The 144,179-nt window shown below is 37.7% G+C and overlaps 5 protein-coding genes and 4 long non-coding RNA genes across 9 annotated transcripts; 4 read left to right on the top strand and 5 right to left on the bottom strand.

Annotated features, from left to right (window-relative positions):
* Positions 1 to 22,066: 22,066 nt before the first annotated feature.
* LOC110889007 lies at positions 22,067 to 22,963 on the bottom strand. The gene has a single exon (XM_022136498.1). The coding sequence runs from the start codon at positions 22,961 to 22,963 to the stop codon at positions 22,067 to 22,069; it is 897 nt and encodes a 298-aa protein (XP_021992190.1).
* A 2,585-nt stretch (positions 22,964 to 25,548) lies between these two features.
* LOC110891478 (receptor-like protein kinase HERK 1) lies at positions 25,549 to 27,077 on the top strand. Its single transcript, XM_022139178.2, has 2 exons — positions 25,549 to 25,654; positions 25,975 to 27,077. Exon 2 carries the CDS (start codon positions 25,979 to 25,981, stop codon positions 26,975 to 26,977), a length of 999 nt encoding a protein of 332 aa, XP_021994870.1. The 5' UTR covers positions 25,549 to 25,654; positions 25,975 to 25,978; the 3' UTR covers positions 26,978 to 27,077.
* Positions 27,078 to 29,257: 2,180 nt separating this feature from the next.
* On the bottom strand, positions 29,258 to 54,325 carry LOC118484333. Its single transcript, XR_004873359.1, has 2 exons — positions 54,113 to 54,325; positions 29,258 to 29,400 (listed from the first exon to the last, which is right to left on the bottom strand). It is a non-coding gene; the product is annotated as an uncharacterized LOC118484333 (long non-coding RNA).
* Positions 54,326 to 60,026: 5,701 nt separating this feature from the next.
* LOC110891457 lies at positions 60,027 to 82,860 on the top strand. Its single transcript, XM_035980214.1, has 8 exons — positions 60,027 to 60,209; positions 60,802 to 61,803; positions 61,985 to 62,074; positions 70,400 to 70,486; positions 79,789 to 80,772; positions 81,286 to 82,185; positions 82,416 to 82,572; positions 82,656 to 82,860. The coding sequence occupies exons 1-7, from the start codon at positions 60,027 to 60,029 to the stop codon at positions 82,554 to 82,556; spliced, it is 3,387 nt and encodes a 1,128-aa protein (XP_035836107.1). The 3' UTR covers positions 82,557 to 82,572; positions 82,656 to 82,860.
* A 13,029-nt stretch (positions 82,861 to 95,889) lies between these two features.
* Positions 95,890 to 97,858, top strand: LOC110891479. Its single transcript, XR_002565362.2, has 6 exons — positions 95,890 to 96,093; positions 96,166 to 96,285; positions 96,997 to 97,134; positions 97,222 to 97,374; positions 97,538 to 97,681; positions 97,785 to 97,858. It is a non-coding gene; the product is annotated as an uncharacterized LOC110891479 (long non-coding RNA).
* Positions 97,859 to 101,745: 3,887 nt separating this feature from the next.
* Positions 101,746 to 102,954, top strand: LOC110888992 (extensin-like). Its single transcript, XM_022136484.1, has one exon. It carries the CDS (start codon positions 101,746 to 101,748, stop codon positions 102,952 to 102,954), a length of 1,209 nt encoding a protein of 402 aa, XP_021992176.1.
* A 19,522-nt stretch (positions 102,955 to 122,476) lies between these two features.
* On the bottom strand, positions 122,477 to 122,872 carry LOC110887493. The gene is made up of 2 exons (XR_002563356.2): positions 122,801 to 122,872; positions 122,477 to 122,706 (listed from the first exon to the last, which is right to left on the bottom strand). It is a non-coding gene; the product is annotated as an uncharacterized LOC110887493 (long non-coding RNA).
* A 516-nt stretch (positions 122,873 to 123,388) lies between these two features.
* On the bottom strand, positions 123,389 to 124,173 carry LOC110887492. The gene is made up of 3 exons (XR_002563355.2): positions 124,056 to 124,173; positions 123,688 to 123,761; positions 123,389 to 123,532 (listed from the first exon to the last, which is right to left on the bottom strand). It is a non-coding gene; the product is annotated as an uncharacterized LOC110887492 (long non-coding RNA).
* A 2,840-nt stretch (positions 124,174 to 127,013) lies between these two features.
* LOC110887491 lies at positions 127,014 to 128,770 on the bottom strand. The gene is made up of 6 exons (XM_022135089.2): positions 128,642 to 128,770; positions 128,398 to 128,559; positions 128,170 to 128,320; positions 128,007 to 128,102; positions 127,799 to 127,921; positions 127,014 to 127,366 (listed from the first exon to the last, which is right to left on the bottom strand). Exons 1-5 carry the CDS (start codon positions 128,740 to 128,742, stop codon positions 127,820 to 127,822), a joined length of 612 nt encoding a protein of 203 aa, XP_021990781.1. The 5' UTR covers positions 128,743 to 128,770; the 3' UTR covers positions 127,014 to 127,366; positions 127,799 to 127,819.
* Between the last annotated feature and the right edge of the window lie 15,409 nt (positions 128,771 to 144,179).

Below are 144,179 nucleotides of genomic sequence, written 5' to 3' on the forward strand. Positions count from 1 at the left end.
GGATGGGAGTTAAGTTGGTGGACTGAAATGGTTACGAAAATGAAACTAATGGATTGAAATCGCAATTTTTAAACTAATGGACTGGAACCGTTATTTTTGACAAACCTCAGGGACGAAAACAGTAATTAACTCTAAAATGAACAAGTTGTTGGCATGTCATAGTTATCTTAGATCATAATAATTGCACACTACCATTTTATAATTCCGCATCATGTGCTCAGCTTCAAGATAAAAATTCCCATCATTATAAAATATAACGTAAATGTATTACGATCCATGATCAGTTAGCATCGTTACAAAGACCAACTTAATTATTCATCTCCTTTAATTTTCATTCAATCATATTTTTACATTTTTCAATTGAAGAATTCATTGGTTTATAAAGAAAGTTTAATAATTAATCACATTTTTAATCTCATTTCCACGCAGAATGGCCGGTCGGCCTTCCCTGAAAAAAAATAGCCTTTCGGAGCCTGGAAGGAACATGAAAGAAACTAAGAAATATATAAGATCGAGAAGAAAAGAAATTAAGTGCTATATTAATCTTAACTCCTAAGTGTGGTGTTGTACATCGTAATTGTGTTTGAGGTGCCGGTTAACTAAAACACAATTATGATGTACAACACCACACTTAGGAGTTAGGATTAGCACTTAATTGATGATTAAATGATAAAAGGCTTTTATCATTTAATCTTTGTCAACCCTTTGAAGAAGTCAGCTTGTAGTAGTGGGTGCATCATTATCTCTACCTCAAAACATGTTAACTGCACGCGGTTACCGATTTATAAATATTGCTGGCTAGAATACATCATGTGCTCAACTTCCATATAAAAATAAAAATGCATAATATAATGTAAATGGCTTAGGATCCAATGACCCACTAATTAGCATTGAATGACAATTAACGATATGATTTGCTCATTTGTTTAGTTAATTTTACCCCAGTTTAAGGGGTTTGCATTGATCTGACTTGCTTGTTCTCAATTATATCCCCTCAATCCGAATTCGATGTGACCCTTTGTAAAAGACATTTAAAAAAAAAATAGAGCATCACAAATGCAATCATGTAGGTATAGTCCCCGATTTCCGTTGGCCACACCGAATAGGGGGATCCTACTCCAACTTGGTGTGGGTGTTTAAAAACATGTAGCATTGTGGGAGAAAAAAGTGTTTCTGGAAGATGTTTGGTGTGGCGGTTGTTGATTTATAGCATTGTGGACACGGGCAGATATAGCCTTTGAATAGGGGTTAGCCTTCACTAACCCTTGACGCTCCAACGGTATTGTAAACTTTGGAAAAATGTAACGTTTTTTCGATTCTACTGCTTGTATTAAAAAGAAAATATTAAAACCTTGCCCGTTAATGTTTTCTTTTTACATCGATTGTGGATGCATGCTCTAACAAGTAACACTCACCTGCAAGAAATCAAAGAGAAAAACATTTTTTGTTGTCCCATCAATTAAACAATCAATGTTCAAAAAGGTGAACAAGCCGATTGATTCATTTGTTCTAGTAGGACAGGTCAAACCAATTTTTAAAACCATATAACATTATAAATAACTAAAAAGCAAATCAAATTTAATAAAACTGAGAACAAAAAATTCAAAATCATATTAAAATTGTTCAAATTTTAAACTGACTTATCTAATACAAAGGAAATAGACAAATTGTTCAAATTTTAAGCTAAATCAGTCAGTTTCCTATGTGATCAGATATCTTGTAAGCATCTTCATGGATTATTTCCTGTAACATATGTAAAATAAAGGTCAACTAAAAGGCCGGTGAGCACATAGGGTAAGTACGTATTATAGATAGATAAAAGTTCCCAGTTCATGGTGTAGCATGTATCAGATAGCAATTGTATAACTTAGTTAACAAATAAGTGGTACATCCAAACCTTAGTTGACTTGTTATTAGTTTCGGTTTCTATCATTTCCAAAAGGATCTCCCCCTAAAAAGGCCAAGGAGTGGGAATGGGTTATCAGGCCAATAGATCTTTCATGTACTACCGTTCGGCTTGATCGAGGTTGATGAATGTACATTGGTTTATATAATATTTGGCAAACAAGTACAAGAATAGCAAATAAGATAGCAAGCAACCATGTAATTAAATTGTGCAACTGGTTGTGTAAGATAGTGTGGTTTTGTTAGTGGACACATGAAACACCCCAAAAAGTGATCATATAACATTAGTTGAGGTTGATAAATCATCTACACAAGCGCTTAGTTAGCAAGCAACACAAGACAAGTTGTCTTCGACAAGTAGGCGACCTAATTTTCCCATTACTAGATTTACTAACATTAATTCGACTATATGTTTTGTTGACTCGTTGATTATCCCGTGTCGACTCTTAACTAATTAGTTTATATGGTTAAAATAGCTTAAAAATATCACTTTTAAATAATAATAATAATAACATAAGCATAACTAAAAACAAATCTTAATAATTTTGTTAATGACTTCTTTATTTCAAACATCGTTCTAATATTAATTTAAGTCTCAATACAAACCTCTAATTATTAAGGGTGAGCGGAGTGGTATGGTAAGCACCTCGGTAATGCGGGTTACCGATCAGTAACACCGCCGCCAATGGTGTTTACCGATCAGTGAGGGGAGTATGCGGTGAAGATTTACCGATGAGGGGAAGGCGTGTTTGTCAGCTTTTGCCTCCTATTTTCATTTATTATGGTTTTTTTAAATAATAGTTTACCTAATCCAAGATAGGTAAACCACCGCCAACGCTTTTTAGCATTAGGTAAACAAAATAGGTAAATTGACGTGACACTGTATGATTGAGTGAACGGGGAGCTTACCTATTCCAAATATGTAACCATTCCTTTCATCCTAATATACAAAGAGTAAATTACAAGTTTTGTACTTTATGTTTACATCAAATTACAAGCAGGTGTCCTTTAGCACAAAAGTTGACAAGTTCTGTAATTAATGTTCCAAAATCTTGCAGGTTATGTCCTTTAGGCCAAATCCAGTTAGATTTTTTAATTAAATCAAATTACACAAGGGTATTTTAGTCTTTTTACCTATTTATTTAATATTATTAAAAAAATAAAACAAACCAATTTTAAAAATTATTATTTAATTTAATATTGTTCTCTCTCTATCTCTCTTCTACACTACTATCTCCTCTCACCGCCACCATCAACTCACTCTTTCTCTCTACCCTACACCGACCACCGCTAACCCAACACCACAACCACCCTTCACTCCTAAACAACTTTCGACCTGGGTATTTACAACCTAACAACCAAACATCATTACATTCAAATTGCCATATTATCTGTGACCCCTAACATATTATATTTAATAATATATTCTATAAAAAAGTTAAAGCATATGATGGCCAACATTCTGTGTAATTAAGAGATGTTTGTGGGCAATCAAGAGAAGTTATGATCATCTCCAACACATCCTCTAACCAACCCAAACAAACCCTCTTCCCTTTAACAGAAACCAATTTCAAATCATCACCATCTCAAAAATCATTACCCACCGCCGCCCCTAGCCCACCGTCACAACCACCCCTTCACCCACCGCCGCTCCCTAACCCACCATCACAACTACCCTGAATCGGGATTGTTGATACATGTTTGTGGACGCGACTCGACTTGACGCGTCTCGGCCTAGAAACGACATTCCCCCGTCGTGTGCTTCAAGCTTTCAAGCGGGCCAAGAGAACAAAAGGACTTGAACTTTATGTTTGGGCTAAACATATCAGCGATTCAAGTGCTTTGGGCTTCAACCATCGGCGAAACAAAGTAATGGACCTCAACAGTTAGGCCAAAGCCCATTCACGACGAAACAGTTGGAAGTCGACGAAACAGAATGTTTCGTCGACAAATTGTTCATTTCGTCATCCATTTCGTCGAGATTGTGATTCGCCGATTCCATTTCGTGGTGCTGTGACTATAAATAGACAGCCTCTAGACAGAAAACAGAATAAGGAGACACAAGGAGCACATAGAGAAGAGAGAACACATAGAGCTCAGAACACACACACACGAGAGTTTGAGAGAGTTTACAGAATACATTTGTAAACATTGATTTGTAACTGACTTTCATACGTATTAATACAGAGGTGTTAATCGGTGAATCTTGGGTGTCGATTTCTTGCGTGTTCTATCTCGGTTTGCTATCTCGGTTGGATTCCGCACAACAGGGGTGGTTTGTATACAAGGATTAGGCGACTAGATCCTCCCCTAGCCGGACCTACAAGTGGTATCAGAGCCTTGGCTCTTCTCCTTGTTAAAACCGAGTGTTTTCGGGTGTTTTCTGGGTTTTTGAAGTTTGTGTTCTTGTTGAAAATCTGTTTGAATCTTCAAAAATCATTGTAGTTTGCTGAAAGTTCATATAAAACCCTTTTTGTTTTTCATTTTTACATGTTAAAAGGTGGTTTTTAGTGAATTTTCGTGCATTTACTCGTGTTCGGAAAGTTTCAGTTCACCGGAAACTTCATGAAGTTCATGGTGTTCTTCATATTGTTCTTCAAGTATTGCACTTTTTGATCTTTGAAAAATTACTTGTGAAAGTGTTTGTGTGTTGGAAAGAGTTACAGGATTAAAATATTGTAAATTATACTTGTTTGGTGAAAGAAGCATGCCTTAGCCGAAAGTAGTGTCTGTTGTGTCAGAAAAGGATAAGGTCAAGTTGAAAAGTTTACCAACCACTGACACCTTTTCGGCGAAACAGACTTTCAACGAAACAAGTTTCCATTTCGCCAAAACATACTCGACGAAACTGGTCTTTGTTTCGTCATTTTCTGGGTTGGGCTTGTTTGTAGTTTCGTCGATTGGGCCTTAAACAACTTTCTGTTTAGTCATCTTGGTTTGGGCCTGTTTCGTCAATTATCAAGCCCAAAACTAAAATCTATTTCGCCATAGTGTTCTGTTTCGTCAAGTAGACGGCCCAAAGTGTCAAATCTGTTTCGTGGAAGCCCAAAAAGGAACTTGTTTCGCCGATAGTCTTATTGGGTTCTTGTTTCGTCAAGCCCATTACACCAATCTGTTTCGCCGATAATTTTACTAAGTGGCCCATTTCTTTAATGGATAAGTGTTGGGCTTGTGTTTCGTCATTCAGCCATAACTCAACCTGTTTCGTCAAGTTTAAATCCAAATTGAGTTTCGTCAACAAACTATTTCGTCGAAACACTTGTGATTATAAACAGAAGGTCTGCAAACAGTTTAACTGTTTGTTTAAGGTGTGCTTTTCAGGTGATCATTTTTCCTTATCAAATATGAATCCTAGTTGGTGGGGTACTCCATCTCCGGATGAAGGGAAGTACAGAAATACAAGTTTATCTCCTTCGTGGGCCGAATCTCCCGCACCGGTATCTTCACAAGCCAATGCTATATCTACCGGCCAGTGGGCATTCGTATCAAATCAAACTCCGAGCATTCAAAGCATTTTATTAAGCGAGAGCGAAACCGGAAGTTTGAATCGACCTCCTAAGTTGATGCACTTAAACGAATATCCGGGATGGGTTGATAGGTTCTACACATACGTGTTGGGACAAAATATAGAATTGTGGTTACGTTTCACCACAGATTTCGATCAAGCAATAGAGGTTGCCGCTTCAACTGCTGCTACGTTTGCCGATCTTCCTGAAGATCAAAAGAAGACGTATGATCTGGAAAAGAAGGCATATGCCATTCTTACTCAGGCATTAAGCAAAGATATCTACCATCAATTTGTCAGCTTCAGGACGACAAAGAAGTTGTGGGATGCGTTGAAGACCAGAGGGGTAGGAAATGAAGCAACACGTCAATTGCGACACGATCTACTCAAGAAGGAATTTGATGGCTTCACATGTATGGATAAGGAATCGTTGGGAGATATGACAAGTTGGTTCTATCATTTGCTTACTGAGTTGGGCAACTTTGGGGTAGTGACAACTCCCGTGGAGGTGGTGAAAAAGTTTGCTGATGCATTGCCACCTCAATGGAATAGTTTTCTGGAGATTCTGAAATACAACGGGGTTTTGGCTACCACAAACATCAACGACTTCGTGCAGCTTTTGGAGAACAAAGATCAGGAGGAAACTCTAAAGGCAAAGAAGGTTCCAGTGCCACAGAATCCTGAGATGTATTATGGAACCTCCAGCACCTCTTCTGCAAGACCAGTCTCTCATGCTCCTCTTCAGACGGCATTTGTCACGGGCACAGATCTATATGGCAATCAGATACAGGTTCCTGTCAAGCCAGCTCCGACAACAGACTTGTATGGAAATCCTCTACAGCCAGTTCCTCAACAGCAAGCCTATCGACCATCTACTGTAGCAACTGATCTATATGGGAATCCACTCCCTGCTCAACAACAAGCTTGTTATGGAAACACGTCATCTGCTGGTCAGCAATCAAAGCCAAATACAGTACGGCTTGACACATCAAGCTTTTCAAAAGTCAGTGTGGAAGTAGCTAAGGAACATATGGAGCTGCTGAACACTTTAGTGAGCGCGTATTGTGGGTTAGTGGAAGGTTAGGTTGGAAACATTAATCTGACTCAAGAAGACTATCAGCAGATTGATAAGGAAGAGATGGACTTGATGGACATCAAGTGGGCATTTGCAAGTGCTGTGAGGAGGGCAAAGGATTTCATGGAGAGAACAGGTAGAACCAGCTTGGAAAGTAAGAAAGACACCAAGTATGGGTTTGATAAGCAGGCAGTCAAGTGCTTTAACTGTGGTGAACGGGGTCACTTCAAAAGGGAATGTAGAAAGCCAGCTCAGCATGGGAACCAGAATCCTTTCAGAAATCAAGGCAACCAGCAAAATCAGAACAGGAACAATGAGCGTACGTTGATACATGTCAACAACCAAAGCCAAGCGGGACCATCAAATGCCAACCAGGCACTTGTGGTTCAAGTAGATGAAGGTTGTGATTGGTCAATCCAGTTGAGTGGTGATACTCCAGATGGAACAGCGTGTTTTGCTGAGGTTGTCAAGGATTTAAATCACGCCAGTGGTGGAGAATCTTCCGCCAATGGTGGTGAATCTTCTGAGGATGAAGACTCTTCTGGTTACAGTAGAAGTTCAGATGACGAATCCTCGAGTTCAGGCGATGATCTTGTGGGTGAGACATCAAGTGCGTAAGTCGATGCAGATATTGATGAGCTTTTGGAGGAAGCTGCAGCAGGAACTAATAGAAGATCTATCTTGGTGGATCAAGCTGCTTATTCTTCGTCTTCTCTCCATTCAGCCTTTATGGCTAATGTCGACAGTTCATCAAGTCAGGTATGTGTCGATGAACCCACTGCTGTTAATTGTGATAATTGTGATAGTTTGAGTGTTAAATGTGTTGATTTAGAAGCAAACATGTCTGAGTTGCAAGGCAAACATGATGCTTTACAAGCTAGTTTGTTTGACTTGCAAGACAAACATGTTTCATTGAATGCTCGGTGGTGTGAGTTGCAAAGAAAACACGAGGCTTTGCAAGAAAAGTATGATGTGACATTCATTCACAACCAGAAGTTGACCGTGGATCTTTCCAAGTGCACTGAAGCCAACATGTTTTATGAAAACCATGAAAAGGAGTTTAAATTGGAATGGAGAAATTAAAGAAAGATAAAACCGAGTTAACAAAAATGGTTTCCAGAAAACAAACTGACATTAATTTGTATATAACTCGCCTTGAGATAATGCAAAAAGAGATGGCTTGTGTGAAAACTGAAAGTGAGGCGATCCAACTTAAGCTAGACAGTTATTTGAGCTCTAGCTATGTGTTGGATCACATCATTGACGTGCAGAAAGAGAAACGGGATGTCACATGCATAGGTTACAAGAAATGTCCACTACCTGTGAGACACAATTATGATGCCATGCCTAACGAGGAAGATAGAACTTTCTTTGAACCATTTGTTCCCTTAGATGTTAAGGAATTTGCAACAGGACTTGGATACAAGAAAGAAGTATCATCAGATTCAGATGTATCAGCAGATACATGTGTGTCTTCTGCTGAACAGAATCAGGATCCTCCGGTTATTATTGAGGATGTTGATTCTTCTGATGATGAATCCGATGATACTAACCCAGCAAAGTCTGATGCGGTAGTCAAAGATGAGGACATACCTCTTGAGAATCATATTCTATGTGATCCTCCAGCAAAACCCGCTAAGACTGTTGCAATCAAGTCCTCGGCTGCAAAAGAGTCGGAGAGTGTGAATTTGCTGTACACTCTTGTTGGTGATGATAAAATTTACTCCGACAAAGATTTTCCTATTAAGAATGTTAATCAATCTTTAATCAGTAAAGTCTTTGAAAATTTGAGAAGTAAGTTTTTGGGAAAGACAAGATCACATGTTACGGTAACACAGTGCCCTCCTATTCCAAAGGCCGAAGTTCGAAAACAATACGGCAATCAGAAATTACCGACTGAGAGAAAGCAGCAAAATCATAATAAAACAAAAGGAAAATTACCGGCTCAAGGTCAAAAGAAGCCGAATCAAAAGAAGAACAAGAATGTGAACTTTGTGAAATCAAAGGGAACGGATAAAATTGAAACGTTTGAAAACAAATCTAACTTGGATTTTGTTAAACAAACAAAAGTACTGAAAAGAAGTGAAAAGAAGTGAACCAAGCAGTTCAAAACCTAGTACCTCGGGATCACAAAGTTCATCATCATCGGCAAGACGATCACATGATACTTCGGGGTTTGTTGAACGAAGATCTTGTTTTGAATGTGGTACAATTGGACATGTAATTCGAAATTGTCCATATCTTCATAAACAAAAAGGCAAAGTTGATGATCCTCGTGACCAAATTGACCGCAAGCGATCTGTTTCTGTAAAACAAGATCCCTGTCTTGTAAAAGAAAGGGAAAAGAAACAGAAACGCCAACAGGTCAAGAAAATTGAAAAGGCGATTAAAACCAATGTGGTTAACAAAACATTTGTTTCTGTCAAACCAGACAATTCAAAAACTTCAGACAACCATGAAGTTAAGATTTCAAAGAATAACACTGGTAAAACAAAACAGACCTGGAAACCAAAAACAGTTATTGAATCAGGGGGATCATCACAATTTACGAATCATCAAAGAATAGAAGTTATTGTTGTTGATGAAAATGGAAGACCCAAGACCACAATGGCTTGGGTCCCCATCTCCAACTAATCAATTGAGTTCATGTGCACGGTGTTCCTGCAGGGTGTTCCAGGAGGAACTATCAGTAGTCATTGGATTGTTGATAGTGGGGCATCCTGGCACATGACAGGCGACATGAAGCTTCTCTACGACGTCAAATCTATTAGAGGAGGTTATGTTGCTTTTGCTGGAGATAAGGGCGGATATATTACTGGTGAAGGAATGATATCCAACGGGATTGTAAGCTTTGACAAGATCAACTTTGTGCAACAACTTGATCACAATCTTCTCAGCGTTTCACAAATCTGTGATAAGCGGTTCTCAGTACACTTTGATGCAAATGGATGTTATGTGCTGAAACCCGGCTTCAAAATTCCTAAAGAATGGATTCTCTTGTCTGCTCCAAGGATAAATGATTTGTACGTCCTTGACATGAGACAAGCTATCACTACGTCTGCACAAGCAACTCGTTTCGTTTCCAAAGCCACAGAAAAAGACTCAATCTCTTGGCACAGATGAATGGGTCACATTCACTTACGCAAAATGAACCATTTAGTGTCAAATGAATTGGTGAATGGTGTTCCTCTTAAAAACTTCCATCTTCAAGACGTCTGTGTTTCATGCCAGAAAGGAAAACAAACGAAGAAGCGACACCCGACTAAGAAGATCAACACGGTGGCAGTTCCTCTTGAACGTTTGCACATGGATTTGTTCGGTCCTGTCAAGCACAAAAGCATTCAGAATGATCAATATTGGCTCGTGATAACTGATGATTATTCAAGATTTTCTTGGGTAGCGTTCATGGCACACAAGAGTGAAACCTTTGGTATTATCAAAAACTTAATCATTCAGATTGAGAATTTGTATAAGTTGAAGGTTAGATGGATACGTAGCGACAATGGTACTGAATTTAAAAATCATGCCATGGCGGAGTTTTGCACTTCAAAAGGTATTCTTCACGAATTTAGTGCGGCTTATACTCCTCAACAGAATGGCGTCGCTGAGCGTAAGAACCGCACATTGATCGAGACTGCTAGGACAATGTTGGTAGAGTCGCAGTTGCCCATTCTATTCTGGAGTGAAGCTGTGGCCTCTGCATGTTACACGTTGAACCGCGTCCTTACAGTCAAAAGGCACAACAAGACCTGTTATGAGCTTCTTCACAAACGGAAACCAGATTTGTCATATCTTGAACCGTTTGGAGCTCCATGCACAATTATCGATCCTAATGGAAACTTTGGGGCTAAAGCAATTGAGGGATACTTTCTTAGGTATGCCACCCCGAACTTAAGAGTCTGGAATCTAGAGACAAAAAGGGTCGAGGAATGGTCTGAGGTCAGAGTACAAAGGCACACTTTGCCAGTCAAATGTCCTGGTCAGCCTTGGATGTTTGAGTACGATGACTTTTTCAATTCGATCAATGTTGAAGCCGTTGAAGAAAATGCTGCGGCAAGGATGTTTTTCGAGAGTGACAACGCAACAGTTTCACCGGTGGTTCGTCCAATTCTTGTAAATCAAGAACCATCTTCGGTGAACAACAATGCACTCGACAATGAGGATTTTCACGATGCTGCCGAATTGAACGAATCTTCAGAGGATGATGAATTTCTAGATGCAGATCAAGAAGCTCCAACAACAGCAGTTCATGGTACTTCAGAGGGTACTCCTCCAGTGGATGCCCCTAGAACAGCTGAAGCTACTGCATCATCCTCTTCGTCAATTCCGGGCATTGATTTAGTTGTTGATCTTAACCTCAACAATCTGGGTACAAATATTCCAGTTCGAGATAATCCAGAAACAAGGATTCATAATACCCATCCTCAACAAAACATCATCGGAAATGTGCAAAGTGGCATTCAAACAAGAAACATGTTGCGGAACAACAACAATGCAGGCTTGTATGCAGCGATTCGAGAATCTGGGCAACAAAATGATTGGTCTTTCGCGTGTTATGTCTCGTAGGAAGAACCAAGAACTTGGAAAGAAGCCATGAAAGATAACTCTTGGGTTTAGGGTTTAGGGTTTAGGGTTTAGGGTTTAGGGTTTAGGGAGTCATGTTCGTCTCTCTGCTGTACGAAAGTACTGACCTGTTCACGGACTTGCTCCTGTGCCTTCATGCATCGAAAATCAAGTTCCTCATCAATAAGTGATTCTATCACATAGGGCTTGTTTTCAAATCAAAATAAGTAAGTTTCTCACATCATATATGGTCAAACAAATGATAATCGGTATACTCACCGGTAAGATGAACCCTCGTGCATACCTTGATACGGGAATGTGTCGTGATGTGGATAAACACCGGTCGGTAAGAATAAATCATACCTTAACGTATCCCCTCGCCATGATTACATCTGATAAGTTGAGCTTAAGTGGACAACAATACCGATAATTGTTATAAGATGCTTATCTTAATGTTAACTAATTGAACAACAAGAGCGTTTTGGCATGACCGTACACTGATATGATTCTCTTACCCTCGAAATTCGCAAAAAGAATGTCTGTATATATTTATTTACTGCTTTCAGTTTTTACATTTGAAATATTCAAAAATACCAAAAAGATTTTAGGTGTGTTTTAATATAAATTTTCTAAAAGCTAAAAAGATTTTAGGTGTGTTTTAATATAAATTTTCTAAAAGCCAAAAAGATTTTATTTATATTTTATTTTCGATCGTACGATGTTGGATCTCGAGTCTTCGTTGTTGGATCTCGAGTCTTCGTTACCTGAAACCTGAACGAAAACCAAATTGACTAAATCTTCATAAACGGTCGAAATTTGCAAGTTTTTGAAAGTTAGAAACCGAAATTGATAAATTTATTAAACTTTTAAACTGTCGGACGGTAGTTGATTGGAACATGGTCATACGTGTGTCGCTATAGATTTCTTGCATGTGCAGATTCTAAAGGCAAGGAGAACATGGTCTATGACAAGCTTCGGAATGAAGACACGACGTGAAGGCACTCAAAAGATAAAGATGATCGAGTTGACATTGCCATCATCAACACCACAAGGATCCCAAGCACTAATGATCAAGTCTTTCACGAGCATAACTCAAGGGGGAGCTTATGTTAATGGGGAGTTTGTCAACACACTTCCTACATGAAACGGGGAAGTTTGTCACGAGCATCATTATCCCCGTCTCCAAATATGTCAATAATTTTACATTACCATTTTTATAATTATTCACTACCTAAGGCTACAAATATAAATTATATGGTTTAGGCCTATTAACAATTAGCATCACTAAAAAATGAACTTACTCATCTCCTATCGCATTTGATCATATTTTGTCAATTTTAACAGAAACATTCATTGGTTTATTAAGAAAGCTAGTTATATATTGATCAGACTAACAAACAACATGATCATAATAAATATACACATACGAGAGGTGGGGAAGTTAATTAATTACTGATCGTGTATTTTTCTTAAACACTACTTACACGGACATGTTTAATTATCCGGTTACATGACACTACATGTTTAACATGATTTTAAAGGTAACAATTCTATAACGTAACTGAAATGACACACGCCACGTTTAACACGATCTCCCATAATAACACCATACAAAAAATTTAATCAACTACATTCTTTCCCATTGACTGTTCACAAGAATAGATTGCGAACTAAAGAGAGTAGCACTTGCATGCCGTATCATTAAAATATCGTCACTAAATTTTTTCTTATGCTTGCGTGCATCATTTTCACGTTAGATAACCTAACAATATAATTGTTTTCATTGGATCTCTATTAGTAATCTTGTAGCCTTATAATTCTCAATTTGTGTGATCCTTCTGAATTTTTTAGTAGACTTTGAATAAAAAATGCACAAGTCAACTTGTATTGTTGGAATATCATTATCACTTTTTAATAAATGCACGTTACCATTTTATAAATAGTTAGGTACGTTTTACGTTTATAATAATAGTTGTCAAGAGTAGATTTACATTACAAAATGAACAAGTGTTGTTGGCATGTCATAGTTATCTTAGATCATAATAATTGCACACTACCATTTTATAATTCCGCATCATGTGCTCGGCTTCAATTCCCATCATTATAAAATATAGGGTAAATGGATTACGATCCAGTGATCAGTTAGCATCGTTACAAAGACCAACTTAATTATTCATCTCCTTTACTTTTCATTCAATCATATTTTTACATTTTTCAATTGAAGAATTCATTGGTTTATAAAGAAAGTTTAATAATTAATCACATTTTTAATCTCATTTCCACGCAGAATGGCCGGTCGGCCTTCCCTGAAAAAAAAAAAAAGCCTTTCGGAGCCTGGAAGGAACTTGAAAGAAACTAAGAAATATATAAGATCAAGAAGAAAAGAAATTAAGTGCTATATTAATCTTAACTCCTAAGTGTGGTGTTGTACATCGTAACTGTGTTTGAGATGCCGGTTAACTAAAATACAATTATGATGTACAACACCACACTTAGGAGTTAGGATTATCACTTAATTGAAGATTAAATGATAAAAGGCTTTTATCATTTAATCTTTGTCAACCCTTTGAAGAAGTCAGTTTGTAGTAGTTGGGGCATCATTATCTCCACCTCAAAACATGTTAACTGCACGCGGTTACCGATTTATAAATATTGCTGGCTAGAGAATACATCATGTGCTCAAATTCCATATAAAAATAAAAATGCATAATATAATGTAAATGGCTTAGGATCCAATGACCCACTAATTAGCATTGAATGATCATTAAGGATATGATTTGCTCATTTGTTTAGTTAATTTTACCCCAGTTTAAGGGGTTTGCATTGATCTGACTTGCTTGCTCTTAATTATATCCTCTCAATCCGAATCCGATGTGACCCTTTGTAAAAAGACATTTTAAAAAATAGAGCATCACAAATGCAATCATGTAGGTATAGTCCCCGATTTCCGTTGGCCACACCGAATAGGGGGATCCTACTCCAACTTGGTGTGGGTGTTTAAAAACATGTAGCATTGTGGGAGAAAAAAGTGTTTCTGGAAGATGTTTGGTGTGGCGGTTGTTGATTTATAGCATTGTGGACACGGGCAGATATAGCCTTTGAATAGGGGTTAGCCTTCACTAACCCTTGATGCTCTAACGGTATTGTAAACTTTGAAAAAATGTAACGTTTTTTCGATTCGACTGCCTGTATTAAAAAGATAATTTTAAAACCTTGCCCGTTAATGTTTTCTTTTTACATCGATTGGGGATGCATGCTCTAACAAGTGACACTCACCTGCAAGAAATCAAAGAAAAAAACATTTTTTGTTGTCCCATCAATTAAACAATCAATGTTCAAAAAGGTGAACAAGCCGATTGATTCATTTGTTCTAGTAGGACAGGTCAAACCAATTTTTAAAACCATATAACATTATAAATTACTAAAAAGCAAATCAAATTTAATAAAACTGAGAACAAAAAATTCAAAATCATATTAAAATTGTTCAAATTTTAAACTGACTTATCTAATACAAAGGAAATAGACAAAGTGTTCAAATTTAAGCTAAATCAGTCAGCTTCCTATGTGATCAGATATCTTGTAAGCATCTTCATGGATTATTTCCCGTAACATATGTAAAATAAAGGTCAACTAAAAAGCCGGTGAGCACATAGGATAAGTACGTATTATAGATAGATAAAAGTTCCCAGTTCATGGTGTAGCATGTATCAGATAGCAATTGTATAACTTAGTTAACAAATAAGTGGTACATCCAAACCTTAGTTGACTTGTTATTAGTTTCGGTTTCTATCATTTCCAAAAGGATCTCCCCCTAAAAAGGCCAAGGAGTGGGAATGGGTTATCAGGCCAATAGATCTTTCATGTACTACCATTTGGCTTGATCGAGGTTGATGAATGTACATTGGTTTATATAATATTTGGCAAACAAGTACAAGAATAGCAAATAAGATAGCAAGCAACCATGGAATTAAATTGTGCAACTGGTTGTGTAAGATAGTGTGGTTTTGTTAGTGGACACATGAAACACCCCAAAAAGTGATCATGTAACATTAGTAGAGGTTGATAAATCATCTACACAAGCGCTTAGTTAGCAAGCAACACAAGACAAGTTGTCTTCGACAAGTAGGCGACCTAATTTTCCCATTATTAGATTTACTAACATTAATTCGACTATATGTTTTGTTGAGTCGTTGATTATCCCGTGTCGACTCTTAACTAATTAGTTTATATGGTTAAAATAGCTTAAAAATATCACTTTTAAATAATAATAATAACATAAGCATAACTAAAAAAATCTTAATAATTTTGTTAATGACTTCTTTATTTCAAACGTCGTTCTAATATTAATTTAAGTCTCAATACAAACCTCTAATTATTAAGGGTGAGCGGAGTGGTATGGTAAACACCTCGGTAAAGCGGGTTACCGATCGGTAACACCGCCGCCAATGGTGTTTACCGATCGGTGAAGGGGAGTATGCGGTGAAGATTTACCGATGAGGGGAAGGCGTGTTTGTCAGCTTTTGCCTCCTATTTTCATTTATTATGGTTTTTTTTAAATAATAGTTTACCTAATCCAAGATAGGTAAACCACCGCCAACGCTTTTTAGCATTAGGTAAACAAAATAGATAAATTGACGTGACACTGTATGATTGAGTGAATGGGGAGCTTACCTATTCCAAATATGTAACCATTCCTTTCATCCTAATATACAAAGAGTAAATTACAAGTTTTGTACTTTATGTTTACATCAAATTACAAGCGGTGTCCTTTAGCACAAAAGTTGACAAGTTCTGTAATTAATGTTCCAAAATCTTGCAGGTTATGTCCTTTAGGTCAAATCCAGTTAGATTTTTTAATTAAATCAAATTACACAAGGGTATTTTAGTCTTTTTACCTATTTATTTAATATTATTAAAAAAATAAAACAAACCAATTTTAAAAATTATTATTTAATTTAATATTATTCTTTCTCTATCTCTCTTCTACACTACTATCTCCTCTCACCGCCACCATCAACTCACTCTTTCTCTCTACCCTACACCGACCACCGCTAACCGAACACCACACCACAACCACCCTTCACTCCTAAACAACTTTCGACCTGGGTATTTACAACCTAACAAACAAACATCATTACATTCAAATTGCCATATTATCTGTGACCCCTAACATATTATATTTAATAATATATTCTATAAAAAAGTTAAAGCACATGATGGCCACCATTCTGTGTAATTAAGAGAAGTTTGTGGGCAATCAAGAGAAGTTATGATCATCTCCAACACATCCTCTAACCAACCCAAACAAACCCCCTTCCCTTTAACAGAAACCAATTTCAAATCATCACCATCTCAAAAATCATTACCCACCGCCGCCCCTAGCCCACCGTCACAACCACCCCTTCACCCACCGCCGCTCCCTAACCCACCATCACAACTACCCTGAATCGGGATTGTTGATACATGTTTGTGGACGCGACTCGACTTGACGCGTCTCGGCCTAGCAACGACATTCCTCGGTCGTGTGCTTCAAGCTTTCAAGCGGGCCAAGAGAACAAAAGGACTTGAACTTTATGTTTGGGCTAAACATATCAGCGATTCAAGTGCTTTGGGCTTCAACCATCGGCGAAACAAAGTAAGGGACCTCAACAGTTGGGCCAAAGCCCATTCACGACGAAACAATTGGAAGTCGACGAAACAAAATGTTTCGTCGACATTGATTTCCTTTCGTCGACAAATTGTTCATTTCGACGTCCATTTCGTCGAGATTGTGATTCGCCGATTCCATTTTGTTGTGCTGTGACTATAAATAGACAGTCTCTAGACAGAAAACAGAATAAGGAGACACAAGGAGCACATAGAGAAGAGAGAACACATAGAGCTCAGAACACACACACACACGAGAGTTTGAGAGAGTTTACAGAATACATTTGTAAACATTGATTTGTAACTGACTTTCATACGTATTAATACAGAGGTGTTAATCGGTGAATCTTGTGTGTCGATTTCTTGCGTGTTCTATCTCGGTTGGATTCCGCACAACCGGGGTGGTTTGTATACAAGGATTAGGCGACTAGATCCTCCCCTAGCCGGACCTACAGGGATCTTAACAGATCCGACTAGAACCACCGCCGCTGCTGTCGTCGCATCACCACACCGCTCAAAAACACTTCCACCCGCCATCACCTAACACCACAACCACCTCCACCACTGGTAAGGCGGTTCGCCACCATGAGCCACCATAAAGAGTGGTGACCAACCTGTTGTTAGAGAGAGAGGGAGGAATTTCAGATTAAGAGAGAGTGAGAGTTTATATATATATTTTTTTAATTTTTAAGTTCAATACAGAATAGCCCGTGCATAAAATTTCTTTACAAAATAGTCATTGGAAAGCTGAAATGACAAGAATGCCCTCATGTGCAAGGCACATGACCAGATCTAATCAAAAAATCTAACTGGGTTTGACCTAAAGGACATAACGTGCAAGATTTTGGAACATTAAGCACAGAACTTGTCAACTTTTACGCTAAAAGACACTGCCTTCAATTTGGTGTACACATAATTTACTCTTATACAAATGATATAATATGCATACGATTTTACTTTATTTTTTTAGAGTAAATTATGATTTTGGCCCTTGCGGTTATATCACTTTTACCCTTTTAGCCCAAAAATGAATCTTTTAATATCTGAGCCTACAACATCTTTTTTTCTAACCTTTTTGACCCCTAAAAGTAAATGGACGGGATTAGTGTTAGGGGCCAAAAGGGTTAGAAAAAAAATACGTTGGGGGCTCAAATGTTAAAAGATTATTTTTTGAGCTAAAAGGGTAAAAGTGATGTAACCACAAGGGCCAAAATTGTAATATACTTTTTTTAAACGCTTAATAACACTAAGACTATTAAAGAAACACACATTCACATAACATAAACAGAATCTTAGTAATGCATGTTTTCAGATTATGCATGTACGTGTTACCAGCCAAGTAGACGAACAAACAGAGACGTCAAAAAAACTCGGTTTTAATCATGTTTGTGCAAGGTTTTAATATTATGGTCGGAAGTTTAGTTAAAGTTAGTTTAATAGAACACTAATTTAGCTAATGAAATGCTTAGTTGCTGGAACAAATCTGAAAGAAACAAAATTTAATAACTAATTCTAATAATCGGAAGATGGTTCGATTAAGGTACCTTACGACCAAACGAGACAGCAGTTAATGATTCTGGCACCAGCGGCGAGAAGGGCGGTTCGTAACAGGGACTTGTTGCGGATTAGTGGTGCAATCAAACTCGTCAAGGACAAATGGAAGTTGACTGAAAGAGGTTTACTCAACTTGATCTTTCTCATTGATCTCTTGATAATTTATAATACAAAGTAAATACAAACTAGATCTCCTATAATGATGGAGATATCTATATAATAATAATAAAATCAATTGGGTAAATATACAAGATACTATTAAACCCCCGCAGTTGAAGCATCGGGAGGACCGACGTTGAGACTGGAACAAAAGTCGTCAAATAAAACACGCGGGAGACCCTTGGTAAATATATCGGCAATCTGATGGCGAGAAGGAACATGTAACACACGAATGTGACCGCGTTGCACATGTTCACAAACGAAGTGAATGTCGAGCTCAATGTGCTTAGTGCGCTGATGTTGCACATGATTACCAGAGAGATAGACGGCACTGACATTATCACAGTAAACCAACGTAGCACGTGAAAGAGGATGATGGAGCTCGAGAAGAAGATTACGCAACCAACAAATATCCGCAACCACATTAGCAACACCTCGATATTCCGCTTCTGCACTTGAGTGAGAAATAGTGGACTGCCGCTTGGAAGACCAGGAAATAAGATTATCACCGAAATAAACACAGTATCCGGACGTAGACCGGCGAGTATCAGGGCATCCATCCCAGTCCGCGTCAGTGTAAGCAATCAGACGTATGCCAGAAACAGGTCCAAGATGAAGGCCAAAATCAGCCATGCCCTGAAGATACCGAAGGATGCGTTTCAAGGCGTTCCGGTGATCAATCCGAGGTGCGTTCATATGCTTGCAATTCTGCTGAACAACGTAAGATATGTTTGGTCGAGTAAAGGTCAGGTACTATAACGCACTAGCAAGACTGCGAAATGTTGAAGGATCATCATGAAGCGGGCCGTGGTCAGCAGATAAATTTGACTGCGTATCAACCGGAGTAGCAACCGGTTTGCAGGATTCCATAGATGCCCGATGGAGAATGTCTCGAACGTAAGCCTGCTGAGATAAAAACATAATATCACCTTCCCGAGTTACCTGTATACCCAAGAAATAAGAAAGTGGCCCCAAGTCTTTCATAGCAAATTCACTGGACAACTTGTGAAGCAAGCGTTTACAAAGATCCTCGGAGGACGTGGTAAGAATAATGTCATCCACATAAAATGAGAAGATAAGCAATCTCATGACCATGATGATAAATGAAAAGAGAGTTGTCAGATTTGCTTTGGCGAAACCCCTGTAAAGTGACAAAATCGGTGAACCGCTGGTACCATGCTCGTGGTGCTTGTTTGAGACCGTATAAGGACTTCCGTAGCAGGAAAACATGATCAGGAAAATCACGGTGCCGAAACCCCATGGGTTCATGCATATAAATTGTTTATTCTAAATTGCCATGCAAAAAGGCACTAGTGACATCCAACTGATGAATTTGCCACGACTTGGACAATGCAAGTGAAAGAACCAGCCGAATAGTATAGGGTTTAACAATAGGGCTAAACGTATCGCTACAGTCAACCCCCATCTGTTGCTTACGACCATCACAAACCAAACGAGCTTTGTATCGTTCCAAACTATCGTCAGACCGAAATTTATGTTTAAATAACCACAAGCTAGGTATAATGTTCATGTCAGGTGTTCTGGGTACAAGCTCCCAGGTCTTGTTTTTAAGAAGTGCACTAAATTCAATGGACATGGCATTATACCACTCTAGAGAGGACAAGGCAACATGAGGACTCTTGGGGACGGGTACAATATCAGAGGTATGAAGGGTAAAAATCTGTTTGGGTTTAACAATACCACTCATTGAACGAGTATGAATTGTGCGAGTGATGGGAGGGGGTGGGGTAGGCTAATCAGGAACGGTTTGGGCTGGATTAGGCTCGGTTTGATGAACGGGTGAGTGTGGCGGGGTTATTTGGGTTGTTGTGACGGAGACGGGTTGGGTTGGGCTTAGGTGGGGAGTGGCAACAGTGGGTTCGGTGGGAGTGGTCGAAGGCTGGGCTTGGGTAGGGGTAGAATGTGAGCCGATAGGCTGGGCTTGAGTAGGGGTGGAATGTGGAATGTGGGCCGAAGGCTGGGCTTGAGTGGTGGGTTGGGTAGTGTGGGATGGGCCGATAGGTGTAGATGATGTAGTTGGGAGTGGGCCAGTAGGTGAAACGGGTGAGGCATCACTAGGTGGAGTAATGGGTGGGTTAGGAGTTATGGATTTGTGAGAATTGTGTAAATACTCCCACACTAAGGGGTTAATGGTCGAGTTTAGAAAGTCGTAGGAGGGCGGCTTAGAGGGGGATTGTATGGTGTAAGGAAAGATAGACTCTTCGAAATGGACGTGGCGTGAAATAATTAGTTGATGAGAGGTAAGATCGAGACACTTGTAACCACGATGGTTGGAAGGATAACCAAGAAAAACGCAAGGGTGTGACCGATAGTCAATTGTGTATGGATGTGGAAGGGGTTAGAGGGTAACACAAGCAACCGAAAACACGAAGATGGTCGTATTCCGGTATGCGGTTATAAAGCAAGGTTGTAGGGGATTTAAAGTGGTGAGTTTTGCTTGGTAGAATGTTCAAAAGATAGGTGGTAGTTTCGAGGGCATGATGCCACATATTAGGGGGAAGGGAGACTTGGGCTAGAAGCGAACGAACCATGTTATTGATGGTGCGGATTTTGCGTTCTGCTTTACCATTTTGGGAAGACGTGTAAGGACAAGAAAAACGGAACTGCATGCCATTATGATTACAAAAATTGTAGAAGTTTTGGTTTGCATATTCTTTGCCATTCTCACATTAGAATTGTTTGATTTTACATTCAAATTGGGTGTTAATTAAATTGTGGAAAGTGGTTAATGTTTGAAACACTTGGGACTTAATGGCGATGGGAAAAGTCCACAAGAAGTTGGTAAAATCATCCAAGAAAGGGATGTAATATTTGTGACCACTTGTGCTAAGTACGGGTGATGTCCATAGGTCACTGTGAACAATGTCAAAAGCTGAATGAGTACAATTAATAGAATCATAAAATGCAAACTTAACACTTGTACCAAAAACGCAAGATTGACAAAGTGTTTTACTAAATTTTCCAAAATCGACAAAAGAAGATAGTTTCAAAGACTGTAACAACTGTTTTCCAGGATGACCCAAGCGTTGATGCCAGCGATCTTGAGACACAGCCGCAAAAGCAGAAGGTGAGGTAGGTTGAAGGGGAAGAGGTGCTGTCAAAGGATAAAGATCGCCTGTGCTATTGCATCGTAGGATAGGTGCCCGAGTTTTGAGATCCTTCACAAGAAAACCAAAAGGATCAAATTCAACAGAAACTAAGTTATTGGTGGTTAGACGACGAACAGAAATAAGGTTTTTGATTAAGTTGGGTGAAAACAAGACATTGTTAAGTTTAAGTGGTGGATAGGGAGGGGGAAGGACCTGGTTGCCTTGTGCCAAAACAGGGATAGTCATGCCATTACCAACAATTATATTTTTATTAGTGCACCTATTAAAATTAGACGGGGAGTATATACCATGCTCCTTAGCCGAGTGAGACGTAGCTCCTGTATCCATCACCCCATGGTCCGACTGATTGAGTGCCATGGAGTAGAGGGCCTGTTCGATGTCGGTGGGAGAATAACTGGTTTGATGCGCTTAATCCGGTCTAGGGCCCAAGATGCCTTGAGAGGATGGAGGATTGGGTCATGACGGGTACGGACAGGGGGGTTGGGCCGAGTTGTTGGAGTTGAGTAGATTGGCCCACTGGGAGGCGATTCAATTACTCGGGAAAACAATGTATGGATGGGTCGGGGTTTGTTGCTGGTTGGAGTACCGGTTGGAGCCACGACCCGAGTAGGACTTGCCGCGGCCGCGGCCATGTCCGCCGCGACTCTGACCACACCCCCTGTCGAACGGGTGAAAGAAACTAGGTTGCTGTTGGGAGGCACCGTTGGACGAGGTGGCGGTGGTTGTGGCGAGAGAAGTGGCGGCAGCCTGAGAACCCCGAGTGGCCTGCCATTTCTTCTTTTGTTCCTCCATGTTCAACCGTGACCGAACCTCGTTGAAATTCGGTAAAGGGTCTCGGTTTTGAAGCACTATGGAGATGCTATCGTATTGTTCAGTAAGACCAGTGAGAATTTTGATGACCAACATCCGGTCATCAACCGGAGACCCGACACTCTTGAGTTGTTCGGCTAGGTGCTTCGCATGCTGACAATAATCGGCCATGTTGGAGAAGTTCTCGAGAGACAGATTAGCAAATTCTTGGCCGAGGAAGATGGCACGAGTATTTTTGTTGTCATTAAATTCACTTTCAACTACGAACCAAGCGGCATGAGTGGTCTGACCCGGTTGCAAGATTATGTGTAGAAGAGGCGCAGAGACGGTGGCGTATATCCACCGGAGAACCACAGCGTCCAGTTGGTTCCATAAGTTATCAGCCGCACGGACGGCGGCCTCGGCTTTGGCGGCGGCAGCCTCATCAGATGATTCGGCAGTAGGTTTGGGAACGGGTTGTTTGGGAGATAAGTGATCGAGCACTTCATATATTTGACAGTGCACCTTGAAGAGGGTTTTCCAGGTGGTATAATGTGTTGAGTCTTTTTCCAAGATAATGAGAACATGCGTTTTGATGTTAGAAACGATAAGGGCAGGGTGAAGTTTGGACTCCATAAGTAGAGAAGAGAAGAAGAAGAAGCAGGAGGGAGGAGCCGATGGCAGATTAGAGGCAGCCGGTGACGAAAATAGGGTTTAGGGGGAGGGGGATCCAAAAAAGCTTGATAGCATGAAAGAGGTTTACTCAACTTGATCCTTCTCATTGATCTCTTGATAATTTATACTACAAAGTAAATACAAACTAGATCTCCTATAAAGATGGAGATATCTATACAATAATAATTAAATCAATTGCCTAAATATACAAGATACTATTATTGACTGTTATTATTCCGGCGATATTGTGGAGAGACACAGAGACAGAATTGAAGTGAATTAGAGGGGTGGTGATTCTCAACGAGATATGTGATCAGTATTTATACTCGTATATGATCGATAAGTGATAAACATGATCGGCTTGAAATTCGCGGTGATCGGTTTTACATAAGGAGCATGTTATACGATTTGAGTTGAAAGTTGTTACGGATTGGAGATAAGATGTAAACGGGTCGAAACAGACGGGTTTTGGGGTTCCTATGTTGCCGGATAATTCGCCGAAACCGCCGGACAAGTTCGACGGAATATTAAGCGGGTGTCTTTTTTTTTTTTGAAAGTTTATGGCACAAATGGTCCCTAAGGTCTTAACAGTTTTTTAAAAAAGGTTTACACCTTACGCTATATCCATCCACAACTTTCTCCAATCCAACATTTTAATAAAAACTAATTTCTCTCTCTTCCACCTACACAACCCAACCCAACCTACCCCAACCTTCTACTCACATTCACAACCCAACCTTTAAAACATTTTTTATTAAATATATATATAGAGTAAGGTTAACATACAAAAAGCCTTATCATACATCACGTAGGAGACAATGGTAACCGTTGGATCAGGGGTATAATCACGCATGGGACCACGTAATCACGCATGGGACCACATAATCACGCATGGGACTATAATCACGCACGTTCTATGATAATAACGCACGTTATATTTTTTGTCATGTATGTTAATGTAGGTTAAGCCTTGAAGTACATTATACTTTCTCTCTCTATATATATATATATATATATATATATATATATATATATATATGCTTATTATTTACCCACAAATGTGTTAAAAATAATTACAATTAATATTTTCATTTGGAAAGCAATTTGTTTTAAAAGCAAAACAAATAAAAACAATATAAGTAATCTTTTAATGAAGAAAACACATACATTCATCAAACATAGTTAATAAAAATGACAAACAAGCTACAACGATCACATGGAATGTAAAATTATAGGTACATAAAATATCAACTACATAATAATTCGTCAACTGCAAATTTATCCCATATATGCTCAATCAGATTGATTTTTAGAGCATTATGAGCTTCTCTATTACGAAGTTGTGCCCTATTGGTCATATAATATAATTTGATAGAGACGCAATTCGTTCGGTAGAGATTTGAAATGGTAGCTCATCATCTTCGGTAGATGTTGCATGTCTCCGGTTTGTGGGTCTGTCACTTAAAAATTCAGATGGATCATAATAGTACTAGTACATGTGGAAAACAAAGATAATGCATTTTTTATAAAATAAATTAATTAAAATATATATATTTTTTAAGGAACTTAGTTTTGGATAAAATTTATATCCATATATTCACAAAAAAAAAGTTAAACAACATTGTGTTTTCAAATTTTTTTAATAATTAAATATTAAAAAGTTATTAAAGAAAATCATGTTTTAGGTAGAATTAATTGTTATAAAACAAAAATTGAAAACATAATTATAAAACTAACTATTCAGTAGCCAACATGAGGCATATTCAAAATATTAAAAAAATCCCCAACCAAAGTTGATATCATAACCTGGAGGTGAGTTTTAATTGAATTTTTAACTTTTTTTTTCACTTTTTGGCCGACCAACTAAGCTTTTGGTCACCAATGGTTGTAGCATTAGGAGCTTGTAATGGTAGTTTTTGTCCCTAAGGGGGTGGCGGTGGTCATCACTCATCAATCACAACACCCAATCAAGTTCCGCCATGTCATCAACCATTTTTTCCATCACTCACATCCTTTTTTAGTGGTAATGATCATCACTTACAACACATAACAATAAACCCTCACACCCCCTCACATCCATTTATCACTCACACCCGTCACTCGTTGATTTTAATACGCTAACCTTCCATCACTTGTTGTAAATGCATGTGGCGGTGGTCTTGAAACTTCTCCACGCGTGATATTTGTTTTATCACGGAGTATAACGTAACCACCCCCACTGCCCTAAGTTTTATAATTTATCAATTTTTATTTATTACTTTTATAAACTTTACTAAAAAATATAACCTTTTTTATAAACTTTTATAAATATTTTTATTTAATATAACCTTTAGACTATTTATTTTTTATAATAAATTTTATTAAAACTGGATAAAAAAATTGATATGCAAAGTTATAAAAAAAATAATATAAGTAACGCAAAATGTTTTGTAATTGAAAAAGTCAGATGTTGCAGAATACTCTACCCTTTCCCAGCAACACTGTAGGTACGTATTTTCTTATTTACCCTCATTTCCACTCTATTTAACATTCTGGCAACATCTGTCCATCCCTCTCACGCCTTTGAAGTTACAAATTCAGCTGTCAATATCTCAGCCGCTGTTTCTGTTCAGAGCCATCGTCGCTGCAGCTCCTTTTCATACTCATTACCAGGTTCGCATGTTCAACCCATTTTAACTATAACCTATCAATTTCACACCACAAAATGTTTCTGAGGTCGTTTTTCTAAATCAACGAGACAAGAACCCGAGATTATAAACCCGGTTACAATACTTTTGATATCTTAAAGAAAAGTACATCCTTTTTAACAGAGTTTTGTTTTTTTTTGTTTTTTTTTTTTTTTTTTTTTTTTTTTTTAACAAATTGCTTCAAAAGATCGATTTCATATAGAGTGTAGGTGTTCGTTTGTATAAGTTACCTTCTCATTCCTTTGTAATCCAATAATTTTTCAATCTTTTTTACTTTATGAACAGAAACATGACAACAACAATTTCCAAGTTTGCTCACTTACAAATCCCACTTGAAGATGTTGTAAAGGCCACCAACAACTTTCATCATGATAACATCATCGGACGCGGTGGATTGGGACTTGTATACAAAGGACAACTCCAGCGGTCCGGGGAGTTGATCACCATTTCTGCGCTGAGGTTAGATCGCAAGCATGGTGGAGGAGTCGTTGAGTTCTGGACGGAAGTTTCAATGCTTTCTAATCTCAAGCATCCAAATATAGTCTCTATTGTCGGATTTTGTGATGAAAAGCATGAGAAGATCATTGTGACCACGTATGAGGCCAAAAATGGAAGTCTCAAGGAGCATCTGAACAGCCCGAACCTCACGTGGACGCAAAGATTGAAGATATGTGTAGGCGTGGCTCGTGCGTTGAGTTACGTCCATTATGACGAGGGACGTGGCTATGGTGTTATACATCTTAACATCAATAGCTCGACAATTTTATTAAACGAGAACTGGGAACCCAAGTTATCCGGTTTTAAAGTTTCCATCAAACAATCGCTTAACCGAATGAACCAGGTCGTCCTTTCTGAACCTATTGGCACAATAGGGTATGTGGACCCGGAAATTGAAAAGACCAAAGGTGTGACCTACAAGTCGGACATCTACTCATTCGGTGTCGTCTTATTCGAAATATTGTGCGGGAGGAAAGCATTTGTTCCGAACGATGCTAACAGGTTACTAGCTCCATTGGCCATATATCAGTATGAAAAAAAAATGCTTAAGGAGATAATCCATCCTGCTCTATGGAATCAAATGTCCCCGCGTTCACTCGAAATATACTCAAAAGTAGCATATTCTTGCATAAATGGGGAGCGAACAAACCGTATGGATACAAGCAATATTGTCAACGAACTTGAGAAAGCACTGGAATCTGATCAGGATTTTCAACTTAAACATTTAAATCTTGTAAGACCCTTTTTCTTTTACTTTTGCTTTGAAGTTATTACTTTATTTCCCGTTTAAATTAATTTGCAGTTAAGTGTCATAGGGTAAGGATAGTGTAAAAAGGGTCTAAAGTGTGAGAAGTGTATTATAACACTATATATAATACTATATAACACCATATAAACACCGTATAACAATATGTAACACCATATAATACCATATAACACTATGTACGACTATATATCATTATATAACAAATATAACACCATAGGTTGTCTGATAGCATGTCTATGATAGATGTATAGTGTTATATTTGTTATATAATGATATATAGTGTTACATAGTGTTATATGGTATTATATATTGTAACATATTGTTATACGGTGTTTATATGGTGTTATATAGTATTGTATATAGTGTTATAATACACTTCTCACACTTTGAGCACTTTTTACAGGATCCTCTACCAAGTGTCATATAACATTTGTTAAATAAAAATCATATTTTTAATTACAGCTAATATAATTTATTATAGTTACAATTTATTTATGCGTACAATTTTTCTTTTGATTCTTTCTCTAAACAACACCACATGATTGTCTTCTTCACACGCCTCACTCAGAACCATGATCGGTTCACACAGATACCACTACTCTTATTTCTTTCCTTGAACTTTCATAACCGCTATCCTTCTCGTTCTCTCTAATCTCATGATCCGTGGTCGACTTGTCCCGTACCGACCCGAAAATCAAGATTAACCAACTAGGAGTGTTAATCGTGGTCGAGGCAGGGGCTGGGAAGGTCACAAGATGGCCGACAATCATTTGACAAGTCTTTGATTGAATTTTTACTAGTGTCACCAAATGGGTCACTTTCAATACGAGTGCCCAAATGGTGACAATTCTGTTAGTTTATACCGATAATGAGGAAAGTGAAGAGCTTTTGTTAATGGCATGGCGTCGGTGGACCACGGAAGCCCAAAAAGGAATGTATTTGGTATCTCGACTTAGCCTGCTCAAACCATATGTCAGGATTCAAAGAAGGGTTTATTAGCATTGATGAGACCTATAAGCACCATGTCAAGCTGTGTAATGAGTTGAGACTCAATGGAATTGGAGATGTTCCCCTTGTTATAGACTTATAGACGGCTGTACTCAAGTCATTTCTAATGTTTATTACATTCCTTAGTTGACATCAAATTTGATTAGTGTGGGTCAGTTACAACTTACAACATAAATCTACCACAAACTTAATTACATTTTAGTATATTAATACCCTGCAATCTGATTAGATAACAGGTGCAATTTAAGTTAGGTAACAGGCGCTATTTATACAAACAAAAGAGAGTAAAAAATACCAAGTGCTCAATCCTATAATATTTGTAGTTTACAGTAACAACTATTACTACTTGCTTACTAACCTCAAATCAGTGGCGAACCCAGGAATTATTTGTTGGGGGTGCGGATGAATGGTTCAATCATATTTTCTGGGGTACGGTCGGGGTTTTGCCTAAAAAAAATACTAAATCTTTTTCAAGGGTGCGCCCGCCCACCCTGTAGTTCACCTGGGTCTGCCCCTGCCTCAGATCACAAGTTTTATTTACGCATACATGGCTTGGCTACAACATAAAACTCTACGTACGTTTAATTTTGGCAATTCCATTTGATTAATTTTTTTTTAATTGCAAATTTTTCCTTTTCATTAATTTTATTTTGAATGGCTCAGCGGAACACACCTTTAACGAAAATTTTCCATTCCATTTCATAAAATGAAAGGAAAATTTCACTAGTACAAAAGTGACCATTAGACGCGGTTAAAATAGTTTTTAGTCGCGGTTTTGAACCCCGACTTAAAATGCCGTGGCTAAAAATGTATTGTTTATCAGACGCGGTTCGTTAAACCCCGTCTTAAAATACACCACCGCGACTTAAAAATTGTTACTACTTTTTGGAAAAATTTTTTAGTCGGTGTTTTAAACCGTGACTTAAAATCACTTTATAATTTTATATCAGCTTTTAGTCGGTGTTAGAGGAACCGCGACTTATAAGCAATTATGTAAAAAAATATGCAATTAAATTTTAAACAAATAAAAATAATAATTTGTAGTAAAAAATAAAAAAAAAACTGTAGTCCAAATTTCAAACAATCAATTCATATATATTCAACATAATAATCCGAACAAGCTCAAATCGACCCAATACACATTCAACCCGAAAGTTTACACGGGTAAAATAACAATCATTACTTAATCTATTCAAAACTATATTACTATCCATAAAAAAAACTACATTTAAACCAAGAAACACCCAGCCCGTTAAAAAAAGGCATCTCCTTCCTTGTCTTTTCTATTTCTTCATCCGTAGCCTACTTCGTGTCTGCACCAAGTTTCGTCGGTGGCCGTCAATATCTTTAACATAGCTTTAAGCTCAACTCTTTTTTTCTTGCATGTTCCATTTCAATCTCTTTTCACATTTCATGATATATAATGAACACTGCATCAACTATCAACAAGACAAACAAAAAACGACTAAGTGAAATTTCTGTTTTGGAAGTAGTAAAAAAGCAAGTTAGTTATGAATCTATACATAACCAAAGCTTAAAATGTAACTAGTAGTTAAATGGTATGGGGAAGTTTATAATCTGCACACAAAACATCATAATCATTTATGTGAAAATGATGCAAGTTCTTAATCTAATAAAACTAGTAATAATACCCGTGCATGTTGCGGCGCGAGAACATCGTAAATATCGAGTGGATTAGTCTAAACGTCGTGTGATGCGTTAACCGTATGGAAACACGCATTTTGACGTATCAAATTGAACCCGAAGTAACCTATATAAGCATTGTGATTGGACCAAAACGTAAAGTAAATCAAATTTATATGTGACCCGACTCATACATAGAAAAGAAACTACAATTTGACTCCACACGTTCGAAACAAAATTTACGAAACATACATAAAATACGCACAAATACATATTATATTTGTCCTGACTCATCCCCCAAATCAAAACGTAGACCAACTCAAATTTATAGTTCATAAAATTATGCACGTAAATTTTTTTTAATGAATAAGTATTATATTTGACCTAAATCGTTTTCTACAAAAAGTTTACGTCGAAACATAGAGCAATCATATTTATACCGACATGTAAATAAAAATATGCACGTAAAAATAGTTTTTTTAAGTAAAGGAATTATAGGGGTAAACTCGAAAAAAATTATAGGTAAAAAACTTAATAGGTTAAAAAGGTTCGTAAAACCATACCAAGTAGCACCAATGCAACACAATTGCCGGCGACCCCAACAGTGGAAAATTTCGTAAAAATAAAATAAATAAAAAAGGAAAAATAACAGCAAACGAAAAACAGACGTAAAATCTTTGAACCACGCACGCCCGTTGTTGTGTGTTAATGCGAAAGAATTAGACCGAAACGTAAAACGTAGAAAAAAAAGAACTAAGTCGAACGGGGAAAATAAACGTGTTACGACAAACCTCTTAAATGAAAAAAAAATAGACCAAAAAACGGTGAACCCCACACACATGTTGCGGCATTTTAACTTGCAAAATTTAAACGAAACGTAAAATGAATAATTTGTGAAACATGAAACTTATAAGGGGGCAAAGATGAAAATAAAAAGTGTTAGGGTTAAATTACAAAAGAAGGAAAACACTGGGTTAGAAATGAAAAATCAACTTTTTTCTTTGAAAATCTGCCCATGCATGGAGTACAACTCTATAAAGCAACATTTAGTTGCTAATTTATAGTTTATAATTCCCCAGGTCCATTTTTATACAAGGCATATTAGCTTGATTCTACTAGTGGGAAAGCTGTCACACCCCGATTTCCACGTGTTTCACCGGTGGGCCCGGTGGGGGATTACCGTGACGATGTTGGCAACAATATAGTCAAACCACACAATTATATAAATGCACAGCGGAAGCTTAAGATAAATATATAAACTTCAACCTCTGGTTGTAATATCAAATGTATTACAGAAGTTGAATATATCCACAGCGGATCAAAATAATAAATATTGTTCATTTAGATGCAGCATCGAGTTTGCGAGACTATGTACGATGCTTAGGACGCCTATACCAGCCCATTTCGTATAGTACCTGCACTTAATCTTTTGGGGAAAATACGTCAGTTTACACTGGTAAATACATTCAACTGACACATTTGAAAATGTTTATTAAAATTGATTTGAATGCACAAGGCACAAACTCTTTTATAACTTGGGAAAATTATTAAAATCTTGTGAACGTTTTACATGTTCTTTTATGCGTTCAGTAGCCCGGGTCGTGCCGGGTTAAAGATTTATAGACACACCACATCGCGTAAAACCGTAGTATAAAAACCAACGGCTACGTCTTTTAATTTAATGTCGACAATATATACCGGGTGTACGCCTACACCGGGATGTCGATGGTCGTGGCCATTTCGTAAAATGATGCCAAGGATATCCGGGACAACGGTCATTAAACCCCCCAAAGGCTTTTAAGAAACAAAACTGTTTAAATGAGCCAATCATATTATTTAATTAACCACCTAAGCGATGGAAAAATATAATGCTCAATCAAGCGGTATTAACATACCGTAACCCAAGCCCGTATAGGGGAAATAAGTTAAAGTATTTACCTTTGCAAGTATATTTCCTTAATTTGATTTAGTCACCGATAGCTTTTACTGGGCTCCTAATCTGGAACGAAGGTTTTAATTAACCTCTTAGAATCCTAACGAGTCTTTATAATGGCCGTAGCCTAGACCGGTTGGTTCCGATATGTGAATACGGTTTAATCGCGCGAAAAGGCGAAAACCGAGAATGGAGTGTGATTCTGACCCAACAAGTTTAGAGACTTGTTTTATATGGGTTTATGGTTCACACTCTGGAATTTGGGGTTCAAATAATATAATTTGACCCGTACCGGCTAATTTATGAAAACTAGTTTCATAATCCGAACCGTGCGCGCAATAGGCGAAACGGTTAACCATGAGAGTCTTGCGCTTATTTCCTAAGTCAATATGCCTTAAAGAGGTTGTGGTATCAGTAGGATACCTTCCGTGATGCCCGTAACGAGTTTAAGTTAATATTATGCCCCGTAGGGGCTTTTCGGTCATTTTAAAGACTTTTAAAGAGCTTTTCGAGTTCTACAGGAAATCTGAGTTTCCCGAACAGCTTATAAAGCTTCAAATACTTTATTTATTATTTGGAATCAGTAGCAACTGGAATCGGGTCAAAAGACCTTGTAGAACTCATGTTTTGGCCGAAAAGGGCATATTCGGTATTTACCGAACCGTAGCCATAACCGCAGGTTATGAGCGAGGTAAAAATTATTAAAAATCTTTAAAATTCCCAAAATATTATTTTAATACAGTGGGTAAAAGTTTTGGTGACGAAATCTTGGTTTAGATAGGCGTTATGCTAATCGCGCCGTTTATTACAAAAGTTTACTTTAATTGCGCTATTTAGCATAACTCTCATTCTAGACCTCGGATTGACGTGAAACTTTAAGGACATGCTTATAAATTAATAAGCAAGGTTCTGGTCCGTTCACGTGCCCGGAATACTCGTTTTATTTTCAAAATGGCGTTACGGTCAACTTTTAGGCGATTAACGGAAATGTGCAAAAGACTCGGATAACTTATGAACCGATCACAGAGGTTTATACCATCATGTAATCTGGTCCTAAGAGAGTCCTAAGGTATATCTATACCTCACTAAAACGGGTCAGAACTGAAGTCAAAGCAAAAGTCAAACTTTTGCGACATTCGGCTCCGAACCGGGTCAATCTAGCAAATGGTCGATTCAAACGAGCGCAAACAAGTTTATATGCTTAATATAATGTTTTATGAACATCAAAACAGGTTTCATAATGTATACATTACAGATTATGTAGAAAACGGCAAAATGACTTTCTGTTGACTTTTTAAGTGCGCGTTTGACTCGATATTTGACATAGTTAGAGTGGTGATCAGAGGGAACCCTTTTAGGGGTTTATTACCCACATAAATACCAACTCAAAACTACTTTTGATTCGTCATAAGACTGAACCATCACTGATTTATTTTAAAGTCAAACCGTATTTACGACGGTTTGGTTTTTAGCTATTTACTAAGGAAATGTGAAACCACAAAGGGTTAGATCACTTACAGAAGCTTGAGAGAAGACTTATGAACACAGAGGAATGCTAGAGAGCTCTTAGAATGATCAGATAGAAGTGTTTGTGTTGTGGTGAATGTTATGAACCAAATGTGCTTATTTATAGTGTTCACAAGGCCATGAGATCATTACAACTCACACTACAGAGGAGTATGGATGATGGGCATGTGTCTCCTGGAGCTATGGGTCAAGTGTAGGGTGCCCATGCCTCATTTATTGGAGATCTGATCATTCACAAGCTCAAAAGGCAAGAAAACACAATGTTACTGCATCTGGGCGTCCCACGCGGCCCGCATGGATATTCCATGCCACTTTTACGCGGGCCGCCTGAGTTTAAGAGATCAGACGCGTAAATGAGGTGGCTCGCGGCCCGCCTCAACTTATGCCTAAACCTCACGCGGGCCGCGAGAGGTTTATATTTCAGAAATTTTAAATCTTTTGCCATGATTACGAAATCCTGGTAATTAATAACGAAATCTTTCGTAATGATTTACCTGACCTTTCGGGTTTGAAGGGGTAACTTTGCGGTTTGGCCCTCGGTTAATTACAACTAGGGACCTCGTGTTATTTACCCGCGTTGTTAAGTCCCTGGTTAGTTTATTAATTATTCAGAAAGCCTTAACTTTCGTTATTGACGCTTTTAACCCTTCTTATACGAGTTCGATCGTAACTTTCCTGTTTCATAACGAAACTTCGCGAAATTTATATGTTATATTTTAGTGAGTGTATAATACTGTTACAAAGCTTTGGGAACGTTAAAGGATCACTCAGAGGTATAATTAAACATGTTGACACAGTTAACCCTGTAGCCTGTAATCTCTCACTTTCTTTCGTGTTTCGCTTCCGTACGATCCATGATTTATTCGTTTGAAGGTACAAGCACCATTTAGGGTTACTATACAGTATATTTACCCTTGTTTGACATTTATAACCCTCGAATTTATATACTTTCAAGGTTTGTCAAACTTAGTCCTTTATTTAATATCAATGCCACGTGTAAACAAATGACACGTGTTAACACATTATTGGACACAAAAATTCGAGGTGTTACATCCTCACCCCCTTAAAATAAATCTCGACCCGAGATTTACTCAAATAAATAGGGGTACTTTTCTTTTATTGTGTCTTCGCCTTCCCACGTATATTCGGGACCTCTACGAGCATCCCATTTGACCTTTACAATCGGTACGTGCTTTCTTCGAAGCTTCTTCACCTGTCGATCTTCAATCGACAAAGGTTTTTCTATAAATTTTAAGCTCTCATCTATATGCACATTTGTGTGTGGAATCACCAATGATTCATCGGCGAAGCACTTTTTGAGATTGCAGATGTGGAACACATTGTGAATTCCATTGAGCTCTTCAGGCAAGTTCAACTTATAGGCGACTGACCCGACCCGTTCAATGACCTCAAAAGGTCCTATGTATCTCGGACTCAGTTTGCCTTTCTTGCCGAAACGCATCACCCCTTTCCAGGGTGATACCTTAAGCAACACTTTTTCACCTACTTCGAAGTGAAGATCCTTACGTTTTGGATCAGCGTAGCTTTTCTGCCTATCGCGGGCAGCCTTGAGACGTTCCCGGATTTGGACAATCTTGTCCGTTGTTGGAAAACAATCTCTGGTCCTGATAATTGGACCTCTCCTACTTCCGCCCAACAAACAGGCGATCTACATTTCCTACCGTATAATGCCTCGAAAGGCGCAGCCTTTATGCTGGTGTGGTAGCTATTATTGTAGGAGAATTCGATTAGGGGTAGGTTCTTATCCCAGTTACCACCTAAATCGATCGTGCATGCACGAAGCATGTCTTCTAGCGTTTGAATGGTACGCTCACTCTGACCGTCCGTCTGTGGATGGTAAGCCGTACTAAAGTTCAAACGCGTGCCCAAAGATTGCTGGAAACTCTTCCAGAAGTGAGACGTGTATCTAGTATCCCGGTCGGAGATAATAGACACAGGTATGCCGTGTAAGGCTACAATCTTATCCACATAAAGTTGGGCTAACATATCGGAGCTATACGTCTCCTTGATGGGTAGAAAATGAGCTGATTTAGTCAGCCTATCGACTATGACCCATATTGTATCGTTTCCTTTCCTGGTTTTGGGTAACTTGGTTATGAAGTCCATAGTTACGCATTCCCACTTCCACTCGGGAAGTTCAGGCTGTTGTAGCAAACCAGACGGCTTTTGGTGCTCGGCTTTGACTTGAGCACAAGTCAAGCACTTTGCTACTTGGGCGGCCACAGACTTTTTCAAGCCTATCCACCAATAATTTGCCTTTAAATCTTGACACATTTTGTCTGCACCAGGATGGACTGAGTATTTGGAACTATGGGCTTCCTGGAGGATAACATCTCGTAGTCCTCCATAAATCGGAACCCATATACGTCCGTTCAGTCTAAGGATTCCATCCTTGCTGAGAGTCAACTGCTCCTCAGTTACTCCTAATTTTTCATTAGGATAATTAGCTTCCAACACAGCCTCTCGCTGTGCAGCTAAAATCCTTAGCTGATGATAGCCCGACCTCAAGTCGATCTTCGAGAAATAGCTTGCTCCTTGCAGCTGATCGAATAGATCATCGATCCTCGGCAAAGGATATCTATTCTTTATGGTCACTTTATTTAGCTCTCGATAGTCAATGCACAACCGCATCGATCCGTCCTTCTTCTTTACAAATAGGACTGGTGCTCCCCAGGGAGATGAACTAGGTCTGATAAAACCTTTCGCCAGCAGTTCATCCAATTGGGTCCTCAGTTCTTTCATTTCCGTTGGAGCTAGCCTGTAAGGTGCTCTAGCTATCGGAGCCGCTCCAGGAATGATGTCTATTCTGAACTCCACTTGTCTATCTGGTGGCAAACCAGGTAGTTCTTCAGGAAAAACTTCGGGGTATTCAGAAATGACAGGAAGATCCTCGATCTTCGGCTTAGGTTCTTCTATTATCACCTGAGCCATGTAAATTACACAGCCTCTGTTTAAACACCTTGAAGCTTTGAGCATAGATACGTCCTCGGGTAATCCGTACTGCGTATCTCCTCGAATGGTAAGAGATTCACCACTCGGAGTCTTTAAAACTATCTGCCTTTTGCCGCAAATGATTTGGGCCTGATTATGGGATAACCAGTCCATGCCTAGCACAATGTCGAAACCCGCTAATTTAAAGGGAAGTAGAGATAGGGGAAAAGAATGGTTCCTAATGGATATTTCACATCCCTCTAAGACAGTGGAGACGGTTTCTATCGTGCCGTCTGCTAACTCTACCTCGTATTTCATATCAAGGGTTTTGATAGGCATATTTAGTAGTTGGCAAAATTTCTGGTCTACAAAGGATTTATCGGCGCCAGAATTGAATAGTACTCTTGCAAATATATTATTTACGAGAAAAGTACCTGTAAGCACGTTGTTGTTCTGGACCGCTTCCTTTGCATCCATGCGAAAAACTCTCGCATTTGACTTCTTGGCCTCTTCCGCCTTCTTGGCATACTTAGGGCAGTTACTCTTGATGTGACCCTTTTCGTTACAACCATAGCAAGTTGCATCCTTGATCTTTTTGCATTCCACAGTCTTATGATCCTTGGACTTGCATAGTCCACAGGAAGGAGTCTTTGGTTGTGACTGTGAATTCGATGCAAACCTGCACTTCCCAGAGTGGGGTTTCTTGCAGATTTTGCAGTTGGGCCTTTCACCAGCTTGCCCATCTTTCTTTGCCTCCGACCCTCTTTTGCCTTCACCGTTTCCACGGTGCTTCTTCCCTGATCTTCGTGAGGTATCATCCTCACGTTTTCTCTTCTCAGCCTCCTTGCTCCTTAGTGTCCTCAGACGGACAACATCTAAAGTTAGAGACAAGGAGAGGTCAGTAACTGACCTGAAGGTCGTCGGCCGAGAGGCCTTTACGCTAGCCTTTATTGCAGGCTCTAATCCCCCAATGAAACGGGCGATTCTTCTGGGTTCTGGTGTCACAAGGTATGGGACCAGGCGAGACATCGTATTGAAGCTCGTCAAATATGCCTGGCAGTCCAGGTTCGTCATCACCAGTGACACAAAGTCAGCCTCGATCTTCTCAACCTCATGCTGAGGGCAGTAGTTTTCCTTAATGAGAGCAATAAATTCCTCCCACGTCATTTTGTATAAAGCAGACTTACCAGATGCCTGCACCAACGCCCTCTACCACGCCAGGGCCTCGCCCTTAAATGACTGGGACACATACTTCACCACATCCCTCTCTGCACACCCGCTGATGTCCACAATAGTGTCCATCTCATCTAGCCAGGTGATACAATCCACAGCACCTTTCTCCCCTGTAAATTCCCGGGGCTTACAAGATACAAAGTATTTGTAGGTGCAACCCTTAGCATTTGATGCATCAGTATATTCTCTATCGCGATGAACGCTGTTCTCAGTGGACGAGTGTTTGTCGTCATCTTTCTTGGGTTGAGAGGGTGGTTTGGAGTGTGTCTTGGGTTTAGAGGGTGGTTTTGATACAGTTCTGCCTTGGGACTCAGTATATTGACGATCAAGAGCTGCCTGAACAGCATTGTCAATCAGAGCCTTTAGCTGTGCGCCTGTGAGATGCACTGGCGCATTGTCGTAGTCATCTTCATTTGTGTGGCTGTTCTCTCCATTGGGATCCGCCATTGTAACTTGAATCTGCTACAGAAGATAACAAAATTTTATTTAGGAGATTATTATATAATTGTCTTTTATGACAATTTGTCGACCATGGTAACAGAGACCATATGTGGTTAACTTATTACTCATTAAATCTTAGGATTTGAATACATCCTATTTTAGCTATAACAATAATATTGGCGGCGTAAAGCCTAATTACGAGGATGTTTTATAATATTAGCCGAGATTCCAGAGAATCAAAGGCATAGAGGTTTGAACCGTAGTTCTCTTACCCCTTTCTGGCAGGGAGTCATAGACCACCACTGTCTTTTGTCTTTATAAGACAATTATTACGGCCCATAGGCACCACACCACTAATGGATGTTTTAATAAGGTTGGCCCGTAGGCACTACATCACTAATGGATGTTTTAATAAGATTGGCCCGTAGGCACTACATCACTAATGGATGTTTAAATAAGTGATCATCTCTACTGATGATTTAACCCATGATTTATAAATCATTTAGTTGGGTTTTGAAATCCTTAAAGGGTTATTGTATAAGAATGACGCACGTGATTTTAACGAATCACATCTGCCATGATTGTTAACATGCTTGCAGCGGTTAACAGGGAATCTGAATCTTTTAATTAAGTCCTACCATCTTGGCCGGATCTTAGAAGACACCAGGCTAGGTTTCACTCTTTAAGATTCTTTATTTAGGCAGATCAATTTAAAAGGAATGGTTTTGATTTATTTCATACATATTAAAACAAAACTCATAACATACATTCCATAATCTCAAATACAATTACATATTGCCCTAAACGGGTCTTTCAAATAGTACATACCTCCATAGAGGTTTAAAATGAGTGACAAGTCCACGCAGGGACTAATACAAGATAGGTGTCCATGTAAGGACTAAAAGATAAGTCCACGTAGGGACTGAAATACGATAAGTGTCCACGCAGGGACTTATTTCAAAATAGAAATTACATTAGTACAACTATTAAGGGCTAATGGTCACGTTTCTTCTTTTTGCCCTTTAGTAGGTTCGCCAAGCCCTTGAGAAATCCTCGGTGGCTTTTATTCTCTTCCTCGAACTCTCTCTCCACACGATCTAGTCGATGGAGTATCTCTTCCTGTTCAGGAGGAGAGAAACGTGGTTGTGGCGCTTGTTGCGGAACTGGGGGTCTGGGAGGTATTGGATACCCATGAGCTGAGTAGTCCGGTGGTCCCATGTTCCCATGAGCTCCGTCAGGGTAGCGCGCATTATATCTAGCCGACACCACATATGGGTCGCGTTCATAATTGTAGTTGTATTGTGCTTGTGACGGTTCGAACGGGTTGTAAGCCGTTGGACCCGTGTAAGCAGGTATGGGTTGGTCATACCCAAATGGTGGCGAATTTGGTGCAGCTGGTGCGGAGTTCGCCTCCTGTATAGGACTTGAAGGTCCTTCTTCTTGTAGTGGTGGATAGTGGCTACTACTAGAGTGTCGAGGGGTGCTGAAGTGGATACCCCCTCCTCCTCGTGTGGACATACGAGCATTTGTCCTCCTACGCCTTGGCGGATCAGGCATTACTGGTTGCGCCGGTGGCGGAGGTGGTGGCGTCACTGCCTCAAAGCGTGAATCCTCAGAGGGATCCTGTGGATGTCGCGGTTGTTGTGATGTCTGTTGAGGTGGCGTGTAGTACCACTCATGTCGGTCAAACAACGCTTGGAAACTGTCTGGCCCCTGATAGGGTGTGCCATGGAAGGATGACCCATCAGAGACTTCTATCGGATGCGTGGGCGTACCACGAGCAGGTTCAGTTGGATCAGTATCTTCATCCATATGGTCTTCGGAGAAGTGATCTTGTGGCCCTAATGGAACAAAGCCTGAAGGTTCCTGTATGTAGTCAGCCGGATTAAACTGACCTATGAAGTATGGAGTAGGGTCGTCGTAATTTCGGTGCGATACCGAACGTTGTAGAGGTATGAAGGAAGGTTGTGGGTTGTTGGGATCATTCTCTGAGTTTGGCCCAAAGGAGTGCCGGTAGGATGGCGTCGAGCTGTGCGAGGTGGAATGCCTCGCAGGTTCATACAGATCTCTTCGTCGTTGTGGTTCTTCACTCCGTGTCATTGAAGGATGTCTTGTACCTGATGGTCCAGCTTCGTTATCGTGATGTGTCACGATATCCCCTCTGCCTCTTCTTCCCCTTCCTCTTCCTTGGAATATAACAGGTGGCATTTTCCTGCTTTATAAAACTTTAAATTCCAATAATAAAAGAAAAAGACAAAATTGGAATAACAATTCGAATTTGTCCTAAGTTCTTGTCTAGACTCAAGTATGTGCAATTGTGTCATTGAGATTAAACACATTAGGATAGTGTTTAATTCACTCAATGTTGGCTCTGATACCAACCTGTCACACCCCGATTTCCACGTGTTTCACCGGTGGGCCCGGTGGGGGATTACCGTGACGATGTTGGCAACAATATAGTCAAACCACACAATTATATAAATGCACAGCGGAAGCTTAAGATAAATATATAAACTTCAACCTCTGGTTGTAATATCAAATGTATTACCGAAGTTGAATATATCCACAGCGGATCAAAATAATAAATATTGTTCATTCAGATGCAGCATCGAGTTTGCGAGACTATGTACGATGCTTAGGACGCCTATACCAGCCCATTTCGTATAGTACCTGCACTTAATCTTTTGGGGAAAATACGTCAGTTTACACTGGTAAATACATTCAACTGACACATTTGAAAATGTTTATTAAAATTGATTTGAATGCACAAGGCACAAACTCTTTTATAACTTGGGAAAATTATTAAAATCTTGTGAACGTTTTACATGTTCTTTTATGCGTTCAGTAGCCCGGGTCGTGCCGGGTTAAAGATTTATAGACACACCACATCGCGTAAAACCGTAGTATAAAAACCAACGGCTACGTCTTTTAATTTAATGTCGATAATATATACCGGGTGTACGCCTACACCGGGATGTAGATGGTCGTGGCCATTTCGTAAAATGATGCCAAGGATATCCGGGACAACGGTCATTAAACCCCCCAAAGGCTTTTAAGAAACAAAACTGTTTAAATGAGCCAATCATATTATTTAATTAACCACCTAAGCGATGGAAAAATATAATGCTCAATCAAGCGGTATTAACATACCGTAACCCAAGCCCGTATAGGGGAAATAAGTTAAAGTATTTACCTTTGCAAGTATATTTCCTTAATTTGATTTAGTCACCGATAGCTTTTACTGGGCTCCTAATCTGGAACGAAGGTTTTAATTAACCTCTTAGAATCCTAACGAGTCTTTATAATGGCCGTAGCCTAGACCGGTTGGTTCCGATATGTGAATACGGTTTAATCGCGCGAAAAGGCGAAAACCGAGAATGGAGTGTGATTCTGACCCAACAAGTTCAGAGACTTGTTTTATATGGGTTTATGGTTCACACTCTGGAATTTGGGGTTCAAATAATATAATTTGACCCGTACCGGCTAATTTATGAAAACTAGTTTCATAATCCGAACCGTGCGCGCAATAGGCGAAACGGTTAACCATGAGAGTCTTGCGCTTATTTCCTAAGTCAATATGCCTTAAAGAGGTTGTGGTATCAGTAGGATACCTTCCGTGATGCCCGTAACGAGTTTAAGTTAATATTATGCCCCGTAGGGGCTTTTCGGTCATTTTAAAGACTTTTAAAGAGCTTTTCGAGTTGTACAGGAAATCTGAGTTTCCCGAACAGCTTATAAAGCTTCAAATACTTTATTTATTATTTGGAATCAGTAGCAACTGGAATCGGGTCAAAAGACCTTGTAGAACTCATGTTTTGGCCGAAAAGGGCATATTCGGTATTTACCGAACCGTAGCCATAACTGCAGGTTATGAGCGAGGTAAAAATTATTAAAAATCTTTAAAATTCCCAAAATATTATTTTAATACAGTGGGTAAAAGTTTTGGTGACGAAATCTTGGTTTAGATAGGCGTTATGCTAATCGCGCCGTTTATTACAAAAGTTTACTTTAATTGCGCTATTTAGCATAACTCTCATTCTAGACCTCGGATTGACGTGAAACTTTAAGGACATGCTTATAATTTAATAAGCAAGGTTCTGGTCCGTTCACGTGCCCGGAATACTCGTTTTATTTTCAAAATGGCGTTACGGTCAACTTTTAGGCGATTAACGGAAATGTGCAAAAGACTCGGATAACTTATGAACCGATCACAGAGGTTTATACCATCATGTAATCTGGTCCTAAGAGAGTCCTAAGGTATATCTATACCTCACTAAAACGGGTCAGAACTGAAGTCAAAGCAAAAGTCAAACTTTTGCGACATTCGGCTCCGAACCGGGTCAATCTAGCAAATGGTCGATTCAAACGAGCGCAAACAAGTTTATATGCTTAATATAATGTTTTATGAACATCAAAACAGGTTTCATAATGTATACATTACAGATTATGTAGAAAACGGCAAAATGACTTTCTGTTGACTTTTTAAGTGCGCGTTTGACTCGATATTTGACATAATTAGAGTGGTGATCAGAGGGAACCCTTTTAGGGGTTTATTACCCACATAAATACCAACTCAAAACTACTTTTGATTCGTCATAAGACTGAACCATCACTGATTTATTTTAAAGTCAAACCGTATTTACGACGGTTTGGTTTTTAGCTATTTACTAAGGAAATGTGAAACCACAAAGGGTTAGATCACTTACAGAAGCTTGAGAGAAGACTTATGAACACAGAGGAATTCTAGAGAGCTCTTAGAATGATCAGATAGAAGTGTTTGTGTTGTGGTGAATGTTATGAACCAAATGTGCTTATTTATAGTGTTCACAAGGCCATGAGATCATTACAACTCACACTACAGAGGAGTATGGATGATGGGCATGTGTCTCCTGGAGCTATGGGTCAAGTGTAGGGTGCCCATGCCTCATTTATTGGAGATCTGATCATTCACAAGCTCAAAAGGCAAGAAAACACAATGTTTCTGCATCTGGGCGTCCCACGCGGCCCGCATGGATATTCCATGCCACTTTTACGCGGGCCGCCTGAGTTTAAGAGATCAGACGCGTAAATGAGGTGGCTCGCGGCCCGCCTCAACTTATGCCTAAACCTCACGCGGGCCGCGAGAGGTTTATATTTCAGAAATTTTAAATCTTTTGCCATGATTACGAAATCCTGGTAATTAATAACGAAATCTTTCGTAATGATTTACCTGACCATTCGGGTTTGAAGGGGTAACTTTGCGGTTTGGCCCTCGGTTAATTACAACTAGGGACCTCGTGTTATTTACCCGCGTTGTTAAGTCCCTGGTTAGTTTATTAATTATTCAGAAAGCCTTAACTTTCGTTATTGACGCTTTTAACCCTTCTTATACGAGTTCGATCGTAACTTTCCTGTTTCATAACGAAACTTCGCGAAATTTGTATATTATATTTTAGTGAGTGTATAATACTGTTACAAAGCTTTGGGAACGTTAAAGGATCACTCAGAGGTATAATTAAACATGTTGACACAGTTAACCCCTGTAGCCTGTAATCTCTCACTTTCTTTCGTGTTTCGCTTCCGTACGATCCATGATTTATTCGTTTGAAGGTACAAGCACCATTTAGGGTTACTATATAGTATATTTACCCTTGTTTGACATTTATAACCCTCGAATTTATATACTTTCAAGGTTTGTCAAACTTAGTCCTTTATTTAATATCAATGCCACGTGTAAACAAATGACACGTGTTAACACATTATTGGACACAAACATTCGAGGTGTTACATCCTCACCCCCTTAAAATAAATCTCGACCCGAGATTTACTCAAATAAATAGGGGTACTTTTCTTTTATTGTGTCTTCGCCTTCCCACGTATATTCGGGACCTCTACGAGCATCCCATTTGACCTTTACAATCGGTACGTGCTTTCTTCGAAGCTTCTTCACCTGTCGATCTTCAATCGACAAAGGTTTTTCTATAAATTTTAAGCTCTCATCTATATGCACATCTGTGTGTGGAATCACCAATGATTCATCGGCGAAGCACTTTTTGAGATTGCAGATGTGGAACACATTGTGAATTCCATTGAGCTCTTCAGGCAAGTTCAACTTATAGGCGACTGACCCGACCCGTTCAATGACCTCAAAAGGTCCTATGTATCTCGGACTCAGTTTGCCTTTCTTGCCGAAACGCATCACCCCTTTCCAGGGTGATACCTTAAGCAACACTTTTTCACCTACTTCGAAGTGAAGATCCTTACGTTTTGGATCAGCGTAGCTTTTCTGCCTATCGCGGGCAGCCTTGAGACGTTCCCGGATCTGGACAATCTTGTCCGTTGTCTGGAAAACAATCTCTGGTCCTGATAATTGGACCTCTCCTACTTCCGCCCAACAAACAGGCGATCTACATTTCCTACCGTATAATGCCTCGAAAGGCGCAGCCTTTATGCTGGTGTGGTAGCTATTATTGTAGGAGAATTCGATTAGGGGTAGGTTCTTATCCCAGTTACCACCTAAATCGATCGCGCATGCACGAAGCATGTCTTCTAGCGTTTGAATGATACGCTCACTCTGACCGTCCGTCTGTGGATGGTAAGCCGTACTAAAGTTCAAACGCGTGCCCAAAGATTGCTGGAAACTCTTCCAGAAGTGAGACGTGTATCTAGTATCCCGGTCGGAGATAATAGACACAGGTATGCCGTGTAAGGCTACAATCTTATCCACATAAAGTTGGGCTAACATATCGGAGCTATACGTCTCCTTGATGGGTAGAAAATGAGCTGATTTAGTCAGCCTATCGACTATGACCCATATTGTATCGTTTCCTTTCCTGGTTTTGGGTAACTTGGTTATGAAGTCCATAGTTACGCATTCCCACTTCCACTCGGGAAGTTCAGGCTGTTGTAGCAAACCAGACGGCTTTTGGTGCTCGGCTTTGACTTGAGCACAAGTCAAGCACTTTGCTACGTGGGCGGCCACAGACTTTTTCAAGCCTATCCACCAATAATTTGCCTTTAAATCTTGACACATTTTGTCTGCACCAGGATGGACTGAGTATTTGGAACTATGGGCTTCCTGGAGGATAACATCTCGTAGTCCTCCATAAATCGGAACCCATATACGTCCGTTCAGTCTAAGGATTCCATCCTTGCTGAGAGTCAACTGCTCCTCAGTTACTCCTAATTTTTCATTAGGATAATTAGCTTCCAACACAGCCTCTCGCTGTGCAGCTAAAATCCTTTCAATTAAATTGTTCTTGACCTCAATGCTCTTGGCATTGATTCGAATAGGTTTTACCCTTTCTTTCCTGCTTAAGGCATCAGCGACTACATTCGCTTTGCCGGGATGGTACCTGATCTCGCAATCATAGTCATTCAAGGTTTCCATCCAACAGCGCTGCCTCATGTTCAACTCTTTCTGATTGAACAGGTGCTGGAGGCTTTTGTGATCAGAATAAATCACAAATTTAATACCATAAAGGTAATGCCTCCACAATTTTAGTGCAAATACAACGGCACCCAACTCCAAATCATGGGTGGTGTAATTCTTTTCGTGCACCTTTAATTGCCTTGAAGCATAGGCAATCACCTTGCCCTTCTGCATAAGTACACACCCCATGCCCGTGTGTGATGCATCGCAGTAAACTACGAATTCATCTGTACCTTCCGGTAATGTCAGCACAGGTGCGTTGCTTAGCTTCTGCTTCAGAACTTCGAAGGACTCTTGCTGCTTTGGGCCCCAAATAAGCTTTTCTTTCTTCTTGGTTAGGGAAGTCAAGGGCGCAGCAATCCTTGAAAAATTTTCAATAAACCTCCGGTAGTATCTTGCTAATCCCAGGAAACTACGAATTTCGGTAGGCGTCTTTGGCTCTTGCCAGTTCATGATTGCCTCTACCTTAGCGGGATCCACTTGGATACCACGCTCACTCACAACGTGACCTAAAAACTGAACCTCTCGTAGCCAGAATTCACATTTCGAGAATTTGGCGTAGAGTTTCTCACGCTGTAGTAATTCGAGAATGCAACGGAGGTGCTTCTCGTGGTCAGCTTGGTTCTTGGAATATATAAGGATATCGTCGATGAAGACTATGACAAATTTGTCCAAGTACGGCTTGCAGACGCGATTCATGAGATCCATGAACGCAGCCGGTGCATTTGTGAGCCCAAAAGGCATCACTAGGAACTCGTGATGACCATAGCGAGTCCTAAATGCTGTCTTATGTACATCCTCATCTCTGACCCTTAGCTGATGATAGCCCGACCTCAAGTCGATCTTCGAGAAATAGCTTGCTCCTTGCAGCTGATCGAATAGATCATCGATCCTCGGCAAAGGATATCTATTCTTTATGGTCACTTTATTTAGCTCTCGATAGTCGATGCACAACCGCATCGATCCGTCCTTCTTCTTTACAAATAGGACTGGTGCTCCCCAGGGAGATGAACTAGGTCTGATAAAACCTTTCGCCAGCAGTTCATCCAATTGGGTCCTCAGTTCTTTCATTTCCGTTGGAGCTAGCCTGTAAGGTGCTCTAGCTATCGGAGCCGCTCCAGGAATGATGTCTATTCTGAACTCCACTTGTCTATCTGGTGGCAAACCAGGTAGTTCTTCAGGAAAAACTTCAGGGTATTCAGAAATGACAGGAAGATCCTCGATCTTCGGCTTAGGTTCTTCTATTATCACCTGAGCCATGTAAATTACACAGCCTCTGTTTAAACACCTTGAAGCTTTGAGCATAGATACGTCCTCGGGTAATCCGTACTGCGTATCTCCTCGAATGGTAAGAGATTCACCACTCGGAGTCTTTAAAACTATCTGCCTTTTGCCGCAAATGATTTGGGCCTGATTATGGGATAACCAGTCCATGCCTAGCACAATGTCGAAACCCGCTAATTTAAAGGGAAGTAGAGATAGGGGAAAAGAATGGTTCCTAATGGATATTTCACATCCCTCTAAGACAGTGGAGACGGTTTCTATCGTGCCGTCTGCTAACTCTACCTCGTATTTCATATCAAGGGTTTTGATAGGCATATTTAGTAGTTGGCAAAATTTCTGGTCTACAAAGGATTTATCGGCGCCAGAATCGAATAGTACTCTTGCAAATATATTATTTACGAGAAAAGTACCTGTAAGCACGTTGTCGTTCTGGACCGCTTCCTTTGCATCCATGCGAAAAACTCTCGCATTTGACTTCTTGGCCTCTTCCGCCTTCTTGGCATACTTAGGGCAGTTACTCTTGATGTGCCCCTTTTCGTTACAACCATAGCAGGTTGCATCCTTGATCTTTTTGCATTCCACAGTCTTATGATCCTTGGACTTGCATAGTCCACAGGAAGGAGTCTTTGGTTGTGACTGTGAATTCGATGCAAACCTGCACTTCCCAGAGTGGGGTTTCTTGCAGATTTTGCAGTTGGGCCTTTCACCAGCTTGCCCATCTTTCTTTGCCTCCGACCCTCTTTTGCCTTCACCGTTTCCACGGTGCTTCTTCCCTGATCTTCGTGAGGTATCATCCTCACGTTTTCTCTTCTCAGCCTCCTTGCTCCTTAGTGTCCTCAGACGGACAACATCTAAAGTTAGAGACAAGGAGAGGTCAGTAACTGACCTGAAGGTCGTCGGCCGAGAGGCCTTTACGCTAGCCTTTATTGCAGGCTCTAATCCCCCAATGAAACGGGCGATTCTTCTGGGTTCTGGTGTCACAAGGTATGGGACCAGGCGAGACATCGTATTGAAGCTCGTCAAATATGCCTGGCAGTCCAGGTTCGTCATCACCAGTGACACAAAGTCAGCCTCGATCTTCTCAACCTCATGCTGAGGGCAGTAGTTTTCCTTAATGAGAGCAAAAAATTCCTCCCACGTCATTTTGTATAAAGCAGACTTACCAGATGCCTGCACCAACGCCCTCTACCACGCCAGGGCCTCGCCCTTAAATGACTGGGACACATACTTCACCACATCCCTCTCTGCACACCCGCTGATGTCCACAATAGTGTCCATCTCATCTAGCCAGGTGATACAATCCACAGCACCTTTCTCCCCTGTAAATTCCCGGGGCTTACAAGATACAAAGTATTTGTAGGTGCAACCCTTAGCATTTGATGCATCAGTATATTCTCTATCGCGATGAACGCTGTTCTCAGTGGACGAGTGTTTGTCGTCATCTTTCTTGGGTTGAGAGGGTGGTTTGGAGTGTGTCTTGGGTTTAGAGGGTGGTTTTGATACAGTTCTGCCTTGGGACTCAGTATATTGACGATCAAGAGCTGCCTGAACAGCATTGTCAATCAGAGCCTTTAGCTGTGCGCCTGTCAGATGCACTGGCGCATTGTCGTAGTCATCTTCATTTGTGTGGCTGTTCTCTCCATTGGGATCCGCCATTGTAACTTGAATCTGCTACAGAAGATAACAAAATTTTATTTAGGAGATTATTATATAATTGTCTTTTATGACAATTTGTCGACCATGGTAACAGAGACCATATGTGGTTAACTTATTACTCATTAAATCTTAGGATTTGAATACATCCTATTTTAGCTATAACAATAATATTGGCGGCGTAAAGCCTAATTACGAGGATGTTTTATAATATTAGCCGAGATTCCAGAGAATCAAAGGCATAGAGGTTTGAACCGTAGTTCTCTTACCCCTTTCTGGCAGGGAGTCATAGACCACCACTGTCTTTTGTCTTTATAAGACAATTATTACGGCCCATAGGCACCACACCACTAATGGATGTTTTAATAAGGTTGGCCCGTAGGCACTACATCACTAATGGATGTTTTAATAAGATTGGCCCGTAGGCACTACATCACTAATGGATGTTTAAATAAGTGATCATCTCTACTGATGATTTAACCCATGATTTATAAATCATTTAGTTGGGTTTTGAAATCCTTAAAGGGTTATTGTATAAGAATGACGCGCGTGATTTTAACGAATCACATCTGCCATGATTGTTAACATGCTTGCAGCGGTTAACAGGGAATCTGAATCTTTTAATTAAGTCCTACCATCTTGGCCGGATCTTAGAAGACACCAGGCTAGGTTTCACTCTTTAAGATTCTTTATTTAGGCAGATCAATTTAAAAGGAATGGTTTTGACTTGTTTCATACATATTAAAACAAAACTCATAACATACATTCCATAATCTCAAATACAATTACATATTGCCCTAAACGGGTCTTTCAAATAGTACATACCTCCATAGAGGTTTAAAATGAGTGACAAGTCCACGCAGGGACTAATACAAGATAGGTGTCCATGTAAGGACTAAAAGATAAGTCCACGTAGGGACTGAAATACGATAAGTGTCCACGCAGGGACTTATTTCAAAATAGAAATTACATTAGTACAACTATTAAGGGCTAATGGTCACGTTTCTTCTTTTTGCCCTTTAGTAGGTTCGCCAAGCCCTTGAGAAATCCTCGGTGGCTTTTCTTCTCTTCCTCGAACTCTCTCTCCACACGATCTAGTCGATGGAGTATCTCTTCCTGTTCAGGAGGAGAGAAACGTGGTTGTGGCGCTTGTTGCGGAACTGGGGGTCTGGGAGGTATTGGATACCCATGAGCTGAGTAGTCCGGTGGTCCCATGTTCCCATGAGCTCCGTCAGGGTAGCGCGCATTATATCTAGCCGACACCACATATGGGTCGCGTTCATAATTGTAATTGTATTGTGCTTGTGACGGTTCGAACGGGTTGTAAGCCGTTGGACCCGTGTAAGCAGGTATGGGTTGGTCATACCCAAATGGTGGCGAATTTGGTGCAGCTGGTGCGGAGTTCGCCTCCTGTATAGGACTTGAAGGTCCTTCTTCTTGTAGTGGCGGATAGTGGCTACTACTAGAGTGTCGAGGGGTGCTGAAGTGGATACCCCCTCCTCCTCGTGTGGACATACGAGCATTTGTCCTCCTACGCCTTGGCGGATCAGGCATTACTGGTTGCGCCGGTGGCGGAGGTGGTGGCGTAACTGCCTCAAAGCGTGAATCCTCAGAGGGATCCTGTGGATGTCGCGGTTGTTGTGATGTCTGTTGAGGTGGCGTGTAGTACCACTCATGTCGGTCAAACAACGCTTGGAAACTGTCTGGCCCCTGATAGGGTGTTCCATGGAAGGATGACCCATCAGAGACTTCTATCGGATGCGTGGGCGTACCACGAGCAGGTTCAGTTGGATCAGTATCTTCATCCATATGGTCTTCGGAGAAGTGATCTTGTGGCCCTAATGGAACAAAGCCTGAAGGTTCCTGTATGTAGTCAGCCGGATTAAACTGACCTATGAAGTATGGAGTAGGGTCGTCGTAATTTCGGTGCGATACCGAACGTTGTAGAGGTATGAAGGAAGGTTGTGGGTTGTTGGGATCATTCTCTGAGTTTGGCCCAAAGGAGTGCCGGTAGGATGGCGTCGAGCTGTGCGAGGTGGAATGCCTCGCAGGTTCATACAGATCTCTTCGTCGTTGTGGTTCTTCACTCCGTGTCATTGAAGGATGTCTTGTACCTGATGGTCCAACTTCGTTATCGTGATGTGTCACGATATCTCCTCTGCCTCTTCTTCCCCTTCCTCTTCCTTGGAATATAACAGGTGGCATTTTCCTGCTTTATAAAACTTTAAATTCCAATAATAAAAGAAAAAGACAAAATTGGAATAACAATTCGAATTTGTCCTAAGTTCTTGTCTAGACTCAAGTATGTGCAATTGTGTCATTGAGATTAAACACATTAGGATAGTGTTTAATTCACTCAATGTTGGCTCTGATACCAACCTGTCACACCCCGATTTCCACGTGTTTCACCGGTGGGCCCGGTGGGGGATTACCGTGACGATGTTGGCAACAATATAGTCAAACCACACAATTATATAAATGCACAGCGGAAGCTTAAGATAAATATATAAACTTCAACCTCTGGTTGTAATATCAAATGTATTACAGAAGTTGAATATATCCACAGCGGATCAAAATAATAAATATTGTTCATTCAGATGCAGCATCGAGTTTGCGAGACTATGTACGATGCTTAGGACGCCTATACCAGCCCATTTCGTATAGTACCTGCACTTAATCTTTTGGGGAAAATACGTCAGTTTACACTGGTAAATACATTCAACTGACACATTTGAAAATGTTTATTAAAATTGATTTGAATGCACAAGGCACAAACTCTTTTATAACTTGGGAAAATTATTAAAATCTTGTGAACGTTTTACATGTTCTTTTATGTGTTCAGTAGCCCGGGTCGTGCCGGGTTAAAGATTTATAGACACACCACATCGCGTAAAACCGTAGTATAAAAACCAACGGCTACGTCTTTTAATTTAATGTCGACAATATATACCGGGTGTACGCCTACACCGGGATGTCGATGGTCGTGGCCATTTCGTAAAATGATGCCAAGGATATCCGGGACAACGGTCATTAAACCCCCCAAAGGCTTTTAAGAAACAAAACTGTTTAAATGAGCCAATCATATTATTTAATTAACCACCTAAGCGATGGAAAAATATAATGCTCAATCAAGCGGTATTAACATACCGTAACCCAAGCCCGTATAGGGGAAATAAGTTAAAGTATTTACCTTTGCAAGTATATTTCCTTAATTTGATTTAGTCACCGATAGCTTTTACTGGGCTCCTAATCTGGAACGAAGGTTTTAATTAACCTCTTAGAATCCTAACGAGTCTTTATAATGGCCGTAGCCTAGACCGGTTGGTTCCGATATGTGAATACGGTTTAATCGCGCGAAAAGGCGAAAACCGAGAATGGAGTGTGATTCTGACCCAACAAGTTCAGAGACTTGTTTTATATGGGTTTATGGTTCACACTCTGGAATTTGGGGTTCAAATAATATAATTTGACCCGTACCGGCTAATTTATGAAAACTAGTTTCATAATCCGAACCGTGCGCGCAATAGGCGAAACGGTTAACCATGAGAGTCTTGCGCTTATTTCCTAAGTCAATATGCCTTAAAGAGGTTGTGGTATCAGTAGGATACCTTCCGTGATGCCCGTAACGAGTTTAAGTTAATATTATGCCCCGTAGGGGCTTTTCGGTCATTTTAAAGACTTTTAAAGAGCTTTTCGAGTTCTACAGGAAATCTGAGTTTCCCGAACAGCTTATAAAGCTTCAAATACTTTATTTATTATTTGGAATCAGTAGCAACTGGAATCGGGTCAAAAGACCTTGTAGAACTCATGTTTTGGCCGAAAAGGGCATATTCGGTATTTACCGAACCGTAGCCATAACCGCAGGTTATGAGCGAGGTAAAAATTATTAAAAATCTTTAAAATTCCCAAAATATTATTTTAATACAGTGGGTAAAAGTTTTGGTGACGAAATCTTGGTTTAGATAGGCGTTATGCTAATCGCGCCGTTTATTACAAAAGTTTACTTTAATTGCGCTATTTAGCATAACTCTCATTCTAGACCTCGGATTGACGTGAAACTTTAAGGACATGCTTATAATTTAATAAGCAAGGTTCTGGTCCGTTCACGTGCCCGGAATACTCGTTTTATTTTCAAAATGGCGTTACGGTCAACTTTTAGGCGATTAACGGAAATGTGCAAAAGACTCGGATAACTTATGAACCGATCACAGAGGGTTATACCATCATGTAATCTGGTCCTAAGAGAGTCCTAAGGTATATCTATACCTCACTAAAACGGGTCAGAACTGAAGTCAAAGCAAAAGTCAAACTTTTGCGACATTCGGCTCCGAACCGGGTCAATCTAGCAAATGGTCGATTCAAACGAGCGCAAACAAGTTTATATGCTTAATATAATGTTTTATGAACATCAAAACAGGTTTCATAACGTATACATTACAGATTATGTAGAAAACGGCAAAATGACTTTCTGTTGACTTTTTAAGTGCGCGTTTGACTCGATATTTGACATAGTTAGAGTGGTGATCAGAGGGAACCCTTTTAGGGGTTTATTACCCACATAAATACCAACTCAAAACTACTTTTGATTCGTCATAAGACTGAACCATCACTGATTTATTTTAAAGTCAAACCGTATTTACGACGGTTTGGTTTTTAGCTATTTACTAAGGAAATGTGAAACCACAAAGGGTTAGATCACTTACAGAAGCTTGAGAGAAGACTTATGAACACAGAGGAATGCTAGAGAGCTCTTAGAATGATCAGATAGAAGTGTTTGTGTTGTGGTGAATGTTATGAACCAAATGTGCTTATTTATAGTGTTCACAAGGCCATGAGATCATTACAACTCACACTACATAGGAGTATGGATGATGGGCATGTGTCTCCTGGAGCTATGGGTCAAGTGTAGGGTGCCCATGCCTCATTTATTGGAGATTTGATCATTCACAAGCTCAAAAGGCAAGAAAACACAACGTTTCTGCATCTGGGCGTCCCACGCGGCCCGCATGGATATTCCATGCCACTTTTACGCGGGCCGCCTAAGTTTAAGACATCAGACGCGTAAATGAGGTGGCTCGCGGCCCGCCTCAACTTATGCCTAAACCTCACGCGGGCCGCGAGAGGTTTATATTTCAGCAATTTTAAATCTTTTGCCATGATTACGAAATCCTGGTAATTAATAACGAAATCTTTCGTAATGATTTACCTGACCTTTCAGGTTTGAAGGGGTAACTTTGCGGTTTGGCCCTCGGTTAATTACAACTAGGGACCTCGTGTTATTTACCCGCGTTGTTAAGTCCCTGGTTAGTTTATTAATTATTCAGAAAGCCTTAACTTTCGTTATTGACGCTTTTAACCCTTCTTATATGAGTTCGATCGTAACTTTCCTGTTTCATAACGAAACTTCGCGAAATTTATATATTATATTTTAGTGAGTGTATAATACTGTTACAAAGCTTTGGGAACGTTAAAGGATCACTCAGAGGTATAATTAAACATGTTGACACAGTTAACCCCTGTAGCCTGTAATCTCTCACTTTCTTTCGTGTTTCGCTTCCGTACGATCCATGATTTATTCGTTTGAAGGTACAAGCACCATTTAGGGTTACTATACAGTATATTTACCCTTGTTTGACATTTATAACCCTCGAATTTATATACTTTCAAGGTTTGTCAAACTTAGTCCTTTATTTAATATCAATGCCACGTGTAAACAAATGACACGTGTTAACACATTATTGGACACAAAAATTCGAGGTGTTACAAAAGCCAAGATTTCTACAAAAGTATGCTTTATCGTTTCAGATTTAAGATATTTTCTTTTACACTACCAAAAGTTTGCAAAATATTCGTTTGATGATATATGGAGTCTTAACCCAAAGTGCCGAACAAACTAAGCCTTTTCTATATAATCTTAATGTCAGATAGGCTACAACACACAATTACATAGTTGGCTAGCAAACAAAGAATAAAATTGGCCCATGACAGTATACCAAATAAAAGCTATCTATTAACCTATTCATGCAACCAACACATAATTCACACACATAAAACAATCTTAACTTGATATTACCTGAAGCTTCTCATGCTGATCAGTAAATAAGAGTTTTAATTGATGTGGATTTTTGCAACGTTGATTTGCTATCCCAATACATACAAATGTTCAAATAAGCACCTAAAGTTGTCAAGTGTTAGCAGCTGGTTGATTTCCCTTAAAGAGTTGTCCATTAAAGGTAGAAAAGACCTTCAAATCCTTTACGAGAATTTCAATAGCTTTTGCAGGGTCACTCCTGAGATCGAAAACTCAAATAAAATAAGATAAAAACTTATGTAGAAAATGAACTTGGCGAAGATATAAATAAACTATTTGACTTGCCTATCAAGGGCTTCCAGGTACTTGTGTTTCCTAGCATTATTCAAATGGGGTATCCCACTTAACTAATCAGATTTCATTGGTAGGAGTTAGGATCAATAACACCATCACAACTGCAAACAAATGAACTTCAATAGATCAAAACAACAAACAATGAACTAAAAAACACATGGAACAAAACCAAGCCATAAAAAACTTACAAAACAGCCTTCAAAGTGAGGGTTTTTCAAAGTCAGCAACCTTCTCTACCATCTTATTCATAACGATAGCAGACCACAACCATCTTATTCTAGAACAAAGACGTGGTGCTGGTTGAGGATTAGAGATATGGGTGGCTCAATCGAAATAAGAATCCAGAGCCCATTATGTGATTCAACTAAGGTTTCTAGTTTACCACTTATTTCCTTTAATATGACTTGTTTTAATGAAGCAACAATAATATAATCACATGATGGTACAATAACAGTAATAGAGTAGTTCACATTATCTGCTGATACTACTACTGTTAGTAACATAAATCGTGTTGATATAACAAGTGAAAATATTAATAAATTAAATAGCAGAAACAAAAGAATACAGAGGTAGACTTAAACATACCACATAAATATATGATGTTTGTTATCTGACAGAAAAAGCAAAATGAAAACAATAAATGCATTCTACTTAAAAGCAAACTCTTTTCTAAAAAAGTAAATTGTCATTTTAGTCCCTGTGGTTTGGCCCATTTTGCCAGTTTAGTCTAAAGGTTTCATTTTTAACATCTGGATCCAAAAAGGTTTCATCGTTGCCATTTTGGTCCAACTGACTTAACTCCATCCATATCTGTTCAAGCTGCCAAGGGCATTTTTGTCATTTCATTTTTCCTGTTAAAGCAATTAAGAAAAAAAAGGTTAATAAAAGGAAAAATGAAATGACAAAAATGCCCTTGGCAGCTTTAACAGATATGGATGGAGTTAAGTCAGTTGGACCAAAATGGCAATGATGAAACCTTTTTTGATCCAGATGTTAAAAATGAAACCTTTGGACTAAACTGGCAAAATGGGTCAAACCACAGGGACTAAAATGACAATTTACTCTTTCTAAAAAAAGCACCAACTTTGAAATCCCCACAAAAAAAAAACCCCAACGCAAGTACGAATTGGAACAGAGGAACTAGATACAGGATAATAAGAAATTATTAAGATTCCAATCAAGCCATTAAATAAAAAAACAAAAACTAACAACAAGATTAAAAAAATCGGAATCGCATGTATCCACAAAACTGAAGCAAACAAAGATAATTTTTACATAGCAACAGAGGGGAATAGTATAGCAAAGTTAACCTATTTTTGTGATCCATACCTTTTCGTCGCGTTGTGTTTTATTGACTATCGGGATTGCAGTCGGTGTCTCTGGCTTTGACTTGAAGATTCCTTCACGTCGGCATGACAGTGTACCCGCACAGCGATTGGGAAGATTGCCTTGCTCTCTGCTGGATCTTTGGTTTCAAAAAGAAAGGTCGTCATGTTTAATTTTGGGGTAGGTTTCAAAAGATAAAAGAAGTTTGGGATTTTGTGATGGGCGGGAAGAAATATATTTCAGGGTGAATCGTAATTGTGTTGGGTGGGAAGAAATAAACTTTAGGGTGGATCGATATTTTAGTATTGGGTATCGGTGCTAACGAGTCCCGGGTCCGATCTTAACTAAGCTTGAGTTCGAGCTCGATTAACTTATGAAAGTTTGAGCTTGAACTCAACACAATTCTAGTTTTTTTTTTTCAAAAGCTCCAGCTCGACTCCTAGATAGTTTTTCAAGCATGAGATTGGCGAGTTTATTATTTACTAATTATTTTATTTTAATTATAATTATTATTTCATATATAACTTAGTTTTTTTCATAATTTTATAAATAATAATTGTTTTTATCGGAGTACATATTCAATATATTAATTAAAAATTTATATTAATAGTGGGCTCGTTTAGGCTCGTGAGTCGGGTCGAACTCGATAAGCGAACCTCACCTGGATCGTTTACTTATCGGAGTACACATTTGAAGGTGACGTTACCATCGGCTAAGTGGTTTGAGTCAGCAGGGACAGAATCCCAAGTAGCCGATTTAATGTATTAATAGTAGTTTACATATGAGGGGATCAAGCCATTCGCACCCGCCCCCATCCAATACCAGTGGGTATTAAAGGAGGTCCTAGTAAGCTTGACCCAGGTCCTTGCAGGATCTATACACTGAACAAGGCAAGAACCTTACCAAACCATTCCCTTAACCCCCGACCAGGCAACCAACATATCTCTATTAGACCGTAGAGATATGAATGATGTAAATCTTTTACTTTATATAGACAGCAATGTAATGCCAAGATACCACGGACAAATGATAAAGAAGTTTCACCTTCAACATAAGAAACTAGTTATTAAAGTCATAAATACAAAACCAAATAAAAAGTGCGAAAAGATTAAAAATCAAAAGTAATACATTAAAGACTTGTCTTCACCAAGTGACGTAAGAGACTTAGCCAAACATGGCCTTTGATTAACAAGAACTCTTACTATCAATCTTGGATCCCGAGACTACTACACACTCTAAAGGTGGATGATGGATGATCGTGGTGGGTGTTGGTGGTGTAGTGGTGGTGGAGTGGCGGCAAAGTGAGAGAGTAGTAGTTTGCCAAGGGATGCCTTTGAAGTGAACCAAGCACCCCTATTTATAGCCTGAACAGAAGCCCGGCCACAGCCGCGTGTCCAGCGGACACGCCCCCGTGGCCATCTCTTTCTCTTCCTTCATTAATTGCTTTTGTCAGCATTGGGCTCAACAACGGCCCGTGTTCGCTGGGCACGGCCCCGTGAGCAGAAGCGTATCTGTACTACCAATATTTTGCAAGATTCTGCGAATCTTAGCGTTGACCACGCCCCGTGCTGAGTTGGGCACTCCCCTGTGGTGGGCGTAGAAGATTCCACAGCTTTGTCCTTTATTCTGATATCTGACCGCGCCCCCGTGTCTAATGGGAATGGGTCGTGGTCAGCCTTCTGTTTCTTGTTTTTGCTCTTGGGGATGTTGTCGAAGGGTCAGGCATGTCACGTTTATTCATTTTCTTTGTATTTATGTTGGTTTTTGTTGTTTATTTGTTCCTTTTGTCCGTTAAGCTCATTTGGTCCTGTAAATTCAAAAGGAAGACAAAAACACATTTTTTCCAACATTAGTACTAGAAAAGGGTTAGTTTAATGCCTCATTTGATGTAATTTATATGTTGCATTTTGCACACATCATGTGTGTTTTATAGATTGTAGTTGTTTGTTTATCTAAAGAACCCTTTGATTAGTGAGTATTGAAGCAATCTGACAGGAGTTGATATTTGTAAGGTGTTTGGGATTGCCCAACTGAAACTGCTATCACATAGTCATTCACATCACATCTGCACTTAACTCCACCAGGGCAGTTAACTCCGACAAGACTGCCTCCCGATGAGCTCCCTACGGCAGCGACCATATAGAGAGACGGAGAAAGAGACGAGATAGAGAGAGATAATGGGAGTGAGAGGATCAGAGGACAATATGGAAGGTTGAACGGTGCTTCTCTAATGGTCGGAATATCGCCGGAGTGTCGGAATACGCTTCTCCGGTGGTTGGAATATCGCCAGAGTTTAATAAAAGAGGGGTTAAACGTGTCGTCTTAGGTAAAGCACAGAGGGTAATATTGAAGTTTACTATATAAATATGGGTAAGATTACAAAAATACCCTTTAGGTAATGTTACAGTTTTACCCCTTAGGGGGTAATATTGCAGCGTTTTTCAAGAGTTAAGGGGTAAGACAACAAAATTTTCCTGGGAGGGGGGTAAGAGTGCTACTCGCATCTAAACCCAAAGGGTAAAATTGTAGTATACTCTTTAAAAAAAATTGGAAGCATTTCCCCTAAATTCCTATTTTTTTTCTTAAATGTCATCTCATTAAAATGTATACATATCCTAAATGAGACTGAATATTCAAAAAGTTGTCATGAACGGAATAATCCAAAAATTTATCTCCATTAGATAAATTTTGGACATGTACGTATATTCTAAAGGGTTAACCTAAATGTATATGTATATCAATATGTAAATATAATATTTATACCTATTTAATATAGGTGTAAATATATATATATATATATAATATTTATATACATTTAATAAAGAATAAATTATTTTTAAATAAAAATAATAATAAAAACTTTAACATAAACATAAATTGTTACTATATATAAAATAAAGTTTGATGTCAAAACATAGCGGTAAATGTAAAAAAGTTAAACTATAACAATAACAATAAAAAGTAAGTAAAAACACACAAAATACTGTGTAAAACAAAGTTTGATATTAAAAGATAGTTAACTTATAACAATTAAAAGCAACTAAAAACACATAACTACTAATTATACAATTAAATATCACATTAATATCATTATTAAAAAATGTAGAATTTTGGTGGAGATTGTGGCTGGATGATTTGTTTTGGATGCATTTTTTGTCGCGGTTTTATCATAACACTGTCTTAAAATATGTATAATTAACTTTAGTCGCGGTTTGTATAATAAGACGTAAAATTTACAAAAATTTAAGGGGTATCTTGTGAGGTTTGTGGAATGTGGGCATTGTGTGTATATTTTTAGACGGGGTTATGAAAATAACCGCGTCTAAAAACACATTTGAACCCCGTCTAATGCTTACTTTTGTACTAGTGTTTTAGTCTTTGTGAAAAGACATACTCAAACCATCACTTATTTTTTTGGAAAAATTACATGTTTTGTCCTTTATCTTAACACCATTTTACAGGCGCTGTCCTTTTCAACGAATTTTGACACGTTTTGCCCTTTACAGGGAATTTTGTTGCACATTACGTCCTTTACCATTAACCCAGTTAAATTTTCTTGTTAAATTTGGTCACCCAAGGGTATTTTAGTCTCTTTACCCTTTTATTTAATATTATTTAAAAATAAAACAAAACATTTTTTAGATTTATTATTATTATTATTACTTAATATTATTTAAAAATAAAACAAAACATTATTTTAGCCTTAACCCATTCAGATCTTAGCACCACCTCCCACCTCAAACACATCAGCCGATCCTCCACCCTCCCACAACCACAACCCCTCCGTCGCCATCCACCCTCTCTCCGGCCGGCCACCACCCACCCCGCCTCAGTCTTCACCGCCACCTCCCACCCCACCCCACCTTGATCTTCACTGCCAACCACCCAACCTCTCTCCGGCCACCACAACCCACTTTCTCTCTCCCCCCTCTCTCTGATTTCATGTAATTTAAGGTTGAATTGTGGGGAATGTGGGTTGGAGATGGTGGAACAGAGGATTCCCCTGTTTCTCCTTTACACCATCTTCCCTAAATCTTTATCAGTTACAGATCAAAATATCTCACAAAGTGGTGAAAAAACAAAAAGGCTTGTGGGGGGTCTATCTCATCTGCCTGAAAAAGAACACTCACGATAGGTGTTGATTCATGAATCAGATTCCCTAATGAACAAATAGTGGGTTATCACCAGGGACATAAAAATCCGATCAAATTGTGCTGTGGGAAGTGGCCAAACGAATTCATGCTTTCGCTGTGGAATTCCTTTACAAAGAGGAAACATGAATATCTGGGAATCTAATTCACTGGCTTTCTCGTGGGACTATTTTGATCCCAGTTATGGGAGCTTTACGTTAATGGGTGTTGCTGTGAAACAAGGTCAAATTAGGGTTTCTAGGGTTTATAAAGGGGGAAATGAAGGGTGGTGGAAAAGTGTGCTTATCACGTGCCCAGACTTAACAGAGGTTTTTAACTGAGTTGGGTGTAAAGGACTAAACGTGTAACAAAATATCTACTAAAGGGCAAGACCTGTCAACATTCGTTAAAAAAGACACCGCCTGATATTGATATGGTATTAGGATAGGACAAAACTTGTAATTTTTCCTATTTTTTTTTTTGTTCAGTTTATTCGTTAATTCATTTTATTTATATTTAACCTTATCAATCTTTCTAATTACCACCTTATCAATCTTTCTAATTACCAAGGATTGTCCTAATTAACTTTATATATTAATTGGAAAATCGAGACCATAGATTGGGTCAGATCTGGGAGGGCCTAACCCAAGTTTGAAAAAAAAAAACGACAAAGAATACTAATTATTTTTATCTTACATTCTAGTTATTTAATTAAAATAACTTGTTTCGGATTTCGTAAATGTTTCTATTTCGAAGTTCATGTATAATAATTATACATGAACTTCGAAATAGAAAACAATGCAAAGTCCTCTTTATTTTCTAAAGGGGTCAACAAAATAATGATCGTTTCTTTTTAACTTATGTTTTTCTAACAAGTATATATAAGTTATGACCTTTTTTTCCTTTGTTACATGTATGTAGATAGAGAACTTGAAACACTTGAAGATTCATCTTAGTGATATAAAACTGGCCACCGACGATTTTTCAGACACATACAAAATTGGAGTTACAGCATACTGTAATTTGTATAGAGCAACTTTTGATTTTGAAAAAACTTCTCCCATAGAAGCGATGAATAAAGGTGAACCACTCAAGAGACACAACATTGTACTTATAAAACGCATACTTCCTAGAGACGATGAGCAAGGAGAAGGAGCATTTTTCACAGAACTTGAAATGCTTACTAGTGTTAAGCATCATAACATAATCACTCTACTTGGATTTTGTGTTGAAGGTTCAGAGATGATCCTTGTCACTGAGAATGTTTCTAATAGATACCTTGGTGATCATTTGGGAAACGTCAATGACATGCGTATTTTGACGTGGGAAAAACGTTTGAAAATTTGCATTGATGTTGCACACGCATTGAACTACCTTCACTCAGAGATGGAAGCCCAAAAGATGGTAATAAACCGTGATGTAAAGAGTGACAACATTGGTTTAGACGAGAATTTGGGGGCAAAGATTGTTGAGTTTGGACTTTCTGTATTTTTGCCTCCAAATGGCGAAGCTCTACATCTCACAACCATTGCTGGCACAAACTGCTACATGGATCCAGAATATGTGAATAGTGGTACGTTAAAAAGAGAATCCGATGTTTATAGTTTTGGAGTAGTTTTGTTTGAGATTCTATGTGGAAGGCATGCCTATGACCCGATTTACGATAAGGAGGGTGACAACGGGCTAGTATTTGTGGCAAGACAAAGTTACAACACTGGAACACTAGAGAACATAATAGATCATATAATAATGGAAGAAATTGGTGAAAGCAATTTTGTTCCTAACAAAGGACCCAACAAGGGTTCTCTGGAAATATATATTGAAATAGCAAATCGGTGTGTAGCAGCAACTCAAGACGAACGTCCAACTATGAAAGTCGTCGTTAAGGAACTTGAGAAAGCATTATTTTTTCAAATGAGCCAGGTAACATATATATGCATTTATAAAGGATAATCTTTCTGTATTTATACTATTGATCCCTAATGGCAGTCTTGAGTTTATTGGTTTCCTTAGTATTTTTTTTATTTGCTTCACCAATATAAAGTTTTTATCATTCATTTCTAGCTTTTAGAACTAATTCCCTTCCTAAAATAAATGCTTAAAGGAGGATCGAGTGCAAGGCCCAGAAACAGACCACGTAGTGAGTAAACTTGAGAAAACAATGGAACTTCAGTTGAATGAAGAGAACAATCATGTAAGACATTTTATTCATTTCTTTTCACCACTCTCATATCATTTTCTTATGTCTATTAATTTATTCTTACTTTGGTAATTAGTAACTCGTGTCAAAGGAATAGCCGAGAAATACAATTGAAAGCCCATCACAAAGTGTTTTAGAATAAACTCATCAACCAAGATATGCACTTGAAAGCACATCACAAATTGTTCGATAAATTTCAAAACACAACAATCTAATGTAACAATACACGTGTATCTTTCATTGTATCCAAAATGATATATACATATATATATCATATATCATGTGTCGGTTCGGTTTTTGAATAATACATATACATATGTAATTATGCAAGTTATATAAACAAAATCACGTATAAGTCCAAGAATTTTATTTTCTTAACGATTTTGTTAGTTGATTCGGGTTAGAGCTAGGTGTCGGTTTAGGATAAAATTCAAATAACTATATCAGGGTTGTCCAAAAAGCTCGCGGGTCGGAGCTCACTCGAAGCTCGCTCGGATTTAGCTCGGAAAAAGCTCGCTCGATATGGCTCGGTTTGAAAGTGAGCCGAGCCGGCTCGGCTCGGTTAGAAAATGAGCCTAGCTCGGCTCGGCTCGTGACGAGCCAAATTGGCTCGGTTTGGCTCGCTTGGTAGCTCGGCTCGGCTTAGCTCGAATTATTTTAATTTTAATATATTTTATTTTTATATACATAAAATATATTACAAAAAAAAGTGATTATTATTTACATGTATTTAGGCTTGTAGTTTGATATCTATGACATATTTAAAGGTTGATTGTCATTCTAATGAACAAATATTGTATTTACTTGAAATATAAAACTTATTTTGCATTGTTGTACGTGATTTTGACTTGTAATGTATTAGGTTGAACGTATTTTGAATATGTTCTTTTGAAGTATTGAATAATATTTTAGAATACTGAATTTTGAGAGCTATGTATTAATTTTTATTTTTAAAATCAAGCCAAACCAAGCCGAGCCGTGCCAACTCGGTTTAAAACCAAGCTGAGCCTGAGCTTAGACTTTCAGCTCGGTTTTAAATCCGTGCCGAGCTAAGCCAGCTCGATTTATAATCGAGCCGAGCCCGAGCTTGCCCTAGCTCGGCTCAGTTCATGAATAGCCCTAAACTATATTATTTTACCAAGACTCGCGTTGACTGGTTGACCCGAACCGAATCTGACCCGTTGACCAGGTTTGACCCACCCGTGTTGACTCACTTTGACCGAGTTTGACTTGTTGACCCGAACCTGAGTCGAGACCCGAATCTCAAACTGAAAACCCGAGTCCCCCTTGATCCATGTAAACCCAAACCAACCCAACCCGAACCGTCCACCACCGTTGCCGCTGCCGGCTGGCCCGGAGCCGCCGGATGCGGCGTCGCACCACCACCCTGTCCCCCCCCCCCCCCCTTCATTGCTCCGCTCTCAAACAACACGAACAATAACCGCTGCCATACCCGCCATCACCGCCATGAGACCTGCTACCGCCGCCTCTAACTCCGGCGGCTCACCACTGTTGCCGTCATCCCCACTTCAGCCACCTCGACATCACCACGTTGGCCACCACCATGGCCGACACCCCAACACCACTAAAAAGAAAAAAAAACAAAAGAAGAACACCGCCAATGGCTGCCCCGGATGCGTCGCATTCCACTTAGAAGATGAGGTCGAAGTTTGGAAGGGCTAAAACGGGGGCTTCTGTGACAGCCCGTTTTAAGGTGTCGAAAGCCTGTTGGGCCGCGGGCGTCCAAAGGAATTCTGTTGCATTCAAGTAATTGGTAATGGGCCCAACGATGGAGCTAAAGTTTCGAATGAACCGACGATAAAAGGAGGCCAAACCATGAAAGCTACGTATGTCGTGGAGTGAAGTAGGGGTCGGCCAAGAGGTGATGGCAGAAACTTTCGTTTGATTCATTCGTATACCGATACCCGACACAAGATATCCCAAAAAGACGACCTCTAGAGTAAGGAAGTGGCACTTCTGCCTGTTCGAAAAAAGCTTCTATTACCGTAGAATTTCAAAAACGGCTTTGAGATGGGACCGATGTTGCGCCATATTTTTGCTGAAAATCAGAATGTCGTCAAAATAAACGACCACACATTTACCGATCAAAGGTTTAAACACGTGGTTCATAAGGCGCATGAAGGTGCTAGGCGCATTTGACAACCCGAATGGCATGACCATCCATTCGTATAAACCGTCCCGCGTTTTGAAAGCGGTTTTCCACTCGTCACCGGGCCGCATACGTATTTGATGATAGCCGCTTCTTAAATCGAGCTTGAAAAAAATTGTAGCCCCACACAACTGGTCTAACAAGTCTTCGAACCGGGGTATCGGAAAACGGTATTTCACGGTAATTTTGTTAACTGTTCGGCTATCGATGCACATACGGTAAGCACCGTTGGGTTTCGGCACGAGGAGGGCCGGAACGGCACATGGGCTCACATTCTTGCGTATGAGTCCTTTGTCGAGAAGCTCACGGACTTGGTTTTGTAGTTCTTCGAACTCTTTGGGGTTCATGCGGTAGGCAGGTTTGTTTGGAATGCTCGATCCGGGATTAAAATCTATACAATGTTGGATTTCCTGCATCAACGGCAACCGTTTTGGTATCTCAGCGAACTCCGTTAGAAGTGGTTGAATTTCAACTGGTGGGTTATCAGCACTGGGGTTTTCCTTGGTGACAAGGAGGCCGAGAATAAGGGTGGTGCCTGTAAGCCGCGAAAAATCGAGAAACTCGGACTGCGAAACAATCATGGCAGCGGTCTGTGAGGGCCGAGGATCTAAAGGTGCGAGGGTGATTCTTGAAAGAGTAAGTATTTCGAAACCCGTCGTGTCTCGTTCGACGATCGTACTGCCACGGACGACCCAAAAGGATGTGGCACGCGTCCATCGGAATGACTTCGCACCAAACTTCATCAACATATTTGTTACCGATAGAGAAAGGAACTAAACAACGGTGGGTGACCTTGACAATGTTCTCCTTTTTAAGCCACGTGAGTTGGTAAGGTTCGGGATGCTCTTGCTTCTCTAACCCCAACTTATCGACCATTAAAGATGCCACCATGTTCTCGCAACTACCCCTGTCAATAATCATGGTGCAAACCTTTCCCTTGGATGTACACTTGGTGTGAAAAATGTTGTGACGTAGCCATGAATTATCGTCGTTGGATTTTGTCGCGGACGAGTTAAGAGTACGTTGAATGATGAGTACCTCGCCACGGTCCGGGTATAAGGTGTTGGCTCGGCATCAGCCTCGTTATCGGTGTCATAGACGGGTTGTGGTTCATCCGTGAGCCCCACAACCTGTCGGTTTGGACAATCACGTCGAAGATGGCCAATACCTTGGCAATTGTAGCACCGCATGACGGACTTAGGTGGGTTTGGGTTAGGTGTTTGGGCATTAGGTTGCGGACCGTCGGCTTTGATTGGGCCCGAACGGTTCGTGGTAGGTGTGACGGTTTGTGTACAGGTGGTGGGGTTCGGTTTGGTCACGGGTATTTTAACCTTAGCCTGCTGTTGTTTTTCGACCCAGTGTGCTAGCCTACAAACATCATCGAAAGTCCAGTATGGTTGTAGTTGTACAACATCAGACAATTCGTTTCGTAAACCGCCAAGGAATCGGGCTATCACCTGTTCTTCATCTTCATCAAACCCGTAGCGCATCCGGAGTTTTTCGAACTCCATAATGAACTCTTCCACCGATAAGGATCCTTGCTTACAATTATGATATTCTTGGTAAGAATCTTACCCGTGGTTAGTCGGGAGGAATTTCGCTTTTAGAAGTTTCTTCATCTTCTCCCACGTGTCTACCTTCCGCTTACCCTCTTGAACCTGTTTTCGTCTGACATGCTCCCACCACAACGATTCATGCTTTCGAAGCTTGACTGCCACCAATTTCACCTTCAAATTATCTAATTATCTGGAATATCTCTTAAATCGAAAACTCGTTCGACTGTGTGGATCCACTCGATGAAATCATCGGGTTGAACTTGCCCCTCGAACTCCGGAATTTCGACCCGGACGCCAAGGGATCGAATATGATCAGGCGGCGGCGGTGCGTTGTAACGATTTCGCCGTCCCCCAAACGGGTTTCGACGATCATCGTACCCGTCGTTGAAGTCGGACTCCGTACGTTCGTCGTCCCTGTTATCATACCGTAGTTCCAGCTCTCGTACCCTCTGCTGCAATCTTTCGATCTCCTCATCTCGGGGATCATGGTGAAAATCGTCGTTGCCTCCTGCGGCGTATCGACGGAGATTGTCACGTGGATCCTGCCGAAAATCTGCCATAGCTCTGATGCCACTTGATCCGGAAGCGAGAAAATAAACCCTTTATCAAATCCGATAACGTGAAGAAAAACCAAGATCTTCAAACCGAAGCTCTTATTCAAATGATAGTTACGTAAAATTCTGAACAACCAAAGAGAAGGAAAAAACCAATAATAAAAAAACAGATAAAACTTTAATTCAAATTTTAAATAAGCAGATAAAACTAATAATAAAAAAACAACTTAATCCCTTCCAATTGTTCCACCGTTGAGGCCGGCTGCATGGCCGAGGCCCATCGGGTCAAGCCGTAATGGACCGGGATCAAGAACCTTTAAGTGAACGAGATCTAAACAGATCTAAGCTTTGAAAGTGGAGAAGATGAACTTACCCGCGACGAACTCATGAAACACGGCTGTCGGTGCTCGAAATCGCTACCTCCGTTGCTCATATGGGAAAACTAGTGCCGGAAACGGGCTCGGAAGGGATAATTTAAGGGGTACTCCTTGGTTCCATTGTGAAATTCTGCCGCCGTAGCCGCTGTGAGCGGCGGCGCCGCCGTTCGCCTTCGCCGAAACACCGCAGGACTTCGCTGGCACCGCCGTGATCCGCCGCCAGAGTTCTAGAGAAAGAAAGGGGGTTGCGGCTACAGTTAGGGAAAGAAATGAGAAGGGTGAGTTATAATAGGGTATTTATACTTATGTTTAAATGGGTTAGGCCTAACGCCCATTAGCCCGTTTTTTGTGTTTTGTCCGGCCCATGCGTCTACGACGCCCGTTTTCGAATTTGTACTTCGTGTAATGTCAAATGTCATTTCAGGATCAGAAATATGTAAAAAAGTGTCGGAAGTAGATGTGTGACGCGTTCATTCGTCGGTTACTTTAAAATTGCGTAAAATACTTCGGTGGTCGTTTCTAGTTCATTTTTCGGTCCCATGTCAACTGTGAATATTAGAATTCGATTACGAAGCTAAATATATCATAATATTTTAGATTTAATGTAATACACGAGCCCGATGATTCCGCTTCTTTGTTAGTGCGTTCCTACAGTAGCGTTTTTCGTTCACGTATGCATATTGTGACGTTCGAAAGCATGATAATTCAGCATAACCAATTCGTTTGTTTAAAAGTATACGTATAAAACTCGTGTTTTTTTTTGTCGTTGTCAGTATTTCATCCGGTGTCAGTTCGTTACCGTTTAATGTTCGTCAGGTTTCCCGCAAATCACCATTCGCGTACTGTAAGGTCGAATAGACGTTACTAGGCAATTCAAAAGCCTCATTAAGTTAATTTGTGTCTTAAAACAATACTTATAATTGTCTTAATGTTCGATATATGCGTAACTATAAACCGAAAATTACCGGTTGTCACAAACGGTACCCAGTACTATTTGCTTATCTCTGACCACAGGTTTCATACGAACAACATCATTACCATACAACTTTTGGGTTGATTTTCTTTTGGTTATCTTTTAGTGTTTTTTCTACATTTTCTTTTTATTCTTGTCAGCGGTTCCATGCATAAAACGCTCGTAGTGATTTCAAAATACATGTAAACACAGACTAAATAACAAAAGAAGTTTGCCGCAACGCGGCCACAGTGATAACCCTAGTTAAATTTAATTTTGTTTTTTGCAACCACCCACGTATCATAATTACAAAAATGTTAGTGCTTATTCTATTAGAGAATATAACTTCGTATACCGTTATTGTAAGGTCACATAAGAGATCTACATCTTCTCAAGTATCAAACCTTTTTCATGGTAACAAACTTAGTTTCCTGGTCACACATCAGTTTTTCACTCACATACCATTCTCACATGCACTTTTGATAACGAACTTGTGTCACTACGCAAATTGCATGAAATTTTACCACATGTACATAGCATTTGTTAGAAAGGTTTATCTATTATTCATATTTCTAAGTTTTTCATCTTCAAAGTTTTAATTTAATTTCTTCAAATATGAAAATATAGTTGATCAACTTAAGAGGTGTAAGAAACTTTTTTTTTTTTTTTATAAAAGGAGACACAGATGTAAGATATTTTTAGAAAAGGAGACACTGTTCATTATATAGTTGACGTATACCAGGCTAAGACAATGCCCATCAACGATTACTTTCTTTGAGTCTGTATGCAATTTTGTTGGGGGATATAATGGTTTGCGGTGGTGTCAATAGCAACCAAACATTTTGTAGGATGGTTTCCCCATCATAAGTCATCTTTATTCAAGTTAGACCTTTGGTTTTCACCATTTTAATAGTTAGAAATATAATATTAGGGGGGTGGGGGTGGTCATCACTCATCACTTACAACATCAAATCAAGTTTCGCCATATCATCAATCATTTTTCCATCACTCACAACCTTTTTTAGTGGCAATGGTCATCACTCACAACACCCAACAATAAACCCTCACACCCCCTCACATCCAATTATCACATAAAAGCCCATCACGCGTGAAGCTTTTCACGGAAATTGATTTTCACGTGATAAAAGTGCATGGTGGCGGTGGTTATTTGCATTTCATCACTCGTGGAAAAGTTGTATCACATACAAATTCCCCACCACCAGGGGCGGATGTATGTGTGAACAAGGGGTAGCCTCCGCTACCGCTTGGTCGGAAAATTTTTGACGTTTTTAGTGTAAATTTTGGAAAATTTTGACGTTTTTTCGATTTCGTTACCGCCTATTTATAAAACGTTACCCCTTGGTCGGAATCCTAGATCCGCCACTGCCCACCACCCCCACCTGCTAACATTAAACATCTCTGCCTTGCCTTGTGATAAGTAAGAACGTATGCAGGGTATTGTAATCTTAATTATCCAATGACTGAATTTAAAATTCAATACAACCAGCAGCACCGCATAATTTGAATGTATTAAGGGACCCGAAATAACTACTTTACTACGTGTTTGTATGAGTTTAATTTCATAATACATATAAATTACTATAAAAGTGCTTAGTTCTAGGATATCACCTAAATGAATCTTCCTATCATGGTAAGGCTACCAAAGTACCTTATCAATTAAGGAGCCGTTTATTAACCATGATTAGTTTATGTTCAATTAGTATGTCTGAATAAGTGATCTTAGAGCATGAAGCCAAACACGCAGTTTTAATACTATTATACTACATTTTTTTTTTCGTATTTTAGTACTATATATACAATGTAACTTATTATAGCAATCATACGTTCATCTGGTAACGAATCTAGAAGAAACATTAGGGGTATCCCAAAGAAAATTTGTTGTAAACTGTGGCAGATTTAGAAAAAACAAATCCACACTGACAGATCTGCGTAAAACCAAAAAAAAAAATGCATTTCACCAAGAAAGTTAAGGGTGAACCCCTCAAACTCTCCGTTCATTGTTATTGTAACACACTATTTTACCGTCTTAATTGTTAAACATCTAACATTGCATCCTAAATATGGCAAACAAATTGAAAGCTGTATGATATAATAAATAAAAATTTTGGGAAAATTTTGTATTAAATAAGTAGTAATATGTTTGGTAACTATTTATAAAACATTTAATCTTTTTACAATAGGAAGTGGAAGAGATATGAGAATACAACTATTCTTTGGTTGTACAATTCCCATTAATGTTCGTTGAAAATTCTATTAATTATGTGGTTGGCTACATGTACACGAAGAGTTTACCTATTTTTAAAGGTAAATTTCATTCACCACGACCCCCTAAAAGAGAAAAAGGGGGCAACAAAAACATGTTAGAGGTAAACTATATCAAAAACTATACAATCTTAAATTTACACCAATCGCGGACTAAAACTTCAACCGTGTGAACAAAAAAAAAAAAAAACAAAAAAAACAAGGCTTTTGATCTCATCCATAATGTGCTCCACTTAGATTTCCTTGTTTGAAAACCGTTTCTTGTTCCGTATTTTCCATATACACCACAACTGTGCCATAAAAAAATTATACATCACTAGGAGAGTGTGGAAAGTTTTAAGTTATTAGTAATTTCTAATTTATCAACGGGTTTATAGTTTCTAATTTTTTATAGCTAATTTTTTTTTCTTCATATTATTGCTTAAAGGAGGAGCAAACACAACATCCAAATAGGGCCCAAGAAATTGCTAAACCTAAGAAAGCATTGGAGCTTCAATCAACGCATGAAATTCTAGTAAGAACCTCATGTTTTTCCTTTCTATCATTCTCTTATATTAATTAGTTGCACTTATCCAGATTAACACACAAGTTGGTTATAAATATATTTAAAAGATATAAAATATTACATAATTTTATTAAGGATATCCATGAAATCGTAGAAGTTTATATATGATCTATACTAAAGTTAAGTGATGCAAAAAATATATAGTTAATAGGTTGTGTCTATTTGTCTAGGTTACGCTGTAGAAATCTAGCCAGTATCACGCTTTTAATCTTTTATACGACATGTATGTGAAGTCCAGGAACCCAGTCTTTAATCATATAATCAATCCGTTGTTGCCTATTCATATCACCGGTTAATATTATACGGGTTCTAGGATAAAACATTTTGGGTTATAAAGTTTTACCTCTGGTGTTGGAGACTCAGGTCGGGTACCCGTAAACACAAACTTGTGGTGCTCAAAAGTACACACACGACAGTTTTTTTTGAATTTTTTTTACAAATGTGTTTATAATACACGCATCTACGTTTATGAAAAAAAAATTTGGTCCAAGTCGCCCTGTACGGTGTAGTTCTTATGGTTCTTACACAACTAGAGATGGTTTTCATTTTAGCGGTCCACTAGATATATATATAGGAGATTGTTCAAATGAAAACCACTTTTATTGCGAAAACTAACTAAAAAAGCCTAAAAACACACAAATTTTTTTTTTCAATTTTTTTATTAAAAATCTCTAGTTTTTTATATAAAAAAATGTTTTTTCAAAAAAAAAAAAAAATTGTATTGCACATGTGTAATAATTCACATGTGTAGTACACGTACACACATGTGCACTACAAAAAAAGTTTTTTTTTTTTTTTTTTGAAAAGAAGTTTTTTTATATACCTAAAATAGCAAAAATTGGTATACAAAAATAAATAAATAAATAAAAAAATTTCCGTATGTTTTTTAGGTTTTTTTAGTTAGTTTTCAAGTTTTCGCGATAACTAATGGTTTTCATTTGAACCTTCTCCTATATATATATATATATATATATATATATATATGTATATATATATATATGGGAGCGTTCAAGAAAAAAACTCATTTTATTGCGAGAACTCGAAAACTCGTAAAACGCTTAAAAAACACAACAAATATATTTTTAACACTTTTTAGCTGTAAATCTAGTATTTTTAAAATACAAAAAAAAAACAAATTTGTATTACACATGTGCAACGCTACAAAAAACACCTAAACACCGGCCAACCTCTCACAACCCCCCCCCCCCCCCCCAAAAAAAAAAAAAAAACCTAAGGTAAAAGAAAATTTTAGGGATGTGCGTAGGTAAAAAAATTAAGACTAAATTTTTCTTTTAGATCCGCACTGGCCAACAACACCGACCAATCATAAACTCTCTCGTTTCTAGCTACCAAAACACACAAAAAGGTAGAGCTTAAAATTAGTTTTACCCATTTTTAAGTTGAGTTAAGGTTTGCAACAATAGCATGACCTAAGGAACTAAAAACTCTTCACGTACTCAAGGGTCGCGGATTGCAACTTTAACTCCCAAATTGGTTTTGAAGATGTATTTTCTGTAATAACCATGTTATCTCGATCCATTGGTCCATTGTTAATATTTAATTGATCACCACTGTTAATAATCAATTGACCATTAAACTGCCACATAAAACCTTTAAACTTGTACCCTGAGCAATAACAATAGAACTATTCAAAACAAAAACTATTGAATTGAACCATTGAATGGATTGCAACATTCTGTTACCTCCAAAAATCAAAACTCAAAACGAAGAATATATATATCAGATGACAGAAACGCCCCACATTCTATGCGGCTTAATTCTTTTCTCTAGGTTTACTTTCATGAAAGAGTTTTTTAAGTTCGAGATTGAACTCAAAATAATAACGCATATAAAGCTGCATTTCAGTTGAGGACAAATTAAATAGGTTAAGCTCTTTGAAAATTTTTAGGCTGCAAGCTTTCTGTTTACTTTCGAAAATGATTTGTTTCACTTTTAACTCATATTTGCATGGAATTATTTCAAGAAATTGGACGCGATAGATAGTGCTTTCCAAAAAGTTGAAACTTGAAGGATGAATATAGAGTAAAATGTCCGGATAGTCCTTGTGGTTTTGTAAAATAACACCTATAGTCCCCAACTTTTGAAAATTACACCGGTTCTCCCTATGGTTTGACGAGTTGTTACTCGGATAGTCCCTGGACTGGATGTCCGTTTGTTTTCATCGTTAAATCCATGTAAAATGACCAAAATGCCATAAGTATTAAATTAAAACACATTATCACACACATACATACAAATATACAATACCGTTCCACTGACCACATCTTTGCCCTAACTATGGCCGATCAAAGAGACAGAGATCGAGATTGAGACAGAGACAAAAAACAAGACCGAGACGACCATGACCGCCCCCGACACCACCATCTCGAACATGACCGTTCCCACCACACCAGACCAGACCACGAACCCGTTCCCTTGACCACCGTTGGTCACGTTCTCGCTCCACCGACATACACGGTAGAAATACCCACCACCGTACAGATAGAGATGAGTGTGTAGATGTGTGGATCTTGATAATGAACGATTGATTGTCGTAAAACATAGGATCGAAGCGAGTATGAGAGTGATCAATTAGAGGATGTATGTTGAAGGTGTGAAGGATGATTTTTGGTGGGTTTTCAGGTTGAAGAGGAGGACAAATTAGGGTGATTCTTGATGGATTTGGGTTTCACCATTAGAGCTGATTGAGAGAAAATGAAGGGGATGTGTGTGTGTAACGTAAAATTTATATGTAATTTTATAATTACACATATGTAAACTAGTTTTTTTACATATATGTAATTAGTTATGACACATATATATAATTTTGGCAATTAAACATATGTAAACTACTTTTAACATCTATGTAATCAAAGAAATACATATAATAGATGATAAAAAGATCATAAATACAAAAATTTATATATAAAATGATTGTTTATTAGGAGTTTTGAAAGTTCTGTAGTTATTTAGAATTCTGAAATAAACTTAACCCTGTATATATATACACACACACACATATATATACATACATACATACATATGAGTTCCGATGAAATCTGTAAAAAGAGGTAAACAATCAAATGTGATAACCAATCAGATGCAATTAACCATAAGGATTTGCTATTATGTAATGCAATTGATAAACCTTAAAAGGGTTGAGACGATTCGAGTCAAATAGGAGAGAACGTCAATCAAAATTAAAATGGCTATAAACAAATCATATAATGAAAAGATGCAGAATGATCACTAAGTCAAAATTCCCCGAAGTTGAGTATACGTGATATTTTTACTATAAGTTAGTAAAGGTGCCTTATAGTATACAACTTATTAGTGCATCTCAAAATAAAGTAAAACAAGAAAAATAAAAAATAGATATAAAACTTACATTGGGCCCCATCATCTCACCAAATACACCATTCTTCACCAAGTGCACTCTCCTCAAATGCAAACCCCTCAAATGCGAGATCCACATAAGTCAAATGCAAGCTAAATGCTTTGCATTGGCCATGATCTAATAAAGTTTTACCTCTCATGTTGGTGACTCAACTTAGGTTTGCCTCAATATTCCACTACATTCACAACCGAAACTCACCACCTTAGCCTCCATTTACCGTCAACAACAGCAGCCACCAATCATAAACTCTCCCGTTTCTCTTGTTTCTACCCGCCAAAACACACAAAAATGTAGAGCTTAAAATTAGTTTTACCCATTTTTCGTTTTTTAATGTAAATTTTCTAACAATAGCATGACCTAACGCAATAAAAACTCTTTACGTACTCAAGGGTCGGTGATTGCACCTTGAACTCCCACGTTGGTTTGAAGATGTATTTTCTGTAATAACCATGTTATCTCAGTCTAGTCCATTGGTCCACTGTTAATATTTAATTGATCACCACTGGTAATATTCAATTGACCATTAAACCCCACATAAAACCTTCAAATTTGTACCATGCGGCAATAACAATAAAACTATTCAAAACAAAAATTATTGAATTTAACCATTGAACTGATTACCCACATTCTGTAACCCCTCCAAAAAGTCAAAACCCAAAACGATGAATATATATCAGACGACAAAAACGTCCCACATTCTACGCGGCTTATTTCTTTTCTCTAGGTTTACTTTCATGAAAGCGTTTTTTTTTTCTGTTCGAGTTTCAACTCAAAATAATAACGCATATAAAGCTCCATTTTAATTGAGGACAAAATAGGTTAAGCTCGTTAAAAGTTTTTAGGCTGCAAGCTTTCTGTTTACTTTCGAAAATGATTTGTTTCACTTTTAACTCAAATCTGCATGGAATAATTTTAAGAAATTGGACACCATAGGTAGTGCTTTCCAAAAAGTGAACACTTGAAGGATGAATATATATATATATATATATATATATATATATATATATATAGGGAGCCGCTAGAATGAAAACCACCTCAAGTTGTAAGAACCGCGAGAACTACACCCCACGGAGCGCCGTTCACCACGATTTATTTTACAAGTAGATGTGCATATTATAAACACAGCCGTAAAAAAATCATGGCAAACGGCGCTCCGTGGGGTGTAGTTTTTTACACCACAAGTTTGGTGAAAAAAAAAAGAAAAAAGAAAAAAAATTAAAAACACCAAACTTGTGGTGTAAAAAACTACACCTCACGTAGCGCCGTTCGCCATGATTTTTTACGGCTGTGTTTATAATATACACGTCTACTTGTAAAAAAAAAATCGTGGCGAACGGCGCTCCGTGGGGTGTAGTTCTCGCGGTTCTTACAACTCGGGGTGGTTTTCATTCTAGCAGCCCCCTATATATATATATATATATATATATATATATATATATGTATATATATAGTGGAGGGTTCAAATGAGAAGAAATTCTTTGTAAGAAGAAAAAAGAAGAAATTTCAACCAATAGAAATGCTTCATTAGACTTCATTTAATATTTGTACTTAATGTAACTATAAGGGTATATTAGTAAACTTACATACATCATTAATTGTTAGTTTCATCTTTAATAATTAACTATATTAAATTTGTAACTTTTTTTTAAGATATATATTTTTCACAAAAAATAAAAATAAAATTTCATTTATAGTGTAGGATAAATACGAGGCGTGTAGGATAAATTATGAATTGTGTATGATCAATTTCAATATGTGTAGGATAAATTTCGAAATGTGTAGGATAACTTTTGATGTGTATAGGCAAAAATATTTAGTGTGGAGGATTATAGTTTTAATGACTAATTGATTAGTCAAACATAATAATAAATGAGATGAGAAAAAAACTATTTAACGTTTTACAATTATACCCCTTTATTCTTTTTCTTCTCAATAAAATTTTCTTCTCAAATGAACATTCCCCTATATATATATATAGGGTAAGGTTATTGTAAAAAAGACCAAAAGTGTGAGAAAGATAAAAAAGAATCTCAGCCAATAGATCTAAATTAATTGAAAAGGGTTAACAAGTAATTTTATCATTAATTCAATTAAATTAAAACTTCCCATAACCGCCACCTTAATTATAGGAAATATATAACACCATTCAGCAAGTATATAACACCATTCAGCAAGTATATAACACCATTCAGCAAGTATATAACATCATTCAACATTCAGCAAGTATATAACACCATTCAGCAAGTATATAACATCATTCAACATTCAGCAAGTATATAACACCATTCAGTAAGTATATAACACCATTCAACAAGTATATAACACCATTCAGCAAGTATATAACACCATTCAGCAAGTATATATAAACCATTCAGTAAGTATATATAAACCATTCAGCAAGTATATAACACCATTCAGCAAGTATATAACATCATTCATTGACTAAACATCTGATCGAAACATTTTTTTGTCTCTATATAAGTATAGCAATATGGTACTCATATTAATATTAAAGATAAAAAACGTTCGTTATTATTGTGTAATTTTTTTTCAAAAAAAAAGTTACGTACAAAAAGTTATTGACGTTTAAAAAAGACGGGGGAAAATTACATGTGCATTACCTAATTTCTAGTGGGTTTAAAAGACTATATTGCCCCTAGATATTTCAAATCAGCTCAAATTAATGAAAATATTTTACAATTTGGTCCCTATTGATCTCAACCATTAGATCAAAAGATCTAATGGCTGAGATTCTTTCTTACCCTTCTCACACTTTAGGCTTTTTTTACAGGATCCTCTACCTATATATATATATATATATGTATATATAGGGGACCGCTAAAATGAGAACCACCTTGAGTTGTAAGAACTGTGAGAACTACACCGTACGAGGCGAGGTGGACCTAGTTTTTTTTTTCATAAACGTAGATGCGTGTATTATAAACACATTTGTAAAAAAGAAAATTAAAAAAAAAATGTCGTGTGTGTAGTTTTAAGCACCACAAGTTTGTTTTTACGGGTACCGTAAATCCTACCGGAAAATTTACGGTACCCGTAAACACACACTTATGGTGCTCAAAAACTTTTTTTTCGATTTTTTTTACAAATGTGTTTATAATACACGCATCTACGTTTGTAAAAAAAATTTGGTCCACCTAGCTCCGTACGGTGTAGTTTTCACGGTTCTTACAACTCGAGATGGTTCTTATTTTAGCGTGATCCTATATATATATATATATATACTAGAGTTGCGATGAAATCCGTAAAATGAAGTAAACAATCAAATATGATAAACAATCGGATGCAATAAACGATTAGGTTTTGCTATTATGTAATGCGATTGATAAACCTTAAAAGGGTCGAGACCATTTGATTGTCGCCAAAGAGGAGAGAACACCAATCAAAATTAAAATAGGCTATAAACAATTCATATAATGGAATGAGGTAGAATGGTCACTAAGTCAAAATTCCCTGAAGTTGAGTATACATGATATTTTTAGTTTCCTTGGGTATATATGAAATTTTCAATGTTATGCCTTAACGGAGTTAAACAAATGACGTAACCAACGGGAAATTCAACTCTTAGACTTATTGTTTTTTTTTTTTTTTTTTTTTTTGGGGGGGGGGGGGGGGGTTATTGGGACCTTATGAGATATGTGGTATTGGGTATCATCAAATAGCCTCCCACCTGCCATCCACACCAAGCCCCTGCCCCACACCTGCTATCCCCACCAAGCGCGCCCACCCGTCGCAATGTTCACGCCCGTCTTTTAGCTAATGTGACACCATTGGCGTCCCAATGAAGCCCCATAACACATAGCCTATGTATCCCTCTTCAAACATCTAGTGTACCTTGAAAACAAACAAACAAAGGGTATATTAAACTAACCTGTAAATTCTCTTATTCTTGTTAACTTGTCTTACAAAATTCTTGTTCCTATGCGTTATCATCTAATTATTTATAACATCTAATTTTTCATTTGATTTATGAATCAAGTTAAATACGTTAAATAATTTCTAGTGTTACAATAGATACTTCATCAACTTCCCTTTTACAATTTATTATTTAATTTTATATAAAATTACATAAAGATTAACAAAAAAAAAAGTCATCTTTCTTACCAACAATTAACTTAATTAGTTGGTCTAGCAACTAATAACACTAAGGCAACACATATTATTAACAACAATATATAATTTTAGCAAATCTATTCTTCGGCTTATTATAGGCAATGAATAATAAATTTGACCAAGCTTAACCCATAAGATTTATATTGGTTTCATATTATCACTCAATGTATCTGGGCCTTACTTACTTATTGAGCTAACTATAAATGATTTGTGGGCTTGTAAAAACGTGGTGGGCTAGACCATGGTAAGCCAACCAAAAGTAAAACAACACATGAAACAAAAGCAAAGCAGGGGTCGTCTGGTGGGGGATGGACGTGTGTTTACCTCAAATCTTGCTGGGACTTTCACTGTGGTGCGAAGAGGGTGGAATTAGATGGATATTAACTTCAATAACACTACAGCGACACATAATGTTAACTACAATTTAAAATATTAGCAAATCTATAATTAATATTAAGCCTATTATAGACAACAAACAATTAATCTGACTAATTTAGAATGGTTTCAAATTACCACTCAACGTATCTGGGCCTTATTTATAACTGGTTTGTGGGCTTGGAAAAATGTGGTGGGCTGGACCTTGGTAAGCCAAGCCAATGTAAAAGAAGGGCACATGAAACAGAAGGAAAGCAGGGGTCGTCTGGTTTCCAGAGTCGAGTATTGTGGCATGCGACTAATTTAAAAAAAATAGCGGGTATGATATTTGGTGATACCGTTCGGATTATCAGAAACATGAACACCTGTTTACTTGTACCATACATGTAAACATTTTATTTTTTGTTTTTAATTTCATTTGTTCCAAATTGGATAATAGTCCACATTTTTTTTAATATTTCCAAATTTCTTGGTGCTAAACTTATATATAAACAAAATCAAAAGAAAATTATTTGGAAATCCCAACGGGTAACTTTTTAATAAGCTGGAGATACCCATGGACCCGTGGGTATACCCGATACTCTACATGTACTGACATCGATTGGGCTTACACGTTTTTGTAAATATGTTTGGGCCTGATATTAACAATACATGTCCCATTGTTGTCCCCAGTTATTGACATTAACAAGTATAAAAGGTGATTTGGTTACAAATCTATTTAAAACATGTCCCAATATCATGTCTAACTTTTATAATATCCTCCAAAATTTGCATTTGATTTATGAAACATGCAATTATAACATCATCTATAATTTAAACTGGTACAAGTTACTTCTTAAACTTCCGTTTTACAATTTATTATTTAATTTCATATAAATCACATAAAGATTAACATATATAATCCTCTATTCTTACCACCAATTAACTTATTTAGTCGGTCTAGAAACTTTATTCAATAACACTATGGTGACACATATTATTAACTACAATTTAAAATTTAGCAAATCTATTATTAATATTAGGCTTATTATAGGCAACAAACAATTAATTTGACTAAGCTAACCTAGAAGATTTAGAATGGTTTCAAATTACCACTCAACGTATTTGGGCCTTTATTTAGTTATTGAGCTAACTATAACTGTTTTTGGGCTTGGAAAAGTATGGTGGGCTGGACCTTGGTAAGCCAACCCTGTAATAGTAGGGCACATGAAACAGAAGCAGGGTCGTCTGGTTCCAGAGTCGAGTGACGGATATTAACTTCATCCGAAGAGACTACTCAATTTCTTTCAGTTCCCTTCTCGTTTTTCTATCTTAGCTGTAACTCTCTTTTCACGTATTTAATTTGCAGGTGGGGAAGAACTTGGAGCACTTGAAGATTCCTCTCACTCATATTCAATCAGCAACCCATGATTTCTCAAACGAATACCGAATTGCAAATTTCCCAGAAGAGGGCTATGCTTTCTACAGAGCAGAACTCGAGCATTATGATAAAGAGAATCCATCATCCAAGAGACACAACACTGTACTTATCAAACGCTACCCCCCTTCTGGAAATCAGTGGTTTGGAGAAAAAGAGTTTCTCACAGAAATAGAAATTCTTTCCGGTGGAGTTAAGCACCCCAACATAGTCAATTTGCTTGGATTTTGTTTTGAAGAGTCTGAGATGATCCTTGTCATTGACAATTTTTCTAATGGATTTCTTGGTGAGTATTTGGGAAACTTCAAAGACAAGCGTGTTTTGACTTGGGAGAAACGTTTGAAAATTTGCATTGATGTTGCACACGCATTGAAGTACATTCACTATGAGATGGAAAACCGGAAGACGATAATAAACCGTGATATATGCAGTTACAACATTGGGTTGGATGAGAATTTGGAGGCAAAGATTGTTAACTTTTGGTGGTCCGTATTCTTGCCTCCAAATCAAGATGACGACAGTCTCTTTCTCGACTGGATTGGCAAATACTACTACATAGATCCAGAATACAAGAAGACTGGTAAGTTGAAAAGAGAATCAGATGTTTATGGTTTCGGAGTAGTCTTGTTTGAGATTCTTTGTGGGAGATTAGCCCATGACCACCTTAAGGAGAGTGAGCTAGGGCTGGCCCATGTAGCAAGACGAAGCTTCAACACAGGATCACTAGAAGAGTTGATAGATCCTTTAATAAAGGAAGAAATTGGTGAAAACAAATTTGTTCTAAATAGAGGACCCAACAAGGATTCTTTGCACACGTTTATTACAATTGCACACCAGTGTGTGGCGGAAACTCAAGACCAACGCCCAACAATGAAAGTCGTAGTCAAGGAACTTGAGAAAGCATTATTCTTTCAGGTAAGTCACTATTCTAAATTCAGTTTATCAATGCCTAGAAGTAATCTGTGTGATGGTTCACTGTTATATAGAAAACAAATTTGAATGCTTTATGAGGTTGGGTTCAAATTATATAAAATTCATTGTTAAAAATCCTTTCCACCTTATAATGTCTAGCATCAACCTATCAAGTTTTCTTTTTAGACATTGTGGGAGTTTATCAATCCTACCTTTTAGAATATTAAGTTAGGACCTTGCTAGAATTGCTTATACGTAAGTATAATAATAAATAAAAGTTCAATCCAAAACCTTTAGAAAACACAATACAGTGCATATGTATAAGGGACATTTATCATCATATTAAAATCATGTTGTTCAGTGTTTGTGATCAATGATGTGACCCAATTATCAATTTACTCATCATTTATAGTTTTTCATAATATTTAAAAAAAGATAATACCAATTTAGTTTTCTATTACCACTTTATTAAAGTTATTAATATATTTATTTTATTTGGTGTGTCATGTTTGACAGAACAACAACAAGGATAACCCCAAAATGTCACTTGAAGACATAAAACGAGTGACACAAAACTTTCATGATGACAATTTAATCGGCGGGGGAGGATTTGGTAAAGTCTACAAAGGAAACCTTCAAGATGGAGATGGAATTAAAACCATTGTTGCAAAGCGATTGGATACAAGGTTTGGTCAAGGAGAACAACAATTCTTTAGTGAGCTCCAAATTCTTTTGGATTATAAACATGAGAATGTCATTGGTCTTCTAGGCTACTGTGATGAAATTGATGAAAAAGTCCTTATCTATGAGTATTTGTCCAGGGGAAGTCTTGATAAGTATTTGGATGATACTTCTCTTACATGGGTGAAACGACTTAATATATGCATTGATGTTGCAAGAGCGTTGGATTTCCTACACGGAGGAGTAGGAAAACAAGCAAAGGTGATACATAGGGACATCAAAACTGAAAACATCCTGTTAAACAATGATTGGAAAGCAAAACTGGCTGATTTTGGGCTTTCGCTAATATGTTCAATAAATCAGGAAACAGACTATATCATCGATCATGCGTGTGGCACAAGAGGATACGTGGATCCACTTTATAGACAATCGGGATTCCTAACCATAGAATCCGATATTTACTCGTTTGGTGTTGTTTTATTTGAGATTTTGTGCGGGAGATCAACGTTTGCAATCCACAAACATAAGGGTCACTATCTACCGTATTTCATAAAAAACAACTTTGAAGAAGGAAAGCATGCTGAGGTGGTGTTCGAACAAATCAGGGAACAAATCGTGCCGCAATCGTTGACTACATTTCAAGAGATTGCCTACCAATGCCTACATCTTGAAAGAGAAAAACGACCGACCACAAAAAAAGTTTTGGTAGAACTTGAGAAGGCATTGGAATTTCAAGTAAGTTAATGATCATAGTTATCATGTAACCTAGCCATGTTTGTCTAATGCATAAACCAAAGCTTTAACTTCTGTTCATTTAATACAATAAAAATGATGTCTGGTAACTTTTTATACCATTATCCGAATTGAATTAAAAAGCCCAGACACAGTTTCCTGGGGCTGCCAATCCTATTCTGTCATTTTCTAATCTCGATTTTAATTTTTGTTTGGCTTTCTCATTGCCCCAGTTGAATTCGGAGGTTTCCATAATTGAGACACAAGTAGTTGAGCTATCCAGTGAATTGAACGATATGAACATGACTGGCAAATCTGAAAATTCTGAAATACGTAACAAGGAAAAGATGTTACTTGACCAAACCGATGACTAAGCTGAATCTGACTGTTGTAAGTTTGCTTTGTTATAAATATTTAAAATGATTTTATCATGTGGCGTTTAAGCTGCTGACAACCTTGATATGTGAGTTCAGGAAAGTAAAGACTCTCAGGAAGGCTGCTACACCTTATCGGTTGAATATCTCATCAACAAATGCACGTATATGAAAAGGAGGCTTAGTTGCAGGTACTTTTGGTTGGTGTATTAGGTGGGGTGGGTTGAATAACAGATTCGTGTTCATACGGGTCTTGTTTCATATAGGTTTAAACAGGCAAGTTGGATTGAGTTGCACTGTTTTTTTTTTTTTTTTTTTTTTTTGCATATAACTTAATTTGTTTGTATAAATGAATGTCATGTTGATGCTTCTTTAGCTATAATGAATTTTAATTTAATAAAAGCATAAAGCTGAGAATAAAAAGCAATACCAGTGTTTACCTACAATAAAAAAAATGGGATTTTTAAGGTTTATTTTCATTGAATCAGCTTCCCCTGGTATAATTATCTTGAAAACGTGTCAGAAGCCAGTTCTAACCCAAATCAAAAGAACCCCTTAGTTTAAAGAACCGGTTCCAACCTGAACTCATCGCGGCCCCAACCCGTTCTGACCTGTCACCGCACCTCACAGGACCGTCCGTTTTCCTTGATTTAATTTTATCCACATGCTTTCAATTTCATCAGGATCCATTTGTGGGTTTTTATTCAACTTCTAGAATATGAAAATTCCCTTGAAATCAAATCGATTTTCAAGCCCTATCCAATATCCATACAGAACAACTATGTTATCGCGTTTCTTCCTTTTACTCTTGTTGATTACTGGATGCAAACACAATGTTAGTGAAGATTATTGTTTAACTACAGGTGATGCTCATTAGCCTGTTGACTTTGATTTTTTTTTTATTATTATTATTGCCAGTGATGCTTATTAGCCTGTTAACTTTATTTTTTTTTATTGCAAAGCCTGTTAACTTTGATTTTTTTTAATTGCAAAACTGCATAATTCATTATGCGACAAAGATCAACTGATGCTCAACTTCATTTACATTCACTTATTTTGTTTAAGTTCAATCCAAAATGTATACAAATTGCGCAGTTGAAATCAGAAAATAATTTATCTATTCTTACTTGTCTAATAGTCGACGTATCTTTAGTCCACTTTGGTGAATAAGGTTCTCTCCTCAGCTATGGGGTATGGTCCCCTTTCCCACACCTCCACATCACCTCCACCTCACCACCTTCTTCTTCCCCCATCAAGGTGATAACAATTGAAAATTAGTGATCAATCACAGGTAAAACACAATAAGCGAGAATTGTGAGAACCATTGATGTAGATACACTAATTTGTTAAAAAATTGGGATCCTTTATTTCAAGCATTGCGAGGCCTTGATGCATTAGTGTCTTTTTGGTCCTGATTGATGCCTATGACTTCAAATGCTCTATTTTTCTAACATTCTTTTATCTTTTGTTCAGATGACTAGATTAGCTTTTGTGGATTTTGTGTTTAAATGGCATGGGTTCTTCCATATTGATTATGTCAAAGTGATAATCTGCTATGCACACCATCTGTTTGATGAAATGCTTGAATGAAACCCACTTCAATGAGATATGAAGTATCGATTGTTTTGTTTCGAACCTGTTCTATGTCTGCAAAATGTAAAATTCTTGATTTTCTGTGCAAGTGATTTTAGGAACTTAGAAATGTACATACAAAATTGCACAAGCAAGGTGCTAGCACAAAGTTGCAGAACACCCATTACATCACATGCACTATACATCTAAATTTTGCAAGTTAAATAGACACCAATTTGCCCGGCTTAAGCCTTGTTCTTTCGCCATGTGCTACATCCACATAATTGGCATCGCCTGCGTTTTCCCGAAAATCCGATCGATTGATGCCCGCTTGCCTGAGAATATTAACTCATTACGTGTTTTCCATATCGCCCAACATGACGCTATAAAAATCAGTCTTAGCAGACTACTTTTGTGACCCGAAACATCGCCGGCCTTGTATAAATTGAGCAGATCGGCAGATCCCTTACATTAGAAATTGGATTCCAAGGGACCTTGCACCAGGTGCACACCTTATGTCTCACCACTGTAGCAACGTAGCAAGATACCAAAAGATGGTCCGCGTCTTCCTCCGCTTCACCGCAAAATCTGCATAACGTCGAGCCGCAATGAACATTACGTCTTTGCAAACCCTTAAGTGTCGCCAATCGGTTTTGTTCAGCCCGCCATGCAAATATGTTGACTTTCTTCGGGGCCCATTTAACCCAATCGAAGGGGGCAAACGAGACCGAAAACCTGCACATCAAATCTCTGCACGACGAAACCGAGAACATACCATCTGAAGCCCTTTCCCACACCCAGCGGTCCTTATTATTGGTATGTAAAACAGATCCCAAAACAGTGTTGAACTGGCCAAACTGATCCACTTCCACAACAGTCAAAGGCTCCCGCTTCCAATCCCAGTGAGACTTTCTCACAGTTGACTTTTGTTATCTTTTCTTTTTGGTGCCACTGGTGTCATAAATGATGTAGGCTAGAAAATGTCAGATGTTGCTACATTTGACTTCACACAGTTGACTTTTGACTTTTTTTTTGTCAATTATAAAGTTTCGCCATCAGTTGAAGCTATAGTGAGCACTGAAACAAACATATACATATAAACAAGATTATGGCCGTTGTTGACTTTTTGTTGTATAACTTGATGTTTTGAGCATTTTTTCCAACTTGTGTGCACCAAGATCCTCCTTTTCATTCAAAACCGAATCAGCTTCTTCAATAGTGGATTCGGATGCACCAAAATCCTCTTTTTTCAGTCAAAACTGTGTTAGGTTCGTTCAGGCTTTCCTACAACTTCATGGGTGTGATCGATTGATTGTGTTTCTCAATCTGGGATCCCCCAAGATCCTCCTTTTCAATCAACACTGCAACATGTTCGTCACAGCTTCTTCGAACATGTTCTCTTGAGCCTTTTCTCTAATTCGGGTGCTTCAAGATCCTTTTTTTCGGTCGAAACTGCAACAGGTTCCTTGACAACTTCACGAATCTGTTCACTTGGTGCACCAAGATCCACATTTTCATTTAAAACTGAAAGGGTTTGATCACTTTTCATGCTTGATATCTTCACTCACACCCCCTGAGCAATTCCATGATCCAATTCAAACTTTTCAGTCTTGATTCTTCAACACTTCGGAAACACGTTCACAATCAGAAATGATCTATATATTGCCTTATTTATAAACTAAATGATCAAAGTTTTCCTGCTTAACACCATCATGCTATCCACCGGCATATGCGGAAACTTCACGGTTCGTTTTGGTAAATACTGAATCATTAACTTTCACAGGTTTTGAGTTTCAAGACCCCTATCCTCCCCTGCCTCTATTAATGTTTAGCCTCTTCTCACATGGACCAGATCATCTTGACTTGTCATCTTGGGATCTTACAGACAACAAATTTCACAAAATTTGCAACACCCCAAGACCTTTTTTTTAAAAAAAAAAAAAAAAACAGGAATTCATCTAAAATTAATTCTAAACTGGTCAATTTATGATGGAGCTCAATTTTTAGAGAGAGAAAAACTAAGAGAGAGAGGAATTATCTCAAAACCAAGCTGGATCAGTTATGACCCGCTTAACTACTTTTATTAACGAACTTCAACTGTTAACAGAATTATTACAATATCAGTCCATAACTATCGAACTGTTACAAACAGGTCCTCAAACTAATAGAACTATTACAATTAAAACCCTGAACTATTCAACTATTGTTTTTATCATATCAATACTTCCCCCTTTAAAGCATCTTTGTCCTCAAGGATCAATCATTTGAAAATCTGGAAATCTGAGCTGAAGATCATCTTTGAATTCCCAAGTAGCATCCGAAAGTGGTTTGTTTTTCCATTGAACCAACACCTGAGCTGCAGCCTTGTTACCCCTTCTTATAACCCTTTTATCCAATACGACAGCTGGTAACAATGAAAATCTTGGAGCAGTTGGTAAAGGAATGAGTGTAGTAGGTGGACCTTCAGCTTTTTTTAATAATGAAACATGAAATGTAGGATGTATGTTGGCTTCAGGGGGCATATCTAAGTTGTAAGCAACACTACCAACCTTCTCCAAAACCAAATAAGGACCATAATATTTAGGAGACAATTTGCTGTAAGAAGTGCTTCTGACTGAACTTTGAACATAATTATGTAGTTTAAGATACACCCAACTTCCAACTTCAAATTGTCTTTCACTTCTGTGCTTATTAGCCATTTGAATCATCCTGTTTTGAGCTTTCAACAAATTTTCTCTTAGCAATTTAACAGTTTGTTCTCTTGCCATCATGAATTCATCCACCACTTCAACCATAGACTCCCTATGTATGTAAGGAACATGAATTGGAGGAGCATAACCATAGAGAGCCTGAAAAGGGGTAGTTTTGATAGAAGTGTGAAAGTTGGTATTATACCAAAATTCGGCCAGAGATAACCATTTGACCCAAGAAGTAGGCCTGTGCATTGCCATACATCTGAGGTATCCTTCCAAACACCTATTGATCACCTCTGTTTGACCATCACTTTGAGGGTGGTATGCAGTAGATAAAGCCATTGTTATTCCTTGCAGCTTAGTAAATTCTTTCCAAAAATTACTCAAAAAAATGGTATCTCTATCAGAAACAATCGAAGATGGCCAGCCATGCAGTTTATACACATTATCCAGAAATGCTTGAGCTACATTTGCAGCAGTGAATGAGTGACTTAATGCTATAAAGTGAGCATATTTAGTCAACCGATCCACCACTACAAAAATGACTTCCTTTCCTTGAGACTTGGGCAATCCGGTGATAAAATCCATACTAATATCGGACCATACTGCAGTAGGTACAGGTAATGGCTGAATTAAACCAGGGTAAGCTACAGTTTCGTGTTTAGCCTGTTGACAAATGGAGCAAGCTCTCACAAATTGTTTAATCTGTTTCACCTGACCCTTCCAATAGAACATACCCTTTAATCTTTGATGAGTTGCATGTACACCCGAGTGGCCGCCCATTGCAGTTGCATGACACACTTTAATCAGCTCTTGTCTCAGCTGCTGATCATAACCAACTACCAATTTCTGCTTCCTCTTTAATAATTGTTGGTCCCAACTATAATGATGCACTGTTTCACCCTTGATGAGTTTTTGAATTACAGCTTGGATAACACTATCTTGACTCCAACTGTCTTTGATCCTGCTCAACAATAGAGGATCAAAAGTAGATAAGACTAGATTAAAGATAGTGGCACTTTCTACCCTGGATAAAGCATCAGCCGTAACATTCTCTATTCCCTTCTTGTAATGAATTTCATATTTGTAACCCATTAGTTTTGATAACCAAGAGTGTTGTAAGGGAGTTGTAATCTTTTGAGTTAACAAATGCTTTAAGCTTTTTTGATCAGTTCTGATGACAAAAGGCTTTGACACTAAGTAGTAATGCCACGGTTTAACAGCCATTATAATGGCCAAAAGTTCCTTCTCATAGACTGATAATGCAATCTGCCTGGATGATAAAGCCTTGCTGAAAAAAGCCAAAGGATGTCCCTCTTGTAGAAGTACAGCTCCAATCCCTTTGGAAGAAGCATCAGTCTCAACAACAAATATTTTGCTAAGATCAGGTAAAGCCAATACTGGAGCCTCACACAATGCAGCTTTCAATTGTTCAAAAGATTGCTGAGCAGACTCATTCCATAAAAAAGCTTCTTTTTTAAGTAACTCGGTTAATGGTTTAGCTATTATTCCAAATGATCTTATAAATTTCCTATCATACCCTGCCAACCCCAGGAATCCTCTTAGTTGTTTGACTGTTGTAGGAACAGACCAATTAGCTACGGCTTCTATTTTGTGAGGATCAGTAACAACTCCTTTCTTACTGATAATGTGTCCCAAATATTCAATCTGCTGGCCCGCAAATGAACATTTTGACTTCTTTGCATACAGCTTTTGTTGTCTTAAAACTTGCAGAACAGACTTCAAATGATCAATATGCTGATTTAAATCCTTACTGTACACCAAAATGTCGTCAAAAAATACTAACACAAATTTCCTCATGAACTGTTTAAAAATCTGATTCATTAATGATTGAAATGTTGCTGGCGCATTGGTTAAGCCAAATGGCATCACTAAAAACTCAAACAACCCCTGATGTGTTCTGAAAGCCGTTTTATGAGTATCCTTTTCGAACATTTTCACTTGATGATACCCAGATCTTAGATCCAACTTCGAAAACACTATTGCCCCTTGTAACTCTTCTAACAACTCATCAATCAAAGGAATAGGGAAGCTATTCTTGATTGTAGCATCATTGAGTTGTCTATAATCCACACACATCCTCCAAGAACCATCTTTATTTTTTACCAAAACTATAGGGGCAGCAAAAGAACTTGTGCTATTCCTTATAATTCCTGCTTCTAACATCTCATTTGTCATTTTCTCAATCACATCTTTTGAACTGACTGATATCTATATGGTTTGAGCACTACTAGAAATTTGGCATTTTCTAACAAGCTTTTCCGTCACAAATGCGTATCAAACTCAGATTTGCTACGCATTTGCAACAAAACCTTAATGTTGGAAAAAGCCTCGTCGGAAACTAATTACTACGCATTTACTACACAAATTTTAACGCAATTCCTACGAAGATATTGTGTTACAAAGTTTGCAACGCATTTCCTACGCATTTCTTAATTGTTTTGTTTTAGTTAATGCAACACATTTGCAACAAAACATCTTTATTTTTTGTGACGAATTTGTGACGGAACATTTAAAATAAAAAAAATAAAAATAAATAAAAAAAGCTAAAAGAAAAGACAGATCCCATTCTACTAAATAATGCAAAAAAAATCACCAAAAAAATTATAAAACCTGTTTTAAATTCACCACACAACTAACAAATTTGTCCAAATGAGATTCAACACTGATTACTCCCACTGGCTCATATACCCTGTCCCTGCTACCTCCTGCCACACATGAGCCCATATCTCTGGATCATCAGAAACCTCAGTAGTGATGTCTGACCCATGAAGATCATACGTCGCTCCAAGTACCCCCACCCCCTTTCAATTAGAGAATAAAGCCCAATGTGATACGAAAGATATGCATTACTGTCATTGCGTTGTTAAGACGAGCTTTACAAAATTCTGATGCAAGGTAAGCCATTAGGATTGAGATATAAGGTACCCATTCACAGAACCATAAATGTTCAAAGAAGTTCTTTGTCGAGCCCATACCTAAATCAATATAATAAACATAAATTTCTTTAACAATATCATACCTTAAGCAAAACTAAAGCCTCCTGTAAGGCCTTCATCCTAAGAAAGCCATTTTAACAAATTCTGCACCATGTCCCATAAACATGTTCTCTAATACACTTTTGTTGTACATAGGGGTAGCATTAGAAACACCTTTAGAGAACATAAATTCATAGAGTGAGAGTAATCACAAATGCAAATGAATAAATATGGCTAAAAAATGATTTAAGATGTATTAAAATAATAATAATAAGTGCTACCTTCGCTCAAGGTATGAAGATTGTTGAGCTCTATGTTCAACTCTTGGACAATAAAATGGGATTCTGTTGTTGGAATTAACCTTAGAAGTCAAGCATACTTCCCAGCTACAATTAGAGGTTGGACAAATCAGTTTTTTTTTTTTTTAAACCGGTCCGGTTTTCAACCAAACCGGTTATTGTTGTGTGGGGAAAAAACCGTTTTAAAAAAAAAACCGGTTAGGTTCTATAACCGGTTTTTCAAGATGAGAACCCAAATTGGTATAACCGGTTCGGTTCGGTTTATAACCGGTTTTTTAAAACCGGTTTCGAAGATCAAGATCCCTAACCAGTGTACTAACTGACGGTTCGGTTTGGGTTGGAACCGCTTTTTAAAAAGAAACGGTTTCCGTTTTAAAACTGTCTTTTGTACACCTCTAGCTACAATACGCAAAAAAAAATCTCATTCAGATAAACAGTACACATGTGGTTGCCGCTAAAAGAACTATGTAAATCAAGTTACTGACCACGTTTTGAAAGGACCATTCTACTTTTTTAGCTATGGAAGAAGATTCCAAATACTTCTTGATGATTCAAAAAGTCTTTCTCATGGAAGTACTCCTGCAAACCTAAATACCATAGAATGTGAAACAAACTCATTAAAATAAAAATACAAATAAAAAAATTATAAATATACTACTTATACAAAATATTACCATTTTTTAATCTATATTTTTTGCAATTATCCATTTCATTTACCAACTTCTAGTAATTATTTTGTCGTAGGATATTGATTAGTCTCAGGATATTGAATGCTGTAAGATTTCTATCATATGTTTCCTGGAAATTAAAGAAATATTTTATGGCTTATAGTTCATAGTAGAGGTTGATTATTCTGTGATAGGATACATTAGAGGTGAGCTAAGCCGATCATCTACGTTATGTTATGATCTCCTTGTGCCTACTACAGTTCTCATTCTCTGCATTCCTAAAGGTAACCCATAGCTGTAAAAAAAACACAAGGTGCGCACCTAGGAGCCCAGGCAAGGTAAGGCCTAGGCATATTGTGCAAAACCACATAAAGTATTATTGTGTTGTCCCCGGAGTCCTTAGCGACTTGTGTGCGCCTTTAACTACTCCGACCTTCCTGCAAAACCAATATCAACCAATCTAGTGTTGCAGACTTGCAGCTAGAACTAGACATATTGAATAAACAACCACTTCCACTAGTTTGAATTGATTTCGGCCGATAAATGAAACATATAGTATTAAATATGACAAGTCCAATTAAAGAATAAAATATCTTTGAAGCTATATATATAACATGTTGCATTATTCTGAACAAGCACCATCTAGTCCATAATCTAATCAACCACATCACTTGTTCAACTAAACGCGTGGAGAGTATAATATCATGATGGTATAAACTAACAACACAACAATTCAATGTGTAGAGTATGATATCATGACGAAATAAACTAAGACACACACAAATCTTATGTGATTAAGTTCAAAAACATCACAAAATTCATCAACATTATAGCAAATCACATAAAATTTAATCAATATTATCAACAGCAGATGTAACAACAGTTTATAATCAATAAGTAGTACACACAAACAGAATCACTAATCAAACCTGTCGGCAATTACATCTAACTTAGCACAATTACGAGAAAGATAATTCAATACGAGCATCAAATCGCAAGTTGAAGAGAAAATCGAAACCTGATGTTATAGATGAAAAGAGAGAAACCGATGGACATAATCTCCGTTAACGATTCTGATTTCTTCATAAATGATTCCTTCCAATAGAACTTAATCTTCAATTATTCTCCAAATATTCAGTATTCTTTAATCCAATAGATTGAAAAACAAAATCAGATTCATTTCAGCTCCTGTATGAATGTTCAAATCTATATAAGATCCGAAAAAATAGAGTTTAAACTCATTACGTACCTTATGAGATTCGGTGTTCAAATCTAGGTTTTCAATCGCATAATTCCAATCGAAACAGATTCAATTGACTTCTAGCTCCAATCGAGATAGATTCAGTCGATTTATAGCTCCAATCTCCGGACGGAATTTGGTTGTTGTTCAATCGCAGACGGATAGACTCTGTTTCATACGTATCGATTCAAAATTAGGGCACCGATGGTATGAGCTTTGTTACGTATCGTTTCAGATAATACTTGTTTGGTATAGATGCAACTATGTTTATTACCACAACGATAATAGTAATACTTAAAATCTTTAAAATATATAAAAGTAATACTTTAATAATTTAATATGATTAAAATACCACAATTGGGTGAAGCATCTTTCATACAATTGAAGACCTGCATAAATCAATTGGTGATAATAGTAATTAATAATTAATAAAAAATTTATTTTTTGTTGTTAGTTAATTAAAGATTAATGATAAAACATACAGATGATTTTGGTGAGGCCAACAAACGTTTTAACAAATTAGGTTTTTTTTTTTTAACTTTTGGATGTATAAAAATATATACCAACTTAAAAAATATACAACATTAATATCTTTTTGTCAATTTCATCAATGGGTTTTGGGGTTTTGAGAGTGTATACTAAAATGTGCTAAGATGGATGCGAGGCTTCGATGGATTGGACTTTTGAATAAATTTAATAAAGTTGGGCATTGAATGGTTTAAAACTAACTAATGGATTGAAGGTTGTTTGTCATAAATGTGTCACGAATTGTAACGCATTTCCTACTTAATGACACGAGTTAATAGGTTTTTGTAGGAAATGCGTCATAAAGTAGTAATATGTATATAATAATGATAAACTAACTAATTAGTCAATAATTTCCAAAACAAATCCAACAAATTTGTAACGAAATTGTGACAAAATGATTATATTTTTGTTTTTGTCACTATTGTGTAGCAAATTTGTTACAAAAGTTTGGGTTTTTTTTGTTGTCATAAATGCGTCACAATTTTGTAAAAATTTGTGACACATTTTTTTCCGTAGGAAAATTTGGTAGCAAAATGGCTACTTTTCTAGTAGTGGAGGTTAATGGTTTTACTTTCATCATGCAACAATATTTTGTGGTCACAATTTCTGGATGATGGTAAGGTTTTTGGTTCTTCAAATACATCTTGGAATTGTCCTAAAAGTTTATCAATTTCAGAATCAACAATTTCTCGTGTTATGCTGGAACTATGGATTATCTGACCATCAACAGCCATGAGTTGAAGATTAAACATCTGCGATTCCATCAGTTGACCAGGGTGATCTAAGATTTGATCCATTTTCTCTACTGAACATAGATTAACCCTGTTAGAATTAATCCCTTTTAAGGCATGTTTCACCCCATCCATTTGAAATTCCATGGTTAAATTCTGAAAATTCCAAACAATGTCCCCTAGAGAAGATAACCATTCTATTCCTAACACTACATCATAATTCTCTAAAGAAATCAAATGCATATCAGCCTCAAATCATTTCCCTTGCATTAACGATTTGAACCCGTTACAAACCCTTTCACAGCCCAAAGATTTACCATTAGCCACAGCCACTCTCATAGCTGGTACTTCACATGTTAAACACTGTAGCTTGTCTGCTAATTTTTCATTAATGAAATTATGGGTAGACCCAGAATCTATGAGAATATGCAGTTTCCTAGTACCAATATACCCTATTACTTTCATGGTGGAATAAGAAGGAATTCCACACATCGCATGAATAGAGATATGAGGCAGCATTATGTCATTTTCTAATGGATCATTATGTTCTAATTCTTCCACCTCAATTTCAACAGATTCATCATCCATAATTTCTATCACAAATAGTTGTCTATTCTTGCATTTATGAGTGGCTGAATATTTTTCAGGACAAAAGAAACACTCACCCTTTGCTCTTTTTTCATTAGCCTCTTTAGTAGTCAGCCTTCTAACAGTTTTCAATGGTTTATTTTGTGGTGTTGGTAATAAGGGTAGAGTTGGAGCACTTACAGTAGAAGGTTTGGAATTATAGTTGGTTACCAGAAGAAGAACTTGAGGCAGATCCACTGTACCCTTGATATTTTCTGATTTCTCTCCCTCCAAATAATGTGGAATGAACATTATCTTGTTGTTTGGCCATAGTATAAGCTTCTCTCAACGTTCTTGGTCTGAAAACCTTTACCAAACATCTTATCTCAGGTTTTAACCCTCCCACAAACAAGCTGGCAGCATATTCTTCTGATAACACCACTTTTGTCATCAAATGATCAAAAGCATTACAATATTCTTCTAGGGTTCCAGTTTGATGTAAATTTTTTATTTCTTCCATTGCATCTTCCCACAAATGTTCAGAGAATCTTGCTGTGATAGATCTAACATAATCATCCCAAGGAATCAACTCTATTGGACGATTTTGACTTGCGATGTACCCTTGGTGCCATTTGAGAGCAATACCTTCAAGATTGACTATTGCATATTGCACCTTCATTTGATCTGGTGTTTTATCTACTGAGAAAAAAATGATTACACCTATAGATCCACCCATCTACATCTTCACCATTAAATTTGGGAAAATCCAAACGACCTAATTTGACTAATCGTTGATCTTGACCTAAATTTCCCCCAAAATTTGGCCTACCTTGGGATTCTGCAATTTGATTCTCGAACATTGATTGCAATTAAAGATTCAATTGAGCAATCGCAGCTTGATTGTCTTCTTGAATTGTATGAGAATTCTGAATCAATTGTGCATGTTCTTTCAGAGTTTTTTCGAGTTTTTCCATTTCTTGTTGTCGAGTGTTCGCCATTGACAACGTATTACAGAAGATTGAAATCGGAACAATCGATTCCAATGAATCGGAATTGAATCGGACTAAAATGAAGGTGAATCAACCGATACGATGGTCGATCCACAGAAGTGAATTGAACGGATGTTAATGGAGATGATTGTAATGAAACAGGTCACTGGAGCTTGATCGGAACAAGCTCTGATACCAATGATGGAGCTCAATTTTTAGAGAGGGAAAAACTAAGAGAGAGAGGAATTATCTCAAAACCAAGCTGGATCAGTTATGACCCGCTTAACTACTTTTATTAACGAACTTCAACTGTTAACAGAATTATTACAATATCAGTCCATAACTCTCGAACTGTTACAAACAGGTCCTCAAACTAATAGAACTATTACAATTAAAACCCTGAACTATTCAACTATTGTTTTTATCATATCAATTTAACCTTCCATGGTTCCACAGATATTGTGGGCTCACTAGTGTTTAATAGTTGGGTGTGTGTTTGGAAAAGGCAACCCACATCCATCACAGATACAAACCACATGACTCGTGTCCTGCAACCATCAAGAAATCAACAGAATCAACAAACAATAGTTATGATATAAAAAACCAACAAAATAAAAGGTCACAGAGGGCTGCTGTGTGTGGTCTGATCTTGGACATCCATACAGGCCCTATAGCGAAGTGATTAGGGTGGTGAAGGACATGAAGATTGGTGAATGGAAGAACGCAGTGAAGTTGTTTGACGTAATGCCAAACAAAATTAATAACATCATGTCGTCACTGGAGGGTTTCTGCAAACTGGGGAATTGGATCAACCACGCAGCAAGGTGTTTGTTGCAGACGACTGGGTCAACACTACAAGAATAATCAGTATTAGTGGCGACAGTATTAGCGGCGACTTCATATGTGTCGCCGCTAAAGGGTTCGATCCGGGTCAAGGGTTACTGAGCATTTATTGGCCGTTGGATGAAGATCTGATCCAACGATCAGGGTAATGTCTGATAATTGTCGCTGCTAAGTGGACAAAACCCTTCATCCCTCCCTTTCCCTCCATTCTATCCTACTATACCCCTTCACCATCGATCCGCCAGTCTCCGCCAGCCGTAATGCGGGGCTTTCGGTGTCTGTGAGCCCGTTCCAAGCTGTGCTTCGTCCACCCCACTCAAATCACCCAAGATTCCGGCCAACTCCACTCAATTCCAAGCACCTCCGGTAACGCCCACTGAAATCCGACCACCTCCGGCGACATACACGGTTAGGGTTCTTTATATTGTTGTTTATTTTAGTTATATATTTATATTTCTTGATTTTGTGTAGTTTTTGTAGGTCACCTCCACTAAAATGCAACCACTTCCGGTCATCTCCGCTGAAATCCGGTCAACTCTACTGAAATCCGGCCACCTCTACTGAAATCCGGTCACCTTCACTGACATTCGATCACCTCCGGTTCGTTCTTTTCAATTTCTCTTTTTATTTACTAATTTTGTGTAGTACAGTATGTATAAGCATGTATATTTGTAGGTTTGTTATTTTTATTTTGTGTTGAACTGTATTTATACATATATGTTTGTAGTTTATTTTTTTCAATTTTGTGTTGAACTGCATGTATATGGGTAGGTTTATGGAAATTGGGGAGTCAAATAGATGGCTAATGGATATTTCTTGTAGTGAAATACTTGTAATCGTACTTTATTCAGGGTCGGCTCTGTTAGGAATAATCTTGATCGGGTCATCGGTACGGGTTGGATAATTTGAACGGGTCAAAGTAGCTGATTATATTCAGCCGTCAGTTTGTTTTTAATACGTTTTTATTAAGTTTAGTTAGAGTTAATGTGATGGGTATATGCAATAACTTTTGTTTTTTAAGCAAAGGGCGAAACAATCAATAGAGGGTATATGCAGTAACTTATGGTTTAGAGCAATACATGATATGGACTTTGGAGTTGGTCAGTCAATAGCTGCACTTTCATATAATTTGTTTAGTTTATGTTTGAGGTCAATTCATGGTGCTTATAGCAGTTTGCAATAATTTATAGTTTATGCGAATCAAGTATCCTTGTTGTATGAAAAAAAATACCCATTTGTTTGTTGATCCAGCATCCACATATTATACAAACTAATATCTTTGTTAAGTTATTCATGTGTGAAACTAATCAGCTATCAAAGATATTGTGGGAAGTGCCTATTATATTGCACCCGAAGTCTTGAAGAGAAAATACGGACCAAAAGTTGATATATGGAGTATTGGGGTCATGCTACATATTCTTCTGAGGGGAGTTCCGCCTTTCTGGGCAGGTGATAATTTTCATGGTTTCTTGATTCATTAAGCCTAGAAAGATTAATAATTCAGTGAACTAATAAGAAATACATGTGGTGATACAGAACCTGAGCACAGGATATTCAATGCAATCTTGAAAGGGCACGCCGATTTCACGAGTGATCCGTGGCCTTCCATATCTCATCAGGCCAAAGATCTTGTAAAGAAGATGTTGACTTCAAATCCCAAGCAAAGGTTAACAGCTCATCAAGTTCTTTGTAAGTACTAATCTGAAATGGAAATTTATATAGTAATTGAAAAATAAAAATGGTACAGTATGCATATTATGTAATGAGGGAACCCTGTTAAATACCAATGCTTTGATAAATGTTATCTTCAATGTCGTTTTTCTATGTTTATCGGTGCATCCGTGGATTAAAGAATATGGAGAAGCACCCGATACACCACTTGATAACGCGGTCCTTGGAAGGCTAAAACAGTTTAAAGCTATGAATAACTTTAAGAAAGTTGCACTTCGGGTACTTTATAACTGTGGATATAGAGAAAGGAATGCAAGATGCGGAGGTAAACAGTTAATTCATGGTTAAGATACTTTATTATTTTTATATATAAACTTGCTGGTTGTAATTGATTGTTAAAAATGGTTCTGATGATTTTATCATGGCAGGAAGTGGTCTTTTATGAGGAGTGTGAACCAATTATAGATGTGTTGGTTAATCTTGACGGGTTCAAAGCGGGTCATGGATACGGGTCGAAAATGGATATGGGTCAGCAGGAAGTTTGTTTATTGAGTCACATGTTAATTGTATTTTTAATTAGTCGTGGGTAAGTTTAGTGGGTCAAGAAAACGTGGCATAAATATAGGAGTCTTAGGAGATAATTTGTTACATAGTTAGTTTGTTTAGAGGTCTATTTAATGTAAATTTCCAATCAATGAAAGGTGTGGGTTTGAAGCAGTAAAATAAGTTTCCTATTCGTGAGTTTATCTTTGTGTATTTTTGTGTTTTGAAGCTTTGAAACCCAACAATTGGTATCAGAGCTCCAGGCTCATACCGTGGGTTTAGTGTAACACCACGTAAAAACACGTCCAATTATTCATGGACACGTATCATAAAGCCTCGGTGATGTGAAAGATCTAGTTAAAGGACTAAATTTGACAAACTGAGAAATTATGTTTCGAAAGGACTTATGATAACAACATGCCAATCTTAACTTTCTGACTTAAACATTGATAAAAAGTTATTAAGAAGGTTAAACTCAGATATTAATAGTAAGGTATAATTCAAGAGTGTTGTAATTCATTCAAAGAGTCGACAAAACTCCATGTTAGGACAACTCCTTCAAATCCAAGGAAACACATTTGCATGGTATTATATTGGGCATTCAGAACTGGTCATTTGGACTATTGCACAGGATTATGGGGTCAAGATTCGGTCATTGAAGTGCATGGTGAAAGGTATAAAAGTTGTAAAATTTTTGTCCTCTGGTCATCGGATACGGACCGTATAGCCCTAGGCTTACGGTCCGCAAAGGTGTATCTGGGCGATGAGTTTCAGGTTCGGTTACGGACCGTAAAACAATTAGATATACGGTCCGTAAGCATTGGTTACGGACCGTAAGAGAGATCCTCTACGGTCCGTAAGGACGTCGCTGGGCAGAATGTTTGGACAGGTGTGAGTTAAGCTGTTTAACCGACTTAAACATGTAAAATTCAATACCAGAGATTAATGGACGGTAAAAATAAACCACTAGGACACCTGGGGTGATCCTAGGGCCATCCATAACAGCTGGGCAAGATCTAAGAGTCCATAAATTAGTATAAATAGCCCTTGATATGAAGTTTCAAAAACTCACATCTTTACAACAATCAAATTTACTGAACTCTGGAGCTCTCAAGGACTTGGAGAAGACTATCAAGTGTAGAAAAGATAGCCTGGACCTTTAGTAAGCTTCTAATTACTCCTCTAAGTAGATTAATTAGTTTAATTGCTTAAAAGTCAAACTTAGTGTATAATCAGTTTGACTTTCGTTTTGTTTACATGTGGCTTAACCACTGATCAAATTGAAAGTGGTTATGAAACCACCTTAGTATAGGTGATTAACCCCTGAAAGGGTGTCTCCTAATTATCTCGTTTGACTGGTTAATTGTCGGGTCAAAGTAGTTTGACAAAAAGTCAAACTGGACAGAATTAACTAAATTGATTAAAATTAACAAACCAAAGGTTCTAAATTATAATATAACATTTTAATGACTCGGTAATGAATATATAAACATGTTTTAACAGTCCTAATCCGACAATTAATCCTCTAAGGGCAGATTATAACCGAAAGTCGCAAAAGCTTGACTTTTGCTAAGACTTTCAGTTCTGACCCATTCAAACTTATTTCTTCCATGTTTTAAGCTTCCATTAGGACCACATTGCATTGTAGTATAACCTCTGGAGTTATATTGCTTGGCGCCTAATCGTTTGTACTTTATACTCTTGATCGTAATTATGCTCATAAATGCCTAAAATGCCCTTTTTGCATAAAAACAAGATTTTTAGCAATATGAATGAACTAAAACCTTTATTACTGATATTTAGTCATGTCCCGAAAATTTGACATCAGTTTGAGGTTTAGAATGAGAGTTATGCTCAATAGCGTAATTAAGGGTCTTCTTAGTAATTATAAAGCGTAACTAGCATAAGGCCCATCTAAACCCGATTTTTAACACCAAACTCATAACCTACTGATGTTAAATAATATTTTGGGATTTCTAAAGATTTTTATTTATTTTTAAGCTGAACTTAATATAAGATTATAGCCTAGTTTCGGTAATTACCGATTATTCCCTTTGCACGTATAAAATGAGTTTTACATAACTTTTTGAAGCCAAACTTTTTGCTACTGATCCTAAATGATAAATGAGTTATTTTGAACCTTATAAACTGACCAAAAATACTAGATTTCCTATTTTTACCATATTAGCCCTTTAAATCGCATATTTAGCATTTTTAGCACCTAGTATGGGTCAAGACTATATCTATCATATAAAACTCATAACCTACTGATGTTTTTAAACTAATATACATAATATTACAGTAAGCTAATGTTTTAAACTCAGAAACCTATTTTTAACCTTTAAAAGCCTATGTAAAAATTACCAAAATACCCTTATGGGACTTGTTTTGGTTTAAATTGCTTTTGGGCATAAATATTAATATATTGCTGATATATTGATATACTTTGAGCATAATTATAATTAAGACCTGCATATAATTCATTTGGTTACCCGTTACGCAATTATGCGTTCGGATCGGTTACGTGACTAATTTACGTAAAATAGCCGAAACGTGCTAAACCTTATTATCTAATTCTCATTTTTCAGAATGTATTTAGTTTACCCATATTATACAAGTATTCAAACTTGTTGGGTCTAAATCACATTCTATTCCGGTCTCCGCTTGATCTAGCGTTAGAACCGTAAGGTTTCCTTCTAGCTAGCCGGTCTAAGTCTTTGACTGTATAACGACCCGTTAGCATCCTAATAGATAAATTAAACCTTCTATACAGATTTATAGCTTCCAGTAGAAAGTGCCCTATCAAGAAACTTAGGAAATTACTGCTACATCAGGTAAATACTTTTAACTTATTTTCCCTATACGGGCTTGGGATACGGTATATTAATACCGCTTGGTCGGGTATGGGATTATTTAGTCGGATTGTGATTTAATAAATCCGCATAACCCGTTTTAATCCGTATTATTTGATAACATAAACATTTGGGGGTTAACGACCGTGTCCTGGATATCCTTGGCTCATTTAAGTTAATAATGGCCACGACCTATGCACGGGGTGCAGGCATGCACCCGACAGATGCAAATGCTATATATTAAAATTTTCCACAAGTTGGGGATAACTCCTTTGTGGGTTCTTTAAGTGGTGAGTCAGTTAATCATGTCCGGCTTATAAACCGGCCCCACATGTATGACAAATAAGTAAAGCTGTATACAAGATCGAAATGAAGATTGTCCCAAGTTATAAATGATTTGTGCCTTGAGCACCTAAACCAAATTTTCTTAAACGTTTTCAAAACGAGTCAGTTAAATTGTATTTACCAGTGTATACTGACGTATTTTCCTAAAGATTGATTGACAGGTACTTCTCGTAATAGGCTGGAGCTGTAGGGTGTCATAGAGGATCTTGCAAATCCATTAGATACCCGGAGTCTGTAGCTTTTGTTTTTCTTTGTACTTTATGATCCGCCTGTGGATCTTATTACATTCCCGTCTGTAATATTCATATACTCAAACATACAGACAGTATGGTTTGTAATAGTTAATTTCCCAGCCTTCCGCTGTGCTATAATATTGTGTGTGTGTTGACAATGATGATATCTACTACGTCACGATACTCCCCACCGGGCCCACCGGTAATACGTGGAATATTGGGGTGTGACATTTAGTATCAGAGCCAACATTGAGTGAATTAAACACTAACCTTTTGTGTTTAATCTCAATGACACAATAAGCACATTCCTTAGACTCTCGAGTCTAGGCAAATGACCTAGGATGCATCTTTACTTTCTTTCGTTGTTTTTATGTTTTGTTTTATTTTGTTTTCTTGTTTAAGCAGGAATAGTCATTATGCCTCCAAGAGTTCGAGGACGTGGCAAGGGTCCTATGCGTGGAGGACCACCTTCAGCAGGACCGTCCCATAGGCGCACTCCCTCGGCGTCTTTCTCCTCTTCTGATTCACGTGACTTGTGGGGTCAACCAATTGAGCCAGCAAGGCATTCTGCCTCGCTAAGCTCATCACCTTCTTTTCACCCGTCCTTTGGACTACTTACTCCTATTGAACCTCAACAGTCGCATCACTCCCAACAATCTCACCACTCTCAAGAATCCTACCATTCGCATCATTCGTTACAATCCCACTCTTTTCACCATTCTAAGTCTCTATACTCTCCAGGACAGTTCAACCCCGCCGATTATGTCAATGACTTTCTTGGTTATAACCTATTGGGCCCTGAGGATCATTTCTCTCAGGAAATGGAGACAGATGATGACCCCGATCCGGAAATGCAAACAGGAACCCCGGGTCACCCTATTAGTATATCTAGTGGGTCTCCGTTTCAAGGATCACCATACAGTGGACCTGACTCATTTCAGGAGAGGATGGCTACCTACGACTGGTTCTTTACCCCATCTTACCATAGCTCTCCAGCCCAACCACCTTTGGACGATCCTCAACTTCAAGCTGTCTCACCACCACCACTCCCGATAGAGGAGCCACCGCAGCAGCCACCGCCACCTCCCGAGCCTCCTAGGCAAAGGAGGAACGCCCGCATGTCCGTTAGAGGAGGACCCCGTTTTAGTTCTCCTCGTGGTTCGAGTTCCTATCCCCCTATTCCAGAGGACCCCCAGTTGGGTGGACCCTCAAATGTGGCACCGGAGGCTAATCCTCCGCAAGCTTCTTTTGCACCATCTCTGCCGCCGGTGGGATTTGATAACCCGATCCCGACGTACCCAGATCCTTCCGGGTACAATCCTTTTGAGAACCCAACGGGATACCCCTCGGATTATGCATCTCAAGATCCATATCTTACTACTGCTCAGTACCATCACCTCTATCCTTCTACTTACCCTTCTATGCATCCAACGGTGTTTCCAGGTCCGAGTTACCAGTACCCGTCCTACCAGCCGCCTCCTTCCCAGCAACTTCAGCAACAGCAGCAAACCCAGGAAATCCTGGAAAGACTGGATAAAGTTGAAAACAAGGCTAAGAAAAATAAGGAAAGACATACTAGCTTTATGAAGGGCCTTGCGAACCTTATTAAAGGGAAGAAAAAGTAGAGGATTGATGTTTTCTTGGTTATTGTAATCATGTCCCTGCGTGGACACATGTTTTAATTTTCGAATTAAGTCCCTGCGTGGACATTTGTTTTAGTTTTCATATTAAGTCCCTGCGTGGACTCATTTTCCTTTCTGTTTGCCCCTGCGTGGGTAGTTTGTGTTGTTTTTCCTAAGTCCCATTGAGGGCAATTGTATTTGTTTCGTCGTAATGAAGCTTATTTTTACTTGGTTTTTAAATTATGTGTTTTATTACACCTTATTTTTAATTGTTCTGCCAAAGAAACTCTTAGAGGTATAACCTATCTAATGTATTAATTGGCTATGATGGTACAACCTTTTTAAGATAATAAATCTCTGTTAACATCTGAAAACATGTTAACATTCCTAGCTGTGCGGTGCGAGAAACCACACAAAATTCCAAAAAGTACTTGGATTTATCCAAGCCACATAAAGCCAATAAGATCAATGCGAATCTTGGCTAATAAACATCAGTGTGATATATACACCAAGACATCTATTTATGATGCATGCTTTAAGCAAAGGTGTAAAAATGACAATGGAAGTACAATTTATAAACTTCTTGTCAAAAAGGCGATGAACTTTGTTCGGACCTTAAAAAGATCACTGACTTTGAGATCATTACTAGAATCTCAACTCGTTCTTGTGACAAGCCTTCTAAGCTATTTTAATGTCCTTTGAGACGAGTTTAATGATAGATAAAATGTCTTCTATGACATTAACAGTTGTGAAATTTCTATCATTCCCCTGTCTAATAATGTGTAGAATAATGCATTATGTAAAATTTTAGTTATGTATTAAAATGGTCTAAATGGTTTGATAATACCATGACCTTTGGATCATCAATGCGATGAATCTATATGTAATTTAAATATTATTATTGTCTATATTATACCATTCTGAAATGGCTGGCTCAGACGAAATAAACAGTTATCCAGCACAAGGCAACACCAGAATTAATATCACTGGTGCTGAACTTCAAGCATTAATCACTGCAGCAGTTTCTCAAGCTGTAGATGCAAAATTCAAGGAGCCGAGTGTTGTTCGGTCTCAAACTCACCCAAAAACCCATACTCAATCTCACACTCATAAGAAGAGTGAGTCAGTGCATTCATCTAACCAGGATAGTATACCCAAGAGGCAGGTAGATCTTGAGCCGACCCCTAAGTACACCAAGGGATGTACCTACAAATATTTTGTTTCCTGTAAACCAAGGGATTTTACGGGAGAAAAAGGGGCGATAGATTGTATGAAATGGATTGATGAAATGGAGACGGTGATAGACATTAGCGGCTGCGCTAAGGAAGATGTAGTTATGTACGCCTCTCAATCTTTTAAGGGCGATGCCCTTACGTGGTGGAAAGCACTCGTGCAGTCCACCGGGAAAGTCCATTTGTATAAACTTTCTTGGAAGAAGTTTGTCGATTTGGTTAAGGACACTTATTGTCCTCAACACGAAGTAGAACGTGTGGAGACTGATTTTCTCACTCTCGTGATGAAGGATCTAGACTGCAGATCCTATGTGACAAGCTTCAATTCCATGTCCAGGTTGGTACCATATGTCACCCCTGAGCCGAAGCGCATCGCGCGTTTTATTGGTGGTTTGGCCCCTGAGATTAAAGGAAATGTGAAAGCTTCTAAGCCAACCACCTATAGATCTGTTGTGGATTTATCATTATCCCTCACATTGGATGTTGTGAGGAATAGGGCAAAGAAAAATTCTGAAGAAGGGAAAAGGAAGAGAGAGGATGATCAGTTCTCTCACTCGAATAAGAAAGGAAAGGGGAACTTTGGTTCCAAGAAGGGGCAGTCTGATGACAAACCCAGATGCAAGACTTGCCATAAGAGACATTTTGGCAAGTGTAATCGGGACCCACAGGCCAAACCATGTGGGATTTGCAAGAAGAAAGGGCACAAGTCTGTTGAGTGCCGAAACATCAAGGATGCAACCTGTTATGGTTGCAATGAAAAGGGGCATATTAAAACCAACTGTCCCAAGAATACAAAGAAGCCCGAGGAGACTAAAAAGAACAATGCCAGAGTATTCCAGATGCAGGCTAGGGAAGCGGTGAATGATGATAAAGTCATAACAGGTACCTTCCTCATCAATAATATTTATGCTAGAGTCTTATTTGATTCCGGTGCTGATAGGTCCTTTGTAGACCATAAGTTCTGTAAGTTGTTGAAATTGCCTGTTAAGACTCTAGACATAAAATATGAGGTAGAGCTTGCCGATGGTACCTTAGAATCAGTTTCGACTCTCCTGGATGGATGTTCCATAGCTATTAAGAATCATTCTATTCCGCTGTCCCTTCTGCCTATGAAATTGGCTGGTTTTGATATAGTTCTAGGCATGGATTGGTTGTCGAATAACCAAGCCCAAATTGCCAGTGATAAAAAGTTAGTTACTATCAAAACCCCTTCTGGCGAACTGGTCACTATCCAAGGAGATACACAATATGGATTGCCCAGCAATATGTCCATTCTTAAAGTATCTCAGTGCTTAAAAAGTGGGTGTGTCATTTACGTGGCACAAGTGACTGTGAACAATCCAAAGCCAAAAATTGAAGACATTCCGATCATTTCAGAATATCCAGATGTTTTTCCTGACGAATTACCTGGATTACCTCCTGAGAGGCAAGTAGAATTCAGAATAGATATCCTCCCAGGATCTGCGCCTATAGCACGAGCTCCGTATCGCCTAGCGCCTACTGAGATGAAAGAGCTCAGAACTCAATTAGATGATTTGTTAGAAAAAGGTTTCATCCAGCCTAGTTCTTCACCTTGGGGAGCTCCTATTCTATTTGTGAAAAAGAAAGACGGATCAATGCGTTTATGTATTGATTACCGTGAACTGAATAAGGTAACGATCAAGAATCGTTATCCTTTACCCAGGATCGATGATTTATTTGATCAACTCCAAGGAGCGAGTTATTTTTCAAAAATTGATTTACGATCTGGGTATCATCAACTCAAGGTTCGAACTGAAGATGTTCCGAAGACAGCATTTAGAACGAGATATGGACACTTCGAATTCTTGGTGATGCCATTTGGGCTCACTAACGCACCAGCAGCATTCATGGATCTCATGAATAGAGTCTGCAAGCCGTATCTAGACAAGTTTGTCATTGTCTTCATAGATGACATCCTTATCTACTCGCGTAACCAAGCTGAACATGAGAAGCATCTTAAGTGTATATTAGGACTGCTTCGGCAAGAAAAGTTATATGCCAAATTCTCTAAGTGTGAGTTTTGGCTTCGTAAGGTCCAGTTCCTTGGACATGTTGTCAGTGAACAAGGCATCCAAGTAGATCCTGCTAAAGTAGAAGCTGTTATGAATTGGGAAGCACCAAAGACACCTACGGAAATTCGTAGCTTTCTGGGTCTAGCAGGATACTATAGGAGATTCATTGAGAATTTCTCAAGAATAGCTGCACCATTAACTTCCTTGACCCGTAAGAAGGTAAAGTTTATTTGGGGTCCAAAACAGCAGGAATCTTTTAAGATCCTGAAGCAAAAATTGAGCAATGCTCCGGTTTTATCTTTGCCAGAAGGAACTGAAGAGTTTGTTGTATACTGCGATGCATCACACACCGGCATGGGGTGTGTACTTATGCAGCGGGGCAAAGTAATTGCTTATGCATCACGACAGCTAAAGGTGCACGAAAAGAATTACACCACCCATGATTTGGAGCTGGGTGCCGTTGTATTCGCACTAAAGTTATGGAGACACTATTTATATGGAACAAAATGTGTAATCTACTCAGACCACAAAAGTCTCCAACATCTGTTTAACCAAAAAGAACTCAATATGAGACAACGTCGTTGGATGGAAACATTAAACGATTATGATTGCGAAATTCGCTACCATCCCGGTAAGGCGAATGTGGTCGCAGATGCTTTAAGCCGAAAAGAAAGAGTTAAGCCAATAAGAATCAATGCAAAAAGCATTGAGTTGAAGAATAATTTGAATGAAAGACTGTTAGCTGCACAAAAAGATGCCATGTTGGAAGATAATCTTCCAAACGAAAAGTTAGGTGTAACTGTTGAACAGTTGACACCTGGTAAGGATGGAATGTTAAGAATGAATGGTAGAATTTGGGTTCCTATTCAGGGAGGACTTCGGGAAGTAATCCTTTAGGAAGCCCATAATTCTAAGTATTCAGTCCACCCGGGAGGTGACAAGATGTACCATGATCTAAAAGCAAATTATTGGTGGATAGGTTTAAAGAAATCTATTGCCACCTATGTAGCTAAGTGCCTGACATGTGCTCAGATCAAAGCTGAACATCAAAAGCCATCAGGTCTTCTACAGCAGCCAGAACTTCCCACTTGGAAATGGGAAATGGTAACCATGGACTTTATAACCAAGTTACCCAAAACAAGGCACGGAAATGACACTATATGGGTTATTGTCGATAGATTGACAAAGTCAGCTCATTTCCTGCCCATCAAGGAGACTCATAACTCCGATAAGTTGGCCCAGTTATATGTTGATAAGATTGTAGCTCTTCATGGTGTACCAGTAGCAATTATCTCGGATAGAGATACTAGATACACCTCGCATTTTTGGAGAAGTTTCCAACGATCATTGGGCACACGTCTGAATTTTAGTACTGCATACCATCCTCAGACTGATGGTCAGAGTGAGCGTACTATTCAAACCTTAGAAGACATGCTTCGTGCATGTGTTATTGATTTGGGTGGTAGTTGGGACGATCACCTGCCATTGATAGAGTTCTCCTATAACAACAGTTATCATACCAGCATTCAGGCTGCGCCTTTTGAGGCACTATATGGTAGGAGATACCGAACACCTATCTGTTGGGCCGAAGTAGGAGAAGCTCAGATATCAGGACCTGATACAGTTCTTGAGACAACGGAAAAGATCATTCAAATTCGAGATCGCCTAAGAGCTGCCAGGGATAGGCAGAAAAGCTACGCTAATCTGAGACGAAAACCCTTAAAGTTTGAAGTGGGCGATAAAGTCTTGCTAAAGGTGTCACCTTGGAAAGGTGTGATGCGTTTTGGTAAAAAGGGCAAGTTAAGCCCTAGATATATCGGACCATTTGAGATCCTTGAATGTGTTGGTAGTGTAGCATATAGGCTAAGATTGCCAGAGGAGCTAAGTGGAATTCATGATGTGTTCCACGTTTGTAACCTCAAGAAATGTTTAGCCGATGAATCTTTAGCAATATCTCATAAGGACGTGCAAGTTGATAAAAGCTTGAGGTTTATTGAGAAGCCTATAGCAATTGAGGATCGGCAAGTCAAGAAGCTTCGAAGGAAATATGTTCCTATAGTAAAGGTTAAATGGGACGCTCGAAGGGGTCCCGAGTATACGTGGGAAGTCGAGTCCACTGTGAAGCAGAAGTACCCTCACTTGTTTCAATAAATCTCGGGGTCGAGATTTCTTTTAAGGGGGCGAGGATGTAACACCACGTAAAAACACGTCCAATTATTCATGGACACGTATCATAAAGCCTCGGTGATGTGAAAGATTTAGTTAAAGGACTAAATTTGACAAACTGAGAAATTATGTTTCGAAAGGACTTATGATAACAACATGCCAATCTTAACTTTCTGACTTAAACATTGATAAAAAGTTATTAAGAAGGTTAAACTCAGATATTAATAGTAAGGTATAATTCAAGAGTGTTGTAATTCATTCAAAGAGTCGACAAAACTCCATGTTAGGACAACTCCTTCAAATCCAAGGAAACACATTTGCATGGTATTATATTGGGCATTCAGAACTGGTCATTTGGACTATTGCACAGGATTATGGGGTCAAGATTCGGTCATTGAAGTGCATGGTGAAAGGTATAAAAGTTGTAAAATTTTTGTCCTCTGGTCATCGGATACGGACCGTATAGCCCTAGGCTTACGGTCCGCAAAGGTGTATCTGGGCGATGAGTTTCAGGTTCGGTTACGGACCGTAAAACAATTAGATATACGGTCCGTAAGCATTGGTTACGGACCGTAAGAGAGATCCTCTACGGTCCGTAAGGACGTCGCTGGGCAGAATGTTTGGACAGGTGTGAGTTAAGCTGTTTAACCGACTTAAACATGTAAAATTCAATACCAGGGATTAATGGACGGTAAAAATAAACCACTAGGACACCTGGGGTGATCCTAGGGCCTTCCATAACAGCTGGGCAAGATCTAAGAGTCCATAAATTAGTATAAATAACCCTTGATATGAAGTTTCAAAAACTCACATCTTTACAACAATCAAATTTACTGAACTCTGGAGCTCTCAAGGACTTGGAGAAGACTATCAAGTGTAGAAAAGATAGCCTGGACCTTTAGTAAGCTTCTAATTACTCCTCTAAGTAGATTAATTAGTTTAATTGCTTAAAGTCAAACTTAGTGTATAATCAGTTTGACTTTCGTTTTGTTTACATGTGGCTTAACCACTGATCAAATTGAAAGTGGTTATGAAACCACCTTAGTATAGGTGATTAACCCCTGAAAGGGTGTCTCATAATTATCTCGTTTGAGTGGTTAATTGTCGGGTCAAAGTAGTTTGACAAAAAGTCAAACTGGACAGAATTAACTAAATTGATTAAAATTAACAAACCAAAGGTTCTAAATTATAATATAACATTTTAATGACTCGGTAATGAATATATAAACATGTTTTAACAGTCCTAATCCGACAATTAATCCTCTAAGGGCAGATTATAACCGAAAGTCGCAAAAGCTTGACTTTTGCTAAGACTTTCAGTCCTGACCCATTCAAGCTTATTTCTTCCATGTTTTAAGCTTCCATTAGGACCACATTGCATTGTAGTATAACCCTCTGGAGTTATATTGCTTGGCACCTAATCGTTTGTACTTTATACTCTTGATCGTAATTATGCTCATAAATGCCTAAAATGCCCTTTTTGCATAAAAACAAGATTTTTAGCAATATGAATGAACTAAAACCTTTATTACTGATATTTAGTCATGTCCCGAAAATTTGACATCAGTTTGAGGTTTAGAATGGGAGTTATGCTCAATAGCGTAATTAAGGGTCTTCTTAGTAATTATAAAGCGTAACTAGCATAAGGCCCATCTAAACCCGATTTTTAACGCCAAACTCATAACCTACTGATGTTAAATAATATTTTGGGATTTCTAAAGAGTTTTATTTATTTTTAAGCTGAACTTAATATAAGATTATAGCCTAGTTTCGGTAATTACCGATTATTCCCTTTGCACGCATAAAATGAGTTTTACATAACTTTTTGAAGCCAAACTTTTTGCTACTGATCCTAAATGATAAATGAGTTATTTTGAACCTTATAAACTGACCAAAAATACTAGATTTCCTATTTTTACCATATTAGCCCTTTAAATCGCATATTTAGCATTTTTAGCACCTAGTATGGGTCAAGACTATATCTATCATATAAAACTCATAACCTACTGATGTTTTTAAACTAATATACATAATATTACAGTAAGCTAATGTTTTAAACTCAGAAACCTATTTTTAACCTTTAAAAGCCTATGTAAAAATTACCAAAATACCCTTATGGGACTTGTTTTGGTTTAAATTGCTTTTGGGCATAAATATTAATATATTGCTGATATATTGATATACTTTGAGCATAATTATAATTAAGACCTGCATATAATTCATTTGGTTACCCGTTACGCAATTATGCGTTCGGATCGGTTACGTGACTAATTTACGTAAAATAGCCGAAACGTGCTAAACCTTATTATCTAATTCTCATTTTTCAGAATGTATTTAGTTTACCCATATTATACAAGTATTCAAACTTGTTGGGTCTAAATCACATTCTATTCCGGTCTCCGCTTGATCTAGCGTTAGAACCGTAAGGTTTCCTTCTAGCTAGCCGGTCTAAGTCTTTGACTGTATAACGACCCGTTAGCATCCTAATAGATAAATTAAACCTTCTATACAGATTTATAGCTTCCAGTAGAAAGTGCCCTATCAAGAAACTTAGGAAATTACTGCTACATCAGGTAAATACTTTTAACTTATTTTCCCTATACGGGCTTGGGATACGGTATATTAATACCGCTTGGTCGGGTATGGGATTATTTAGTCGGATTGTGATTTAATAAATCCGCATAACCCGTTTTAATCCGTATTATTTGATAACATAAACATTTGGGGGTTAACGACCGTGTCCTGGATATCCTTGGCTCATTTAAGTTAATAATGGCCACGACCTATGCACGGGGTGCAGGCATGCACCCGACAGATGCAAATGCTATATATTAAAATTTTCCACAAGTTGGGGATAACTCCTTTGTGGGTTCTTTAAGTGGTGAGTCAGTTAATCATGTCCGGCTTATAAACCGGCCCCACATGTATGACAAATAAGTAAAGCTGTATACAAGATCGAAATGAAGATTGTCCCAAGTTATAAATGATTTGTGCCTTGAGCACCTAAACCAAATTTTCTTAAACGTTTTCAAAACGAGTCAGTTAAATTGTATTTACCAGTGTATACTGACGTATTTTCCTAAAGATTGATTGACAGGTACTTCTCGTAATAGGCTGGAGCTGTAGGGTGTCATAGAGGATCTTGCAAATCCATTAGATACCCGGAGTCTGTAGCTTTTGTTTTTCTTTGTACTTTATGATCCGCCTGTGGATCTTATTACATTCCCGTCTGTAATATTCATATACTCAAACATACAGACAGTATGGTTTGTAATAGTTAATTTCCCAGCCTTCCGCTGTGCTATAATATTGTGTGTGTGTGTTGACAATGATGATATCAACTACGTCACGATACTCCCCACCGGGCCCACCGGTAATACGTGGAATATTGGGGTGTGACATTTAGTGAGGTTTAGAAAGGGGGCAGGTTTGAGAGTCGATTTTCGGAGAAGAAGGGAGTAGCCCTCTAAACTGCAAGAATGAGAAGAGAGAATGAATTCACAGAAGAGTGTTGAGTTTTGAGACAGTAGCGGAGGTTCCATGTGAACCGAACATGGTTCTAAGTGAGCCATGTGGAGAAGAAATCGAGACTTGAAAAGGAGAGGTTCTTAGTGAACTGAATATGGTTCTGAGTGAGCCGGGCGGAGGCATCAAAAAAGACGACCTAAGTGATCGTAGAAGGGTTCTGTGTGAGCCGTATGAAGAAAGTTCTGAGTGAATCGATCGGTTCTTAGTGAGCCTGTAGAAGAGGAGGAAGAAGACGATCTGTGTGGTCAAAACATACCTGCTCTGTGTGTTGCAGCCGTGAGAAAGGACCGAAGTTGTGTGGTCGAAAAAAACTCTATGTGAGTGGCATTGGAGACAAGAACCTGTGTGGTTCAGCAATTCACCTAGAGACGACCTATGTGGCTTAAAGAAGATCAAGAAGGAGCAGTAGTGTGTGAGCAACCTGTGTTAAGCCGATCGAAAACCTAAGTGGTGCTGTGTGATTCGATCAAGGAGGAGGAACTGTGTGATCCAGCAAAGTCGGATCTTTGTGATCGAGGGAAGAAAATTGTGTGAAGACTACCGAGACCTGTGTGAGGTTCTTGTAAAGCCGTTTAAGAAAAAGAAGGCGAACTGTATCTTTGTGAGACATGTTCGAAAATAGCCAAGGAGGTAATTGTGTTTTATCAACAGGAGGTTTTGTGAAAGATTGGTATTGCATGAGATAATTGAAATGTTTCATGAATTTTAAATTCATTCATGATACATTATAATGGGTCGGTGCAAGTTGAGATAAATTTGGAAATTAATTGGTCTTGGATAAGTCTTGAGACTTCTAATGCAAATCCGAAATTTACAAATCGAATATCATTTAAAAAAAGGGGTTGTTAGGATGGAGTAAAAAGGTGCGGAAGCAACCAAGCAAGTTGGTTTGTGGCTAGATTTAATTTGAAGGATGGAAGGAAGCAACGAGTAGCAGGTGAAGTAAAAAGAAAAAAACTTAGTTGCGATAAAGAAGAAAGCAACACAAGAGCAATACTGGAGTCAAGTCGGATCTTCGTGAACCATTAAAGCATGAAGCAAGTTTAAGCAAGAAACCGGATCTGTGCGATTCGTTCAGCATGACGCAAGTGATCGAGCAAGAAAGAATGAAGAAACGGGTCAAGATTAAGGGGGTGAATGTTGGTTAATCTTGACGGGTTCAAAGCGGGTCATGGATACGGGTCGAAAATGGATATGGGTCAAGAAAACGTGGCTTAAATATAGGAGTCTTAGGAGATAATTTGTTACATAGTTAGTTTGTTTAGAGGTCTATTTAATGTAAATTTCCAATCAATGAAAGGTGTGGGTTTGAAGCAGTAAAATAAGTTTCCTATTCGTGAGTTTATCTTTGTGTATTTTTGTGTTTTGAAGCTTTGAAACCCAACAAGATGGTGAACCTGGAGATTTGAGGGTTAGTTTGTCATTATTGATGTCTACTCTTATTATACAACAGATCAAAATGAGTCACTCTTGTGTAAGTGCTAACCTAAAATCCAAATAGGCTGGTTTATTTTATTGTTGGCAAATGATGTCTTTTATTGTTGTCAAGGATAGTGAATTAATATCTTGAATCCATAGATGACTTGCAACCCTACTGATCAGGCTATATATGTGTTTATATTATTGACAGGTACAGACACCACAACGGCGACTCTAACATGGGCTTTAGCTTTACTAGTCAACCACCCCGTGGTCTTAAAAATAGCCCAACAGGAGCTTGAAAACCATGATGGAAGAGATAGGAAAGTTGAAGAGTCAGACATGACTTGGTCTATCTTCAAGCCGTTATCAAAGAGACAATGCGTCTTTATCGAGCTGCATCACTTTCTGTTCCACATGAATCCACAGAAGACTGCATTGTAGGAGGTTTGAATGTGAAAATTATTGTTTTGATTCTTTGTATACTTATGAACGTTTTGGTCCATGAAATTAATTTTTTTTCCTGTTTTTTTACATGAATCCACAGAAGAAAGACTGCATAGCAGTAAATTATTTTATTTTTTTTACTTTTAGTGGCCACATATGTCGCCCCTAAAAGTCACAAATGTCGCCGCTAAAAGTCATTCACAATAGCGATGACACACCCTTTTTAACGACAACAGGTGACCAATAGCGGCCGATCTATAGCGGCGACCCTTTAGCGACGACGTGTCGCGTTAAAGGGCAATAGCGGCGACAAAAAGGACTTTTAGCGGCGACACTTGTCGTCGCTAAAAGTGCCTGTTTCTTGCAGTGCCGTCATTGATCCAATTTGGTCGTTAAAAAAACTTGATTATATGTAGATTATAACCCGATTAGTAAAGATTTGGTTTCCAATTGTTTATACCAATCGTCTCTGCTTTAAATGCAGTTTACTCTACTATAAATGTGGTTTGGGCTCAAGATAAGACCAAGTCCAATTTCCTTTCGTGGGTAAAGACTAAAGTCTATGGGCAGCCAAAAAAAAAAACACGTCATCGTTTGGAATCTAACTAATGAAATGAATGCACCACTATAAAGCATGACATCGTTTATTCATTTGTAATTTTTTAAAGGGGTATTGGATTTTAATAATCCCAAGTTTCACTAATTGGCCGGTAATAATTCCAACTTCAAAAATTGCGTACAACAGTCCCAACTTGTAAGATTTTGGCCACCAATGATCCTTGTCTAACTGGGTATAACCCAGTTAGTTTCTTGCAGTTTTGAGCGGGGGAGAAGGTCACTAGAGGTTGGAGATGACAAGTGGTGGTCTCCTTTGGTGGTTTCAGGGGTAAAGAAGGTCGTCGGAATAAGTTGCAGGTCACCGGAGTTGCGTAGATGGTGGAAATTTTTAACTTTTGAGAAGCGGAGAAGATTACAGGAGGTCGGAGATGATTGGTGGTGGTCTCGTTTGGTGGTTTCAGGGGTAAAACGGGTTGCCGGAATAAGTTGCAGGTCACCATCCCAACAAGGTTATAACCCAGTTAGACAAGGATCATTGGTGGCCAAAATCTTACAAGTTGGGACTGTTGTAGGCAATTTTTGAAGTTGGGATTATTACCGGCCAATTAGTGAAACTTGGGATTATTAAAATCCAATACCCCTTTTTTAAATTTAATTATTTTATAACTATAATCATGCACAACACCTGTTTGATTAAATGCCCAGGTTGTTGGACTTTCAAAAGTCAAATAGCTTTCATAGCCTTTAATCATATTAACTTTTGGTGAATCTTTTGTTATCAAGTCCACTGTTAGCAAGTCTTTAGATTTTATGTCCTGAACTCCTAATACAGTCGATATTGGTAATTTTGTGGCACGTATGTGGTTAAGGATGAAGCGACAAATAACTAAATGCAATATACGAGTATTTTGACTCCAACTATAACAATCGGTTTCATAAGAATGATGATTTGTCCGCTATTGTTACCACTAAATATGTATGCCCTTAAACTTGCTACAAAGATAATACCTTTTGAGATTATTGGACTAGGAATCGTCGTTTTTTATCTGTTGAGTTTCATCTTTGTTTCACTTGTTGAAACCTTCTGTTGATATTTTGTATTTGTTGTTCATCACATCCATCATCTAAGTCTAGAATTAGTTCATATTGTTTTTGTCTGGGTTATGCATATTATTGTTTGATTGATTCAGGGTTTGTACGTACATCTGGTTTGAGATTAATAAAAGTCTACATTCTCTGTTCTTGACATTATCCTTTCTTGTCGCAACAGAAAAATAAACACAATCACTATGTTATAATTTTCGGGATATTCATAAAAATCTGTTTATTTATTTCAACCTACTACACGCTCATACATACATAGCACCAAACCGGGGCCTAACCCAAAACCCGAATAACCCACACTTGACTCGAGTAGTCGACTTGTAATTCGGTTATGAAAATATGTGGTTACGTCAGTTGAATTGGAAATAACCAACCTGTAACACAAAAGAAATAATCGATAACACCTCTAGTGTGAACAAGGCCCATGCATGAAGACAAAAGAAATATATAACTCTAGTTAATGAAATTAGTTTTCAAGTATTCAGTAGGTGTGTATTATTATTTTATAGAGTCATGGGACATGCTGTGAGTTTGTTAATGGAAATAGCATATTGCAGATTATGTATGATTATTTTATTAAGTCGTGAATCATGTTGTGAAGGGAAATAGCACCCATCTCTCAATTAATTTGATTTCTCACTGTCACTGGATCTGTATGGCTTATATCTTTAATTATAGCTTGGCGTGACTCAATTCTCAATCAATGTGATCTTTTTATATTATTATTTTAGAGTAGGATTCGATTACTAAAATGACGAAGTCAACTTATTGTAGTTAAAGTGTTATCATCTCAGCTAGAAACATGGTAATTGCACATATTCGCATGGTACCATTTATAAATATTGGCCCCCTTATTCCCACACCCCCTAAATTTTATTTTCACATCCCTAGCGTATACAGGCCGTATAAAAATATACGACCCGTATAGAATGTTTTTGAATAGGAAAATGCGCAGAGAATGTTTTTTTTTATTTTATTATATACGGCCCGTATATAGTTATACGAGCCGTACACAAATGTATACGATTTATAAAAGGTATACGGCTCAATTGATTTATTTCTGAGGCTTTTGATGTTTACCAAATGTATACGGGCCGTATAAATGTATACGGGCCGTATAGATTGATGTTTTTCAATTATCACGTTTTTTCCCGTAAAAACACCATCAATCAAGGGTTTCTAAACTCTTCATCACCTTTAAACAAAGTTGATCGGAACACGCCGCTTAAATTGGAGGACAAGCAGAGTAACGTTACCGATCAGTCCGTTGATCAAGTAACTAGCACCTTTAAACAACGTTGCTAGGAACACACCGCTTAAATCGGAGGACAAGTAGAGTAACGTTACCGATCAGTCCGTTGATCAAGTTACTAGCAGAAAAACCCGACGCAAACAAGTTCTCCACAGTTTGTTATTCAGATCTCTATTCGGTTATCTTTCCAAACTACAACACACGATAGCTTTAAACTTTATAGTGTGTGATTTGACCAGGAGGTGAATTGCTACTTTTAATAAGCTGTCATAGTTGTCAAATTCGATTTCAACAAAGCTTTTCCTTTTCCTTCAATTTCTAGAACATTCTCCGTAACATGAAGACGTGTTGGGTTCTTCTACTAGTGGTATTTTAATGAAGTATTGAAGATTGAATGTGCAAAGCCAACCATTTTTTACTACGGACACGGTGGCTATGCGAAATACAAACCCCAATTTAAGCGGGTCGTATACAAACCCAACCGTTTTTTTACTACGGAAACGGTGGCTATGCGAAATACAAACCGCAACCGTTTTTTTTACTACGGAAACGGTGGCTATGCGAAATACAAACCGCAATCTTCTGTGACTATGGGAAACACAAGTTTTCTTTTTGAGCTTGATGGATGTCCGTTATCTCAGTTGAGGCGGGCATTGTTTAAATCTCAATATAAGTAGATGTTACGTGTAACTTCATTAAACCAAGAACAAAGCCTATTTCGAAACACATGTGTTCGTATCAGCGTTTTTTATCACCCTGTGTGAGCATTGGAAACCCGACAAACAGTCTTGACAACTGTGACAGCTGATCTATCAAAAGAATGCATACACAAATAGTTCTAGTGGACGAAGCAAAGAGACCGTTGTTGTTATTGTGCCTATCTCGGGTTGTTCAGTACTTTCATGATAATAAAACAAGATGACATTGATTTTGCCAATATTGAAGGAAAGAATCTGGCCATAAGCGTTGTGGATTCTCAGCGTTATTCGAATGTAAGTGGATCGGGTTCTGCTAGTTATTCGGAATGTTTCGAATCATCACAGAAGACGTGTCGGGTTCAACTCTCCTATATCAACATACTCTTCTCCAGACGCTTAGTTGTTACGAATGACAACTTGAGGGGTCTAGTTAACTTTCAGATTCAGATTCAGGAAACAGACAATTGGAGCGCAGGAATCAATGCAAAACCCTCACCCTCAAAATCAACCAGAAACCAAAGGAAAAAGGGCAGATAATGGTTGATGGTTCTTCGTTGAGGAAACCGGTGATGAACTTGTGCTTTAGAAACCGGTGATGAATTTGTGTATCTAAATCAGGTTCTCTGCCTTAGATCGGTCATTCCTTGTGATACATGAACGTTGTATTCTTGTCTTTCAGAAATTCCATTGTTTAAATCAGAATCAGGTTCTCAAAACAAGGATCGTTCTAATAGATTAAAGAGAATAAACCAATTTTTACTATTTTTTACCCATAGTATACGGGCCGTATAACAATATATGACCCGTATACATCGCTCGTATACATGGTATACGACCGGTAAAAAAAATTTTACCGACAGTATACGGCCGTATAAAACGTATACGACCCGTATACATAGGGTAAAAACCTCTGTAATCTTTATATAGTGTGTGATTTGACCGGTTGTATTAAGTTATCTCCATAACATGAAGAGAAATCAATTGTATTTTTTTAGTTGCTTCTCTTGTTAAGTTTCTGAACCAACCGAAATCCACAAATTCCAACAGTTTCTTCGTTTTTACACAACTGAAGGTTCAGTGCACGAAAAGTTTCTTATGAACGATATGTATCAGGAAGCTCAGTATCAACAACTTGTGAGTGGGAATATGGCTATGAATACGTGTCGGGTTCTGGTAGTTATTCGGAATGTTTCGAATCATCACAGAAGACGTGTCGGGTTCTGCTAGTTATTCGGAATGTTTTGAATCATAACAGAAGACGGATGCGTATTCTTCTGCTAGTAGTATGAGTCTGAGTCCATGCGACAGACACAATTCTTGCAACTTAAATCCACAATTAATGTATACAGATGCAAGGGAATGGCGAGTTATCTAAAATTTTGAAAATTCAGGTTTACCTTGTTAGTTTCTCAAAACATCTGCTTCCTGAATCTGAATCTGAATGTTAACTCTTTCACTCATAAACATCTGCTTCCTGAATCTGAATCAGAATGTTAACTCTTTCACTCATCAACATCGAGGGTTGTATCGGAATCAGGCGTTGGAAGGATTGTAGTAGTAGGACATTGGTACCACTGTGAAAGTTGCATCAGGAAGCTCAACTTTAACGGACCGGTTATTCGACCGAGTAATCAATTGTATTTTTTTAGTTGATTCTCTTGTTAAGTTTTTCTGATCCAACCGAAATCCACAAATTCAAGTCAAGGATCGTTCTAATAGATTAATGAGAATAAACCCTCGTTTCTTCATCCTCATCTTCAAGAACAATGATGAACAGATGATGTTGGGAATTAAACGCATGTACGTGACAAAACAAGGATCGTTCTAATAGATTAAAGAGAATAAAGCAAGGATGTTGTGAATTCGCATAAACATATATTCGTTTCATAACCTCCTGCTATAAATCAACCACAACTGACAAAGAGCCTGTATTAGAAACCATCCTATGTCTTTTACCAACCGAAGAGGCAGCAAGGACAGATAATACTTCATTTGTCGAGAAACCATACTGTCAAGAAACTAACATCTTTTACTCATAAACCCTTGAATCCCAACGCTTCTCTAAAAGAGCCTATATTAGAAACCATCCTATGTTTTTTACCAACCGAAGAGGCAGCAAGGACAAATAATACTTCATTTGTCGAGAAACCATATTGTCAAGAAACTAACATCTTTTAATACTTCATTTGTAACCGTAAGGATGATGCAAATTTGTACGTAAAGATCTCTACACAAACTCTTCTACATCTTTTAACCAATTGTCCATCACTTAAGACCTTGAAAGATTTGTTGAAATCGAAGAAAAGAGTAACTAGCAGAAGACGTGTGAGGTTCTTCCAACAAACTGTGTATGTGCTTGTGCTGTAGAAACCGGTGATGAATTTGTGTATCTAAATCAGGTTCTCTGCCTTAGATCGGTCATTCCTTGTGATACATGAACGTTGTATTCTTGTCTTTCAGAAGAGTTGGTATTGAACCAAGAATACTTCAACCATTCTAAACCCTACTTGGAAACAAGCCAACAAACTCTTCTACATCTTTTAACCAATTGTCCATCACTTAAGACCTTCAAACATTCACGAACCATAATGGACTCAGACTCATACTACTCACCCTCCCATGAGGAAAAGTTTTCCCGACGACTCAAGACAAAGCAGTTGGTTTGGGTTCATATCACCCTGTGTAATCATTGCATTACATCCCCGTTGAAAACAAGTGATTAAAACGCTTCTCCTTACAACTCTCATCAAATGCCTCACCCTTCCTTTTATTACAGTCATACGACACGTTTTTTTTTGTTTTTCAGTCTTTGTTACTTGGGTAAAATCTATTTTCTTTTCATACGGGCCGCATACAGTTATACGACCCGTATACGTTATTCGTTTCATTGTATACGACCAGGAAAATTATTTACACATGGTGTATACGGGCCGTATATAGTTATACGGCCGTATGGAATGAAAAAAAACTGACAAAGTCTGAAGGCACAGACTTTGTTAGTTTTATTTTATTATATACGGGCCGTATAACTGTATACGGCCCGTATACACCCACTAGTACAGATTTGATCAAAAGATGCGGTTAAATTGGCTATGAGATGCGGTTTTAGACCCGCATCTTATGGCAAGGCATCTTTTGGCTATATGCCAAGAGATGCGGTTCCAAAAGATGCGGTTCTAGAACCGCATTTTTTTATAGAACCGCATCTTTTGGTATATTAACAAAAAAACTACTTTTCCATAACATGCTTTAGAGATGCGGTTCTAGAACCGCATCTTTTGATATATTAACAAAAAAGCTATTCCTAATATACTCAAATTATGGGGTTCTAGAACCGCATCTGTTGGCGTTATATATATATATATACTAGGTTATCACCCGCGAACTTCGCGGGTAGGAAAATTTACTTTATATTACTAAAACTATGTCAGAAAGTTGTTTTATAATTGTTTTGAATTGAAAGTTGTAGTCATTAGGGTTGCGAACAAACTTGTTTTATAATTGTTTTGAATTGAAAGTTGTAGTCGTTAGGGTTGCAAGTAAGGTCAGAAACTTTGGGCAAGAACCGGAGCCAGAAATTTGCCTCACTGAATGACCCACGGCAAAAAAAAAAAAACTTTTATTTATTACAGATTATTAGAACTTTATTAATATTTTGTCCGTTCTTTATTATAACACTTAACATGTACAAAAAATAAAAAAAAAAACTATAATGAATTCTCCAAGGCTTTAACACCACCATTGTCACCAACCTTTGAAACACACAAACACAATATCTTTTGATACGCACAATCACATTGGTTGAGTACCACACATATAGGCCAAACAGGTTGAAAGTTGACTGTAGTGCAATCCAAATTTCAAATGCATAGTTTTCAAATGTATTTATTATTGTTATAATATTATTTACGTAACTATATTTGACCTATTAATTATTATTTACAAAACATACTAAAAGTGGTTTTTGAAACTTTAAAAGTTAAACATATGAGGTAAAATCTTACTTCATAATAATAGATTGTCAATTTGTAAACAAAATTATTACCTCAAAATTATAAAATAAATCTATCTATGGAGTATGCATTGGTAAACATACACGACATTCTCAAAATTACAGAGACAAATTTCAATAGTTTGTTTGATTTACAAAATATTTTATAAATTGATATTAACAAACGGGAAAAAATAAAGATAAAATATAAATTATTAATGTTTAGTTTATTAACAAATTCAAAACCTTAAATTTTTACCTACTTTGATTTTAAAAATATAAGAAAGTACTCACGGTTACGTTATTGATGGTTTTAAATTCAATTTTTTTGTTTTTAAAAATAAATTAATTTGGAAATTCAAATTGTTTGTGTAAAAAAATATTCATGTGTCTTTATTGATCAAATAAAACATTGTATCCAAATGACTTGTTTTTGTATAATAAAACATAAATGATATTAGTTTGTATTGATACAAAAATTTTCATGATCACAACATCAAACGAAATTTGATCCATTATACGAAACACCTAGTAAAATGGAAACGTATAATAAAACATAAATGATATTAGTTTGTATTGATACATGAAAAAGAGATTGTGTATTTTACTTAAGAATTTTGCAAAATACCTGGTTGAAGAAACCAAAGAATAGAATGAAAGTTGATATGTAATGGAGATGTATGTTGTAATTTATATAAAATGATATTATAAATGGAATGTTCTTTTATGATGGGAAATTTAATAAGATACATTTTTAAATCTTAGACTTAATAAGATACCTTTTTAGGTTTTAACAACACCAAAATGAACAGATTTGACAACATGGGCTTCAAGATCTTGACTAAGCATGTACGAACACATGTCCTTCGCATAATCATCCCAAAGAGTTAAATCAACCTCAACATCTCTAAAAAAAGAATATAGGCAATTAATTTCAGATTAACAAAATTAGGTAATATTTATAAAATATAAAGGAAAAAAATAATGTAAATTGTATTACTCGAGATCTTGAAGCTTAAGATTGAGGCGTTTTCAAATGCAGATTAAATTTTCAGACCCGCGAAGTTCGCGGGTGAATTTGAGTACTAGTTTGATGATTAAAGACTGAAAGCTCGAAAATTTTATTTCCAACCATTGAAAAGACAAAGATAGATCACCTGTCTAAGGCAAGATCGTTTACCATCTCAGAACATCTATGAGTAAAAACACAGCTGTCAGTTAATCCGTCCATCTTAACGTTCCAAAATCTATCTCCTAAATAAAGAGTTGATTGACCACCTTTGAAAATTTTCCCATAAAATTGCCTCCAAAATTCATCAGCCATGACCTGCATAGGCAGTGATAATTAAAAATTAATTTAAAAACCAATATACAGAAAGAAAACATTATTAATCATACTGATTGTATAATATACTACTTACAATAACGTCTTCGTCAGGTGTGATTTTAGATATAAAGCAGTATTGATGAACAAATGATTTAAACACCATTAGAAAGAATGATGATTGTCCAAATGACCGAAACATAAGATAGTTATTTTTTCTTATACAACTATCCCGAACAACTTTGGTGAAGCCATCAGCAAGAATAGGGCCAACATCAGTTTTTTTCAGTCTTACAAACCATAACTTGTTGCCATCAACAATCTTAACTGAATCTTTGTAAGGTGGTTGGTCTCCCCAAATCATTGAAGCAAAGTCATTAGGTATTTGCTATGAGTTTAAAACAAAATAAAAAAAAAGACAAACATCAGTTTACTAAAAATATGATTAGTATTTAGAATACCAATAATCGTACCAAAAATATCGGGTCATCTTCCTCAATAAGCTTTAAAAATGAAGGACTGTTGTTCATGGGATCCATATCTGAAAATGAAATATGAAGGTTTTTTTACAAAATTAAACGGTAAAGTATTTATAGAAACACAATCAATATTTCCCAATAAGCTTTAAAACTTATCTCAATAGTTTTGTTATTACCGATTCACCCACTATTGTTGGTAGGGTAGCCAATGCAGATGCAACCTGTATTCTTATCTTGAAAATAGAAGAATTACTGAGCGAAGTAAAAGAATACAAAAAACTGAAGGAGCCCTATGCAGAGCAAAGTAAACACAAAATCCAAACACCTATTAGTTCATCAAAGCACTTATTCTGCAATCCAAATAAAAAAACTCGGTAAAATAAGTTTAAAATATACCTTCACATTATGTTTTATATCCAAGTCAAAACACAAAATAATACATTGAAAGAAATTATAAAGCAAGAGAATTCAAGTAATAGAAATATAGAATTTTGATGTTAATTACCTTAGCGCCATCCCCTGTAAGCGGAAGAGAATAATCAATTAACAAAGAAACCTTCTTATATCACTCCATCAATTCTGTCACATTAAAGATGAATTAAGTTAATTGAAAAAGGAATGGCTAAATGGATGAAACACATTAATGGTTTACTTCCAAATTTAAATTTAAAAAAATGATTGACTTCCAAATTTAAAATCAAACACATTAATGGCAAACTTCAAAATTTAAATTTAAGATAATGATTGACTTCGAAATTAAAAATTTAAAATCACACACAATAATGGTTTACTTCAAAATATAAATTTAAAATAATAATTGGCTATCATTATACCGGATCAAAAAACACCAAAAAACGATAAAATTAAACTTACCTCTTGTGTTCGAAAAAGATTCAGACTCCTGCAGTTGCATAAGTCATCATCAATAAGTTCAAGACATTGACCATATGGAACTTTTCCTTCCCACAATAAGCTTGCAAAATCATACGGTATTTCCTATGAATCGAAACAAAAAACATATAAGCTTAAAATTTAATTTTAATGATTTAAAACATATATGTAACAACCAATAATATGATTGTTGAATAATTTGAATCTAATTAGCTATATAGAAATCAATAATTATTGATTAAAGTTTATTAAAAATTAGGATAATTAACAATTATAAAAAATGAATATAATCAACTTCTATTTTAGGTAACTTTATTTAAAAATAAGTCAAATATAATTTAAATTTAAAATTACTATAATATGTTGGAAGATTTAATCAAAATTATATATAGAATTTTAAATTTTAAACCACTAACATGTCTTTGTACATTGAACCCACCTAAAAAGGAAATTCAATTAATGTTATTAACTCAAAATCGTTTACTTCCATAATATCCTCCAATTCAAAATTTTGAATTTTAAATCAAGTTATTATCTATCATCTAAATAAGGAAATTATCAGCCAAATAAGCTTGCAAAATCATACGGTATTTCCTATGAATCGAAACAAAAAACATATAAGCTTAAAATTTAATTTTAATGATTTAAAACATATATGTAACAACCAATAAATATTTTTCATATTGATTGTTGAATAATTTGAATCTAATTAGCTATATAGAAACCAATAATTGTTGATTAAAGTTTATTAAAAATTAGGATAATTAGCAATTATAAAAAATGAATGTAGTCAACTTCTATTTCAGGTAACTTTATTTAAAAATAAATCAAATATAATTTAAATTTAAAATTACTATAATATGTTGGAAGAATTTAATCAAAATTATATATAAAACTCTAAATTTTAAACCATTAACATGTCTAGGTACATTGAACCCACCTAAAAAGAAAATCCAATTAATGTTATTAACTACAAATCGTTTACTTCCATATTATACTCCAAATCAAAAATTTGAATTTAAAATCAAGTTATTATATATCCTTTAAATAAAGAAATAAAAATTAACAATAATAATTTTGGAACAAACGGATGGATAGCACCGAACCGTTATCATGATCCGAAATTCAATTGTCAAACATCAAGGATCAAACCATTAAACTCCAAGAACAAATATGATATTCAATCAAGCTTCAAACAAAACAATAGAAACGTGGAGCAAAGATTCTGACATGAAACAATAAGAATCAAGCTTTAAAAATGAAAAACTTTCAATTCAAAACAATTACTAATCGTGGAGCAAGGTCCAAATTTTAGATATTAATCATTATTTCTATAGTAGAAAAACATACCCAACTCATTTCAAGCATATTGAGTTACGATCCACAATAAGACATACATCTCGGACCTGAAACTATACTCAAACCTATCAGTAACATTCATGAAAAAACATGAACCGGTGACATGACATCATGAATCCTTATTTACATAAATCAACAAAATGAAGAAAATCACATTTCAGTTTCACTGCAATTTATTTAATGTAAAAAAGATTAATTGATGAAAGCAAGCCTAATTTTATAATTTTAATAAACATCAAAAAGACGCATAAATGCAACAATAATGAACAAATACTTGTGGGTGTACTTTCAAGCAAATAACATTCACAATAATGAAAAAAAAAAACCTAAACAATCAATTTTTTGAAAAACAAAAAACGATAAACCAGACAATACAAATCAATTCCTATTTCATTGATCCACAATCAACAATCGACTATGCAATTTGACCATGAAACATTTTATTTTAGTGGATCCCATTTCGTGGCGATTGGGCGTATCGATTACTCACAAAAAATAAAAAAATAAAATCAGATTCATAACATGGTAAATCATGAACAAAACGTAAATCATATGATCTAAATGGATAGCCAAAGCTCTAATTCACACTAAAGCTTCAAACAAACAGTTCACAAGTTGGAAAAGAAGCTAAAACTTGAATTCTAATGGGATAATTTCCCCTAATCCTTTTAAATCCATACATGAATCAACAGTATTCTAAATACCAAAATAAAAAAAAATAAAAATCATAACAAACAAACTTACCATTGTTGAACAGATTCAAAAGGATTCCACGATCGAGCATTGTTCATAGTAAATCATTGCCACGAATCCAAAACCAAACAAAAATTCCCAAATCAAAAAATATTCGATTATAAAATCTTTAAATACCTGATTGAAAAGGGAAGAGATTAACACTAAAAATCATAGATGAATGAAATTTAGAACATAGATTTGCAAAGAAGAGAGATAAAGGAAAGATTGAAGGGTGCGATTGATTGTGTAATTAGGGTTTGTCTTACTGAATGATTGAACAACATACCTGTGATTATCAAGATCAATCGAAGGAACAAAAGAAGCATATTTTGGATCTTGATGAAAGATTCTTGAACGAAAGAACATGATGATGAAGCATATTGGGTGATACCAGAAGATAAAGTTGCCTACAAAATAAAAAAATCTCTTCCAGTCGAGAAGAGCAACTAAACAAAAATAAAGATTACCTGATGGTTTGATTTACAGACGATGATTGAAGAAGAGGATTCAATAAGACGATTGAAGAAGGAGATGATGTTGTCGGCTAGGGTTTAGAGAGAATAGATGAAGAGTTCTGATGGAATGAAATTAGGATATAAAGGATCCATTTGGATCATGTGGTCGACCCGAATTCTATTCGGATCCCGTGTCCAATATGATTTCCCTCCTAAACTAAAAAAAATGAGTTGCCACATCAGCAAAATTGTCCCAAATCCAATGCCACCTAGCCCAAATCACATCTCATTTATATATATATATATAGATAATTTTCAGGAAATTTTATTAAAAATTTCCAATAAATTCCAATGATTAACAAATTGTCTAAAAATAAAAAAAAAACAAAACTAATTAGAACAAATGTAATACAACCCAAGAACATAAAATACTAAGATTTCAAAGTAACACAATATTGCAAAAGTTTTCCAGAACTTCAACAATACAAATAACTCTAAAGATGAAATTGACATACAATAACTTCCTGAACCGACCAAAAAAGAAAGGAGCAAAGAAAGGTCTGATACTGTATCTGCAACTCTTTCATCAGTGGTGAACGCGTAGGCAAGTTTTCTTCCAAAAATCAAACCAACCAGAGAACAAAGAAAAACAATCCAACTGCAATAAGAGTCCCCAAGAAGACTTTAATTGAGAATTTGGCTGCTTTGGCATTTCCTCTCCCTAATTCATTTGCAACCTGAACACTGCACAATACAATATACTTTAGGGTGTCGAATCGGCTTAGACCAACGCACAAAACACTTTACATTAATTTTTCTTTAAACTTTACAAATACACAACACATTATATAGGATTTGACCCCATTTCAATTTTCAAGAAAACTGGTCGAATTTGCTACATCCAACAAAGTTAATTAAAAGCACCTGTAATGTTGATGAAAAAGTATGAATTTATACAAAGAATTTATTATATCCATTTACCATGCAGCACCTAAGAACCTGAGGCTGATCATGAATTCCCATGCATTGATATTCAGGGTGAAAATATTAACATAGCAAATTTCTCAAGAGAGATTTAAAATTTCACTTAAATGGATACAAAAACTGTAAAGATCATTGTGTATTAATACATATTTTTATACTAAATGAACATTAAATGGGGGAATTTGAGCTAACCTTGAGACACCTTTACGGAGTTCATGTCCGAATCCCAAACACCTCCTTAATCCAACGCTCCATCAAGTCTACGACCATAGATTCAATTTCCTCACCCGAAGTCTTCTCTTGTGTATTCCATTTCTGAAAAACAAATAAAACACAATATCTAAATGTATACAAATAAATTAAAAGGCTGATATATCTTAAATATATGAAATACACTTACACGATTAATAAAGTCATGTTGAATTGTCTCAACAAACTCCCACATGTGTTTTATCAACATATAACCGCATTCCCATGAGCCCGGTTGTTGGTAGCACTACAGTTAATCCACAATTAATTATTTTAAACACCAGAAAAAAAACATGAAAAAAAAGAAAACTTACATTGATAACTGTCCATGTAAAAGTTCTCTCGAAACCACTGGGAATTAGCTTTGAAATGAGGTAACTTTCCTCCGACTTTCCCTTTTTTATTGAATCAACAATGAATGCGCTTGAAGTGGTTGGTTCAAATATTAAAAGCTTCCAGTGATCGCTAAAAAATAAAATATATAGAACAATTTAATATATGTGTATGTGTATGTGTATGTATTGAGGAAAATTGTATATTACTTGTCATGATAAGGTGCAAGAAAATATCTTTTGTCTTCATGATGCTCGTATACCTCTTTGATGTGTTTTATCACATCATCCGGATCACTTTCGCATTTTGCACCACAAATTTTGTACGGATCAAAAAATGCACACCGGGAATTGGGAGACAGAAAAAAATACCTAATATACATATATATAAATGATAAAGTTAGTAAATTAAATTATATCTAAAAAGTTATTGTACAATATTAAAACAACTTACATGGAAAACGAATGTATTACGCTAATATCAAGCCACCGCCTTAGAAATAAGTTTAACAATTCCGAATATGGGATTAGATATTGAACCGATATGGGATACATCCCTTGCGGTGAAGAAGTACGAATGTGAGTGCGGTGCTTAAAGAGTTTGTCTAATTTATCAACTACGTCTCGAATGAGACCGGTTTTGTTTCGTAAAAATTCTGCTTGATCAAATTCAACTTAGGATCCTCCCATGTTTCGCCTTGAGAACCGGTTATGAGTTTTATATGTGGTTCGAGTTTGGGTTTGGGTACAGTTGCGAGTACGGGTTTAGGTACGGGTACCGATACGGGTTTGGGTACAAGTTTGGATTTGCGTACTTTTTTGGGTTTGGGTACGGATACAGGTTTGGGTGCTGGTACAGGTTCGGGTACAGTTTCGGGTACAGGTTCGGGTACCCTTACAGGTTCGGATACCTGTATGGGAGCATTTGTAACAGTTTGTTGCTGCAACTAAAAATCATTATAAAAACATTAGTAGGTAAATATATGTATACACACATACACGTATATATGTATATAGAAAATATACATCTATATATACAAGTTGTTATATAAACAAGTTTCTGAAAACTTACCATATTTACAAAACCATCTTTAAAAAGATCTTGATCTTCGATTTGAAGTTGACTTGGAAGTTGGTGATCGTCTTCGCCAATCTAAAATAACAAACAAAGTTTTAGGACACTAACAAATATAACTAAATTAACCAAAGATATAAGAATAAATGGGTTAGCTACCATTTGTAAGCATGGATGATAAGCTGGAGTCATTCTGGTGTCATCATCATGTATTATTGAGTCGGCTACCAATGGTGAGGCGCCTCTATGACTCTGTGACCCACGCCTCGAGTTCACAATGGGGGCGTTAGGTGACATGCTTTGTCTTCCTTCATTCTTAAGCTACAATTTATAAAAAATATATATAGTAACTATTGATATACTAAAATATATTTATATTATAATACATACACAAAAATATATACCTTTATTGCATATCTTGGCCATTGAACATATCGAAGAACCAAATCTTCAACCAATTTAATTTCACTTGTTTTGGTGACTGAATAAACTTCCGACTTCTTATGTTTATCAACAATATCATCCACTTCCACCTTGACACAACCCTCGGATATTGGGCTAGAATCTATCATCGTTGACATGCTAGGCCATGCCATACCATAAGCCACCGTCTCTAACCTATCAGCCATATTCATTAACAACTCACATTCGGTGTGACTCTGCAAAATCATTCAACGCTTTTAGTATATATATATATATATATAACATTTAAATTTAGCAAAAAAATGTATTACCATGATTGGTGGATAGTGGACTCGTCCATTAGACCCATAGCTAGAGCCACAAAAGGTTGGCCTCGTGTCTACTAGTGGTATCGAGTCTTGGCTCACATTTTTATATAGACCTCCATGAACCCTAGAATGACCTACAACTCAATACAAAAGCATCAATTTCTATAAATATATTCAACATATATATACACAGACATAGTCATTACCTATAAACCCGGATACTGTTCGTGCTCGTCCGGGGTGCTCAGGTCCAAGAACTTGAACTAGCGGGTCTGATTTATTTTTATAATAACTTCCATCTGCCATCATCTCTTGTTCCTTTTCAAGCTATAAAATTTGTTAAAACAATCTAATATAATATTAACAAATCAAGCAAAATCGATTTTATATAATTATATAACACAATCATTTACCAAATTACGAGCCTCCAAATATGCATCATCTTCAAGTTCATACAACTGGGTTTCTATGTTATATTTGGCTCTACCGGCTAAATACAACTTTGAACGTGAGTTTTGAATACTTCTAATTTCTTTGTATACTGATTCCAGTTGAGGCAATATAATATGTTTCTTTTTTTCAATAAGATCCCACCCGCCTCGTCCCGTATGGGGCACGTGTTTGTTCATGGCAGCACTAGCTTTTGCTTTCTTGCTTCGTTCCTTCACACAAATAAACAAAATGTTATTCATTACTTGCAAGTGTATACACATAATAATATTTATAACAAAAAAAAATAATAATAATAAACATACCAGAAATTTCTTGCTAGTCTTTATTTCAACAAATTCATCCCAATGATCACCATTAATAAATGGATATGTGTCACAAGCATTTATTCCTTCCTTTACATAATCTCTAACAAGTCGAGATCTAAAGTTGGTGCCAAGTCTTATAGCCCAACTCCTCATATACTCTCTAGGTTCATCGGTAGTAATCTTCCAATATTTCTAAAATTTAGAAAACACGGTGTAAAACATAATAAGCATCAGAGATTTAAACTTAGGTCTTATCGCTAAGTGGTGGTGGAGATATAAGAACTGTGGCAATGATTTAAACCCAAATCAACAAGTTAAAAAGCAAATGTGTTGGTGCACTTGTGTCTGTACTTTGTCTGTATTCGGTCTGATATAAACGATGTCCTGATTTGTATTGTAAGTTGACCAAGTCAACCATCCTCCGGTGTGACTTGGACAACAGTTGAAAGATGTTCTGATCGAAGGATAGCCTCGAAGGATACACCTGATCCTTCGAGGTGATCGAAAGATATGGTTCGACCATGGTTCGACCATTAGACCTCGAAGGATGATCCTTCGAGGTCCATGCTGATCTTTCGTGTAACATGTGGTCGACAGATGATCCTTCGGACCATCTGTCGAATCCTTCGAGCAGACATGCTGAGCTGGGTATATATACCCATGCATGTGTTGAGTGTGAGTTAGTTCTGAAGTTCTGCCATTCCCACACACCCGAGAGATAGAAGCTTAGAGAGCATTCTGCCCAGAACTCACTCACACACTTAGAGAGTTTATAGAACACTTCTGTAAACATTGAGCTTGTAACCGAAACCCTCATTGCATTAATACGACTAGTGTTAATCGGTGAATCTTTGTGTGTTTGTTTCTCTACTTGCTACTGACTCGGTTTGCTTGCTAGCTTGGATTCCGCACTCGCTAGTAGGTTTGTATAACAAGGTTTAGGTTCGTAATCCTCCGCGAAACTGGACCTACAATTGGTATCAGAGCCATGGTGCCCGATTTAGTAAAACTAACCGTTTACTAAGTCACATGTGCTCTAGATCTGTGATTTTTGTGGGTTTTTGTTCAAGATGTAAAAAAGGTGAAAATGAGAAAAACCCAGATCTGGACCCGGATATCCAGATCTGTGCTAAACCGGGTGTTGGGTTTTATGTTTTTCTCCTAAATCTTCAAGTTTCCATCATCAAAAACTGTATACAAAGTGTTTTCGGTCAGATCTGCAGATGAACAGTCCTCCGTGTTCATGATGTTCTTGACAGCTTCAAGTTTCGAAAGATGCTGTTTGTCCTCGAAAGATTGAACAGTTTTTCGAAGGATGAAACAAAATTCAAAATTCAAATTTTCATGCTTCGAAATGTGCGAAAGTTGGTCACCTACCACATCAACTTTTCACCAACCTGTCGTACTTTCTGTCCTTGTGTCAGAACCATCGAAAGATATCTTTCGATCTCGAAAGATCATCCTTCGAACAAGGAGATTCGAAAGATGAACAGGAGTGCTCGAAAGATCATCAGTTCTTCGAAGGATCAAAAAGACTTCGAAGGATCAATTCTGAAGTGTACGAAGGATCAGCCATGTCTAACTTCGAAAGGTGTTCGAAAGATCTGTGACATGTGCTCGAAAGATGCTCGAAAGATATGTGACATGTGCTCGAAAGACTTCGAAAGATCATCTTTCGAAGCTGTCTTGGTGTTTATCTTTCGTTTGATGCAGGTGTTTCGAAGGATCCAGATGTTGTGGAATTTTATGAACTCAGACAGTGTGTTGGGGTTAATCATTTAATTCACTTGGAGTCGGGTCGGGTGTTCGCAAGGATTATTCATACCGGGCTTCAAAGTTTCAACATCAAAATTCGTACGGGCTTTGGGAACACGCGGGGTGATGCAGCATGATGAACACAAGAGATGATGAAGACTTGATGTTTGAAAATGTGGGGTAGTCACGGTTACCGATGCAATGACAAACATGGTAACGTGACTATTATGGGCCAAACACAACAGTTCCGCTTGGTGGAGGGAATTGGTGAATATTTGACGACAGTTTCTTTGAAGTGGAAAGAATCTGTTAAGGTTTAGAGATCTTGCCAAAGAAATGGGGGGATAAAAATTTTTTCATTTGTTGAATTTCTTCGGCAAAATTCTAAACGCAATCTCAGGTGGTAGAGTTTATGATCTTCTGGTGATTCAAACGGTTCAGCGTGGAATGTTTTGCACAGACACTTGAAGATCAAGACTTGATGCAGTTGTTTAAGAATGGAACCTTTATCATATGCCGGTTGGAGTTTTGGAAGATCAGCGGAAGATCGGTCAATTGATCCTTTTGAGGAAATTGCACAACACTCAACACGGATACGCGTACTTTGAGGGGGAAATCTTATACAATGAGCATCAGGATGCTACTTACCTGGATCATCGGTCAAGGGGGAATTTGTCTACACAGAGAAGATGAATACTTGGCTGAAGATTGATTGCAATTGCATTTTCAGCATTCGACAGCAACGGACAAGGGGGAATTTGTTGATGCAGATTTTGTGTCCGATGCTTGTCGAATAGATTAGTTTTATTTTATGCTGAATTTGTAATAGTTAGTGAAACGGTCAAGCGAACGTGTATAGACCCGCTCGTTTGAAGTGGTCAAACGAGAGGGTTGTTGGTTTGACTGTGTGTGTGTGTTGCTAGACAAAGTTGCTGTGTTGTCATTGGTGTCGAAGGATAAGGCATCGAAGGATTATGAATATCCTTCGATGAGCTCGAAAGATACCCATCGAAGGATGGACCTCGAAGGATATCGAAGGATATCATTCGAGGTATGTGAGTATCTTTCGAAGACTGTCTGATCGAAGGATGATGTTTCGACCAGTCAGTCTGATCCTTCGACCTGCAGCCTGTGTTTTAGTATAAATACCAACACTTTGTCATTTGCAACATAAGAGTGAGAGCACAAGTGTGTGCTAGAGAGAGAATGGAGGTCTGAGACCTCACCGGGAGAAATCACCACTTGGTTTCTCCCCGGATGTATACTTCTTTGGTATTAGTTCGGTTGTCATGTAACCGGGCCGACTTGTAATGTTTACTACCGGATTAATACAAAGTTTGTTTGTTATCATCTCTCTTATCTCTTCCATCTTTGAACACGAAAATCACGGGTTGGATCCCGAAACTGGACCTACAACGGTCTGAAGGGAGAAGCTGTTAGTCCCTCAAACTATCGCGCTATGATCGGATCTCTCATGTACCTCACAGCATCAAGGCCAGACATAATGTACCCGACGTGCCTGCTTGCCAGATATCAAGTTAACCCGAAGGCCTCACATCTTGCTGCTGTTAAAAGGATTTTTCGTTATTTGAAGGCGTACCCTGACACCGGTCTGTGGTACCCTAGGGATAATAACTTTGAATTGGTAGCTTTCAGTGATTCTGATTTTGGCGGATGCAAAATCGACGGCAAATCCACAACGGCTGGATGTCAGTTTTTAGGAAATCGCCTAGTTACATGGCAGTGCAAGAAGCAGACGTGTGTAGCTACATCAACATGCGAAGCTGAATACATTGCTGCCTCAAGTTGTTGCTCCCAAGTTCTTTGGATCCAACAACAAATGCGGGACTACGGTTTTGAATTCCTAACTACTCCTATTTACGTTGATAATTCTGCTGCTTTAGATATCACTAGAAATCCTGTGCAGCATTCAAAGACCAAACACATCGAAATCAAATATCACTTCATACGTGATTGCTTTGAGAAAAGGCTAATCGATGTTGTTAAGGTCCACACCGATGACCAACGTGCCGACTTATTTACCAAAGCTTTTGACAAATCAAGATTTGACTTTTTATTATTGGTAAACGGCATTAAGGTCAAGCAAGAGTAAAACCAACATCGGAAAATCATTTTTGTAAATACCTTTGTGTTTTTAAATTTATCTTAGTTTGTTGATTTTAGGGGGAGTAAATCCAAAAATCGGAAAATCCAAAAACATCGAAAAATTCTAAAACACAAAAACAATAGAAAAACAAAAATGAGTTTCCTGGCGAGCAAAAGAGAAAATGATAGTACATCAGTGGTCTATCCAAACCTCTTTAAACCTTAAATGCAAAACGATAAGCAGCTCTATATAAGATGTATCGGTAGGCTCACAATCATTTTAAAGTGTGCAGGGTGATATAAATCTTAATCGACTGAAGATCAGGTGGGAACCATTCATTGGCATATGGTCTTAGTACCGAAATTTCGTTTGATAGATTGCCGAGGTTCTGAGATATTCGGTCTTTATGCTGCTTATCATCTGGGTATCATGGTTGTATCTTTTACCGAAAAATAACGGGGACGCAAGTCTAGATCTTCCATGATACTATACATACGTGTACATATTACATACTGCATTCGACCTCAATAAGTGATAAACAATCACATGTCCAAATCAAATAAGTGATAAAATATCACATTTATCCGGGTGTCAAGTTCGTCTCTCTGCTGTACGGAAGTACTGACCTGTTCACGGACTTGCACCTGTGCCCTCATGCATACGAAAATCAAGTTCCTCATCAATAAGTGATTATATCACAAAGGACTTGTTTTCAAATCAAAATAAGTGAGTATCTCACAATTTATACGGTCAAACAGATGATAATCGGTATACTCACCGGTAAGATGAACTCTCGTGCATACCTTGATACGGGAATGTGTCGTGATGTGGATGAACACCGGTCGGTAAGTATAAATCATACCTTAACGTATCCCCTCGCCATGATTACATCTGATAAGTTGAGCTTAAGTGGACAACAATACCGATAATTGTTATAGGATGCTTATCTTAATGTTAACTAACTGAACAACAAGAGTGTTTTGGCATGACCGTACACTGATATGATTCTCTTACCCTCGAAACTCGCAAAAAGAATGTTTGTATATATTTATTTATTTACTGCTTAACTTTTATTGTTTTTCTTTTAAACAGTTTCGTCGTTTGGTGCATATCAGCACGACATTAGCGGTGATGTCGTTTGATAACACTCAAAGGATTTTAAATTGTTATCTTTTAATTTCAAAAACACGCCTAAAATCCGTGTTTCAATATAAACTTTATAAAAGCCAAAAAGATTTTATTTCTGTTTTATTTTCGATCGTACGATGTTGGAGCTCAAGTCTTCGTTACCTGAAACCTGACTGAAAACCGAACTGACTAAATCTTCATAAACGGTCAAAATTTGCAGATTTTGAAAGTTAGAATTTAAAATTGATAAATTTATTAAACTTTCAAACTGTCGGACGGTGTTTGATTTTGACATGGTCACTCGTGTGTCATTTGTTTATACTATTCCAAGCAGTTGTTCTCATTACGCGTTTAGATTTCTTGCATGTGCAGATTCTAAAGGCTAGGAGAACATGGTCGATGACAAGCCTTGGAATGAAGACACGACGAGAAGGCGCTCAAAAGATGAAGATGATCGAGTTGCCGCTGGCCATCATCAACACCACAAGGATCTCACTTCATAAAGATAAAGTCTTTTCACGAGCATAACTCAAGGGGGAGCTTATGTTAAGGGGGAGTTTGTCAACACACTTCCTACATGATACGGGTAGTTTGTTGATACACTCTCTACTTTCAAGACGTGAAGACTTTGAAGATCCTCCGACATTGAAGACATGATAGGACATCAGAGTCTTGAAGACTTGAAGACCAAAGACCGTCGAAGTTCAAGACGAGTCTACACTTTTAGAAGAACAAGACAAAGATTAGAGATCAAAGACAAAGCTACAGCCAAGGGGGAGTTTGTTGGTGCACTTGTGTCTGTACTTTGTCTGTATTCGGTCTGATATAAACGATGTCCTGATTTGTATTGTAAGTTGACCAAGTCAACCATCCTCCGGTGTGACTTGGACAACAGTTGAAAGATGTTCTGATCGAAGGATAGCCTCGAAGGATACACCTGATCCTTCGAGGTGATCGAAAGATATGGTTCGACCATGGTTCGACCATTAGACCTCGAAGGATGATCCTTCGAGGTCCATGCTGATCTTTCGTGTAACATGTGGTCGACAGATGATCCTTCGGACCATCTGTCGAATCCTTCGAGCAGACATGCTGAGCTGGGTATATATACCCATGCATGTGTTGAGTGTGAGTTAGTTCTGAAGTTCTGCCATTCCCACACACCCGAGAGATAGAAGCTTAGAGAGCATTCTGCCCAGAACTCACTCACACACTTAGAGAGTTTATAGAACACTTCTGTAAACATTGAGCTTGTAACCGAAACCCTCATTGCATTAATACGACTAGTGTTAATCGGTGAATCTTTGTGTGTTTGTTTCTCTACTTGCTACTGACTCGGTTTGCTTGCTAGCTTGGATTCCGCACTCGCTAGTAGGTTTGTATAACAAGGTTTAGGTTCGTAATCCTCCGCGAAACAGGGACCTACAAAATGGGTAAAAACTGTCAGATCTAATAAATACAAAGCAGTGTTCTTATTAAGACCGAACTGGTTCAACTAAAACGCGCTACAACAAACCGTACGGTTTTTAAACAAACACGGTTGAACCGGATTAAGTAAAGATTGTCACTTCATGTTCTTAAAGCTGGAAGAACCCAAAGAAATGAAAGCAACCAGCGATGAGAGATGGGTTCTCATTTAGACAAATGAGCTTACAGATGGATGACCCTTATTCATTTAAAGCAACACGCAGCGTTGAATCAATCCGCAGTGAGACACAGACTAATTATAAAAGCAAAGTAAGCATGTTTTGAACACGGCAACCAGGAAGTTTGATAACTTTGTCACTTGCCAACTGTTTTTCAACTTATTTGTTAAATAAACTTATGCACATGTTACATATAGTCATATACATCAGGTTTCTGTCAGTTGCATACATACACAAATATTATGTATGCTTCAGGTTACTGTCAAGTGCATATGTTGTCAAAGACGCAAGGCGCAGGCCAGGCGCATCGGCCTCGCCCGGAGCCTAGGCGCAAGGCGCAAAAAAGCGTGGGCTTTTTTAAGAAAAGCGCATATAGAGAAATAAAATATAAAAAATATGTTATGCTTGGAAAATAAATAAGATTTCAGATATATATAAAAAAAAACTATTATATATGCCATTTAAGATCATGTAGCTAATAGTTAGTAGCAAAAGTATAGGACTTATACACACGTAGTGATACCAAAAGTTACTAGGACTTACACAAACGTTTGCGGTTACTAAAACATTTAAATTTATAGTTCATCATCAATCATCAAGAGCATCATCAAAGTCATCAAAACTTCCATCAACATCAATTGGATATTCAGCTTCGGCTCGCCTCGCTGCGCCCGAGCGCCTAGGCGCGCGCCTTTTGCGCCTGAGCACAGTTTTTACAAAAAAAAAATCCATTTTTGCGCCTAAGCTACCACCAGGCGCTATAGGCGCGCCTCGCTGAGCCCGAGCGCCTAGGCACGCGCCTTTTGCGCTTTTGACAACTATGGGTTGGACCTGGAAAACCGGGAGAGTGCGGACATAAGTGTCTGTTTGGGTGTCCCTTAGCAGCTTGCTAAGGGTCTGTGTTGTGTCTTTGTTTGTGAATAAAGTTCTATTCTCTGGGTTGGGCAAAAAAAATTTAATTTATAGCTATTTTAGATTTCTAACATGTTAAAGTATAATACGTACCTTAGTCTCCAACCACAGACGATCAAAGTATTCCTCCTCCTGGTCTTCCATCTGAATATGAACTGGGAAGATATGTTGAACCATCATCCCATACCATGACCTCACTCTTGAAAGCAGGTCACCATATGGTTTGTTATTTCTATCAAAATATATATGCCTCCTGTGCTCGGGTATCTTCTTTGAGAAACAAGCAATCCCACGTCCGCGTTTTGCTTTCTTTGTATCTTTTCCTAGTTCTCGGGTATCTTCTTGAGATTGTTTTCTTGCCATACCTAAAGTTCACATACATAAGAAAAAAGTTGACTTTATTAGAGCTTTTCGACAAAAAAGATCAAATACATATATACATATACTACATTAACTTTTCGTTTTTTTCATTTCAGAAGCATGGCGGTATTGGGGGCCGGCATCAGAAATCTAACGAATCATAAGGTTTGTGTTTTTAATTCACTTAAAATTGGATGATTAGATATCTAGAATGAGTCGAATAGAAAGAATTCAGCTGAAAAAGGAATAAGCCAAACAGGTTTAAAGTTGTTGAAAGAGTTACTTTATTTAAATTGATATAGCTATTATTGGGTTTTGTAGTCATGCTCAATATACATTGCAAATAAAGAGCTTCAAAAATCGACAAAAAGGTGTTTGCGGCCCATACCAATAAGTTTTTGTTACCCAACCTACTCGATGTGTTGTCTTGCTACCTTGACTTTACTTGAAAAATATTCTATGGTCGAGTCGTCGAGCCGAGCCACGATTCGAGCCGTCAAGCCAAGCCACGAGTCGAGCCGTTGAGCTGAGCCACGAGTCGAGCTCAGCTCGATTAAAAAACGAGCTGGCTCGGCTCGAAAACAAAACATTATAGCGTTCCAAGAAGAGGAACAAAGTGCTCCATGGGTCCAGGTTCTGAAGTAATTGTTTTCATCTGAAGTACTTTTTGCTCGAATAAATATATATTTTTTTTCGAATAAACTACACGTGCAATACACTAAAAATCATATTCCGAATAAAACTACACGTGCAATACAAACAAGAATCTGGACCACAAACTATATTTATGTTTATACCCTCAACCACATCAAATGTAAGACCCAAACATATAAATAATAAAATTTATCAAACGGAAGGTTAAGGGTTTTCATCACCTCTTAGATGTGGTTTCGGAACTGGAGATGTCGTTTGAGGGGTGACGAAGGCCGGCGTCTGAGGGGTTGAGGCGTCGGAACAGTTGGCTGGAGAGGGGCGTTTGAGGGGTGAATTTTTTTGAGAATTAGGGCTGCAATGGAGTGTGGCAAATGGCAGGTTGAAAGATTGAATGTGGGAAGTGGTGGAAATGGAGGAGGGAAGACGTGGGGTTAGATTGTGACACCCCGAAGTTTCAAGGTTAGTGTCTCCGGTTTGTGATATCCTCGTTCTTGTTTTAATTTATTTATTCCGTAATCCGTTGAACGTGTAACATAGTGGATTGAACTCAACCCTTGATGTTTATTATTATTACATGTCCTGTGCTCGTACATTTATAGTATTGGGCCACACCGTAATGTTGTTTGTTTGAGTGGGCTGTCCCTATACCTTTGAGCCCATTACTTCGGTTCAACAAGTAAACCGACCCACATTCACATACCTTATGTTTGTTTAATAGTTATTGAATCCGATTAAATGTTAAGCCAAAAACCAAACTCCCCTTTAAATTAATTCCCTAGGTACTACCCCCCATATATTTTCTCGGCCCAGTCCCATTGGCATAAGGAATAGAACCGGCCCAACCCTCCCTATACCCTTTTATATTACGTAATAGGAGAGGGGGTGTGTTGATCAAGTAACCTTGTCAAACCCTATTCTCTTAATCATACGTACGGCCGAAGACCTCCTCTCATACCTCATATTGTTCGATCAAGATCAAGGCTTTGGTTAGTAATCTTGTATCTGTGTCAAACTCTACTCGTGTGATCTTGCTATGTGTGTGTTTGATGTCCAATGATTGTGTATGTGAGTCTATGACTAGCATATTAATTAGTAGTAGTGATATAACTATGCGCAGATTTATTGGGTATGTATGATATATTGATCTTATGAGGCTGTTGTCGTGCATGGATTGGATATCAATGATGGTAAATGTGTGCTTTAATTGTACGGTTCAATAGATGTTGTCGATGTGGTAATCGGGTAGACCTTAATCTCGTGTGCGAGTTGTAGGAAGTAAAAACGATGGGATAAATTGCTTGCCTATTAATTTTGTAAATGGTAATGTATGGATTCTATGGGAAAAAAATAAAAGAATGTCAATTAATATTCTGCGTGTATATGTATGGGCTGATTTACTTAGGTTGGGATCCATTGAATGGGGAATTGGGCTGCCATATTATCCATGTATTTGTTAAATGATCCTTGGGTATAAAAGACTGCTTTAGTTATCAATTGACAGCATGATTTAATTACTATTTAGTCACTGCTATGTACACGAAACCAAGAAAGGGGACATCTAATTTTATTATGGGCCGGCCAAGTGGGGGTAATAGAAAGTGGGTGGATTTATGGGCCAGGCATCCACCCGTGACATGGAACTGAAATAATAAAGAGCATGTGAATTAATAAACTGAGTTGAAATATAACTTTGAAAAAAAACCGGGATACTCCTGGGCCGAAACTACTGGGCTTCACACACATGATGTACATGTAAATTGGGCAAGTAAAGTAATGGGTAAGGGTGCTAGCTGGGTCGGATGAAACTGCCAAGGCAGTGGGCCGCACATGAGGCAATGTGGGCTGGACCTTGAATATTGGATCTGTTAGATATTGTGATATATATACATGTTTTAATCTTGAGTCATACACTACTAGTCGATCTTGTAGGCATGTGCATGGTATGTTTTTGTGAAACATAATAGTGGACTACAAGTTGTCATGATTGTATGCGTGATAGTAATGATGTAATCTATTAGTGGGTTGCGCACGTTTATATTTGGACTTGAAATGTATGATAAGTAGATCATGTGTATGTGTATGACGTGTTTGGATAATTATCTACTAGCGCTTGTTGGTTGCTATAATCGGGTGAATAACTGTTATGATTCAAAAGTACATGGGTGTGTTACGTGAACTATGAACTATATATGTTTGATGTGAATCCCGAATACGTGAGTTAGTTGTAACTGACTGTGACGATAACCCTTTTAGGGCGTATTTGTTCAACTGATAAACAAGATACTTAATCTTACCGAGCAAACCAAAGGTGAGTTCATCTTTCTTGAGCATGCGTCCCGGTGGTTGGGACAGTCAGTGGGTATTCCTGGGAGGGACAAGTCTTTTGGGTTAAAACGGGAATGTTGGATAATATACTCTTCCTATCACCTTTAAAGTCCCTCCGTGTTGTTTGGTTACCTGGGAGGTAACATGGTATTAGTTAGTAGCGCTACTTAGGTTTGGCAACCTCACCCCGTACCTGGGAGGACGGGTGTTGAACTAATGACCTAGTCATGACCAATGCTTTGATAGGAGCATTGGAGAAAGGGCAATGTAAATCAGATGCCGTCTTGTATTGGGGTATTATCAACATTGTTTTCAACATTACTTTCGGAATTAACTTCAATGGATTAACTACATACTTGGTAAACAACGTTTTCGTAAAACTATGAACTCACCAGCGTTGTCTGATACACTTGTTGCATGCTCGCAGGTCGTTAGGTATTTTGGATTTGGGAACTTGCTGTCTGGAGTAGTTGGAGTGGTCATGGGTCGACAGGAAGGATTTATGTGACTGATTTCTTGATATTATACTTTGATTTTGAAACAGTTTAACTTCGTTTACTATTTGCTTCCGCTGAACTTATTGATTTTCGTTTAAACTTGTTGAATATGTTTTTATTAATAATGGGGATTTTATTTATAACTTGTGTGGGTTCAATGTAATTGGTGGCTCGTTATTGGTATGTCACACGCCTAACAGGGACACTCCCTATGTGGTAATTTGGGGGTGTGACAGTTTGGTATCAGAGCCATTGGTTATAGTGAACTTGGTTTTAAAACGTTTTCATAAAACCAGACTATAACCGAACAGTACCGAAATCGACCATGACACTCAGCTCCAGACTGCAAGGTTCGTTTCTCATCTACTATTGCATAGCATAACTAGCGTACACTTATGTATAACATTACACGTGACTGCACACTTGGCACAACAGCATGAGCCCTTACATTACCAACCCCTGTTATGTGAACTGCTAGTGTGACACTTCCCTTCGACTATTGTGATTCTTGATCCTATAAAACCTTTCGCTTGTTATTTGAATGTGGGGAACCTTTTAGCGCAAGTTAAGAGGCACTGAGATAAGCATGCAAACCGCCTTATTATTATGGGTGCACACATAATAATAACACGAGGTGCATGCAAATCCCAGTGAGGCTTAATGAGCGTGAGAAGGGTTCTGCCCTATTGTGTGTAAACTTGGTAGTTTGTAGATTTCAATGTGATACTCGACTTTTACCTCATTTCGACCCTTAAGATTGTTCCCTTCTCTTATATAGAACCATGAGGGACAACGGAGGACGGAGGTATAAGTTAATCAACTCCCGGATAAACATGATGACATAAACAATAATCTTACTCCTTGTATTGCTAGAATTGCTATTACATAACAGTTTTCCTCTCTAAGCTAGTCTATCCCCTAGCCCTTGCCTTGGCCGACGCTTACCGTTTAAGGTGACAGTTTAGTATAGATAAACCTATCATTAGTTACTGTTCTTGATATAGATAAACCTATCATTCCATTATCATGGTCACACTACATTCTCGATTGTCTACGCATAAACTCCTATAACATTGTGCTCTAGTTTAAAAATAACCTGATAAACTCTTCTTTTGATACGTAGTGATCACTTCTTGTACTCTGAGGATGGTTGTGTATTATTTTAAGACCATATCATTTCGAAAATATTTTCCTGTCCTTGTAATGAAACCTTTTGGTGACGTACTTGATGTTCCTAATACACACGCCTTAGTTCAACCCTTCAAAGTTGGCTTCATACGTGTTCGACTAATTACACACTCAATTTCGTACATAGATTGTAGTGAACCATTCTTATTCGCATACGGCAGGCTTGACGACTGTGGAGAACGCTCCGATTAAACCGGATCACTATGAATTCGACCAACCGTTACTCTTCAACATAATTCTTATTGTGTCAACACCCTCAATGTAACGCTTCCAATGACCGGTAGTGTCACCTTATTTCTACTTATACCGCTTATGTGTGCAACCAACTACACCATCATCATCGGATTTATTATTCTACTAGTGATTCTAAAACAATTATGTGGAACAGATTGATGATAGTCACGTCTTGGTATGTGTTTCGCGTCTTGTCTAAAATGGATATCATAGTTCTTGTCTAACCCTGTGGTACGCTAATTTTCTTTTGCCTAAATCTCCCTCTGCGAACATTAATCGAGAAGCAAAAGGCCATACTTAAGTTCATTAAGTGGAGGAGCATAAAATAAAATTTCTACTTCCGTGAGGTATGTCGAAGTCAACACCCTTTTCCGTGTGAAAGCGCCATGCTTATGTATAGCTTCATCGACCTCTTTGTTTAGTACCTGTACCTCGTTAACCGAAAGTTGCTCATCCATTACTACCAACTACAGCCAAAATATCATAATCAGTATCACCCGGAAAACCCCCCTTCCTTCTGTATGAACTTGTCAAGACGCTAACATTTCGAGATAAAGGGGCATAATGCCTGACTTGAGTTTTCATCTGGTCTGTTGATAAATTTATCTCAAACACTTGTTTA

This window comes from Helianthus annuus, chromosome 11, assembly GCF_002127325.2.
Source record: "Helianthus annuus cultivar XRQ/B chromosome 11, HanXRQr2.0-SUNRISE, whole genome shotgun sequence".
Lineage (NCBI taxonomy): Eukaryota > Viridiplantae > Streptophyta > Magnoliopsida > Asterales > Asteraceae > Helianthus > Helianthus annuus.

Bases quoted from the DNA above. Each gene is read 5' to 3' on its own strand.
- LOC110891478 (XM_022139178.2), top strand. From the start codon at position 25,979: ATGACAACAACAATTTCCAAGTTTGCTCACTTACAAATCCCACTTGAA.
- LOC110887491 (XM_022135089.2), bottom strand. From the start codon at position 128,742: ATGTATCCCATATCGGTTCAATATCTAATCCCATATTCGGAATTGTTA. The intron at 128,560-128,641 runs GTAAGTTGTTTT...TATGTATATTAG, and splicing joins GTAATACATTCGTTTTCCAT to GTATTTTTTTCTGTCTCCCA. The intron at 127,922-128,006 runs GTAAGTGTATTT...TTTGTTTTTCAG, and splicing joins AACATGACTTTATTAATCGT to AAATGGAATACACAAGAGAA.
- LOC110891457 (XM_035980214.1), top strand. From the start codon at position 60,027: ATGAATATCTGGGAATCTAATTCACTGGCTTTCTCGTGGGACTATTTT. The intron at 61,804-61,984 runs GTAACATATATA...AAATGCTTAAAG, and splicing joins TATTTTTTCAAATGAGCCAG to GAGGATCGAGTGCAAGGCCC. The intron at 62,075-70,399 runs GTAAGACATTTT...TATTGCTTAAAG, and splicing joins TGAATGAAGAGAACAATCAT to GAGGAGCAAACACAACATCC.
- LOC110888992 (XM_022136484.1), top strand. From the start codon at position 101,746: ATGCCTCCAAGAGTTCGAGGACGTGGCAAGGGTCCTATGCGTGGAGGA.
- LOC110889007 (XM_022136498.1), bottom strand. From the start codon at position 22,963: ATGGAGTCCAAACTTCACCCTGCCCTTATCGTTTCTAACATCAAAACG.